Source organism: Talpa europaea, assembly GCF_964194135.1.
Source record: "Talpa europaea genome assembly, chromosome: 3".
NCBI lineage: Eukaryota > Metazoa > Chordata > Mammalia > Eulipotyphla > Talpidae > Talpa > Talpa europaea.
The window spans coordinates 95,166,760-95,310,938 of NC_140069.1; the positions used below are offsets into that span (position 1 = coordinate 95,166,760).

At 37.7% G+C, this 144,179-nt stretch overlaps 3 protein-coding genes and 1 pseudogene across 4 annotated transcripts; 2 read left to right on the top strand and 2 right to left on the bottom strand.

The window, feature by feature from the left end:
* Nucleotides 1–13,385: 13,385 nt before the first annotated feature.
* Nucleotides 13,386–108,357, top strand: ABCB5 (ATP binding cassette subfamily B member 5; the record flags this gene model as incomplete). Its single annotated transcript, XM_084230118.1, has 27 exons — nt 13,386–13,438; nt 15,508–15,565; nt 17,112–17,262; nt 20,857–20,911; nt 22,689–22,880; nt 22,967–23,138; nt 26,414–26,538; nt 26,619–26,796; nt 28,121–28,234; nt 29,632–29,742; nt 32,364–32,489; nt 34,018–34,221; nt 46,678–46,848; nt 54,624–54,785; nt 58,576–58,716; nt 62,237–62,380; nt 63,324–63,428; nt 63,628–63,705; nt 67,836–67,919; nt 76,638–76,841; nt 78,315–78,415; nt 79,898–80,038; nt 94,882–95,038; nt 97,219–97,416; nt 99,638–99,844; nt 106,725–106,871; nt 108,160–108,357. 27 exons carry the CDS (start codon nt 13,386–13,388, stop codon nt 108,355–108,357), a joined length of 3,777 nt encoding a protein of 1,258 aa, XP_084086244.1.
* LOC311168237 (cytochrome b-c1 complex subunit 6, mitochondrial-like) lies at nt 42,774–43,094 on the top strand (annotated as a pseudogene). Its single transcript has one exon. The product of its transcript is annotated as a cytochrome b-c1 complex subunit 6, mitochondrial-like (transcript).
* LOC311168545 (large ribosomal subunit protein eL31-like) lies at nt 67,087–67,606 on the bottom strand (the record flags this gene model as incomplete). Its single annotated transcript, XM_084230119.1, has 1 exon — nt 67,087–67,606. Exon 1 carries the CDS (start codon nt 67,468–67,470, stop codon nt 67,087–67,089), a length of 384 nt encoding a protein of 127 aa, XP_084086245.1. The 5' UTR covers nt 67,471–67,606.
* A 22,514-nt stretch (nt 108,358–130,871) lies between the features above and the next one.
* SP8 (Sp8 transcription factor) lies at nt 130,872–133,409 on the bottom strand (the record flags this gene model as incomplete). The annotated part of the gene is made up of 3 exons (XM_084229912.1): nt 130,872–132,374; nt 132,526–132,618; nt 133,389–133,409. The coding sequence occupies 3 exons, from the start codon at nt 133,407–133,409 to the stop codon at nt 130,872–130,874; spliced, it is 1,617 nt and encodes a 538-aa protein (XP_084086038.1).
* Nucleotides 133,410–144,179: the final 10,770 nt, after the last annotated feature.

The window sequence follows — 144,179 nt, forward strand, 5'->3', positions numbered from 1 at the left end:
TGTGCCCGCCATCAGGCATGCATTCAGGACAGCAAGGATCCATCATCTATCCTGATGGCGGGAGGGCAGAAAAGCCTGACATTTTTCCTTACACTACACACCCTATCATTTTAATCATGTAGCAATGATTTTTAATAATCTTCCTATATCTATTTAGCTACCTTTTCTTCCATTAATGGTCAAGCATATTTCTTACTTTGTTAAATACTTCATATTTTTATTGATCTATAACTGACATACACTACTGTGTAATTTTAAGGTATATACCATCTTGATTTGACATGTTGAATATGTCATACTGTAGTATGATGACTGCCATAGCATTAGCTAATACCTCCATCACATCACATGGTAATTATAATTTCATTTTGTAGTGAGAACATTTAATATCTAGTTTCTTAGCAACTTCGAAGTACATTATACAGTTTTGTTGACAACAACCACAATGCTGTATATAGATCTCTAGAATGTACTCATAATCTTCTCACTAGAAGTTTTCACCCTTTGACCAACATCACCTCAGTTCCCCACTTCCCATCCTCTAGAGAAACAACCATTCTACTCTCAGTTTTTAAACTACAAGTTTGGATTTTTAAATTCCAGATATACATGAGATCACACAGTATTTGTCTTTCACTGTTTGATTTATCTCACTTAGCATAATGCTCCCAAGGTCTATCCATGTTGCTAGAATGGCAGGATTTCCTTCTTTCTTATAGCTGAATGAAATTCTGCTATATATAGTTTACCACATCTTTATGCATTCATCCACTGTTGGACACTTAGTTTGTTTCCATACCTTAGCTAGCATGAGTATAGTGTAATAAACATGGGAGTGCTGCTATCTTTTTGTATTTATAACCAAAGGTGGAATTGCTAGATCATATGATAGTTCCATTTTTAATATTTTAACATCTCTTCATACCATTTTCCATGGTAGCTGAACCTACCAATGTGTACAAAGATTCCCTTTTCTCCATGTCCTCCTCAACACTTATTCTTTCTTGTGTTTTTAAGTTCTCATCTTTTTTTAAATAGAGATAATTCTGGTTTACAACAATGGATAAGTTTTAGGTGTACAATGTCACTCCTTAACAACTGTATATGCTACACCCCACACCCAGGAGAAATTGTGGAATTTCTTCTCTTTGATTTAGATAGGAGAGCCCCTTTCAACACTTCTTATAGTGGAGGTCTGTCTGGTGTTGGTATACTCACTTAGCTTCTGTTTCTCTGTGAAGACCTTTATTTCTCCCTCATATCTAAGGGAGAGTCTTGTAGGATATAGTATTCTTGTGTTTTTATCTGTTTTTCATATTTTTTATCAATTTTTATCATTAATATTTTAAATATGTCAGTCCATTTCTCCTTACCCATAGTTTCCTCAGACAACTCTGATGTCAGCCTGATGGGATTTCCTTTTTATCTTACCTATTTCTTTTCCCTTGCCATTTGCATTATTCTTTGTCTTGAGCTCTTGGTAGTTTCACAATATGTGTCTTGGTGTGTTATTGCATTTAAATAGCCAGATGTTTTTTAGCTCCATGAACTTGTATGTTTAAATCAGTCCCTAGATTTAAAGAATTTTCCTCTATAATTTATTTGAATAAATTCTGTTCTCTCTATTATCCTCATGGATACCTATTATCCTTATGTTGCCCTTCCTAATAAAGCTGGAAATACATCAAAGTGTTTATTCCTCTTTTTTCCAACATATATCTCCACCTGGGTCCTTCATGTATTATAATCTTCAGGGTGACTAATTCAGCCCACCATTTGGTCTGTCTGCTTCCACAGCATTCTGAAGAATTTTATATCTCCTCTATGGATCATTTTTTGCACCCTGAAACTCCCTTATTTTCTGTATAAACCTTTAATTTCTAATTTCTGCTAATTAATTACATTTTTTCACGACACTCATTTTTTTCCTCCTTTTTTTTCCAATTTCTTGGAATTTCTTTATCATGGCAATTCTCTGTCTGATGGAAAGATAAGACCTTCCAAATTTTTGAAATTGAGTTCTGGAGAGTTGTCTTTTCTTGTAGTATCATACTCCCTAGAGATCTCAAGGGAAATTACTGTGTGTTGTATATTTTTGTCTGATCATTCTGCTGTTTTATTTTTTTTAAGATTTTTTTGTTTATTTATACAAGAACTGGGATACAGTCAGAGGCGCGGGAGGGTGAGATAATTCACCAGAGACAGAACGGGGAGTAGAACAGGCAGATGGACCGAAGACACTGCTGAAGGGAGCAGCAGGCGAGGCAGAAGAGGTCTGCCATGCCATGTGGGTTTCTCCCTGGCAGACCGGGAATCGAACCCGCGTGCAGAGGCTGTGGACAGCTTCACAGCACGGTGCTCAACCCGCTGCACCACCAGGGAGACCCCATTCTGCTGTTTTAAATCTTCTCCCTAGGATTTCTGCATTCTCTAGCAGTCCAGTTAGGAACTTAAGGGGAAGCCCAAAAAAGCATTCAGTGGGAAGGTAGATAACACTCTTGGCTTCCCACACTGGCCACCAGCAACCAGGATGCCCATTTCACAAACTGTTTTCACTTTGGTTATGCATAGTTTCTGACAATACACCATGGGCTTAGGCCCAGAGGTTGTGCAGCATAGAAGGTAGGTGGGAACTCACGCATTGCATTCTGAAGCCTGTAGTTTAGGAGTTCCCTGCCAACAAGTCTAGGGACACTATGCACCAAGATCCTATACTCCCCAAGTGTTCAAGGGAATACGTACCAGCAATCATACCAGTTCCAGGCCCTGCTGACTCCCCTAAGCAGACTGTATTCACTGTGGCCACTTGCAGCCTCCTTCTCTTCTCTTTGGTTTTGGGCTGGAGCTTTTTGGTAGAGTTAGAAGATCATGTCATCTGCAAACATTGATAATCTCCTTTTCTTTATTTTGATATTATTTTTCTTTCCTAATTGCTTCTGCTAGGACTTCCACCACTATGTTAAATAGATGTGATGAGAGCGAGCACCCTTGTCTTATGCCTTTGAGTATGATGTTAGTTATGGGCTTATCATAAATGCATTTTATTACATTGAGGTACATTACTTCCATACTCAATTTGTTGAAAGGTGGATCATAAATGATATTATTTTTTTCAAATGCTTTTTCTGCATCTGTTGAGCTGATTGCATAATTTTTTGTCATTCATTTTATTAATGTAATGTATCATATGTATTGACTTGTGTATTTTGAACCATCCTTGCATCCCAGGGATGGATCCCATTTAATCACAGTGTATGAAACTTTTAATATGCTGTTAAATTTGGTTTTCTAGCATTGTGTTGACAATTTTTGTATCAATTTATTTATTTATTTATTTGTCTGTTTGTTTGTTTGTTTATACAAGCGCTGAGTACAGTCAGAAGCGCGGGAGGGTGAGAGAATTCACCAGAGACAGAGCGGAGAACAGAACAGGCAGACTGACGAAATACACTGCTGAGGGGAGTAGCAGGCGGCAGGAGAGGTCTGCGTGCCATGTGGGACCCTCGCCCAGGGACCGGGGATTGAACCGGCACTGCAGAGGCTGCGGGCAGCTTCGCAACCCAGCGCTCAACCCGCTGCACCACAGGGGAGGTCCCAAAAGGAATAATCTTACAGTATCTTTTTCTGGCTTTAGTGTCAGGCATTGCTAGCCTTGTAAAATGAATGTAGAAGTGTTCTTTCTCCTTCAGTTTTTCCAAAACAGCTTGAGAATGATTTACTTTAATTCATTAAATGTGTAGTAGAATTTGCCACAGAAATCATCTGACCCTGGGATTTTCATTGTTGGGAGGTTTTTGATTACTAAATTAATCTCCTTATTCATTGACCTACTCAGATTTTCTGTTCATGATTTGGTCTTGGTAGGCTGTGTTTTCTCTAGACAACTATTTCTTCTAGATTATCTAGTTTAAATTATGGTATATAATTTTCATAGTAGTGTCATGCTTTTATATTTCTGTATTACTGGTTTTAATATCTTCTTTCATGTTGATTTTATTTGAGTCTTTGCTTTTTTTTCTTTTTTCTTAGCTAATGGTTGAGGTCTGCTACACACTTTTTGTCACCTTTTGGAAAGGAATTCTTAACATTGGTATGCCTTTACTCAATCCAACAAAATCAGAGAAGGTGCTGACAGTTTCTCATTTCTTGGTTTCTCTAGGTTAACGTTTAGTTTTGTGTTTTTTCCCAGTTCCACAGGACTGCTCTGTGTGTTCCATGTGTTTGTGTGCCTGTGTTTACAAGCTGTCCTCAAAGGCTTGTTTCTAGGACTGTCAGTGATTAGCACAGAGAGCTGTCTATGGAAGAGAGCCGGGGTGGTGGTGGAAGTGTGAGTGAGACATACAGAACAGTGGAGTAACCCATGAGTCTACTGAGAAGATTTGCAGGCAAGATATTTTTAGCAGCTAAGATTTAGTTTCCTGATGGACTATACCACGTAGTACAATCTGCATCCTGTGATATGTTCCATTCTGAGCTCTTCTGCTCTTCTCTCGGACACTCCCTGTCTCTCAATCACATAGCATACCCTTGTATTCTGGAGTCAGAAAGAAATGGGTGTCTTTAGTGGCTACATGTATAAATAGCAAAGTGAAACTGTTCTTCTTACATTCTTTAATTCATTCAGTTTTGAATGACTTTGCTCCAACAGTGTGCTAGAACTTCTGTATTGGATTCCCATTATTCCACGAAGGCACTCTTGTTTGTGAGTGTCTAAGTTGGTATTTTTGGGGGGAAGATGGTAGAAAACTCCTATTTTATCATTTTGATCCCTAATTCTAATTTGTTTATTTATTTATTCTTTTTAAGATTTATTTTTATTTATTTATACAAGCACTGGTACAGTCAGAAGCACGGTAGGGTGAGAGAATTCACCAGAGCCAGAGCGGGGAGCAGAGCAGGCAGACTGAAGTACACTGCTGAGGGGAGCAGCGGGCGGCAGGAGAGGTCTGCGCGCCATGCGGGACCCTCCTTCGGTGGCCGGGGAGCAGCTGGGGATTGAACTGGCGCTGCAGAGGCTGCGGGCAGCTTCGCAACCCAGCACTCAACCCCTGCGCCACCGGGGAGGCCCTCTAATTTGTTTTTTTAAATAGTAATCTTACACTGACATTTTGTAACTGATAAGGCTCAGATGCCTTACAGTCACAAAATGGAGCAAATATAGCAGGTCCTGGAATAATGTCATTTTGTTCACATCTTTTTGTTATAACATTATGAGAAAAAATCAATTCCTAGCAGGGCCATTGTCTGCGTAGAGTTTGCATATTCTCCCCATATTGCCTGGGTTTTGTCCAGGTACACCAATTTCCTCCCACATCACAGAGAAGTACTTGTTAGGTTAACTGCCATGTATAAATGATATAATTCTGGGTGTGAGTATGAGTGTGCCTTACAATGGAATGGCATCTTATGCAGGGTTGGTTTCCACCTTGCATCCTAAGCCACCTGGATATGTTCCAGCTATCCATGACCCTGAGCCTGAATAAACAGCTTGAAAAATGAATTAATTAATATAAATTATTGTTCAATATTAGAAATTTTGCATCTTTGTTTATAAGTTTAATGATGTTTTTGTGACTAGAAATATGTCATAGGAACTGAACTCTTATTTATATCAATTAGTCTATGGTAAAACTGATTTCATTTTAAGTCATTTTGTTTAAAGTACATTTTCCAAAACTGATCCATGGCTTTAAGTGAGGACTTGCTGTGGTTATACAATTCAAAAAGGGAAAACTGATGTTACTGAATTGCAGACTATGACTGTCCAAAGTTATATGCATAATAATTGGGGAATCCAAAAATTGAGTCTAGACAGTTTTACTCAGAAACTGCGCTTTCAGTATAACCACTAGCCCTATGTGGCTATTTGATTCCAACTGAACTTATTACATGAAATTAGACATTTAATTCCCTCACTAGCCACACTGCAAGTGCTCAGTCACTGCAGATGCTTAGTAGTTATCTTATTGGACAATACAGAAGGTACCTCCATTTTTGCAGTTCTATTGGAAAGCCCTGCTCTATAAGCAAAACTCTTTACCTCTGTACTGTACCATTTTGTCTCTTTTTTTATATAATACTGTTGGAATATCAAATTGAACTTATTCTCAGTTTTAATTCCTTCTGTACAGCTGACTGTTGTAAGTATATTTCTAGTTTGGCAATTTTCCTAATTATCATTACCATATTTCCATCTGTGTGTCACATGTGTTACTGGGACACTCTAGTATCAACCCATTTTTTTAAATGAATGTCACCTTTTTCCCCAACCAGTTCCCCCTCCTGACTTCCCCCATTTCTATCTTTGCTAGTCTTTTGTTGCCAGTTTCTGAAGTTTAGTTATTAAACTTTTATTTTTCATACCTTCTTTCTTATTCTCTGAATTTTTATCCTTTCAACCCTCCCTTAAAAATATCTTTCAAATATGTTTTCCTTATTCCTATCAAGCTAGACTAGAGAGGGTCTACCTGAATCTGGCCTTTCCCCTCGTCCTTTTAGTTACCAATGAACCTACACTTGTTATACTCAGAAAATTGAAATAGTTGCCCTAAAAAAACAGGTAAGTGTCTTCTATAATCTTATCTACCTTATATCTTTCCATTCCTGTATGAACTGTTTGTTCTAACCAGACTGCTTCATTTCTCTATTGTGAGATAATTCACCTTTGCATTCCTGAAATTCTCTTGTTCCTCCTCCACACATCTCCATTTATTATTATTGAAATTTTAACTGTCCTCCAAGGACTAACCTCAGGGTTCTCCTCCTCTGTGAGGTAAAACCATTTTAGATCATAATGTTCTTTTCATATGCTAGAATAGTCACTCCATTTACTGCTAATCACATAACTTCCTATCTTGCTGGGACTGTTAGAGTTATTCAGATGAAGTTTTTTTTTTCTTTTAACTATATATTTGTATATGTATAGATAGAGAGATTAGTTGATTTTAAGGAATTGACTCATATGAAGATGGTGGCTGGCAAGTCCAAAATCTTGGGCACAAGTAGAAAGCTAAAAATTCTGGCAAGAAGTTGACGTCTTTTTTTTTTTATTTCATTTTTAATTAATTAATTAATTAATTTATTTATTTTTTAAAGATTTATCCATCCACACAAGCACTGGGTACAGTCAGAAGCACGGGAGGGCGAGAGAACTCACCAGAGCCAGAGTGGGGGGCAGAACAGGCAGAAGGACCGAAGTACACTGCTGAGGGGAGCAGAGGGCGGCAGGAGAGGTCTCTCGGGGAATCGAACCAGTGCTACAGAGGCCACAGGCAGCTCCACAGCCCAGCGCTCAACCGCTGCGCCACCAGGGGAGGCCCAAGAAGTTGACATCTTGACTGTAAAGTCAGTCTGAAGGCAAAACTCTCCTTTTTTAAAGGTCCTCAGTCTCTTAACTTTGACTGGATAAAACGTACCCACATTGTGAAGAGTAATTTTCATTTTACTCAAAATCTGATTTAAACGTTAATCACATCTTAAAAATACCTTCATAACCTTTGTACTAGTGTTTAAGCAAACAACTGAGTTCCACTGCCCACCAAATTGACACATAAAATTGACACATAAAAGTAACAACCAAAAATGGTTACTTTTGGTATATGTATTTTGAATGTTCTTATATCTAATTCACAACTCTGCAATCAAGCTAGTCATGTAATGAGGGAGCAAGGGAATGGCATTTGAGGAGCTCAAGTATGAATATGAGAGTATATGAAAACAGTGGGAGCTTGTGAGAATTCTAAAATTCTCCTCCATTTTGCAAATAATAGCTTTATGGAGAAGACAGAAATAGTGATCTTCCTACTTTTAATTTATTCTTTTTGAAACATTCATGAAATTTATACCTTCCTTCATCTCATCAAAAACCAATACTTTCCATCCAACCAGTATATTTTAGCTATGCATCATATTATTCTTACCAAGCACACTTGAAAATTAAGTGCCACTCAGAAGATTTCTTCTCACAGTGATAGTGTCATAGATTTCCATCTTAGCACCTGAAACAGGATTGTTTTTTAAAACAAGAGAATTACAAAATGGTCTTTCTACATTTACATTTCTTTGCTTCCCTTATAGAACTTACTATCAAATCTCGACATAGTTAACAATCTGTAAGGATTAGCTGACAGCTGTCTTTTAGGCCAATAAGACACTCAGAGTTCTGTTTTCACTGTATCTACTCATTGTTGGATATTACTACCTGATTTTCTCACAGTGTCTCACACCTGATATGTTTCAGACAATTTAATTTCAAAACATTAGGTGGTATAGAGGCAAGGGGGCTGCCATCATGGCTAACCTGTATCTTCCCACATAATGACAACCTCACTGTCCTATGACTTAGTTTCATCTTTTGTCACTTTGTCTCAATGCACTGTTTCTTTCTAATGTATAATGTATCCTCTGCCTGATACTCTTCTTGATCTTTATATGACAAACCACTGCCTTATAATTCAGCATTCACTTAAAACATTACCTTCTAGAAGAGGTTTTCCCTGAATAGACAATATAGCTACTATCTTACTCTTTATCACGTTGCTGTTTTAGTTATAGGCCTAAAACTTACCACTATCTCATTTTTCTTATTTATGTATAACTTTTGTTAAAAGTGTGAAACTTTCCCTGTAACAAAGTATAATAACCTCCTTGGCAGCAGAGAATGTTAGGCTATTCAATGCTTTAAGAGAACCTGCCAGATATTCATTTACAGAATGAATAAGTGAAAAATATCATCGCTTGGCTTGTAGAAAAAGATTTTCTACCACATTACTTAGAATCTCATTCAGTACATGAAAGATAAGGCATACAACTCTGGCTTTTATAAACTGGCTCTCCAGGAGATTTTGATGCAGAAGTCCTTTGATCAGATTTATAAACCATGCATGGGCAATAGATAAGAACATTTTGTTAGTATTGCTCTGTATTTGAACTTTACTTTGATATCCTTAGATTTGGCAGGTGAAAAAAGATAAAACTGCCTCTAAAGCATGTGTCTTATTAAAAAAAAAAATTCAGTGCCTTCTATTTGTCAAGACTTTAATGCTAGATACAATGGAGCTGTGCATGACATGCATGCAAAAGAGCTGGAGAATCTTGTCAAAATGAGGAGTATATTCAATAGTTCTTGGGTGGAATTGAAAATTCTACATTTCTGAAATGAATTTTAAAAAGAAAAGTTAAATGTAAGTGTTATATGATATTACTTATATCTGTAATCTAAAAAAAAGTTAAACTCATGAAAAACAGTGTAAAATGGTAGTTTCCAGAGAGTGGGGTGGGTATGGAAAGAGAAGATTTATGTTGTTTAATAGTACAAACTTGCGGTGACTAATAAATAATCCATAGTGATTCTAATGTACCATATAATGAATACAGACTACAATATCATACTATAATTTGTAGTGTGATAAATATAGCTACAAAGGCTATCATATTATGATATATGAATGTATTAAGTAGCATATTGTATACCTGAAATTTATACAATATTAAGTGTCACATGTTTTCAAAAGTAAGTAAAACATAATTCCATACAGCCACTATGGAAAGCAGTATAGAGATTTCTCAAAGTATTAAAAAAGAAATGCTAGATAATCCAGCAATTCCACTTCTGTGTACATATCTAAAGGAAATGAAATCACTATATTAAAGAGATATCTGCACTTCTTATGTTCATTGCAGCATTATTTACAGTAATCAAGACATGGAAATAAACTAAGTGTTCATCAGTGCATGAATGGGTAAAGAAAATATAGCAAATGTAAATGATGGAGTATTATTTAACAAAAAATAGGAGGAAATATTGTCACTTGACAACATGGATGAATTGTGAGGGTAATGTACCAACTAAAAGAAGTTACAGAAAGCAACTATCAGGGCCTCCCCTGGTGGCGCAGTGGTTGAACTCTGGGCTGCGACGCTGCCCGCAGCTTCTGCAGTGCCGGTTCAATCCCCGGCTGCCAGGCCAGGATCCCACATGGTACGACAGACCTCTCCTGCCACCCGCTGCTCCCCTCAGCAGTGTACTTCATCAGTCTGCCTGTTCTGTACCCCGCTCTGGCTCTGGTGAATTCTCTCACCCTCCCGCACTTCTGACTGTACCCAGTGCTTGTATAAATAAATAAATAAATAAATAAATAAATCTTTAAAAAAAAAAAAAGACAAATATCACATGATCTCCCTCATATGTGGAATATAAAAAAATGTTTTCTGCATATTAATAGTAATTGGAAAAAGTGAAAATAAACCCTTTATATTACACTACATAAAAATTTATTCAAAATGGGTCAAAGACCTAAATATAAGTGCTAAACTGTTAAACTTTCAGAGGAAAACATAGGGAAAAGCTTTATAACATTGGGTTCAGCAGTTTCTTTGCTTTGACACCAAACCCTGGGAAACAAAAGAAAAAAATAGATAAATTTGTCTTCATCAAAATTTGAAACTTTTGTGCATCAAAGGATACTGGCTAATGAATGAAAAGACAACCCACAGACTAGGAGAGAATATTTGCAAATCCTATGTCTGATAAGAGTTTAATATCTAGGATACATAAAAAACTCCCATAACACATCTACAATTTTTTTTTTACATGAGCAACTGCCATGAATAAACATTTCTGCAAAGAAGTTACACAACTGGTCATTAAATATATTTTAAGATGCACAAATCACTAGTGATTAGGGAAATGCAATTAAAAAAAACACAGTGAGATACCATTCATACCTATTAGGATTACTATTATCAGAAAATAACAAGTATTAGTGAGGATGTGGAAAATTGGAAGCCATGTGCATTGCTGATGGTAATGTAAATTGCCACAGTCACTGTGAAAAACAGTTTGGCAGTTCCTCGGAATGGTAAACATATATAAAGTTGCTTTAAATCCAGATTTTCCCCTTCTGGGTATATACACAAAAGTATTGAAAGTTGGTACTCAAAGAGATACTTGTGCACCAATGTTCATAGCAGCATTATTCACAATCATCAAAAGGTAGAAACAGGCCTCCCTGGTGGCACAGTGCATTAAGACGCAACCTATTAAGCTGTCCACAGCCTCTGTAGCACAAGTTCGATTCCCGGCAGCCAGGGAGCTACCCACATGGCGCAGCAGACCTCTCCTGACTCACCCGCTGCTCCCTCAGCAGTGTACTTAGGTCAATCTGCCTGTTCTGTTCCCCACCCTGTCTCTGGTGAATCCTCTCACCCCCCACAACTCTGGCCTGTAGCCCAGCACTTGTATGCATAAATAAATAAATCTTCAAAAAAAAAAAGCTGGAAACAATCCAAATGTCCATCAACAGAGGAATGGATACACAAAATGTATGTATTAGCCTTAAAAATGGTAACCAAAATAAGCCTGACACAGTAGGACACAAATTGTATAATTCTTTTTGTCTGAGCCACTTAGACTAGGCAAATCATAGAGATAGAAAGTAGAATAGTGATTACCAGGGACTTGAGGGAGGAGGGAATGGGGAAGAGTTTCAGTTTGGGGTGATTAAAGTTCTGTACTGGTGATGATTGCACAACATTGTGTATATACTAAATTACAACTAAATTACAACTTAATGCCACTAAATTACAACTTAAATTACAACATGTTTAAGATGTTGTTTTATGTTTATCTTGCCCTAATTCAAAAAGAATTTTTTTTAATTTTGCATCTTTAATAAGGTCTTAATTATTGGTGATACTGCTGGTCTTGGGTCTACACTGAGTAGTAAGACACTAGTATGGAGGGAAAAAGTAAGGCATTTGAGTTCCTCAACTCAGTGGAAATATACTTTCCATTTTTATAAACTAGTATTTGATACATTATATAAATTCAATACCTTTATTCAATGAATTCAAGAATAGATAAAGAAATATAATTTAATTGGAATTTTAAAAATGGCAAAATGTATCAATGAACATAATATAAATATAAGCAAAGCACAAAAGGAAATCAGAAGTAGATGATTGTTTTAGGTAGCAACAATAAGGTAATTGAATATCCTATATACAATATTATTCAAAGAATATTTGCTGTGCACATATGCCATTGACAATGCTAAAGAGATTTTAGTTATTTCAAGTACTATAATAATAAACTAGCTGAAAAATACTATGTAACTAGAAAAAAAAACAGTATATAGATGCTACAGATACTTAAAAAGAGTGTTTATTTGACACAATAAATTCTCTTTGCTCATCTTGTTTCCCACATGCATTATGACATAAAGAACATAGTGTGCTTTTCCTGGAAAATTCACCATTACTGTAATCAGATATTACGACACGATCAGAAAATAAGCTTGGTAAAGCACAGTTACAAGAGTGCAGTTGGTTATTTGTTGAGGAGAGATACTATGATTTTGATGTAAAAGAACAGATTTACACTTACCAAGGTAAGTTTCAAATGTTTTTTTTTAATATACAAATTTTAAAATTCAAAAGATTGGTAGAGCTTAATACTTCCCTTACACATCAAATAACTGTAAATGGTGTAAAGTCAGTACAGTTCTTATAAAAATTTCCTGTGTAAGGTTCTGACCATTGGTTTCTGGAAAAGGAAAAATAGGCCAATGTATTTGTATCATGCTTTTTCCTTCACAGGTGCTAAAAATATTACTGACACTTTGGGAGATAGACATTTATGGAGAAACTTAACATTTGAAAAACCATTTCAAAAATGAACCTTTTGAGATTCTTTGGTAGCATTTAATTAATTAGTAATTATGCTCTAGAGTTAAAATCTGCAGTCCTTATAATCATCTCCATATAGGTAATATATGCCTAACAAATGAGATGGAATAAAAAAATCTCAGTACATTTGTAATGAGATGATAATGTATATACACAATTGCAATCTTATAACAAGCTAAGATTATGAAATGACAAATAAAATAATACATTATGCTTGATAAATTTTAGTGATGACTAGGTAGTCAAAGTATTCTAAATTTTTTTTTACTGAAACTCTAATTTACTTATATTGCGTGAACTAGAAAAGAGAAACTACTGCATCAGTTTTTTATAGAGGAAAAAAAGCCTAAATACCTTAAAGGTTTTCATAAAGTGAGTGGGAGTAGAAATAAATTCACTGTCCTGAAAAACCATGCATTGTACATGGATTATGGCTTTCTACCTTTTACCTTTTCTGTTTCTAGAATTTTTATAAGCTAATCTAAGCCTAGAATATTCAAAGAAGTTTTAAAATCAATAATAAAATCTATGCAAACTTTAGTTGGAGAGGAGAGAAAGGAGGTAGGATGAAACTGAGCAGCATATTTCAGAAGCTTTTAGGAATGCAAAAAATGCTTTCTATCAACTAATTGATAAAATCACACATACACATGATATTTGTAAATATTTAATTTCAGAATAATTAAATTATAAACAAGATGGAAAATTCTGAAAGAGCTGAAGAGATGCAAGAAAATTATCAGAAAAATGAGTAAGTTTTCTTAAGTTCTACAAAAAGTATTCTGCGACTTCAAATATGCCTTATCATTTTCACAGATTAGCAAAAATGTTTATAGTTTTTTCAGAAAATAGCAATATATTTGCATTTTGCAATATCAACATAATTAGTGTTACTGGTTTAATAGTAATTTTAGGAAGCATAATAGCTATAGGATTTACTGATATAATACTTCTGATATGTCCTCTTTTCAATTTCTTGTAGCTTACTTTAGAAAAAAATCCCTAAGTGATTTCATTTCAGTTCTCTGTGAATCTATCATTCCATATGTTACACTTTTAAAATAAAATGTTGGATTCTGATTATTTTTTTCATTGAATATCTATGATTATGTATTTTTACAAAATTATCTTCATATATAATAATTTAATTTAGATATTTAAAATGAAAGTGACTTAAAATCTATTTTATTTCCATTACCCATGACAATTGTGTTACATTTCGATGTATAATCTGTAAAGCAGGAGAGTTCGCCTCTACATCACTTGATTCATTAATATAGAGCTTCTAGTAGCCAGAAAGGGTGCTCTTGCCATTCCAGCCCATCTGCTCTTCTCTGCTCTCAACATGGGTAGAAGGAGTTAAAAGACCACCAGAAGCTGCCTTTGAAGGATTTCCCTGAAGGTCAATGGGACATAAATGTTCCCTAAAACAAAATTTATCAAAAGAAGATAGCTTACTGGGTCTTAAACTTTAAAATATGCATTTGGGATGGAATGGGTAAAGGGGACTTCGCAATCTTAAAACCCTTTTTTTTTTTTTTTTGGTCATCTGTGAATCATCTCAGAGAAAAATGGCCCAATACATAAGTAAATTATTAACTTCAGGTGGAACAAAATTAAATGACTTACCATTGATCAAAGCTGATGGAACGATATGTTATAAAGCTGGAAAAGAGTCAGAAGTTCATCCTTCTGTGACATCTTTCTTATAAAATTTACTCTGATCCCTTTCCTATCTTCCTTTAATGTTTCAGAATATTTGTGAGGGTATGTGTTGGGTGTATGTGTTTAATTGACAGATATTCCTGAACTTGGTGGGTGAAACTTAAAATTTTCAACTGGACCTCCTTGAAATGGGACCTAATAAATGAAATCTTCAAGGGGAGACCAAACTCGCTGTACACTTCTTTAATGTAGAACTTCTTTCATTTAAACCTCATAGTTGTTCTTGAGCAATATGTTAACAATGGGTTAGAAATTCTAATCCGCTATCTCACAACCTTAGGATGGTTACTATTTTAATTATTATAAAAAAGAAACAATATAACAAGTGTTGGTGAGGATGTAAAGAAATTGGAACCCTTTTGCATAGTTTGTGGGAATATAAATGATGCAGATGCTATGGAAAGCAGTATGATGGTTTCTCAAGAAATTAAAAACAGAATTAGCATATGATCTAGCAATTCTACTCTTGATTATATAGCCAAAAGAACTGAAATTAAGTACTTGAAGAAATATTAGTATACCCATATTAATAGCAGCATTATTCACAGTAACAAAAATGTGGAAGCAATCCAAGTGTCCAGTGATTGAGGAATGGATAAACAAAAATGTGGTATACACATACAGTAGACCCAGAAAGACTGAGGTGGCCAGAGGCTGGGAGTGGGAGGAAATGGGGAGATACTATTTACTGGAATGGTTATAGAATTTCAGTTTTGCAAGATAAAGAGAGTACTGTAAATGGGTAGTGGTAATGGTAGCACAATAATATGAGTGTACCTAATACCACTGAACTGTATACTTAAAATTAGTCTAGATGACAAATTCATTATTATTTATATTTTATGACAATGTAATAAAGATCTAGAGTTTCTTTCATTACCCTAACTAAGGTAGAGACAGCCAGTAACAACTTACTCTCCAGGTGATTATACTGAGTATCTTCATATTATCACTTATAAAGTTTGTTTTTAAAACTTTAGCCTTGGTATAAATTTCATAATGGTAAAATTTGAGACTTTGATACAGTTGTAATTGAAAAATTTTGCAAATTATATTCACATTATAACTTTCGCATTTTAAACTTTTATTTTCCAGAAAGTTGCAAGAACAACCACCCCAAGTAAGAAAACAAGTCGTTGGACCTATTGAGATAGTAAGTGAAATCAATCTATCAGAAAATTTCAGGGAGTTGTTAGTAATATGTAGAATGATTGTGTTTGTTAGTTTAAACCTATTTGAGGAAAAAGCATACATTCATCAAATTGTTATTTCTAATAGGAAATAATATGCAAACAACCCAAACTTCTACAATAAGGTATAAGAAATAACACAATATCCATATTGTTCCCAGTTTAGGAAAAAAAGTGTGTGTGTATATATACACATATATGTGTGTTTGTGTATATGTGTCATACATGTGTGTTATCAAAGGTATTTTTCTCACTGGTGGAGAATTTTAGTGACTTTTACCATTTAATATTTACTGTCCATTATATTCTGTTAATAAGACATTGATGTGAGTTTTAATTACATTTAAAATTTCATTATTCCTTTTTAAATAAAAAATATTTATCTAAAAATTTTGTACAGCCTATGCATTAAAAAGTATATGAGCATACATCTTTGGGATTAAGTTAGGAACATTTTTATACATGTGTTCAACCCCTCTACCTACTCTAATCTACAATATGTCAGCCTGATTGTCAGTATGATTAGAAATAAACATGAAACAGTATATTTCTTTTCCAAGTCAAATCTTACAAACCTGAGAAATAACAGAACGTGATAAACTTTATCAACAAGATAATACACTATTCTAGGAAAAGGTAGAAATGCAAATACCCTCTTATCATCTGTGGTAAAAAGTTCAATGCCAACTAAAGCAGTTACTCTATAAATATGTGTTAGCTATTGAATGATTGAATATAAAAACATAACATTTTGTCCCCACTCAAAAATATGAAAAATATGTACTAACTTCCTTTTACTATTTTTCAAATCTGATTTCATTGTATACCAATGTATATTTTATCTTAGTTCTCTCAATAAGATAAAATAAAATCCATGTTTTCAAGTTTTGTTCATGTTTTGGTTTTGGAATATTGTGGGGACCTATTATAGGGCAGAATATAAAGCAGTCAGTAGTTGACTTTCAATCATTTCTTTCTTAAACGGTCTTGCAAATAAATATACTTACTTATAGGATAATATATTATCCTTGGTAGAAAAAAATCTGAGAAATGTGAAAAATATGATTAATTTACACTTGGTGAATGAATTTTTACCAGGTAATTACTGTTCACTGGTCACTTGTGCCATTGCTATGATCCTGATAAGCCTAGAAAATTTAAAGTTTGAAGATTAACTTTCCATAAGCTAACATATGAAGGCCTTAGAAACAATTTATTCCAGAATCAACAATATAAAAGGATATTTCTGATTCATGACCAAATCTGACCTGACTTGTGTCACACAATTTGTATACTAATTATGTTACTTTATTTTTCAGTATCTTTGTCAAAGTACATTATAAATCCTTAAGATCAGGGACTTTTTTTTAACTTTATAAATACTCATAATTTAATATTGATTATTCCCTTTATCAGTTTGTAAAATAATGTTTACTTGATGGTAAAAATATAAGTTGACTTATTTTTTTATTGCTATAAAGTTAACCGTGTTTTATTTGTTTTCCTCAGTTTCGCTTTGCTGATGTACTGGACATCACACTCATGATTTTGGGGTTACTGGCATCACTTGTAAATGGAGCCTGTCTGCCTGTAATGTCACTGATTTTAGGAGAAATGAGTGATAACCTCATTGGTGGATGTCTAGTCAAAGCCAACACAAGTGAGTACATACCTACCTTTCTGAATTGTTAGGGACTCAAAGCAGTAAATAAAACAAGCAGTGCACAATATATTATTGTACTATCAAACAATGTCTATATAATATGCATTTGTCATTTATTCTATAGTCCTAATAGACTAAAAATCCAACTCCATGTCAGCATTCTTCAAAGAAACAGTACTACTAGAACACATATACATATACACACAAATATATAATCTATATAGGTGTATATATAACATAAAAGTTTCTCTTATTATCTGCAAGTGGAGTGTTCCCATGAAATCTTTGTAAACCACAATGGCATAAAGTGAAGAATCAATTACTATTAATCTGGGTTTTTTTAAGATTTATTTATTTATACAAGAACCGAGGTACAGGCCAGATATGCGGGAGGGTGAGAGGATTCTCACAGAGTGGGGAACAGGCAGACTGACTGAAATACACTGCTGAGGGGAGCAGCGGGCGAGACAGGAGAGGTCTGTGTGCCATGTGGGTTGCTCTGCACCTGGCGGGGATTGAACTGGCATTGCAGTGGCTGCAGATAGCTTCACAGCACTGCACTTAACCACCTGTGCCACTAGGGAGGCCCTACCATTAATATATAGAGAAAAAATTTCTAGCATTCCCAGGCCCAAAAAGTTACCTACCACATCATACCAAATAACACATGAAACCTAAAATAACACTAACATGGTATATAAATCATCTGAGACCCACAGTAGCACAGCTTGTTTCTATAGGAATTCAAATCCTTTTCTATCAGAACTGATGATTATATCAGGATTTAATAAAAAAAAAAAAGAACTTAAGCCATTCCACACCACTGAACTGTAAAGCACCCTTTAAAAAGAAAGCAAGAATGACTAACCCTTGTTGTAGATACTCAGATTGATAGTATATAGATAAGCATTACGTGTAACACTGTAGACATATGCAGCAAGGAAGCAGAAAAGAATATGAAGAGAAGTACAATGCTAGAGACAAACAGTCATAATGATAGGAAGGGAATAGGAAGGGAATAATAGGAAGGGAATCTAGCAATCAGGTGTATTTCCCATAATTATAGATTTCCCCCAAGTGTTATTACCTTCGTAGCATCCTATTTCAGGGTCATGTCTTTTAGGGTGGCATTCTCAAGATATAAATTCTAGCAATTCTTCTATGCACTAACATAGCATCCACAGTCGTTATCTTGTGAATATCATAAATATTGATAATTCCCTGATTTTTACATGCTTCCCCCAAAATTACACAGCACAAAGAACTCTTATAACAGTTTATTGTAGCTGGAAAAACTGTCTCATTAAGCCTGAACTATCTTTTAAATACTAACCTAGCTTTTTGCAGTGTACCTTTCTAGAGTATGCCCTACTTGACTTTAAACACTAATTTATACCCTCTTGTTTCCTACCTACAGCCTAATCTTTTAAGTGCCCCAGTCTAGTTTGAGTAGAATAAATTTAGTACTTCCATTTCTGTATCTTTCATGTAATGATTTCCTAATAGACAGTTATTAATTTTTTTGATAATTTAATGATAGAAATTAAGGATGCCATTCTCTTTGGAAAACAAATGGCACTACTGATAACTGAGGAAATATTCATTGATTGAAAGCTATGTCTTGTTCTCACTCTCTCTCTGAATGTGTGACAGAAAGGAAGGGAAAAAAGAAAAAAAAAAGGATAAATTCACTTAAGACAGTTTGCTTGGAAATATTCTTCTTGTTAGATCTAGTCTATAATTGAGTACCTTACTTCCTATAGATAGGATAGGAAGTACATAGCTGACTAATATTGCTGTGAATTTTTCACTTTTGTTTTTATTTAAAGGCTTCTCCAGATTTCTTGAGTTTTATTGTTTTTTCAAATGTAGTAAACATTTGAAACAGTGTAGGTTTGATAAAAATTTAGACAATTAGGGCCTCCCTGATGGCGCAAGGGGTTAAGCACCATGCTATGAAGCAATCCACAGCCTCTGCAGCATGAGATTAATCCCCGGCTGGCCAGGGAGAAACCCACATGGCGCGTCAGACCTCTCATATCTCGCCCGCTGCTCCCCTCAGCAGTGTATTTCAGTCCGTCTGCCTGTTCTGTTCCCCGCTCTCTCTCTGGTGAGTCCTCTCACCCCCCGCACCTCTGGCCTGTACCCAGCTTTTGTATGCATAAATAAATAAATCTTTTAAAAAAATTTAGACAATTACATGAATATTATTGGTGTATTATGTTTTATTAAGGAGATTTTTTTTAAAGATTATGTCCTCAATCTTCTAACCATTGATTTTCTGGCAGATAATAGAGGAAGATTATTTGCCCTTAGTAATGAAAATAAGAAAAATAGCTATCATTTTTGTGCCAGCACTGAATTTTTGCAGTTTTTGTCACCATTAATATAATCTCCAAAATGAAATTATGCTTTGTTTATGTGATCCTGTGTACCACTTTTGGACACAATGTATATTCTCTATTAATAGTGAAATCTCACTAAAACTTCTAGGTTTTCATATTTTGATTCTGTTGATTCTCATATTTACAAGAAACTGCTTTAAAAATTTTTCCCTACAAGAATTCCAGAAATGAAGTAAGGGAAAAATAATTATATTTGTAAGGGAAAAAATTACTTATATTTGCATATAAGTAAAAGTCATAGATATTATTATATATGATGTCATGGTTTTATAAGAGATGATATGTCATAATGTCTTCAATTCATTTCAAATACCTACTATAGAGGTTTGAGAAAGAAAATTGATTGTAGATATAGACCATTATATTAAATTGTTGATAAAATTGGGCCTCCCTCGTGGCACAAGGGGTTAAGACTCAGCACTATGAAACTATTGGCAGCCCCTGTAGCACAAGTTCGATTCCCAGCCATTTGGCACAGCAGACCTCTCCTGTCTTGCCTGCTGCTGCCCTCAACAGTATATTTCAGTCAATCTACCTGTTCTGCTCCCCATTCTGTTTTTGGTGAATCCTCTTACCAACCCACACCTCTGGCTATACCCCAGCTCTTCTATGCAAAAATAAATAAATCTTTTAAATTAAAAAATAAATAAATTGTTGACAAATTACAACCTTGGCATACCAATTAATATGTATTGTATTTTTTACAGAAACTATATCAAAAGTTTACATAACAAACTTGTAACCCAAGGACTACTTTAAATACAACTTTATTTTTACTATCCTTGTTGTAGCCAATATATTTCAGTGAGCTTCATTTAAATTTTCCAGTGATTTACTATTTTGAGAACTTTCACATGTGTTCTTGCTTTTCTTGAATCACCTCAGCAGAAAAGGATAATTCTATTACTATTACTTACACAACCTTTGCCTGAAATAAAAAATGGCCTAAAGAATTCTTTCTGGGCATGAGCTACATAGTTAATATTTCCTTGTACTTTTTTTAATTGCATAAGTGCTTCTTGAGATCATAGATAATTATTCAAATTTTAGGTTAAAGAGAGAAAATATTATAATCATAAACTGATTATGTGTGTGTTATGTCTATTTTTTTGAGACCTCACCACATTTGGTTTAGATAACTGAGTGAAAATTAATTTCTATTATAATTTAAACAACTGTTTTACAGCAAATTATCAGAACTGTACTCAGTCTCAAGAAAAGCTGGATGAAGATATAACTATGTGAGTCCAAATGAAATGTTAATATGTTCATTTCATGTTGCTTTGTTCAGTACTTAAGGAAGAAGAACTGCAAGGTTTGTCTAATCATTACTATCACATATTAGCAATTAGAGCAAACGTGTTCTCTTTCACCAGGTACATAAAATATAATGATCACATAATTCTTTCTCCCATTTAAGCTCTTCTTCTTTATACTGAGTTGTATGTAATAAAATTGTCATCAATAGAAAAGTTGTTTAAGGATTTTATTTTTATGACAGTTTTGCCTACTGAAGTTGAAGGCACATATCCAAGAGGCTAAATGACTTGTTTTTTCTTTTTCCAAATTATGTTTCTTAGAAAACCTATAGAAAAAATGCCATAGCCATAAAATTAAAAGCCAAAAAATTTTGTGCAAGAAATAGCAAAAATAGTAATAACATAATAGCATATTAAAATAAAACAGTAAAGTTTTATTCAGACTAATTTTAGAAACTGTTCAGATTCATAGTAAAGCTATACACAGAGTAAAAAGTCGACAATCTAAAATAAACGATTTATAAAGACATTCTGTTTTTGTAGTCTTATGTGTTAAGTAGTGCCTTTACTCTGTCACATATGTTGAGTTTGTTTAGAGAACCGCTGCCTCAATAGATATATTCAGTGGATTTCAGTAATGACCTTACTTCTGAAGCTTGAGCAACCCTAAGAGATTCATCACATTGCAGTGACACTCTCTGGGCTATAATTTTTGACCTATATGTGCCACAGTCACAGATGTCAATTTAAATTTGAAGTGATTAAAATTAAATAAGACTAAATACTCATTTTTCATTCTCAGTCAAATGTTCAGCAGCTACATATGGCTGGCTGACATTTTTGTATTGTACAAATATGAGACATTTTCCTCATCACAGAAAGTTTTATTGGACAGTACTGTTTGGGACTATAGTACGCGTGTTTCCCCCTCAAGTTGTGCTTTGCTGTAGCCTCAACTTTCCTTGAGGGGAAAATCCTATTTTTTAGCACCCTTTATAGAACATTTCTTTATATTGGATATTTTGAAAATTCCTCATTAGGATTTCTAATCTTATGGTATTAATGAAGGGTTCTAATGTACAAACCATGACTTAGGAGTTGCTTACAAAAAAGAAGTTTGTAACTTTTAAAAATAGGGGCATCCATTTGGGAAAAAAACATCAAAAAGAAAGATTAATATAAAAAATATATCTGTGCACAGTATTAAAGGGTTACTAATTTTGAGAGACTATTCTTAACGTTCATAATTTAGTATTTGTTACACTGTTTTTTCCCATACCAGTATTCTGTTTTGGAAATGTTTAAGATACATAATAAAATAATTTTCATGATCAAGTGAGCTTGGAAAATCTTGTATATGATAACCTCCTCTTAGATATACACAAGAAGATAGGCATAGTAAAGTCTCCATTTAGTTAATTTTGTTTAAGCTAAGTGTTTCAAACCTATTTGACTATGGAACCTAGTTTTTCCCATAACACCTGTTAATGTTTTGATTAACATAATTGTGGAAACATTACTTTCTATAACATTTTGGTGAAAACAGGGAATTAGTTGTTTCATCAGTAATCATCAGGTACTGATGGGAAACTGGAGTTGTACATTCAATATATTTTACTCTTTCTCATAGCAGATTTTTTTTTACAGGTTCTAGTATTGTTTCTCAAATATTGATATATTGATAAATATGTCTTTTTGGCAACAAGGGGAAAAAAGTTTTGCTTCAGTCTTACTAAGATTTTCAATAATCTTTTTTCAGGTTGACCCTTTATTATATTGGAGTAGGTGTTACAGCCTTGGTTTTTGGCTATATGCAGATTTCTTTTTGGGTTATGACTGCAGCACGACAGACCAAAAGAATTCAAAAACAGTTTTTTCATTCAATGTTGGCACAGGACATCAGCTGGTTTGACAGAAGTGACACTGGTGAAATTAACACTCGCATGACTGAGTAAGAGGATGATTGTGTAGTATTTCAACTTTGTTTTCACTTAGTGATGTATAAATTACTTAACTACATTTATTTACTTGTTTCAGTGATATCAACAAAATCAATGATGGTATTGGAGACAAGATTGCTTTGTTGTTTCAAAACATATCTACCTTTTCTGTTGGCCTGGTGATTGGTTTGATGAAAGGCTGGAAACTCACCCTGGTGACTCTATCCACATCTCCTCTTATAATTGCTTCAGCAGCCATGTTTTCTAGGGTAGGCAAGATGACTGATGTGGTGTTTATTGAAAGCAGGAATGTGAACTAAATGTTTTACTAAGTTTTTCAAAAGAGGCATGTCCATTTTCTGTATCTAAAAAATAACAAGGGATAATATACACCACAAATTTTTATCATTATTAATCACCTATTTTATTTTATTTTTTTGTTGTGGAACACTCGCTGGTGGCTGGGGATCGAACTGGCGCTGCAGAGGCTGCGGGCAGCCTCGCAACCCAGTGCTCAACGCCACCAGGGGAGGCCCAATCACCTATTTAATTTAATTAATTTATTTATTTACTTATTTACCTATTTATTTTTTTATTTTATTTATTTATTTGTTTGTTTGTTTTTGTTTATACATGTACTGGGTACAGTCAGAAGCACGGGAGGGTGAGAGAATTCACCAGAGCCAGAGCAGGGGGCAGAGCAGGCAGAAGGACTGAAGTACACTGCTGAGGGGAGCAGCGGGCGGCAGGAGAGGTCTGCGCGCCATGTGGGACCCTCCTCTGGTGGCCGGGGAGCAGCCGGGGATCAAACCGGCGCCGCAGAGGCTGCGGGCAGCTTCGCAACCCAGCGCTCAACCGCTGCGCCACCGGGGAGGCCCTACTTATTTATTTTTAAATGGATGTCTTCAAGTTGCTACAATGAGATTTAGTTTTACTATCTTACTAACACTGAAAAGCATTTATCTTCATTTAATAAATTAATGCAATTTCAAATAATGGTATGATATAATGTTATACTATTATACAATAGATGCCAGCACAGCCTTGGGTGGTCTCAATTCCCAAATAAATATCCTACAAATCATTTCACTAGAACATATGAGAAAATCCTAAAACAGTAAACACTTAAATACTTTATGTCAGCCATTCAGGTTTATATATTTTCATAGGATTCTAAATTACTTTTGAAATCTCTATTATGTCAATTTTTAAGTATTATGTAAATCTGATTCAGTTCTTTAAAACCAATTATATATAGTCATCCCCCCTTATATGCACTTTAGAGTTCTGCATTTTTAGTTATCCATGGTCAACCACAGTCTGAAAATATTGTGTAGAACAAGATGCTTTGAAAGAGAGGGAAAGAGAGAAAGACTACACTCATATAACTTATTACATCATATCATTATAATTGTGATATTTTATTTTTAGCTAGGTCATTAAATCTTAAGCTGCCTATTTTTTTAAATTAAATTTTATCATAGGTATGTATGTATTGGAAAGCATATTCAGGCATCAACTGTGGGCCTTGGAATATATCCCTCTCAGACAACAGGGAACTGCTGTACCTGTGTTATAATTTATGTTCTTTGCAGTTATACTGTGAGTATATAATATTAATTTATTCACAGTCTGGTCTTGAAAACAATGCACTTTGTGAAGTCCAAAAACAACTATTATATCTCTCCAAATGATATCTTTAAGTTTTCCCAATTATATACCTATCTCCTAGAATAGAGGCACAGTGCACGCTTGAGGAATACAGTTGTATATTTTTTGGAGTTTTTAATTTTGCAAAGCTAACTGTTTTTATGCAAATCAAACCCACAAAATTTACTGTTTACTTGCTAGCAATATGTAAATTCAACCAAAGAACAATTTTTTGGCAATAAAAATATTCTGTGGCTGAGTGATTCCTTAACAATAGGCTTGGATGTTTAGACAACAAATTTTTATTTAGGGTGAGTTTAATGTTGACTTTGTAACCCTTACCACAATCTTCATCCGCAGCTTATTTGAAATGGGAAAATTATCTATATTAAGTTACTAAGATTAGAGCCTTTACTGCCTGGAGAAGTGAAGTGAATTGGGGGTTTAAAAGGAACAGTAGCCAGAATCTTAAGTACTGCTATTGTATTAACTGATTGGGAAGAGGAAGAAAGTAAAGGTCAAAGTTATCCAGATAATTAAAGAAGCCAGGGTATATGGTTCTAACTTCCTTCAATTCAATTTAATTTGGCAAACATTTATTAAATACTCCTTATGTACAAAGACTTTTTTGCTACGTGCTGTTTCCCCTCCAGCAATATAAGAATAATTGTCATTATTAAGTGAATTCAGAAAATGATGAGTATTGTTCAGCTTTTGCTATCTTCTGACTTTAACAACTCAAGTATGTTTTATGTAAAATCAGCTCCAATTATGTGAAATGTGTTTTGAATGTGGATAAATATGTTATGTGAGTTGGCAAGAGTTACAGAGTCACAGTTCTAAGAACAATTTCCCTGCTGTTCCCTTTCATTAAACAGTGTGCTGATTACTAAATTAAATCCTTTACTAAGTAAATGAGCAGTGAGATTTTTAATAGAGGAAAAGGCATATTCTGATTAAAAATATTTGAGAAATTAAATAAACCTGCCTGATATCACCAAGAAAAATATCCTTCTCCTAAAATGTCACCTCTTAGTGTTTAGAGATATAGCATTTTACTAGGCAGGCTGCATTATGCAGTTATAATCATGCCACAGACAAATGTAGGGTCATCTTCCTCATACTGCCACAATCCTGTGACCTATGCATGTCCTTTGGAATCTTTACTTTTTACATAATAACAAGTTGAATCAAGCTCATTAATTTGCAGAGTGTATCCCAAAAGAATTGTGTCCCTAATGTCCTTCTCCAAATCAATTCTTTCCAAGTTATATTAATATAGATATCCATCGTCTAAAAAGAGTTTTTAAATATACAGAGAGAGGGCCTCCCCGGTAGCGCAGCGGTTGAGCGCTGGGTTGCGAAGCTGCCCGCAGCCTCTGCAGCGCCAGTTCGATCCCTGGCTGCTCCCCGGCCACCAGAGGAGGGTCCCGCATGGCGCGCAGACCTCTCCTGCCGCCTGCTGCTCCCCTCAGCAGTGTACTCGGTCCTTCTGCCTGCTCTGCTCCCCGCTCTGACTCTGGTGAATTCTCTCACCCTCCCGTGCTTCTGACTGTGCCCAGTGCTTGTATAAATAAATAAATATAAATAAATCTTTAAAATATATATATATATATACAGAGAGAAAACAATGAAACTCTGCTAGTAGAAGGACAAACAGACTTTCAGATTCTAGATTATGTTAGCCTAAGCTCTTTCACTGCCATGAGACTTTTGTAAAAGTAGGTTAATATGTCTGGTCATTAGTTTCCTCATTTGCAAACTGACAAATTTAGGTTAAGTGATATTAACTATGTTTCCAATAATAAAATCTCTTCTTCGAGATTCTACTTGAATTAAATTTTTGCTATGTCAGGGTCATTCTTTGGTTAACTTTTGTCATGGCTTATTACAGATAGTCATCTCATTGACTGGTAAAGAATTAAATGCGTATTCCAAAGCTGGGGCTGTAGCAGAAGAAGTCTTGTCATCAATCCGAACAGTCGTAGCCTTTGGGGCCCAGGAGAAAGAAATTCAAAGGTCTGTCCTATTAATTACAATAATATATGTTTAGTTTTACTTTTCCTCAATACTATTACATTGTGTTCTATCTTTTTAAGGTATACACAGAATCTAAAAGATGCAAAGGATGTTGGCATAAAAAAGACTATAGCTTCAAAACTCTCTCTTGGTGCTGTGTACTTCTTTATGAATGGAACCTATGGACTTGCTTTTTGGTATGGCACTTCCTTGATTCTTAGCGGAGAAGCTGGGTATACCATCGGGACTGTTCTTGCTGTAAGTCTTGTTTATGAGCAAAGGTAACTGGCCTAGGTAAAATTTTCTTATCTACAGTTTAATAAAATTTATCTTTGAATGACAATGAATAATCAAATAATGTTTTCAATACAAAAATTTGTTTCCATCAAATTATTTCTATCCATCTTTAAATTATAAATTGGCAATACTTGTTCATCCAGCATGTCTTCTAAATGCATGTGCTTTTCTTAGAGATTTTTTAATCTGACAGTCAAAATGATGAATCTCTAGTGAGACTTTTTCCTTTCAGTCTTGCTGTGGTAAGATGGCATTCTGTTCCTTGCTAAATGTCTTCCCTCTGGAATGCTCTGTAGATTGGACTCTGCTGCCTTTCCTCCATCCTTTCAGCATACAGTTAATGTTAAAAACAAAATATATGCAGTTCTGTTCAACATCACAATTAAGTTTTTTAAATTTAGTTTTTTAAAACCCTTAGGGGTTATGCAATAAATTACAGTTTATTCAGTTATCCTACCACAATTGAGTACTGAACAGATCATTTCAGATTTAAGAATATTTATCTAATTGAACTGAATTGACATTGTCTATATACTTCAGTTCTCATTTGGCCTTCCCATCAATGTAGCTTTTTTTCTTTCAACTAAAATGATCTTGTGGATTTAAGACTTTCCTAATTAACACTTTAAACTACTCATTTATTTTACATTAAACCTGATCAAGAGGGATTTTTGATGCATCCTTGCTCCCCAATTTATGAATGAGTGTGGTCAAATGACTTAAATAAGCCTTAGTTTCCTCACCTATAAAAGAAAAAATAACACGAAGCATGTGGGGTTCTTTCTTTATCTAACTTTTTGCAGAGATTTGTCTGTCTGCAATACAGACAGGAATACAGAAATCAGGAAAGTTTGGACAGAAACAGTACAGTGTCTCTAAGCTAGTGAAACCTATCACATTCTTCTCTTTAAAGCTCAAGGGGTTGACCAGGAAGAAGGGGAATGAAACTCATCTCTTCACCCAACCACGTTTGCTTATGGCCAGCATTCTGCAGTTGAACCAACTGCCATTCACTGCTACCTCCATCCCCAGACATCCCCACAAATGAAAATAACAAGGCTGTTACAATCACAAGTTGTTCTACATTAGGAAAAGTCCAGATATACTTGGAGGAAATGGTGTTTCATTTCTATTTGGCAGCATCTTCTGTTCTTTTCTACCTAATTTCCTAATTTCTTTCCTAATTACTCTTAATATCTTTCTGTGAGTATTAACCAAATATATACTCCATTCCCTTGTCTGTATTACATAAGTGAGGAAGGATAATTTTTTTTTGTCCCTATAGGTTTTCTTTAGTGTAATCCATAGTAGCTATTGCATTGGAGCAGCAGCCCCTAATTTTGAAACCTTCACTATAGCCCGAGGAGCTGCCTACAATATTTTCCAGGTTATTGATAAGGTAAGACTTCTAAGTGCTTCAAAAGATAGCTACTTACCCCTATGTTTATTGCAGCACTATTTACAATAGGTAAAACCTGGAAACAACCCAAATGCCCAAAAATAGATGACTGGATCAAGAAGATGTGGTATATATACGCAATGGAATATTATTCAGCAATCAAAAAAGATAAACTCAGGCCTCCCCAGTGGCACAGTGGGTTGAACACCCGCTGTGAAGCTGTCTGCAGCCTCTGCAGCACGGGTTCGATTCCTGGCCAGCCAGGGAGATTCCCACATGGCGTGGCAGACCTCTCCTGCCTTGCCCGCTGCTCCCCTCAGCAGTGTCTTCTGCCTGTTCTGCTTCCCGCTCTGTCTCTGGTTAATTCTCTCACCCTCCCATGCCTCTGGCCTGTACACCAGCTCTTGTATAAATAAATAAATCTTTAAAAGAAAAAAAAAAAGATAAAGTCATGCCATTCGCAGCAACATGGATGGAACTAGAAGGAATTATGCTCAGTGAAATAAGTCAGAAGGAAAAAGAAAAATATCAGATGGTTTCACTTATAGCAGGAATATAGGAACCAAATAAGACATCAGTGTTAAAAAATAATAACAGTACAGAGCCTCCCTGGTGTCGCAGGTGGTTGAGAGTAGTGCTGTGAAGCTGTCCACAGCCTGTGCAGTACCGGGTTCAATCCCCACTGGCCTCAGAGCAACCCACATGGCGAGCAGACCTCTCCTATATTGCCCGCTGCTCCCCTTAGCAGTGTATTTCATCAGTATGCCTGTTCTGTTCCCTGCTCTGTCTCTGGTGAATCCTCTCACCCTCCCGCACATCTGGTCTGTACCCCGGTTCTTGTATAAATAAAAAATAAATCTTTTAAAATAATAATAATAATAATGGTACAAAACACAACATAACATAAATGGACAATTATAAATCAGAGACATCCTGCAGGGAAGGAGGAGCGAGAGAGATCAGCAGGAGAGAGGGAGGAGCACAGGGGACTGAGGTGATGGTGCACGGGTGCATTGGTGAAGGAAATTCTATGGGGACTACACCTGAGGGGGGTGGGAGAAGCAAATATTGTTTAAAAATGAACAATGGTGTAAGAAATTAAAAAAATTAATAAAAATAAATAAAAGATAGCTACTATTACTACAAGAAGGAAATGAAAAAACAGACACTCTCACTTCACTAAACAAAATCCATGTTGACCAATTGGCTGTGGAAGAGGGATTGTTTTTACTCTTCTAGAAACAGATTGAATTTATTGACACTTTCAGTCCAAACCCATGTACTTCTAAAGCAGAGAAGGAGACATAAAAGAAACCCATCATTAAGCTATATTCAGGTTATGTAAAGTTTTAACTTACTCCCCCAAAGATTTGTAATAATTCCTTTGTTTTTCCAAGAAACCTACTATAGATAACTTTTCAACAATGGGATATAAACCTGAATGCATAGAAGGAAATGTGGAATTTAAAAATGTTTCTTTCAGTTATCCATCAAGACCAACTATCAAGGTATGTTCATTTTAACAATAAAATTTTACAGTATTTATTATATTATCTTCTGCTGGTTAAAATATCTTATATGATTATTTAGGATCATTTTCACAAGATTTGGCCACTTTACTTAGCGACTTGAGAGAATGAGACAGAGACAGAGGTAAAGGAGGGGGTGGTGAAGAAAGAAAGATTAGTAATGGGCAAATAACTCTGAAAGTGATTGTTAAATTTTGCAACCTCTTTTCTATATTCAACTGACCAAAACATTTAAACTCTAGGAATTCCTCCACTCTGGATTTGGGAGCACACCAAAATGTCTTGGACTGATGGTGCACCTATTGATGATACCTAGAGCTTATTCCATTCAGTGTAGCTAACTTGTTTTAAACTCCTAGTGTTCAGTCTGAGAGAATTATACACGTGTGTCTTTCCAGTTTCCCTTTCTTGGTGCTTTTAGTGTACTAGTATTCGTGCCTCTGGTGCTTTCTCTCTCTCTTCTACACACATATATATATACACACACACACACACACACACACACACAAATTTATTCTCCTCCCTCTATCATTCAGCTTTTGACAAGATGTGTAAATGTGCCTCTTATATTGTTTTTCTCCTTTTGTTGTGTTAATGTATTTATCCAAAATAGTAGTATAGTAGTTACTATTTAAAGACTTCAAAGTGCAATTACTAGTAATCATCTGTCATAGAAAAAGAATGTGACTTTAAATGAAATTGGTAAAATGACTAATGTCATCAATCTGTTATGCCTTTTAAAGTGACCACATATCCCCTGCTGAATTTGCATCAAAAAAGTATCTTCCTTTTTCCTCATTTTTCTATAATGTAACTCTTTGAAATTCTCTCTTCAAAGGAAGAGAGAATTTTATTTTAAAAATTTTTGTAACTTAATTACCATTAGTAGAGTATTGTTGTCTTCAACCATTTTTCTTCACATAGAATTTTTCAACTTCATTTTGGAACTACATTTGGAATGAAATTTACTGATGACTTAAACACCATTTGTGATTTTTACATGGGAAAGAACTTTTGAAACAACCTTTTTTGTTAAGGTGAAGAATTAATAGTTAAAAATAAAAGGTCCATCCACTTTAAATAAGACACAGATTATTCCAAGGAAAAAAAGAACTCCTCTCTGTGATAAAAATTCATGTAGCAGAGGAGACACTCCACTAAGGTTTCCCCTATTTCTCGCCATGTAGGGACTTTTTCTCTCCTTGGCCCTTTGAAGGTTTTATTTTTGGTTTATATGAGCATCTGTTTCTTTTTTTTTTTTTTTGTAGATTTATTTATTTATGCATATAAGAACTGGGGTACAGGCCAGAGGTGTGGGGGATGAGAAGATTCACCAGAGACAGCGGGGAGCAGAACAGGCAGACTGAGTGAAATACACTGCTGAGGGAAGCAGCGGGTGAAACAGGAGAGGTCTGCTGCACCATGTGGGTGGCTCCCTGGCAGGTCTGGGATTGAACTCATGCTGCAGTGGCTGTGGACAGCTTCATTGCTTGCGTCTTAACCCTTGTGCCACTAGGGAGGCCCAAGAATCTGTTTCTTTACGTATGTGAGGTCAAAGTGACAAAATCCAAGGGCTTATTTCCATGTTTGTTGTGGAATATATACATGTAAGCAGGCAAAGATAGCTGAGGGATTCTCAGCAAGATTGCTATTATCATTTTGGAAGTGTAATTATTTGTGAGACTTCTCTCATGTTGCAAGTCCCAATAATAGTAAATGCCAACACCACCACCCAGTTATTAAGAAAATTTTAAAAGTGTTCCCCACATGCCTCCCTGGTGGTGTAAGGGGTTAAGATGCAACCTATGAAGCTTCTGCAGCCTCTGCAGCAGGAGTTCAATCCCCTGGCCAGCCAGGGAGCAACCCACATGGCACAGCAGACCTCTCCTGACTCGCCTGCTGCTCCCCTCAGCAGTGTACTTCGGTCAGTCTGCCTGTTCTGTTCCCCACTCTATCTCTGGTCAATCCTCTTACCCCCCACACCACTGGCCTGTACCCCAGCTCTTGTATACATAAATAAATAAATCTTTAAAAAAATTAAAAAATAAAAAATAAAAGTGTTCCCCACATGTTAAAATGTCCCCATGATATTCAGCATTAGAGAAGGAGAATTTCTACTGCTAGAATCCCATCCATGGTAGTCCCTAAGGAGTCTCACCAGTTATTTTACTTCTGAGTATATTTTGCAATAAAGTTAAGTATATTCTAAGAAAAACTCCCTTAAATAGCTCACAAAGATATCTGGAGAGATTTCATTCAAGGTTACAGATTAAAATATAAAACTTTAACTTGATAGGAAATTCATATGAAGTATTTCAGTTGAAAATGTTAACAGTTTGCTGTGACTAATGTTCTATGAGTGCTCTAAATTTACATCTCCTCTTTATAGAAAGTTGATGAGTCTTTTACTATTATTTTCCAAAATGACATAGGTTATTATTTTACATGCACATGATACAAACATAACAAAAACTAAATTTGTTTTTAAATGCCACCAAGTAATTCATTATTTGCTTATAACTATAAATTTCTGAAAATATGTATATCATATTGTCACTTACCCTAGTTTTATGAACTTTCTTCCCTGTGCATTCCAATAGATTCTGAAAGGTTTGAATCTCAAAATTAAATCTGGAGAAACAGTAGCCTTGGTTGGCCCCAATGGCAGTGGAAAGAGTACAGCAGTCCAACTTCTGCAGAGGCTGTATGATCCTGATGACGGCTTTGTAAGTACAACTAGCAAAACCGTGTACAGTCCATACAATAGGTCTTGGAAATACCACCTTTTACTAAGAGTTTACTGTTATGTCAACTTTTTATTGTTAACAGTGGAGCCAGGAGAGAAGCCATATTTTTTTCCTTACGTGCATATTCATTTATTCAACAAATATTTATTAAGTGCCTACTATGTGCCTAGGTGCTGGGGATACATTGGTGAGCAAAGCATAAGAAATTCTGCCTTTACCAAGCTTACATTCTAATAAGAAGAGATAATCAATAAATTAAATAAATTATATAGTATGTTAGAAGGAAATAAATGCTATGGAAAATAATAACATAGTCATGTGTAGTACCCAGAACATATCAAACATTTCAGTTTCTCAAAACATCCCAGAAGAATGCTACCTGTAGAAAATATGCTCACATACTTCCTTTCTGTCATCCATAATGTTTCACTTAACTTATTCCCCCTTGTATATGCAGAGAGAATAAGATCAAGATATTTACAGGGGCATAATTCTTAATGCTACTATTCAAATATCCACTTTTATTTTTAAAAGGAAATCTACTCTCCTGGAGCCTGGTTTCACTTAATTATATTTCTTAACTCTTCATTTGGAATATACTAGACCCATGTGTCCATGATAATATTGAATAACATTAGATAAGCATTCCATTTATAAAGCAGTTGCATAAAATGCCCAGGCCTAGACAGACTACCAGAGTCAGTCAGAAGGGGAGACCCTGTGAGTTGTAATTATCAAACCCTGGTTTCTGTCATTGGCATATGTTGGGTGGTGAGTAATGATACTGTCTGTCGATGGAGAAGACAGCATTTATTTACTATTATTTATGGAAATGAATATAAGATGCTTTTGCCTTTTTCAGGGAAATGGGGTATTAAAAAGAAATAAGGAAGGAAGGTTATTTCCTTAAAAAAATTTAAGATCTTACCAGTCTTACAATACCAAAATTGGGGCCTCCCCTGGTGGCGCAGCCTCTGCAGCGCCGGTTCGATCCCCAACAAGGGTCCCACATGGCACGTAGACCTCTCCTGCCGTGCCCGCTGCTCCCCTCAGCAGTGTATTTCGTCACTCTGTCTGCTCTGTTCCCCACTCTGGCTCTGGTGAATTCTCTCACCCTCCCGCGCTTCTGACCGTAGCCAATGCTTGTATAAATAAATAAATAAATCTTAAAAAAAAAAAAAATTGAAGTCTGTAACATGTGTTTACATGAAAATATTTGTCACTCCTAGAGTAAATAACTTTAAAATATCTAATTTATGGATCTTAGAATAAAGATATTTAGGTGTTTGACAAGATTGTAATCCATTTTTTTAGGCTTTGTTATTTCCTGTCTGCCAGAAAAAGTCCATGGACAATATATATATTATAAATATTTGTCAAAATATAGTTAATCTTTGATTCCTGAAATACCTTGCTTCTCAGCTCATGTTTTAGACTAGTAAAAAACACTGTAAAGTCAGTACAACAAAAGACAAACACAACATCATTGATTCCTTTGGATTGGCAGATCACTATAGATGGACAAGACATCAGAACTTTAAATGTAAAGTATTATCGAGAACATATTGGAGTCGTCAGCCAAGAGCCTGTTTTATTTGGGACCACCATTACTAACAATATTAAATATGGACGAGATGGTGTAACCAAGGAAGAGATTGAGAGAGCTGCAAAGGAAGCAAATGCTTATGAATTTATAATGGAATTCCCAAATGTAAGTGCACCACGTAACCTATGTCCTTAACTTAGAGATTAAGCACTGCAATATTCCAAAATAAGATAACAAAGCATTTAGTTTCTACAGAGTAAGGAATATGATTAGTTGTCTCATCAGTGAGAGAGCATTATAACAAGCAAAAGAGGAAATGCATCATTGAAAAGTCAGTTTTTTAAAATCATATTTAGTTCTTACTGCTTATCACTACAAATGGAAAAGAAAAAAATGAAAGATATGTTAAAATAAAACAAAGAAGTAGAAGACAGAATCATCACTCCAAGCTGAGAAATGATGTCTGCAAAATGTTGAATTGCGAGGACATCTTGTGGCTAAGACAGGGAATAGCGTACACACGGGTCAGTTTAGTTTTGTGAGACGGTAAAAAGGAAAACGGATCGTTTTTTAGAAGCACACGAAGGTAATAGTAAAAAAAAAAAAAAAATTTGAAATCGTGCTTGGAAAGAGATATAATGGACTAAAATTCTTGATCTGAGGACATAGATCAGATTCTAATGGGTATTTTAGAATTGATAGCTGTAATACCACTTATTTACATTTCTCGAAGTATTTGTCCATCAGTTACTACCTGAAATGGTTCTGGGGAGTATGGTAAAATATGTAAGGAGAGATTTGAAATTAAAATACAGACTAAGTATCACCATCCCATAAAATGATGATAAGTTCACTTTAATGAATCTGTTTTACAGACCACACACTGTGGTTTATAATAATTTTGTTTTTTCTTTTGTATGTTTTATAAAAACTTTTGTTGTGATAGTAATTAACTCATATCCCCATTACTGAGGATCATAATTAGGACAGCAAACTCACTAAAAGCTTCAGATCATTTCTTTGTGTTATAGTTTGGAAAAACACACTCTTTCTTTACCACTCTCAATATCTTTTTTTCCTTCAAACATAGATGATCTTTAGTTTCCTATTTGGAATTAAGGAGCTTTATGGTGACTCTTAAATCCTACCCTATACCTTCTTGCATTTATTCGAAGCTCAAAGATGTCCCTTGCAGAAAATCTAACAGAAAATCCTGAAGATATAATCCAAAGAACAAATGAAAGGTATTATATTAGCTTATCATGATGGAAACTAATACTGCAGCTATGGTGAATCAGAGAAAGAAGAATTAAGTGTAATAATAAAAGTTTCATCACTCATAGCAGGAATTTAAAAAACCTAAATAAGGGACCAGGAAAAAGACTAATTAGTACAAAGTAAAAATCAAAATCAACAAGCAGCTATAAACCAGAGACACACTACAGGGATGGAGAGGGAAGAGGAGAGGAAGGACTAGAGTCAAAATAAGGGGGGGTGCAATTGTATGGGGAATATAACCAAAATGATAATGCATACATTGTGCAAAAATGAAAATGATGTAAGAATTCTATAAAATAGGGGGTTGGGGGTGGGAGGGGAAGGATTGGGGTCAGAATGGGGCGTTTGCAATTGTATGGGGGAATATAAAAATAAAATTTATTATTTAAAAAATAAATAAATAAATAAAATAGCACATTTATACCAAATGTGGATAATAATAAAAAAAAAGAAAAGAAAAGAAATAAACAGGGGGATAATGGAGTTAAATTATTGAAAAAAAGAAAGAGAAAATCTGTAAGTTGCACAGGGATTTAGGAGAATATGGACAATGATCTGTTGCTTAGATGGATGATTTAAAAAAAAAAAAGAGGGCCTCCCCGGTGGCGCAGCGGTTGAGCGCTGGGTTGCGAAGCTGCGCGCAGCCTCTGCGGCGCCGGTTCGATCCCCGGCTGCTCCCTGGCCACCGGAGGAGGGTCCCACATGGCGTGCAGACCTCTCCTGCCGCCCGCTGCTCCCCTCAGCAGTGTACTTCGGTCCTTCTGCCTGCTCTGCTCCCCGCTCTGGCTCTGGTGAATTCTCTCACCCTCCCTCCCGCACTTCTGACTGTACCCAGTGCATGTATAAACAGACCAGCAAACAAATAAATAAAGCATGCCTCTAAAAAAAAAAAAAAAGAATTCTATAAAATAAAATATTAATTAAAAAATAATAAATAAAAGTTTCAGAAGTGGTTAACTCAGGTAGGTGGAAAAATGGGGAAGCTCAAAAGTAAATGCTATTAGTTTTTCTATGATGCACTTATATTAAAATTAATATATTAAGATTAACTGACACTTGATAGCCTTTTTCCATAAAAAAATTTTAAAAATGAAAAAATATATATAAAAATGGATAAAATATATAAGATATATAAGACATAGGACAATTGTTTCCAAGCATTGAGTTAGTAGTAGTTCAAGACCATGAGTCCTGAGAGAAAGGAAACACATGAAGATCTGTTTTAATGTGCGGCATTCCACCTGGGAACAAGTTTCTGACCACATGTCCTTAAAGTGGAATCCAGACAAAATAAGACAGTTCTATTCAGCTGTAAGACAGGGATCAGGTTTCAGGACAGCTAAAGCAACTGAAGAAGTAATGAGAGAGCTATGGAGTTGAGGTGGGGAGTAGAAGACCATCCTTTTGGGGAGTCTTTGTCTGAGAAAAGAGTACACCCAAAGCCTAACAGAAATAGCAACTGAAAAGTGAAGCAGTGTATTGGAGATTTTGAAAGCACAGAGTAGTGAGATCACGTTAACATCCTTTTTTTTTTAATACCTCAGGCATATAGCTTAAACACACACACATACACACACGCACATGCACACACATACACACGCCACACCTTAGGAATAAAGACCACGCCTCAGAGTAAAGCTGACTCTGGACCTGCCCTAACAAAGCCTAAAATCAAGCCAAGACAAGATCCCCAGAGGAGACAGAATTTGGAGTTGGGCCCTGCCAAGTTTTCAGACTTTCTGCAGATACACTGCAACAAAGCATAAAACCCAAGGTTACTCAGTTGAAGATGATTAATCAGTATTTGAATTGCCAACTAGAATAAAAATCAGCATTTTTAAAGAAGAAAATAGAATTCAGACTCTTTCTGTCTTATCATGAATAGTATGCAGGATATATTCTACAATAACTAGACATACTTTATTATAATTAATCTTTATCCTGGAGACACACTACAGAGAGGGGAGGAGAGAGGGGGAGGAGAGAGTAGGGGAGGAGAGAGTAGGATCAAAACAAGGGGGGGTGGGAATTATATGGGGACTATAACCAAAATGAAAATGCATAAATTGTGCAAAAATGAAAAATGACGTAAAAAATATATAAAATTTAAAAAATAATAAAAAACAGGGGAACAGAATAATATGACCCATAGCAAGAAAGCAATCCTAAATATATATGTACTTAAAACTATGTATGTTTTACATATATATGTACTTAAAATATATATGAAACTTAAAAGCTTCAAAATGCATGAGGCAAAAATCTAATATATTAAAAGGAGAAACAGACAAATCTACTATGCTAGTCAAAGGCTTCAGTACTTTATATATCAAGTAAACAAAAACTCAGCAAGTATGTATTGATAGGTGACCTGAACAATACTGTCAACCAGTTCATCTAAATGACATTTATAGAACACTGCACCCAATAATAGCCAAATACTTCTCCTGGAGTGATCACTGAGATAAGCAATATTCTACTTCATTTAAAACAACTGCAATTTCAACAAATAAAAAACATATAAAATATATTCTTAGACCATAATAAACTATGGAAATCAATAACAAATATATCTGGAAAATTCACAAATATTTGAAAATTACATAAGATACTTCTAAATAATTTATGACTCTAAGAAGAATCCTGAAGGAAAAATAAAACTATTTTGAAAAAATAAAATACATGCAATGCAATGTGTCACTATTCGTAGAATACTTTAAGCAATGCTGTAAGAGAAACTTTTAACATCAAATGCTTACTTTAGAAAAGAAAAAAAGACGTAAAATCTATAAAATATGTTTACATCTTGAGAAGCCAAAGCAGAGTAAGAAGAACAGATCAAACACAAGGCAAGCAGAAGGAAGGAAATAATAAAAATTAAGAGGTGAAATTGAAAACTGAAAACCATTAGACACAAGCACTGACGCCAAAAGCTAATTATTTGAAAAGATAAATAAAATCAGTGAACACTAGCAAAGGCTAACAAGGGGGGTGGGAGAGAGAGAGATTTTACAAATATGAGGAATAAAAGCTACATAACTATCCCAAAGACATTAAAAGGTTTATATAGGAATGCTATGAACAATGCTATACCTATAGATTTGACAGCTTAAATAAAAGTCAGTGCTTTGAAAGATACAAATTACCAAAACTCACTCAAATAGAAATAACACTAAGATCTCTAACGTTGAAACTATCAACTGGGTCTCAAAATAATACTACTACTTATGGATGAAATAAAATTCAAAGACAAAAAAAGCATCAAGAAAAAACCAAAAACATTTAATAATAAAGTTATATAAGAAGTGTAAGTCTTCTATGTGAAATATATAAAATATCATTGAGAAAAATTAAAGCTCTTAATCGAATGTATCTAAATCAATGTATGTATTGATTTAGAGTCAATATTCATGAAGACATACATTCTTCTCAAATTGATAAATAAATTTGATGCTAACAATCTTTTGTGGGTTAACCAAACTCTAGTAAACAATACCTTAAGTATGTGTGTGTGTGTGTGTGTGTGTGTAAATCGACATGCTAATTCCAAAATTTATTTGGAAAGTTAAAAGACCAAGAATAACCAAAACAATTCTGAGGAAAAAAATAACAAAACTGGAAGACCTTTGCTATCTAATTTTAAGGCAGCATTTAAGAAAATAGTAATTGTATAATGAAAGGCTTAATCAAGATCAGTGAGCAAAATAGAGAATCCATGCAGAAATAAACCCACATATATCTAGTGAATTGATTTTTGACAATGTCAGTGTAATTCAGTGGGGAAAAGGAAAGTCTTTCCAACAAATAATGCTGGAGCAATTAGATACCCATTTGAATAGAAAAAAGGTGAAATCTGGCCCATCACACCATACATAAATACCAATTTTCCATGGACCGCAGACCAAATGTAAGAATTTAAACTTCACAAATAAAACCTTAGAAGAAAATATTTTTGACATTGAGATAAGAAAAATTTCTTAGATAGAAAAAAAATCTAGTATTTTAAAAGATGATAAACTGGACTTTATCATAATTAAAACCTTCTCTCTAAAGTAAACCATATAGAACATAAGACGGCAAGACACAGGGTGAAAGAAAATACATACACAGATATAATGAGGGATGTGGATCGATACCAGCAATAGAATAATAAAACAAAAAAATAAACTGAGAAGTGGACAAAAACATGAACAGCATTTCATCAGAAAGAATCAAATAAACAATATACATATGGAAAATAATCGACATTATTAATCACCAGGGAAACCCAAAGTTAAAAACCACATTGCAGTACCAATTCATTAGAGTTGCCAAAATTAAATAGACTAACAGTAACTTTAGGCGAAGATGTAAAGCAACTGTATCTCTAGTTCATTACAAATAAAGTGAAATTGGTACAGTTTAGAAAGCAATTTACCAGTTTATTATACTGTTAAACATGCATTTATGATAGCATTCTATCCTAGATACCAGCAGTTGAATGGATAAGCAAGTTCATATTGATATAGGTTGCCAGATCAAATACAAAATTTTTAAATAAATTTTTATTTCAAATATATAATGAGTAATGTTTTAATGAAAGTCTATTCCCCAATATTATATAAAACATGATTATATAAAAAGTATTCCCTATTTGAGGGCCTCCCCGGTGGCACAGCGGTTGAGCGCTGGGTTGCGAAGTTGGCCGCAGCCTCTGCAGCGCCGGTTCGATCCCCGGCTGCTCCCCGGCCACTGGAGGAGGGTCCCACATGGGGCGCAGACCTCTCCTGCCGCCCGCTGCTCCCCTCAGCAGTGTACTTCAGTCCTTCTGCCTGCTCTGCTCCCCGCTCTGGCTCTGGTGAATTCTCTCACCCTCCCACGCTTCTGACTGTACCCAGTGCTTGTATAAATAAATAAATAAATCTTAAAAAAAAAAAAAGAATATCATTTAAAAAAAAAAAGTATTCCCTATTTGAAATTCAATTTTTTTAATTTAATTATTTTTTTTATTTTTAAACAACACTTGCTTCCCCCCACCCCCTCAGATTGAGTCCCCATAGAATTTCCTTCCCCAAGGCACCCATGCACCATCACCACAGTCCTCTGTGCTCCTCCTTCCCTTCCTCTGATTCCTCGCCCTCCTCCTCCCCTGCAGTATGTCTCTCATTTATAATTGTCTGTTTTTGTTTTGTTGTGTTTTGTACTGTTACTTTTTTTTACACCAATGTCTTATTTGCTTCCCCTATATTCCTGTTACAAGTGAAACCATCCAATATTTTTTTTTCCTTCTGGCTAATTTCACTGAGCATAATTCCTTCTAGCACCATCCACGTTGCTGTAAATGTAATGAGTTTATCCTTTTTGATTGCTGAATAATATTCCATTGTGTATATATACCACATCTTCTTGATCCAGTCATCTATTTTGGGCATTTAGGTTGTTTCCAGGTTTTGCCTATTATAAATAGTGCTGCAATAAACATCTCAATGACATTCTTCAAAGAAATAGAACAAATACTGATGAAATTCATATAGAGCCATGAAAAACCATGAATAGCCAAAGCCTTACTGATGAAAACAAAGGACAAAGGAGGTATCACACTTCCAAACTTCCAGCTATACTACAAAACCATAAAAATGAAAACAGTTAGGTATTGGAACAAAAACAGACACACAGACCAATGGAACCAAATAGAAAGCCCAGAAATAAAGCCACACTTATATGAACAACTAATTTTTGACAAAGGAGCAAAGAATATGCAATGGAACATGGACAGTTTGTTCAATAAATGGTGCTGGGAAAACTGGACCTCCACATGCAAAAAAATGAAACTAGACCACTACCTATCACTGTGCACAAAAATCAACTCAAAATGGATAAAAGGACTGGACATAAGACCTGAAACCATAAAATATATAGAAGAAAATATAGGTAAAACACTTCAAGACATACATCTCAGAAACATCTTTAAAGACTCATCAACCAAAGCAGTGATAGTGAAGGCAAAGATAAACACCTTGGATTATATCAAACTGAAAAGCTTCTGCACAGCAAAAGAGACATTAACCAAAACAGAGAGACATGCCATTGATTGGGGAAAAATCTTTGCACGCCATTCAACTGATAAGGGACTGATCACAAAGATTTACAAAGAACTCACATGGCTCAACAAAAATAAAATAAACAGTCCAATCAAGAAATGGGCAGAAGAACTTAAATGACATTTCTCCAAAGAGGAAATGCAAATGGCCAACAGGCATATGAAAAAATGTTCAACATCCCTTATAATCAGGGAAATGCAAATCAAAACCACACTGAGATACCACCTTACACCAGGAAGAATGGCACATATCAAAAAAACAAGCAACAACAAATGTTGGCGAAGATGTGGTGAAAAAGGAACTCTCCTATATTGCTGGTGGGAGTGTAAACTGTTCCAACCACTATAGAAAGCTGTCTGGAGGTTCCTCAGTCTACTAAAAATGGAGCTACCATAAGAACCGGTAATTCCCCTACTAGGGATCTACCCAAAGGACACAAAAACATTGATTCAAAAGAACACCTGTACACCTATGTTTATTGAAATTCAAATTTAACTGAGCTCCAATGGTTTTTATGTTTTCACTTGGTTTTGCTAAATCTGGAATGTAGCTTGACATTCAAAGCACAATACCACGTCCTCCAAAAGGAAATACTTAGGTGTAAGTCTAACAAAATATGTACAAGATATATATGAGGAAAACTATAAAACTCTAATGAACAAAATCAAAGAACTAAATTAATGAAGGAATATTCCATCTTTACAGATAGGAACAATCAACATTGCCTAAGTATCAGTCATTCCCAGCTATAGATTCAATGAAATTCCAGTCAAAATCTCAGCAAGTTATTTTGTGGAAATTAACAAACTGATTCCAAAGTTTATATAGAAAGACAAAAGACCCAGACAAGCCAACATAATATCAAGGAGAATAAAGTTAAAGGACTACACTATCTGACTTAGAGACTTATTATAAAGCTGTAGTAATCAAAACAGTGTGATACAGTCAGGCACCATTTGATGACATTTCAGTCAACGATGGATCACAGAGACAGTGGTCCCAATGGACTGTACCAGATCGGTATATAGCTATACCATGTAAGTTTGTGTAATTACACTCTTACAACATTCACACAACAACAATATCACCTAATGACTCATAGACTGTCCAGAACTAGATCCATGTAAATATAACCAACAGATACTTAACAAAGGCACAAAGACATTACATGAGAACAACAACTGTCTTTTCAATTAATGGTTCTGAAACAAGTGGACATATACATGCAAAAAAAAATTTATTTTTTTTTTTACATAGACCTTACACCCTTCTCAAAAACTATAAAATGGGCTTTTTGGTCCTGAAGCGGGGTAGGTATCGCTGTTGCTGCTCGGCTTGAATTCAGAAACGTAGCCGGACATGGGGCTGGAGGACGAGCAAAAGATGCTAGCCGGGTCCGGAGATCCCATGGAGGAGGAAGCCGAGGAGGAGGAATTAGTGGATCCCCTGACAACAATGAGAGAACATTGAGAGCAGCTGGAGAAATGTGTAAAGGCTCGGGAGCGACTAGAGCTCTGTGATGAGCATGTATCCTCCCGATCACAGACAAAGGAGGATTGCACTGAGGAGCTCTTTGACTTCGTGCATGCAAGGGACCACTGCGTGGCCCACAAACTCTTTACCAGCTTTCGTCACCGGGGCATCAGGATAATTCCTTATGATTTTGAACACGCCATTTAGTTCTTATTTGTGTAAGTTCATGTGAAACTTGTGGATTTGAATTTACACAGTAGTCTGTGTAATTAACAGTATTTCATCTTAATAAAGTCCTATTATCTGCAAAAAACCCCACAAAACTATAAAATGGGTCATAGGCCTAAATATGAAATACAAAATTATGAAACTTCTAGGAGATAATTTAGGAGGAAGTTTAGATGATATTGGATATGGCAATGGTTTTTTAGATACTGCACCAAAGAACATACCATGCAAGAAGTAATTAATAAGTTATACTTCATCAAATTAAAAACTGCTCTGTGGAAGACAATGTGAAAAGAATGAAAAGACAAAGACACATAAAGGACTAGAATCCAAAAATGTATAGAGAACTCTTGAAAAAATAAGAAAACAGTCCTATTAAGAAACGGGCCAAAAACCTTAACAGACATCTTACTAAAGAAGATATTTGGATGGCAAATAAGCAAATTAAAAGATAATACTTATCATATGTTTATCAGAAAAATGTATATTAAAATAACAACAACATACCACTGCACTCCTATTGGAATGACCAAACCCCAGCATACTGACAATAAAAAATACTGATGAGACTGTAGAGCAACAAGAGTTCTCATTCATTGCTGTTGAGAATGTAAAAGGGTACAGCCATTTTGGAAGACAGTTTGATAATTTCTTGTAAAACTACACATTCTTAACCATAAGATCCTTTAACTGTGTCCACAGCAGCTAAAAACTTATGTCAACACAAAATCCAAAACACACGAATAAAGCAGCTTTATTCATAATTGCCAAGGGTTGGAAGAAACCCAAATATCCTTTATTAGGTGAATGGATAAATGAATTGTGTTATTTGTGAAATGAAGCAATGGAATATTATCCAGCACTAAAAAAGAACTGTGCTGTTCAGCCATGAAAAAAGACATGGAGGAACTTTTTTTTTAAATTTTTATATTCCCCATACAATTGCAACCCCCTGATTTTGATCCCAAACCCTCCTTTCCTTCCCACCCCCAAAGTGTGTCTCTGGTTCGTAGTTGTTTGTTGATTTTGATTTTTTTCTTTCTTATAGTTATTCTTTTTCCTGGTCCCTTATTTAGGTTTTCTAGATTCCTGTTATGAGTAAGACCATCTGGTATTTTTCTTTTTCTTTCTGGCTTATTTTGCTGAGCATGATCCCTTCCAGCTCCATCCATGTTGCTGCAAATTGCATGTGTTTATCTTTTTTGAATGCTGAGTAATATTCCATTGTGTATATGTACCACATCTTCTTGATCCAGTCATCTATTTTTGGGCATTTGGGTTGTCTCCAAAGCTTAGCTATTGTAAACAGTGCTGCTATAAACATAGGGGTGCAGGTACCCTTTTGTTTTTGCTTTATTTTGTTTTGTTTTTTAAATTTTATTTTTATATTCCCCATACAATTGCAACCCCCTTATTTTGACCCCAATCCCTCCTTTCCCTGCCCCCCCACCCCCCATAGTGCAGGTACCCTTTTGAATTAATGTTTCTGTGTCCTTTGGGTAAGTACCTAGGAGTGGAATTGCTGGATCATATGGAAGCTCTATCTTTAGTAGGTTGAGGAATCTCCACACAGCTCTCCATAGTGTTTGGACCAATTTGCGCTCCCACCAGCAGTGCAGGAGAGCTCCTTTCTCTCCACACCCTCACCAACATTTGTTGTTGCTAGTTTTTTTAATATGTGCCATTCTCACTGGTGTGAGATGGTATCTTATTGTAGTTTTGATTTGCATTTCCCTGATTATAAGGGATGTTGAACATTTTTTCATATGCCTGGTGGCCATTTGCATTTCCTCTTCAGAGAAGTTTCTTTTTAGCTCTTCTGCCCATTTTTTGACTGGATTATTTTCTTTGTTTTTGTTGAATCTCATCTGCTCTTTGTAGATTTTTGTGGTCAGTCCTTCATCATTAGTGTTGGGTACAAAAATGTTCTCCCAGTCGGTGGGGTTTCTCTTTGTTTTGGTTATTGTCTCTCGCTGAACAGAAGCTCTTTAATTTGATGTAGTCCCAGCTGTTTATCTTTGCCTTCACTATCACTGCTTTGGGTGATGCGTCTGTAAAGATGTCTTTGAGGTTCATGTCATGTAGTGTTTCACCTATATTTCCTTCTATATATTTTATGGTTTCAGTTCTTATGTCTAGTTCTTTAATCCATTTTGAGTTGGTTTTTGTGCATGGTGTGAGGTAGTAGTCAAGCTTCATTCTTTTGCATGTAGCGACCCAGTTTTCCCAGCACCATTTATTGAACAAACTTTCTTTGCTCCAGTGCATATTCTTTGCTCCTTTGTCAAAGATTAGTTGACCATAGATCTGTGGGTTTATTTCTATTCAGTTCCATTGGTCCGACATGGAGGAAATTTAAATGCATATTACTAAGTGAAAACAAGACAGTCTGAAAAGGTTCATACTTTAGGATTACAACTGAGAATTGGAATTCACATTCTAATTCCTGAGATTGTAGAGAAGATTATGCTATGGAGATAATTAAAAAGACTAGTGTAAAGATTAATAGATAGAGCACAGAGGATGTTTATTGCAAGAAAAATGCTCCGTATGATAGTATAATGATGTAATAAGAGCAGTTTTAAGTTCAAAGCAAAATTACGAGAAAAAGAGAAAGTTTCCAGATACCCCTCCTCCCTCAGATGCATAGTTATCATTATCAATATCCCCTGCCAGAGTGGCACCTTTGTTATAACTGATGAACCTAGACTGACAGATCATAATCACCCTTAAGTCCATAGTTTACATTAAGATTCCCTCTCAGGGTTGGGCATTTTATGGCTATGGACAAATGTATAATGATGTGTATATCATTGATATCAATGAATCCTAATGTAAACTATGGACTTAAGGGTGATTATGATCTGTCAGTCTAGGTTCATCAGTTATAACAAAGGTGCCACTCTGGCAGGGGATGTTGATAATGATAACTATGCATGTGAGGGAGAAGGGGTATGTGGGAACTTTCTCTTTTTCTCTTAATTTTTCTTTGAACCTAAAACTGCTCTAAAAAATAGCCTTTTTAAAAAAGTTTCATCATATGAAATTCTAGAGCAAATATCTATAGTATCTAATTTGTTAAAGATGCATATAGCCAGAAAAAGTGAAAGAAGACCTAAAAGTCTCCCAAGATTGAAGAGTCTTGCAGTAATTTTTACATCCTATTTTTCAGAATATGCAATAAGGTAATTGTGGAAAATATATTAAATTGCTAATAAACATTTCAAATTATAGTTATGTATTTGTGTTAGCATGGTTCTTTTAAAGATACCAGTATATCCTAAGATTGTCTTAAAAACTTCAAAAATTGCTTCAAATTATCATTAATTTTTCTATAAACTCTCAGTTATCATATTTCCTAGTTTCTTTTAGGCCTAACTAAATTTTCTTTGGTTAGTCCTTTTTTCACGAGATTCTTTTTTATATACAATTGTTTGGTTATATGAAGAACAAATCAAAGGTCAAAATCAGCCAGACTGAAGTAGTGACTGTAATTATTTTTTGTTCTAATCATTTGATCATGCTCTTTTCTGTCTCTGTGCTCTTTCCTATTTATCATTAGAAATTTAATACCTTGGTAGGGGAAAAAGGAGCTCAAATGAGTGGAGGACAGAAACAAAGAATCGCAATTGCTCGAGCTTTAGTTCGAAACCCCAAGATTCTGCTCTTAGATGAGGCTACATCTGCCCTGGATACAGAAAGTGAATCACTTGTTCAAGCAGCATTGGAGAAGGTAAGTGAACGATTGTATTTCTTACTTCAGTATTCCTGGTTTAGCATTATTTTAAAATACAAGAAAATATGGCTCTATAGAAAATCATTTATTAAGTTTGGAATCCTCAAGATATGGATGGAGGGTGTTCACCCTTTTAAACATTTGTTTAGTATTTATAGGAAATAATTTGGAAGAGAAGAGATCCTATACTTGGTGTTAAAAATATATATGAAGCTGATATCCAAGCAGCCATGGTATATATGCTCTCATTCCACTATGTCTTTACTTCCCACTCTCCCAAAATCTCCATCGTGACTATAACCATATCCACCAATTGCCTCTTCCAGGCACACCTGTGGGATTCTCTTCCCTGACCACTTTTCCTTGTAGGGCAGCCAGAGAGAGGTCATTTTAACTTCATTCCATCTCAAGTAGAGAAGCATTCGTGTGGTTTGCCCTGACTTTGAACCATCCTCCTCCAACTGCCCTGAACCCTCAAACATTGCCCTGACCTCCTGTTTACTATAAGATGCTGCAACCAAACTTAGCTCAGGCTTTTAAAATAAACTGTTAATTGGCAACATGATAACTAGTAAAAAGTTTTCCATTACTGGTGAAAATGGAATCTGTATCATAAATGAAGAAAGATGAATGCAGACCATTTTTAAATTACTGTTCCAATTTATACAAAACAGGCATGTGTACATGTGGATATAAAAGAAGGAACAATGCATGAAAATAATAGTAGTTATGCGGCAGAATTGTAGGGGAATTAAGGATTGTTTTTAAATTTTTTTTTTCAGTTTTTAAAGAGGCAAGAAGATTAAATCAACACTGTAGGGATATATAGGTATGAAACTGCTTTAAGTAAGGTCTGCTGGTCTTTTCTGGGATGAGTATAAGTGGTAAATGGGGTGACAAGTAGAACAATAAGCTTGATTATTTATATATACTGCAGTTTATCAGAAAATGACTCATGGTGAAGAGGAGAATTAAAATACAGAAATAGTAATGAAAACTCTATCACCATGAGATTCCTCTACATCTACTACATACTGTAGTTGTGGAATCAAGCTTTTAGAGAGGTCCCTACCTAAAGAGGGGAAGGAATAGAGCAGGTCTTATTTATGCTAAGAACTCCCAGACCCTGATGCCTAATACAACCTGATCTGTAACAGTCACCAGATTTTATCTAAAAGTGACACCCATTCACTAATCAATCAAAGAAGGTGCAATAAAATGTATTCCTCCTCTTGGGTGAAAGCTACATGCACTCCCCTCCACAGCCTACCCTCACATATTCTTCCCATTACCTCCTCTCCATTGCCCCATTGTCTTCCTTTTGAATGAAATTCTAGAATAGCAAAACTAATCTATAGTAATAAAATATTCAATCAGTATTTTCCTGGGATGTGGGGTAGGTTTTCAGTAAAAAGGAGCATGAAGGAACTATCATTCTTGTTCTTACTTGTATTATTGCAATTGATTCTTTCTTCAATCCATGCCATTTCCAATCAGGGCTCAACACAGCAACCAAGTATTGCCATTAAAAATAAATTTGATCATGTCATGCTTCTGCTTCAAATCCTCCAATGAGTCCCTAGCTCAATCTTCTAAGTATAAACCAAATGACTTTCAGTAAGCTAAAGAGTTCTGAGGAGTGCCAAGCTCCTTCTGGAACCTATCACATGATTCCCGAACCACACTGAACTTTCTTTGAACATCCAGTCATAGCATTTTTCATCAGCTAACATAATACATATATATTTGTTGATTGTGTTTTTATCTCTTACCTCCCTGGAATGTCAGCTCTCTGATGACAAAGTCTTTGATTGGTAAACTTCAGCATCCCCAGCTTTACAATGATACCTAACCCTTAAACAGCCAATAAAGATTTGTTAAATGGATTTTGGATAAGAATGATACAGAATTTTTCCAAAGTCTGAAGTACTGTTTTCTGGATTTCTTAATCTAGGCTTGCTACAAACAAGTTTTGCATCACTAATCTTGTTTAAGAGGAGGATCTAGGGTGAGTGGATAAAGGTTTATGCCATAAGATATGGACTTCCACTCTAGCTTGGACCTGGCATGTCACTGCAGCATGTTTCCAAGCTGTCCCACTACAAGGAGGCATGGCAGTGAACACCTGCAAGCCCCTGGGGAAGCTGAAAGAAACCCACACTGATTCTATGATAAAGTCTATGAAAGTTCTTTGAAATGTTAAAAGTAGTATGCAAATCTAAGGAATAATTATTATTAAGTGAAGTTCAGCTACACCACATCAATGGAGAATCTTTAAAAGGGCCCTTTACTAATTATGAGGGAAGGGTTTCCATCACAGTTTTATTCTTTGAAGAAACAGTACTGCTTTGTTGAAGCCCTCATGAATTTTTCTTTATCATCACTATTCTTTCTCTCTATGATGCACTGTTAGTCTTCCTCCCAGGCCCCTTAAAATTATACTACTTGGAGAACTGAACAACAAGAAAATTCATTAGTACATTAAGCTATGGACTATTTTAATAAAACCCCAAGAAGCAGTTATCTAAAGTTGAATTTAGGTTAATTAGTACACAAACACACACATGCACATACATATTTTTCTGTGATTGTTAGTTGAATAACACAACCTTTATTTATTTATGGAATTAGGGATTTGTTATGTTTTTTTCTTTCTCTTTCTTAACCATTTGTAACAACACAATAATTGTGTGGTGCGAAAAGGGGATTTCTGCGAGGGGATTTCCTTGACTGGAATTAAGCCAGAAGACTAAATAAAGGTGACACACAGACCACTTTATTCCAAAAGCATCATGGAACATTTTATTAACCCACTTAATCAGACTCATATTTGTAACCATTTATAAGTTATTTAGGTGTAATAAAGGAACAAATGGATGATAGTAGCTGATCCTTACAAAAACTCAGTGAGAAAAAAATATTTATTCTCCTGCTTATTCTACATCTCACATTTACATATGTGCACATTGAGTCACGAGGATATTGAATAACTGCTAGTAACAATGAAGTCAGAACTTGGATCCATACAGTTGGCCCTCTACCCCATTCACATAACCACCGTGCTGTGTCGCCTCAAGACCTCTTCTGACTTGCCTGCTGCTCCCCTCAACAGTGTATTTTAATCTGCCTATTCTGTTCCCCACTGTGTCTCTGGTGAATCCTCTCACCCCCTTACACCCGTGGCCTGTACCCCAGTATTTGCATGCATAAATAAATAAATCTTTTTTAAAAAAGAATATATTACTAGGGACTGAAGCTAAATCTAATCTAATATCTTCAAAACCAGCCTCTTTTAAACACAGAATTGCCATATGATCCAGCAATTACACTTCTTAGTATATACCAAAAAAAATTAAAAGCAAGGACTCAAATAGATAGCTGTGCATCAGTGTTCACAGCAGCATCATTCACAATAGCCAAAAGGTGAACATTTGATGAATGAATAAGCAAAATATGATATATAAATGTACTCAGTCTTTAAAAAATAAAGGTAATTCTGATACATGCTATAACATATGTTACCCTAGAAGACATTACTCTAAGCAAACTTAAAAAAAATGAAAAATGTCCAAACATTTATATGTAATAGCTAAAATAGTCAAATTCATAAACAGAAGGTGGAACACAGGCTACAAGGTGCTGAGAAAAGGTAGATAGGGCGTTATGCTTTAAAAGGAACAGAGTTTCTGTATGGGATGAAGAAAAACTTGGAACTGCATAGTAGTTAATGCCACTGAATTGTACACTTAAAAGTGGTTAAAATTTTACCATATACGGAAAAATGATAGCAATACAAGCCTCAGTAAAAAATAATATACACAGAGGAAATGGCCTCTTGGGTCCAGGAGAACCCCACCCTTCTAAAATGGCTAAAGTGGTAAATTTCATGTTATACATATTTTACTAGAATTAAAAATAAAACACCTCTATACAAACCACATTGCTACTTTGGAAAGAAACTCACACTATATCCCATGGTAGTCTTATAATAGACATCCTTTTGTCCCCTTATTGTGTTTATTTTGAGTCTATTGTAATACAATCAGTGGGTTTTTCTTTCATAGATGAATTATAATTTTTACTTAACATGACATTTCAGCCCTTTAAAATATAGTAAAAAATATTAAAAGTATATTATAATATCTTCCATTATATGGGTAAGTACCTCAATGGTATCTGTAAATTTAAATTATTCCTAAGCTTTGTCCTTTCCCACAAATAGGGAAAATGCCTATGTGAAGTCAGGCTTTTCCTGGAGTCCAGCAAAGAGTGACATAGAAGATGGAAGTTTATCCCATGCTCAGGAATGGGAAAAATTAGCATAACCAAAATGACTATCATGCATAAAGCAATGTATACATTTAACACAATCCTATCAAAATGCTAGCAGTATTTTTCCAAGTAATTGAACAGAAAAATATGTCAGGTTATATGGAACCATAAAAGGCCTCAAATTGCAAAGCAATCCTGAGAAAAAGGAAAAAATGGAGGTATCATGTTACCTGACTTCAAACTTTACTATAAAGAGCACCAGTAGCTGCTGTGAACACTGATGTACAGCTATCTACTTGAGTCCTTGCTTTCAATTTTTTTGGTATATACTAAGAAGTGTAATTGCTGGATCATATGGCAATTCTGTGTTTAAAAAGGCTGGTTTTGAAGATATTGCTCTTTACTATAAAGAGCACCGATACATTGATCAATGGAAGAAAATTAAAATTCCAGAAATAAATTCATATACATATCAATACCTAATCTATAAGAAATCATCCATGATCATAAAATGGGGAAAGGACAGTGCCTTTAAGAAACATTGCTGGGAAAATTAGAAAGCCATACATAACAGAATGAAGTTGAATCACTCTTTAACTTTACACACAAAAATAAACTCCCAATGGATTAAAGATTTAGATATAAGACCTGCAGGAATAAAATAAATAGAAAAACATTAATGATATGTTCCAAGACATCAAGAATAAAGTTGTATTTGGAAAATGAACTGATGTGCCAAGTGAAATAAAAATAAAAATTAAGTAGAATTGGGCCTCCCTGGTGGCGCAGCGGTTGAGCGCTGGGTTGTGAAGCTGCCCGCTGCCTCTGCAGTGCTGGTTCGATTCCCGGCTGCTCCCTGGCCACCGGGGGAGGGTCCCACATGGGATGCAGACCTCTCCTGCCGCCCGCTGCTCCCCTCAGCAGTGTACTTCGGTCCTTCTGCCTGCTCTGCTCCCCGCTCTGGCTCTGGTGAATTCTCTCACCCTCCCGCGCTTCTGACTGTACCCAGTGCTTGCATAAATAAATAAATAAATCTTAAAAAAAAAAAGAAATAAAGCTAATTTCTAAAAAAAAAAAAAATTAAGTAGAATTACCTCAAGCTATTCGCAGTGTAAGAAAATATGAGATTAAAAAGACATCTTATTGAATGAATAATAATGTATAACTGAAAGGGGTTTAATAAATAAGATATATTAAATCACATAATTCAACAATAAAAAGACAAAACAGTCTAATAAATATGTAGCAAATATAAACAGATAGTTCACCAAAGAGGATGTCCAGAAGACAAGATCAGACATGAAAAAAAAAAGTGCTCATTATGTCTTCCAATAAGAGATGCAGGTAAAAAGCCCAGTGAGAGACTCTGATGCCTGTGAGAATGGCACATTTATTAAAAAATAAATTTAACAAGTACTGGAGATAATGCAGAGAAAGAGGAACCCTACCACATCATTGTTGTGAATGTAACTGGTGCCCACTGATAAAGAACTGGATCACAAAATCTGGTATATAAATTGTATGGAATATAATCTTGCCATAAGGAATGATAAAATGCAGCCACTTTCAACAAAATAGAGGGAGTTTTAGAGAATTATATGTGAAAAGGCAAATCAGAATGATAAAAACAAACACTACACATTTACATAGCAGACCATTCGATAAAGTAAAATACTTACAAAAACCAGTGGACATTAATAAACATTGGGAAGACTGAGATTAACAGGGAAAGGGATAAGCAGGTTTAAAAAAAATTGACTTCCTAATTGCTACTAAAGACATCTCTAATGTGTTATTTGTAGCTAGAGTTCTGGACTATGTAAGATATTGTGAAAGTAAGCTAACTATTGCAGTATTACCTCTTCTTGCCCACCATTTCCTTCATCATTTACTTTTTGTTGTAAATTTCTCCACAAATAATAGCTTATTAATAAAGTTCAGTGAAGAAAAAAGATATCAATTAAATGACCATCAGTTTTATTATCACCTTTTAACAAATTGTTTGGTAAGTTATTTAGAAGTGGGAATGAAGAGATTTCAGGCTAGAAAAAGATAACATTGTGTACTACTTCATATTCCTAATTGGGTAATACATTGTGGCCTCATCTCAGCAAAGAGTTTAGATTTTGATGTGTTTTCCTCTTAGGTCTTAACCTAAGCTTATATATATATTCACATAATGCCTGCAATTTGAAAGGAAGAATTAAAGAGACAATGAGTCATTTAATATGGCTCCTGAGTACCTGATACTTTGCTATTTGTCACCCATGTTACAAAAGAGAATGCTTTCTCAGACAGATGCCATGACCTAACAGGAACAGTGTTCACCTAGAATGTCAAGCCAATTGGCTATCACATACACAATGGAATAATCAAGAGTTAAGACACCAGAACTTAACTACCATAAAGACCTTCTAATGGTAGATGGTCAGTTAAATGCTGGTAGCTAAAACAGGTGGAAAATTTTAAGAGTTGTGAGAGATTTGCAGGCTGTATTCTTGGAGTACTAGGGTTTTCCAGGAATCTAAGGAATGGAAGAAGGTGGGAAGGAAGGATGGAAAAGTATATTGAACACCCCCAGCCTCTTCCTTGACAATTCAAATAGAGCAACTATTTCTCACATAGAGAACACAAGTGTGAAGAAATTGTTCAAAATCCAAATCAGAGACATTCAGCAGGGGAGAGGGAGGGAGAGGGAGCAAAACAGGGGAGGGAAGAGCACAAGAGACTATGGTGGTAGTTCGTGGGTGTCTTGGTGGTGAGAATTTTATGGGGATTACACTTGAGAGGAGAAATCAAACAATGTACAAAGATATATAAATAAAAATTTTAAAAATTAATTGTTGAAAATCAAGCTTCCTTAATATATATATATATATATATATATATAGTAGACTGTGTATGAGATTGCTTACCTTTTGTGCTCAATTAGCATGTACTACAATGAAAGTTACATCCATCATGAGTTTTTATTGAAATAGTGGACTGCATTCTTATATCATTAAACTTTCTTAGTCTGTTTATGAAATTTGCTAAGCTATTCATGCAATTTTTTTAAGATTTATTTTTATTTATTTATACAAGCACTGGGTACAGTCAGAAGCACGAGAGGGTGAGAGAATTCACCAGAGCGGGGAGCAGAGCAGGCAGAAGGACCGAAGTACACTGCTGAGGGGAGCAGCGGGCAGCAGGAGAGGTCTGCGCGCCATGTGGGACCCTCCTTCGGTGGCTGGGGAGCAGCCAGGGATCGTACTGGCGCTGCAGAGGCTGCGGGCAGCTTCGCAACCCAGTGCTCAACCGCTGCGCCACCGGGAAGGCCCCCTATTTATGCAATGTTGAATGACATTTCAAGCTAAAAAAAATCAAGAAAATTTGGTGCCAGTCATATTCTCATATTTAAACATGATATTTTAAATAATAGTATAACAAGAAGCTTTCTTGAATATTCAGCATTTGTTATTTCTAACTTTATATTCATTTTCTGTCCTTATTGTTGGAAGGCAAGCAAAGGTCGGACTACAATTGTGGTTGCACACCGACTTTCCACTATTCGAAGTGCAGATCTGATTGTGACCATAAAAGATGGAATGGTGGTAGAAAAAGGAACACATGCTGACTTAATGGCGAAGCAAGGTCTATATTATTCACTTGCAATGTCACAGGTAATGTTTATATGACATAAAGTTATGTTAAGCTCTGCCTGCCTGAGACTATGCAGATACCTCTCTTTTTCTCCTTTGCGTAATAAACCTGTCCTTTTAAAATGTAAAATAATAATAATAATAAAGTTGTGTTAGCAGTTTTTTTTTAACTTTTCATAGATCATACCACACTAGAAAACATAAGTCCCAAATTATAATCTTAGGCTTACAAAGCAGTCAAATTTTATTTACAGATCCTCAGCAAATAAATTGTCTTTAATATGCCCAGAATTGTGCTAGATAATATGATGAGAGTTAAAGAACTAACTGTACATAGCACCTAATTTTGCCAGGCACAATACAAAGAGGCTTCAAAGCTTTATGTAACAGATGTGGGACAATCCAGTTTTATATACAGTGATCTCTTGGTTAGAACACTAAAAAATATAACACACAGTTCCTACATGAAGATTTAAAACTTAGCTACAGAGACAAATGCAAAATTATGCATACAAATGTTATATATTGTATGAGCAAGAGAAGGCATGGTAATGCTAGAGGCTCATTGACAAATTCCTGGTTTTTATGGACCACATTTCTTCTTGCCATATGATCTACCCTAGTGGATTTAACATAAATTTTTCATTAAAGCATATTAATGTAAGTGATAAGGATTAGATTCTAGCTCTCTTCTTCATTCTGGTCCAGCCTGTTCTCTTGCCCTAGAAGGCAACCTTCTTTCTAAAGGGAACTTACCGGATAACCAATCTCAACACTTCAGCTTTATTTTATAGCTCTAACTTTCTGGTTATATGTTAATGATATTTCTTTGCTAATCGGGAATTTAGAATGTAATGAGCCTCCATCTCCTCATCAAATCCACATTGCAAATCCTAGCTTTCTCCACAATGGTAGAATGAAGTATTTCTGAGTACACCTTGTAAAGCTATAATAGTGTAAAGAGAAAAAAAAAGTTTAAAACGTAATCCTATATTGACTTTAAAACTTCCCAATTCCAGTTGTATTTCACATTAAGCCAATTTTCCTTTAAACCTTAAAGTTAGGTGTAATTTGCTAGTTGAATCTGCACAATTTTTACTAAATTTAACATTCTGAACAATTTAGTAATAAAAGGAAATCACTGTTAGATCAGTAGGTTAGATCCAACTAACCTTATTATGAGAATTTTTTTAAGATTTATTTTTATTTATTTATGCATACAAGAACTGGGGTATAGGCCAGAGATGTGGAGGGGTGCGAGGATTCACCAGAGACAGAGTGGGGGCAAAGCAGGTAGACCTACTGAAATACACTGCTGAGAGGATCAGAGGAGGAGAGAGAGGTCTGCTGTGCCATGTGGGTTAGCTCCTGGCAGGGGATGGAACTCATGCTGCAGTGGCTGGTTATCACTTGATAGTACTGAGACTTTAACCACTGCTCCACCAGGGATACCCATTGTGAGATTTTTTTTAAACTACTACACCTAGATCTTTTTGGAAGTATAACTTATTTTTCATTATAACTAAAAATCTTTTATTAAGTTCTAGGTTAAAATGTTTTACAACACAGACAAAAAATGGTGTTTGTAGTAAAAATGTACAAAAAGTAAGAACTGGATTCTCTGATTACCTAAAATACTACTCATTCTACTATAAAAAATAATACCATTTAAAATATTAATAAGGAACAATTGTAATATTCTGGGTGTTTTATAGTAATCATAACATGCATGCGGTCTATACAAATAGTAACTCATTCTGAAACTCTAGACTCTATTACATGCAGTGTCCAAATGAATCAATATATGAGAATTCATGATGATCATAAGTGTAACAAAGTAATACTGCTAGTACTAAAAGAATCAATCCTGAGGCACATTATAGCAAACTGATTAAAGTTACATTGGAGTCACACAAGTTGAAACTCCAAGCCTGTCACTCATAGTTTTAGGACTTTGAGCAAATTATTTAAATTCTCTGCACCTCAATTTTCTAATCCCTAAGATGCAGAAAATAATAGTAACCTATTAATGAATTAATGTAAGTATGAAATAAGTTTATTCAGGTAAGGTGTTTGAAGTTATTGTTGAAATAATAAATTTTATTTTATTAGTATTTTTTTAGGATTTATTTATTTATTTATACAAGAACAGGGGAACATGCCAGATGCATGGGAGGGTGAGAGAATTCACCAGAGCCAGAGTGGGGAACAGAACAGGCAGACTGATGAAATACACTGCTGAGGGGAGCAGCGGGTGCGGCAGGAGAGGTCTGCACGCCATGTGGGACCCTCGCCCGGTGGCCAGGGATTGAACTGGTGCTGCAGAGGCTGCAGGCAGCTACGCAGCCCAGTGCTCAACCACTGTGCCACCAGGGATTAGTATTCTTAACATCAGTTTAATCAAACTTCAGAAAAGTTCAACCATGGAAATTAATGTTGTTATTATAATGTACGCAATTATTTATAGACATACTCCTGTATACACATTTGTTAAAATGAAATCATAGCTGAGAAATGAAAGATTTCTTTCTTGGTAGGGAACTGTATGGGAACAAAGAAAGCAAAAGCATAAGAGAATATCTGGTTAAAGATGTTAGCATAGGGCCTCCCCGGTGGCGCAGTGGTTGAGCGCTGGGTTGTGAAGCTGCCCACAGCCTCTGCAGCGCCGGTTCGATCCCCGGCTGCTCCCTGGCCACCGGAGGAGGGTCCCACATGGTTCGCAGACCTCTCCTGCCGCCCGCTGCTCCCCTCAGCAGTGTACTTCGGTCCTTCTGCCTGCTCTGCTCCCCACTCTGGCTCTGGTGAATTCTCTCACCCTCCCGTGCTTCTGACTGTACCCAGTGCTTGTATAAATAAATAAATAAATAAATCTTTTAAAAAAAAGATGTTAGCATAGTATAAGACTGGTTTAAGTTCATTGTACCTTGAAATGACTGATTAACGTTGTTAAGCTTTTCAAAGAATCACAGTATCCTGAGAAGCCTTACATACGCATTTTCTTCTTTGCAATTCTAAATCCATCTATATCTTTCCATTTCTACTCCCCTGAGTTGACATCATCCTAACTGGGCTCATTTCTGTCTTCTCCCCTTCCTCACATCTTTTCATGGGGAAGTCACAAAATGACTCATACCATACTCAGATGTACAGAGAATATATAACTCCTATATTTCATTAAAACTTGTCTGAAATTCTAAAACTTCTCTGAGTTAGAGAAAACAAGAACTAGACATTGAGCACTGTCACCTGTTCTATGAATTAAGCAATTCAAGGTTAACATAACTTCTTTGGAATTCCTTATTCTAAACAAGCTGGTCCCACCAAATTTGCTTTTTGATCAGTTTGGAATGGGCAAGTCTGGAAAGCATTCTTCTCTCCTAAGATCTGTCAAACCCAGGACCAGCTTCACAGTTAAGTGCCTAGCTACATGTTATAAATTGATAAGCTCCAGAAAAAAGTTAGAAAAAAAGGAATTAGAAAATCACTTTTAAGTCATCTGCTTCATAAAGCTTCTATGCTAAGATCTGTCCCTGCTAATGAAAAATTATTTTAGATTAAGTCATAATTTTCTCCAGTTACTTATGCAGATCTTAAGAGGGCACAGTAAGCTGTTGTTAGTCAATAACATTTTAGTATGTGTTTATCTTACAGCCTCTCTATCAAGCCCAAAATCTTCAGCAAAACTGCACAAGAATCTTCCATTTTTTAGTAGCAGAGGCAGTACAGTGTTAGAGGAATGCTTAATAAAGTTCCTTGGAGTTTTTCATTCAAGGTATTATTCAAGTAGTAATATGATTATTCTTCATTTAAGGACATGAAAAAAGCTGATGAACATATGGAATTAATGACATATCCTACTGAAAAAAATAACAGCTCAGTTCCTCTGTGCTCTATAAATAGCATCAAGAAAGACTTTACTGACAAGTCTGAGGAATTCATCCAATATAAAAAGGTAACGTTTCAACCATCACCAAGCATTTTCCCACGTTTCCCAACGAATTTTTATTTAATCTTTATAATATTTAAAATTAGTTCTGATTAAAAAATTAGTTAAACTTCTCTCTAGCATCAGTTGACACTATAGGGAAAAGGTCCTCAAATAAGACTGTGTCTATGTCATTGTTGGAACAAAAAAAAATTTCTCACGAGGATCTTACATTATTCTTTCCTATGAGGCAAACCACGCATTTAAACAGTGACTTGAGGGCCTCCCCGGTGGCGCAGCGGTTGAGCGCTGGGTTGCGAAGCTGCCCGCGCGCAGCCTCTGCGACGCCGGTTCGATCCCCAGCTGCTCCCCGGCCACCGGAGGAGGGTCCCACATGGCGCGCAGACCTCTCCTGCCACCCGCTGCTCCCCTCAGCAGTGTACTTCGGTCCTTCTGCCTGCTCTGCTCCCCGCTCTGGCTCTGGTGAATTCTCTCACCCTCCCGCGCTTCTGACTGTACCCAGTGCTTGTATAAATAAATAAATAAATAAATAAATAAATAAACAAACAAACAAACAAAAGAGTTCTCCTTTAAAAAAAATAAAAAATAAACAGTGACTTGAAAAGTGTGAAACAGATACCACCATATACAAAAAACTAATTTATTGTAGAGGACCCAAGAGCATACAGTAGAGAAAGGAAAATCTCTTCAAAAAATGGTGTTGGGAAAATTGGACAGCCATATACTAAAAAATAAAACTAGATTACTGCCTCACACCATACACACAAATTAATTCAAAATGGATTAAAGATTTGGATGTAATAACCCCTTAAGCCATGAAATACATAGAAGAAAATAGGCAAAACAGCCCTTGAATTGGCTTCAGGGATATCTTTGGGGACTCAGTTACACAGAAAGGGAAACAAAAGCAAAAATAAACAAATGGAACTATAAATTAAAAGCCTTCTGCACAACCAAAGAAACTAAATGATACACTACCAAATGATACACTACCAAATGTGTACCCTATATGCAATAAGGGGTTAATATTTAAAATCTACAGACTTCATACAATTAAACAATCAAAAAATGAAAGAAAATCTAGATAATTTCCAGGTAACATTCAGAAAGCCAACAAACACATCACAGCATATAATCACAGAAATGCAAATCAAAACCACAGTGAGATACCACCATAAACATTGAGAATGGTCCATGACAAAAAGACCAGAAACAGGTGTTGACAAGGGTGTGGAAAAAGGGAATCCTTGTATACTCTTGAAGGGAATGTATCCTAGTCCTGCCTCAATAGAAACAGTATAGATTTTTCTCAGAACATTAAAAACAGAAGTAACATGTGATCCAGCAATTCCACTTCTGGGTATCTACCCAACAAATTCAAAGGAATATATGCACTCATGTATTCATTGCAACACTATTTATAGTAGCCAAGCTATAGAAACAGCCTAAGTGCCCTTCAATGGACACTTAGGCTAAAAAAGCTGTGGTATATATACCCAGTGGATTATACTGGCCATTTTAAATGTGTATAGTTTGTTGTATGAAAGTTGTAACTCAATAAATTTCTAAAATATATCAGATGAAATTTAAAATTCTATTTTTTTAACTTTTGAAAATCCTTTTCTACAAGATGACTATAATTTCTACAAGATGACTATAATTTCCTATATTTTTATGTCAGATTCCCTTAAAACATGCTATATGACCTGTAGCATATTTAGGTGGCACAGAGTTTTTCATGATTTTACTGAAATTTTTCATTTTGGTTTTGCCTTATTCTTTTCTATCTTAATAACACTATTTAAGTAATACCCATTTTTTTAACCCTCGCTATATATTTTCCCAAAGGCAAAAAGATTATTCTCATGACCTACCTACATTCACTGTCTTTGTATTTAAGTGAGGTAATTTTGCAAACAATTTTACAAAACAAGAAAATCCATGCTCAGTTTTCAACGAAGAGTTGGTATTCAGCTTTTTTGATTTCTAACTGTCACCTATCTGAAAAGTGAGGCTCCTTATAACAATAATATTCAGAAAATTTCAGGAGGAAAGATAATTAGTCAATAATTATTAGTAAATAACTAGGGAAACTAAGTAGTTTTCAGGATTCTATAGTAATCCTGAAGATAGATCTTAATTTGATTTTTAAAAGTTATATTGTTCAAACAATAGCATTTACATTATACTTGAGACTAAAATTAAAGCAAGAATTATAAACCATTTTATAGTCTTCTGAAGATTTCTCTGGTTGCTAGGTTCCTAAGTGTTATTACTTCAGGAGTGAATTCCATGAGGAAATTATTAACATGAAATGCATGGTAGTTCACTGTCTACTTTTCCTATTCACAGAGCTTTTTCACAAGATTTTTTAAGTTTCTGAAATAAATCCACTACATTTCTCAGACAAAAGCAAGAGGAGTCATTTTTGTATTTATCCTCGAATCACCATAACCTCTACTACCTGTGTCACTCTTCACACATCCCAGAAGACCTGACAGATACAGAATGGCTGCTCACAAATGTGCTTTTTCTGTATAAAAGCTGGGATTTTGCATAATGTGATCCTTACTCTGTAATAATAACATCAGCAACTGTTAACATTTATTGAGTACTTATTTTTTGCAAATACTGAGTTAAATGTAATTCTAAAAACAACCCTACAAGATAAGAAATGGTATCATCTCCCAGGAGAAGATAAGGAAATTTGTTACATTTAAGGACTATGCCCAGATATTTGAAACGTTTTGCTTATATATGGGAACTCCCCAACAAGCTCTTATTCGTAGTATCAGAAAAGTATTTTTTTCCTTCAAAGACTCATTCATTTATGCATACAAGAGCTGGGGTACAGGCCAGAGGTGCAGTGAGTGAGAGGATCCACCAGAGACAGAGCAGGGAGCAGAACAGGCAAGATGTACTGAAATACCCTGCTGAGGGGAACAGCGGCCAAGCCAGGAGAGGTCTGCTGCACCACGTGAACTCGTGCTGCAGAGGCTGAGGACAGCCTCATACACTGTGTCTTAACCCCTTGAGCCACCAGGAAAGCCTCATCAGAAAAGTATTTTGTAAATGATCGTGAAACTGGAAAACTTTCAAGCTTAAGATACTAGTATCACTTTTACTTTTTGTACTTTTTCTGCTTAGTTCCTACCTAGATTTTTTTGTCCTAACCTAAAGTATGATAATTGCATTCAGTATAATAGGAGTAAAGAAGAATATACCTGTCAGTTCTTCTGGGCATCTTAGCTGTCCAGGTATGAGTTAATTTGCATTTTTTAATGAGAGCAACTGAATGAAATGCCAAATGGTGATTAATTGCACAAATAGCCACTTTTGGGTGGCTTTTTTGTTTAGGGGGTCATAATTAGTAATATGAGCAGGAAATTTTTGTAAGAAAATTTTTTCTTTCTACCCTGCAGCTTATTATGTTTACATTTTAGGTCTGCTCCTTAAAATTGGCTAACTTCTCTAGGTTCTATTATGCTATCAAAATGGGGTTTTAACCAAGGAATTTTATTTATAGAAAAGTCTTCCTGAAGTTTCTCTATTAAAAATCTTTCAATTAAATAAGCCTGAATGGCCATCTGTGGTTCTTGGGACAGTGGCATCTCTTCTAAATGGAGCTGTTCATCCGATATTTTCTATCATCTTTGCAAAAATTGTAACTGTAAGTAAAACTAATTTGCTCACATTTTTAACAATTTTAAAGAATATGTATCCTGGGAGAACAGATTACTCTGATCCAGCAAGGGGAAAACCCAGGATTGGTGTCATCCTTAGTGTAGAACCCATTGATAGAAAGGTTAACTAATGATCTCAGGGGATAAACCAGGCTCTATTGTGAAGTGTTTGGCTAGGTCTTGTTGACTAGACAATCAGTAAAGAAATTACTTTGTTTTCTAATTTTGACTCCAGTGCTGTATCAGCATTCCAAAGCACTGAAGCAATAAGTTACACAAACACAACTACTTTCCTTTCAACTAGTCCGAACAATGGCATTTTTTATTACTAGCAAGCTCATAGAGAGGAAACAAGAGTTTGGAATTGTGTCGAAGGACCAAGAAAGTTAATGGATTCAGTGGTCTTCGCAGAGCCATTTAATTCTTCAGTCTCCCAGATTTGCACAGCTACACTTTGTTAACATAGATGTGTATGTATATGTATAGTTATGTTACATATATTGTAATTTGTAGTTCTGTATATTATAATTACTAACTTTTGGAATGATTTCCAGGGATGTATATAAAGATCTCATTTCAGATACTGTTCTAAAAATAGGGGGATATTAAAAAACCTGAGTTATTAAAGTTACTAGAAATGATTCAGGCAAGCTGGTGGTTTCTTTGAAAATATACTGTGATAATGACAGCAGGTAGAGAACACTTTTGGCTGATCACATACTTATATAACTTAAGTAAAAGAATTTTTAAAAAATTTAATCAAATGTAATGAATGTAGAGGATAAAATAATGTCATGCTTTTTTCCCTGTAAGTGTATATATAATCTTGTGTTGAAATCCATTCAAAAAATCCTAATAGACACTTTAGTTTTTTTCTCTTTCTTTTACATTTTCCTCCATCGCCTGATAAAAAATTATGTTCCTTTTCAGATGTTTGAAAATGATGATAAAAACACATTAAAGCATGATGCACAAATTTATTCCATGATATTTGTAATTTTGGGCGTTATTTGCTTTGTCAGTTATTTCATTCAGGTAAGCTTGTAATGAGTAAATAAAAAAAGAACAAATAATTTTTATGCCATACTTGCTATTTTAAGTTAAAAACAATAATAACTAAATATAATAACTAAATGAAATGTAAGTAACTAAATATAGCAACTAAATATTACAAAGAACTAAATATTACAAAGAAATAAAGAGATTAAGAATTAATGTAGAATTTGTTTTCCAGGGATTGTTTTATGGCAGAGCAGGGGAAATTTTAACCATGAGATTAAGACACTTGGCATTTAAAGCCATGTTATATCAAGTGAGTATTTAGTTGATTTTTTTTCTTATTTTATTTAAAACATGTTTTTAAATGTTGGAACATTTTTAGTTTTTCAAGACATCTCTTGACATAATATTTCCTTTAATCATTTTAAGAGCATGTTTTTTGTGTTCCAAGCAGCAAGAAATCTGATGTCAAAACATAATATGTATTTCCAATCAAAAAAGTTCAAAATTATTTAAAATACAGCTTATAGAAAACAAGGATGAAGAGTCCACTCCTTGCTTCTTACATCTATTTTAACAAATATTTCTTTTAATGTGTAATTTCTACCATCAGAATGAAAAACCAAATTCAAACTAAAAGGGAGAGCTAACACCTGTAATATCTTGGGAAACAGACGTTATTTTTAATTATGTTTATTGAGGTAACTTTGATTTACAATACTATAATAATGTTTAGGGGTTATAGAATCACACCTCTATAACTATATGCTATCAGATCACGCCTACCATCAAAGCCCCAGTAATCCTCCATCAGACCCTTCCCCTTTTGTTCCCTACCCTTTCCTTAGGTAGCCTCAATTCTACAGTCGAATTTCATGGGTTTGTTTTGTTTTTATCAGTTCCTTTGCTTTTTTTCCTCACTTATGAGTGAAATCATCCTGTATTTTTCTTGAGAAACATTTTTAAAGGAGGAATTCATTTATCTAATTCTCATCCATATAAACAGCTTACTGTTACTTCATTCTAGACTTCTGAAAGCAGCCAATCTCTCCAGCCTCATCAGAAGAGCCCTGAATTCAGATAACATCATTCTAACTGGCAGGTTCGGCCTGTCACACACTTGATCAATGACACCTGTGAAATAACTAAAAATAGGTAGATCAGGTAGTGATCTTGAGAAGTGAGTCTTGGAAGCAATTGACAGAAATGTCTAAGATTGGCACCTCTAAAATTCCTTCAGGAAGCCGAGGTGTATTGGGTTACTCTGAAAGCCAGTAATCATTTGGAGCCCTTTGCCTCACTTTCTCTCCGAGAATGCACCATGCAGAAGCAAATAGCTTCCTGCTAGGGTCATTTCTTTGCAGAAATTGAGTTGTCATTCCACTCAAATTGTCAAAACCAGTTTTTAAATCTTGTAACTTTTAGGAGTAGTACTCAGAGGAGCACCAGGTAACAAAACGCCTGGGCCTTTGTGCTCTTTGAGAACAACAAGATATAAAATTCTGCAAAGGGTAAAGCAACTGAGAGGTTTCCCAAAGCAACTTGATGCTCTGAAGCATTTGGTGCCTGATACCCTCTGCTCATAAAGGTCCTATCTCTGATCTGTGCTCCACAATTGGAAACATTCTTTAATCCAGAAAAACAAAAATCTACTTGAAGGATCATAAAGTGATTAAACACTTGCACATCTCACTCATCTTGAACTTGTAATATTATTTTGTTTTTGTTTTTTATGAACACCTTATGTCTTTACCTCAACTATTTGATGAAATAATGTGGAATTTTAATTAACTAATTCTGCATTTCACAGTGGTTGACAAGTTCTGCTTATTTTGGGGTTTTCTGTTGAATTCATGTTTTTCCATATACAAGGAAATTAATAATCAATTTTCCAGGAGTTATTGAAAAATGTTCCCTGCATGTCTGATTGCTTTAAACAAAAAACTAAATTTTAACTATTCAAAATATTACTTTGAACTTCCTCTCTGTTCACAGGAAACTTTTGGTAATGGAGTCTCAAAGCCCTGAGCCAATTTAACCAGTGAAATTGTTGTTAACCAAATATCCTAATGGCTAATACTGGATGTTAGTCCTCTGCTAGCATTACCCCTGTAAACACCACGACAATAACATTCTCATACCAAGTAGCTTCTGCTGATAAGAATGGACCAATCTAGAAATGGAGCCATAAACTCTGATCCTTCAAAAAACACGCACATACAAGGACTTGCCCAGAAACCCTATGGTATTCCTAAGGCATTCTTAATTCCCCATAAATTCAACTGAACCTTTTTTTAGCTCACCTTTTGTTTTCCTTGTTCATTCTGCAGATTTTTGTTTTTTGTTTTTGTTTTTGCCTATCTTTGTTTTTTTTTTTTAATAAAAGGAAAGGAGTAGAACATCTGGCTTTTCTTTATAAATATATTTCCAACTTCACTTTTCTCTATAGTAAGAAAAGCTCCTGATAAACAGTTTTACCATACTCTTACTACCTGGTTTTAGTCCTAAGATAAGGCTTTTTTAAAGTGCAGAAAGCATGCTCAGACTTGCAATGCTGTTTGTAACCATTTTTAAATCTCATATGAGACAGAGGTGTTTATAGACAGGTACGGTAAAAGTATAAAATCTGTATTTTCTTTGATTACATGAAGTCCTTTAAAAGAATGTTTTTATTGGTGCTGATTCCGATGGTAATAAAAAATACTGTTCATTGTGTTTCAGACGTAAAAATGTATTTTATTTTTATTGAGGAAACAATTTATAGCTGCACACGATTTAGAGATACAGGGTCACACCTCTTCTGATGTATGTTGCCAAACCACACCTACCACTAATACACTCATAATCTTCAGCCATAGTCCACTACATTCCCTCCTAGTTCTGCCCTCCCCCTCTGGCAGCTTCAGTTGTATAGTCAGATTTCTAGGATTGATTTGGTTTACTTTTGTCTGTTTCATTGCTTTGTTTTTCTATATTCCACATATAAGTGAAAGCATCCATTGTCTGTCTTTGTCCTTCTGACTTATTTCACATAGCATTATCCCCTTCAGTTCCACCTAAGTTGTCATAAATGGCAACATTTCATCTTTCTTATAACTGAGTATTATTCCATTGTGTATATACACTGCATCTGCTTTATCCATTCATCTGTCACTAGACATTTAGGTCGTTTTCGTAACAGGAACTTCTGAATCTTCCTTTCAGCATTTTTTTTTTCTTTCGGAAAAAGAGTTGATCCCCACCTCTCTGTTCTGTCATGTTGTGAGTCCAAGTAAATATTTTTTAAGCTATCTTTGAGACACATTCTCCACATAGTTTTAATCCACAAGAGATATAAGTGGTTTAAATGAGTAAGAAGAAATATTCAATAGCTAATAAAAGAAAATCCAAATTCCTTAGGTTAAGAAATGCTACAAGTACTGTCTGTATTTGCTATTGAAAATTAAATTGGTTATTACATTATCCTTTTTTTGTTTATATTTCTTACCTATTTCTTTAGATTGTGTGCTTCTTGTCTGCAGTGGTTTTACTTTTCTTCCTCCCTCTTCAGCTTCTCACAATGTCCAATTCTTGTACGATCTAGCAGTTAATATAAAGTGTCAGGAAAAGACTTGCCTATCAGGACCCTAAAGAGAAGATAGACATTTTTGTTTTCTTTTGTTTTAGTTTTATAACTTTATTTGATAATCAGTGGTTAGTTCTCACCAACATTGAGAGTTTCTAGATTTTTGAAAGTTGTGACAGGTACATAGATAACCTGTGCATACAGCTTGTTTGGTGACTCTTCATCTTCATCATTGTATTTCCTTATTCCTTTGACCCAGAGAGCTTTGTTGAGCCTGGTGTCATTGTGCACATCTGGAGTGCCCATTTCCTTCATTGCAAATTTCGAGATCTCTTTGAGTGCTTGAGGGGCGAACTTCTCAAAGCCCACTCCATGGATGTGCTTGTGAATGCTGATGGTGTATTTTCTGGTAACTACCTTGTTGATGGCAGAATGGCCCATTTTATCACCATTCTTTGCAGGAGCCATTAGGCCTAACCTGAACATGAAAGGAGAAGATAGACTTCTTATCATTACTCAGTTTAGTTAGAAAGATTTGAAAATATTTCTAGATTGTGTTGTAAGTTACCTTACTTTTTAAATATAGTCAGCTTTTCACAAATTTACAACTTAGTGGTTCAAAATGACCATTTTTAATATTATTATAGAATTTGTAACACAATAATGAGTCCAAGGTTTTAGGTTTACATTCTTCAGTTTACATCTAAGTATAGATATTTGTAAAATAAGGAACAAAGGTCATTTGATCCATAGTATTTAGAAGAGTTAAGTATCTGTGAGTGACAATACAAGCAAATGCCTTCTGTTTTACAACAGCAAAATCACAAGTCAAAGAAGTGTCTTTTTGATAACCATATGTTAATTTCTTTGTTACCTAGGACATTTCCTGGTTTGATGATAAAGAAAACAGCACAGGAGCCTTGACAACAATACTAGCCACAGACATAGCACAAATTCAAGGAGTATGTATATTGCTTATTTTAAATGGTGTATGTATGTGGTGTGCATGTGTACACAGATATATCTGTCTGTATTTATATATGTGAATTATCTTGAGATGACCCATATGCATAAGAAGACCAGGGAAGTCTCATAGCTCACAGAGAACACTCGATGAAAGATAAAAGTAAACCTTTCATTTCTGGGTCTGTTTAACCAAAAAGAAAGATTTCCACATATAATAGGATAACCAGAAGCCTAAAGATGATACCAAAAACTGAGTTAGAAAAAAAAATCTGAATTAAATAGTAAGAAAGGAAAAAAATTAACAAAATGAAAATACACACTTGAAATTTAGATCTTTTAAAATATGAAAAATTTTGCTTCCCCAGAAAATAAGTCTTATTTAACATGTCTCACAAGTTAGATTCATGTGTTTATCTGGAAATGATTAAGTGCTAGTTGTTATGCTAGCTAGTTGATCAAGTTAAACAGATCAAGTAATGTATAAACAAAATATTTATACATCATGTTCAGAATCAATGACAAGATAGCCAACATAATGTATATCAAAGTCATTCTTAAATAAGCATGGGGGTGGGCCTCCCTGGTGACACAAGGTGTTAAGTCTCAGCACTATGAACCTATCCGCAGACACTGCAGCATGCATTCAATCCCAGGCCAGGGAGCTAACCCACATGGTGCAGCAGACCTCTCCTATCTTGCCTGCTGCTCCCCTCAGCAGTGTTTCAGTTGACCCTCCTGATCTGCTCCCCCCTCTGTCTCTGGTGAATCATCTCACACCCACCCCACACCTCTGGCCTATATCCCAGCTTTTGTATGCATAAATAAAGAAAATAAATCTTTAAAAATGTTTAAAAATCAAAAGGAATAAGGTAATACGGAATAAAGAGTAATTCATTTCAATTATTTGGATAAGATTAACCTTTATATCATACATGGGATTTAAACTCTGATTGAGAAAAGGCATACAAAATAACATTTCTCACTTTTAATTTTTTTTTAAGATTTATTTTATTTATTTATACAAGCACTGGGTACCGTCAGAAGCACGGGAGGGTGAGAGAATTCACCAGAGTCAGAGCAGAGAGCAGAGCAGGCAGACTGATGAAGTACACTGCTGAGGGGAGCAGAAGGTGGCAGGGGAGGTCTGCGCACCATGAGGGACCCTCCAGGCCGGGGGATCAAACCAGCGCTGCAGAGGCTGCGGGCCGGGGAGGCCCCCCACTTTTAATTTAAGCAAGAAAAAGTTTTCATTCTCTTTGTAAAAATAAGAACTATAACAGAGTTATCAACTTTGCTTGTTTTTTATCATGCATATGGGAGAAAAGGAACATCAGAGATCTACCTCTGAATGGCAGAAAAATCTTAGAAGTATTCTTCCTATTTAGAAATACTGAAGTATCAATTACAGTACTGTTACCAGAGCAACAAACTTTCCATTAAAATAACCCTTCAAAATTGCATTTTCTTTTGGAGGCTATTTCCACAGCACATGGCAACAGTACCAATTTTTGTAACTTTTCAAGACCTCTGTTCAGTACAAACATCTGCACCAATATTTCTGTTACCTGAGAATTGAACATGTTGGTTACACTTGTCAATAGTTACATACTTACATATTGGTTGGGAAAACCAATGTTATGATGTAGCAAGAACTCAAGAGGAAAGGGAGCAACATCTTCATCTCTTCCTGAAATGCCTTCATAATTTTGAAAACAAGGCTCTAAATTTCATTAGACACTATTTAAATTTTATAAAAGCACCAAGAAACTCAATTTTACTGGCATAAATGAGAAAAATGATGTATAGATTTTCACTTAATAATCAAATAGTGGGCCTCCCCGGTGGCGCAGTGGTTAAGCGCTGGGTTGCGAAGCTGCCCGCAGCCTCTGCAACGCTGGTTCGATCCCCGGCTGCTCCCCGGCCACCAGAGGAGGGTCCCGCATGGCGCGCAGACCTCTCCTGCCACCCGCTGCTCCCCTCAGCAGTGTACTTCGGTCCTTCTGCCTGCTCTGCTCCCCGCTCTGGCTCTGGTGAATTCTGTCACCCTCCTGCCCTTCTGACTGTACCCAGTGCTTGTATAAATAAATAAATAAATAAATCTTAAAAAAAAAAAAGAATAAAAAAAATAATCAAATAGTAAGCATTGCACAGTAGAATTACCTGAATGGCAACATCTATGTTTAGGAATTCTAGAGTTCACTACAAGAAGCAGAAATATCAATCCTGATAATTCCATTTAAACCCCCATTCCACAAATCTTGCTGTTTGTTTCTTTACTGTGCTAGTGTTTTTCTCTTACTACCTATCATTCAAGTCTTTTAAGAATCCAGTAAAATCAATATCCTTACCAGTAAGGTAGTACTGAAAGATCAGTATTACTCACTCAACATTCATTAGTTGGTTCTAATAAGTAGTGTTACCAAGAGAAATTAATGAGAATATTTGTCAGCCTGGTTCCTTATTAGCATCTTGCTAATTCCATTTAATCACTTGAAACTTTCTTGTTGCAATTAGAAAACATTGATAGCATAATAATTCCTTTTCAATTCAAACCAGATTCACTGAATAAGAAATAATATGTAAAGAATAAATGGTTGGAATACTGATGGCAGATTTTAAAGTCACTGAATTTAAAAAGTAAATCAACCAAAGAATTCCAAGAATGAGGCTGTGTCTACTAAGATGTAAATCACATAAACTCTTGCTTTATCATAGAAAGATAGAGTCATATCTAACTTGCATAGATATTCTTTCTGTCAAAGAAGAATTATTTAAGAATCCTATTTGTCCATTACCTTTTTTCACAAGGAAACTAGATTATAGATGAATCAGTAAATAATAATTCATGTCAGATCAACCTAAGACATATTCCCTCTCAGTTTCTTTAGCCTATAATGCCAGTTATATTTTATTAAATCTGTGATGGTGAATATTTATAAAATAACTACTTAATAATAATCAATATTATTTTGAATCCTTTACTAATGACTGAAAATATATTTTCCTGACCATTTTTAGCAGCTCTGATACTTGTGAACATTATGAGAAAAACATGCTAGTGATATTAAAGTTCTAGGGAGACATGATTCCTAAAATAGCCCATTGAATAACTGAAACTGTTTTAGCCTTAGGTAAGGGTTTATTACCTTACATCTGTCAGCAAACTATTTTCTTTGTACTATGTAGTTTTATTAAAGGTATAAAACCATTTTTTAGATTCCACAAAATTACAAGGTATTTTTTTCTGTATATTTTAGCTACCCATTTTCATCACCAAAATTCATGTATCATTTTTGTTCACAAGAACACCACAGTATACACTTGATATACAACAGACTGAAAGTCCAGAAAGTCTCATTAGAGCTAAAATCATATTATCCCATTAGATATCAAAAAAGTATCATTTATTAATCCCAATATCCCATTGAGTCAGCTATATAGAATTCAGATATCATTACTGGGACAATGGGTGACCTCGTTTCTTAATTTAAATTCTGGACCCAGGAAGTGTACAAAGCAGTTTGACATTACTTGTGATTCATACAATGACATTACTTGACATTACTTGTGATTCATACAATGCTAGTAGTCCTCTTAATGACTTTACCAAAAATATGGTTGGCATATGATTACTATTTTGATTTATAATTTTAAATTCATTAAAGACATTATCAAGTCTATAGCAAAAGCTAATATCCAAAGCCATTTAATTTTTGATAATCATGTTTCAAGTTGATTGGTTCTTCTTATAAAGAAAAAATTAAATCTCAACCTCAAACACAAAATACTGCAGTAAAATTTTACCAGTGATAAACCTCTAATTATTGTATAGTAAGTAAAGTCAAGATATTCGGCTATTTTTCACAAAAACAGAATAAAGATAGTTAAGTCTATAAGAGCAAGTGAACTTTTCCATTGACAATACTGATCCAGTAATGCATGATAAACTTAATTTTTCCCACAAAATAGTTGCTGGTGAATAATAAGTTAGTAGGCTTTAAACGCCATACATGGTTTTCACAGGCTGTAAATTTGCCTAACTAAACCTTTTCTTCTGTTCTATAAATGTTTTCACCATTCGTTTTAATACATCTTAAAAAATTGTACTTAGTTTGCACTTAATTTTTACCAACTTCTTTGAAAATGTTCTTACCTTTAGTTGTTCTACACAGACTATTCATAGCAGCTAATTTTCAGTCACTTCATTCAGCATTGGCTTCTCAGAAAACTAACAACTGATAAGTATCATTAACATATGTTAACTCCCTAAGAGCCAGGGAAAACTACTCAAAATAATCTACTAGAGCTTGTTAGAGAGGCAAGACCCTTCTGCATACTCTACCCAATCAATGCCTTGTGAATCATGAGGTTTTTCCAGTCAGTCTGGTGTGAACACATTATGCTGAGTCTTGACAGATGCATTGTTCAGCTGAGTACTCAAGGATATCCTCTGCAGATATCCAAATTTCTCTTTACATATATATATATTTTATATATTACTATAATACATTATTATATTATAATAATATATAGTATAATATATAGTATATATACACAATTTTATATATATTTTATATATATATTTTATATATATATATATATATATATATATCCTCTCTAGTGTTCTGTGCTGCAAACTCTAATTTCCAAAGACTCCTCAGACTCTCACTTTGTCTCCTCAACTGAGAGAATCTATTGGGTTCTACCTCACTTCACACTCCCTACCCTGCAGCCTGAAAGCACTTTCAAGAAGTAGCAGGAATTTAGAAAACCTAAATAAGGGACCAGGAAAAAGACTAATTATAATAAAGAAAAAAATCAAAATCAGCAAACAACTATAAACCAGAGACACACTACAGGGTGGAATGGGGAGGGGTTGGGGAAGAGAAGAGAGATTAGGGTCAAAATAAGGGGGGTGGGAATTGTATGGGGAATATAACCAAAATGAAAATGCATACATTGTGCAAAAATGAAAAATGATGTAAAAAGAAAGAAAGAAAGAAAGAAAATGAAGAATATTAAAAAAAGAAGAAGAAGAAGAAGTAGGCTGGGGCAATCATAGGGCTAACCTTGTTTGTTTTCCGTCCCTGTCCTTGGTTGCCTTTGGTCCAATATCTTGAAGACCACTGACTCTTGTATTATGTCTATTTATATTTGTTTCAGCTGAAAGGAAAATTCATTTCCTATTACTTCCTGTTGATCACACTGTATTTCTACAATTGCATATTGAGCTTCCTTCTATTTGTTTTCTTGCACTAACCATTCCTCTTTGTACACTTGAATCTTCTTATCAAGGTTGTATTTAGCATAATACCTTAGACATATCTCCAAAAATAATTGTTATCTAAAGATAACAATTGCTTTTGATTTCCAAAAGAAAAATGTACCTGTGTTTTTGTACATTTTGCTGAAGAACCTAACAAAGTTTAATTAAATTTTCCTTTGGTTCCTGTTCTAAATTCTTTCCAGAGGTACACATACTGTTCCTTTAGGTCTTTAAAACCATTTCCCATTTTTCTTTAGTTCTTACAGTATTTTTGTCTGTTGTTCTCTGTTAATCTTCCTGGATCAGGATAAATATATGTAGATTCTTCTTATCCTACCACCATCAGGAAAAGGCAGGGTTTATAACCTGTCCTTGGGTGCACTGATTGAATATTTCATTGTTTGAGGTAGCTTTAACCAAAATGCCATTGAAAAGTTATTAGTCTTATTTTCAAGCAGTAAATTAGTACAGAGTTGATAGCCCAAGTTTATTGAATGAGCAAGGATATGCAAGTGCAACTCATTTTATAGAAATTGTTAAATTCCAAACACAAAGCTGAAATACAAGACTGACTCATCAAAACTCTGGCAAGTTTACACTTGGATGTTTTTATTTTTATTTTTAAATTTTTTTAAGATTTATTTATTTATACAAGAACCGGGGTACAGGCCAGACATGCAGGAGGGTGAGAGGATTCACCAGAGACAGGGCAGGAAACAGAACAGGCAGACTGATGAAATACATTGCTGAGGGGAGCAGTGGGCACTACAGGAGAGTCTACTTCACCATGTGGGATTCTCGCTGGCCGGGGGGTATCGAACCCATGCTGCAGAGGCTGTGGACAGATTCACAGTGCTACAGTCATCTGCCTGTGCCACCAGGGAGGCCCCTTGGATGTTTTTAAAAATGTACATAGTGCTTAAACTAATTTTAAGTGGCATTGAAATGCTTATCTAGTATAGCCCTGTTAAGTATCTCTACTTCTTTAACACACTGCATGATTTTATAAATAAAAGCTATAATCCTCAGCATGCTTTCTGTCTTTTCCTGGTTTCTACTACTTCATTTTCTTTTGATTTATTGTTGTAACCTTTAAAGTTAACAGGATAAAAACAGAGAAAGGTAGTGAAAAAAGGAAATACATCATGACCACCTAATAGGAAATACTTGAACACAACAGAAAAACTGCCCACCGGATATATTTTATACTTTTGACAAGATAGGTATAGTGTCAAGAACTGATATCTGAAAAAGGAAAAGTCACCAGGTCAAATGTGAACATAAACTACAAAGTCAAAATTAGTAAACAAAATTAGTAAATGCATAAATAAATTTTTTTTAAAAATAAAAAAAATTTATGCTACAAGGCATAAATTATCAAGTAATTGATTGATGTCAAGTAATTTCTTTATAACTTTAACAAATTTTATATTAAAATAACAATGAATATCTTATTCATAAAGCTTGATCGTAATTTTTAAAAGTACTTCTAACTTGCATAGCAAAATATATAAAAGATTGAAGTGGCTTTATGAGCATTTAATAATTAATATAGGATGGGGTCTCCAACTGAACCAACTGCATAAGTTCCACAGACTCTCTCTCTCTCCAGGTGGCTAGTCTGTGTAACAGTAACTCTGAAATTCTTGTGAGGGGTGGGAGGAGAGGAGCAAGTACTGTGAACTTAGTTTGCTAGAACTACCATAACAAAGTACCACTGACTAGGTGACTTAAACAACAGGAATTTATTGCCTCATAGCACTAGAGATTAGAGGTCCAAGATCCACGTATTAGAAGGATTGTTTTCATTCTGAGTTTATCCTTGACTTGTAATGATTTGCTTTAACTACCAGGCAAGATGCTAGGTACCTTCACACAGTCTTTCTTCAGTGTGGGTGCAAGAAATCTTCCGAATTTTTTGTTCTTGTAAGAACACCAGTCTTATTGTAAGGACTCACCATAAAGACTGCTTTTTAATTTAATTACCTCTTTAAATACTTTGTCTCCAAATACAGTCACATTCTGAGTACATGGTGGGGGGTCAGGAATTCAACATAGGAATTTTGGAAGGGGACATAATTCAGCCCACAACTTACACCATCATTCATCTGTTATCTTTATTTTTTTTTTTTTAATTTTTCTAGAGGCATGTCTTGTCTTATTTATTTATTTATTATTTGTTTGTTTGGTTTATACATGCACTGGGTACAGTCAGAAGCGCGGGAGGGTGAGAGAATCACCAGAGCCAGAGCGGGGAGCAGAGCAGGCAGAAGGACCGAAGCACACTGCTGAGGGGAGCAGCGGGCGGCAGGAGAGGTCTGCGCGCCATGTGGGACCCTCCTCTGGTGGCCGGGGAGCAGCCGGGGAGCAGCCGGGGATCGAACCGGCGCCGCAGAGGCCGCGGGCAGCTTCGCAACCCAGCGCTCAACCGCTGCGCCACCGGGGAGGCCCTCATCTGTTATCTTTAAACTCTTGAGACATACAGTAAAACTAGCATTAAGTGCCAAATGACATTCTTATTTCAGCCTCGCAGTTCTTAGAGTTAGAACATAATACACTAAGACACTTAAAATAGATTTTTTTTTTGTCTTCCTTAGCTTTCAGCATGTAATGGTTTTTGGTGTTTGCTGTTGTTACTTGGTTTTACTTTTTTGAAGTTGTCTTTGATAGTTTAGTGAGAAATAACAGATCATTGTCAAATACAGCCTCAAAACTGAAACCATGAAAGTATTTTTAGGAATAAGGTAAAATCTCTGGTGGAGGAGAGAGCTTTCTTATTGTTGTCATTTTAATGATGATTCTAATTTGAGGGTACTTTAGTAGAAATTGGTGTAATCTTTTAAAGAAGCAATTTGATAATATCTATTAAAAATGTAAGCATACCTACCCTTTAACATATAGTTCCAGTCTAAGAATTTAACATTAGGAAATAAAAGATGAGCACAAATATTTTACACGAAGATATCCAGTGTATATTTTTTTAAGTGAAAAATTGTAAGTATTCTAAATATTTTTGAAGAAAACTTAGTGACCCAAGAAAAAGCTGACATTATGAAATGAAGGGATGAAAGCAGTATATAAAGCAACCTACACACAATAATCCTAATCTAAATGTGCATATGTATTAATAAATCAAGATAAAAGTATCCCTTTAAGCAGGTGGTATTTCATTTCCTATAGTCTGTGTCAGTCTTGCTTCTATACAGTTTTCTATGGTGTCCCTCTAAACTAAAAGCCAGTTCTTTTGGACTTCTCAGTATTGAACATGATAAAAAAAATTGTAATAATTCATTAGCACAGGGTTGAAAATATATGTGTATTATTTAATCTCTAAGTATAAATTCAAAGTAAAAATCTAAGTATTAACCCTAAGATAGAAACTGTAGTAGGAATTCTTGAAAATTTGAAATTAGCTAAGTTTTTTTTCCCAAAACATGTCTGATTGCAGGCAACAGGGTCAAGGATTGGTGTCTTAACACAAAATGCAACTAACATGGGACTGTCAGTTATCATTTCCTTCATATATGGATGGGAGATGACACTCTTGATTCTGAGTATTGCTCCTGTACTTGCACTGACAGGAATGATTGAAACTGCAGCAATGACTGGATTTGCCAACAGGGATAAGCAAGAACTTCAGCGTGCTGGAAAGGTACAGTAAAGCCCATTCTTACCATCACAACATTTTGAGAGAAAACCAGAGCTCCCATCTTTATATGTTAACCACATTTTTTAGAAACTGTAAAGTGGTGTATACATATATAATACACAGAGCAGTTTAGCATGGGGTGTTGCTATGTTATAGATATGTGGTGCATAATTTAGAGCATGGCGTCAAATTTAGTGAGTTAGAATTCAGATTCTAGATAAAGTGTACTAAAGATTTTTTAGTACATGAAACACCTACCATTATAATATGCAAAACACTTAGAATACTGTTTGAAAGACACTAAGTACACCATAATGCCAGTTGATTGTACTGTTAGCATATCATGGGTAAATTTGATACCATCATGATTCCCCGTTCTCTGGTTGTTATATGATTAAATTTTCCTGAACAATTCTGGGTATTCTGTTTTTCAAAATAAACAATAAAATGTAATAGTTACTGAATACAAGGCAATGGGCTAATATTCATAGTCCCTAAAACAAGATATTACAGGTAAGGACCATTTTTATTCTGATTAAAGTGAAAATTGTATTTAATTACCTGGAAAAATGCTTTGATATAGTTAAGTTTCTCAGAATCAAATTCATAAAAATAATCATGCCATTGGAGACTTAGAGAATCATTAGAATTGCAAGATCATAACATCTAAGAACTGAAAGTGATGTCATTCGATCTAATCACACACCCAAAGTCAGAATCCCTGTACAACATACTTGTCAAGTATACACCCATCGTCTACTCATTCCTTCCTTCTAGTCTCAGGCAGTGCATTACTTTCCAGATTGTCTACCCTTGGAAACCCTTGAAATATAAGCAGTTTTGTTTTGTTTTGTTTTGTTTCTTTATTTTATGGCCTTCTATCTTATTCTTCTTGATTTTCATCTTGGTAGAAATCCAAAGTCCATTTCTCCTGACAGCCTTTCAGAAGCTATATCATGTAAATGAGTTTTATCTAGGGCATCCATCCCCAGTTTTTTAAGCCAGCCCTCTCATGATACAGTTTCAAATATCTTTACTACATTGAAAATGATTTTAATATCATTTATGGCCTGCATCATAGAGGCTGTCACTGTTGATACATTATAATTGGCTTGTATACTCATGAATAGGGATACCAAGTGATTGGCTCAGAGAAATCTAGTTTTTGTGCCCTTTGGACCTTTCCACCTTTCTTGCCCTATTGAAGGATAGGGCAGTACAGGCTGAACTATATAGCATGTATTTGCCTTAGAGATAGTGAATAATTTTTAACCTCCCTGTTTGTAAAATATCACGAATTCCTAATTAACAGGACCCTAATTATTTATTTTCATTCACCTTATTTTTTATGTCTTGAGTTTTAGTTGTATATGTCCCCAGTATAAGCATCTAGCACTCATTCAGAAAAAGTTTACCCATTACTAATTTTATTTTATTATTTTACCCATTCTAAATTTCATTATCCTATTTTACAAGATAGCAACCGAAACTGTGGAGAATATACGTACTATAGTGTCATTAACAAGAGAAAAAGCCTTTGAACAAACATACGAAGAAACTCTTCAGACTCAGCACAGGTAATTGTAGATTCATTCCAACTTCATTAACAATCATTTGTTCCTACAAAAGCAGTATTCCTGAATATCTCTGGTGGTTTACTCTAGAATTTGCTCTAGAATCTTTCCTGATAATGGCATATCACTTTTTCTCATATGACTTCACCAAAAGAAGACTGGAAGAGGAATCAAAGGCAAATACAGTAAGAATAAATGTTTTTTAATTCCCCCCACACTACTATGTACTGTCCATTACCATGTATTATCCATTATCAAGTCTACACCTTTTTTAATATTCCTAACACAGGGCCTCCCCTGGGGGTGCAGCGGTTGAGCGCTGGGTTGCGAAGCTGCCCGCAGCCTCTGCAGCACCAGTTCGATCTCCGGCTGCTCCCAGGCCACTGGAGGAGGGTCCCACATGGCGCGCAGACCTCTCCTGCTGCCCGCTGCTCCCCTCAGCAGTGTATTTTCAGTCAGTCTGCCTGTTCTGTTCCCCACTCTCTCTCTGGTGGGTCCTCTCACCGCCGCCACACCTCCGGCCTGTATTCCAGTTCTTGTATGCATAAATAAATAAATCTTTTAAAAAAAGAGAGATAAAACATTCAAGAAAAAATATGAGATTATTCAGTCCCTTACATTGAATCCTTCAAATAGTTCACATTTTAACACAAGTTACACACAATAAATGTGATCACTCCTTTAAATTTTAAACTAGTCTTGCTTATCACATTTACTTAGTAATGCACTTTGTAGTCCTTTATCAGAGAGATAGCTTTGTGTTCTTTTCTATTCATGCTTGTGGTTGATACCACCCTTTCGTTTTGCTATTTATTCTGTTAGTGTAAGATTACCTTAGAAAATAGGTCTCAATACGTCTAGACCAATTCTCTTTAACTCTTTCATTAGTTGTCCTTTCTCAAACCTTGTACACTCACTTGAAAGTATACAGAAGCAATGTTACACTGACGTATAAAGTATATAAAGAGAAAATTAGTGTTTTTTGTTTCTCTATAATTCTCAGCGGTTTTAATTTTTAGAAAAATGTATGTCGGGCCTCCTCGGTTGCGCAGCGGTTGAGCGCTGGGTTGCGAAGCTGCCTGCAGCCTCTGCAGCGCCGGTTCTATCCCCGGCTGCTCCCCGGCCACCGGAGGAGGGTCCCACATTGGCTCGCTGACCTCTCCTGCCGCCCGCTGCTCCCCTCAGCAGTGTACTTCGGTCCTTCTGCCTGCTCTGCTCCCTGCTCTGACTCTGGTGAATTCTCTTACCCTCCCACACTTCTGACTGTACCTAGTGCTTGTATAAATAAATAAATAAATAAATAAATAAATAAATAAATAAATAAATAAATAAATAAATAAATAAATAAATCTTAAAAAAAAAAAAAAAAGAAAAATGTATTCCCTTAAATAACATTTCTGTTCTTCTATATTCTTTATACTAGACCTACTAAAATGAACTTCCTATACTTCTTTCCCATTATTTGGTAAATTTTATGTATTTCAGAAATACTTTGAAGAAAGCACAGATCATTGGAAGCTGTTATGCAATCAGCCATGCCTTTGTATATTTCGCCTATGCAGCAGGATTCCGATATGGGGCCTATTTAATTCAAGCTGGACGAATGACCCCAGAGGGCATGTTCATGTAAGTTAAATAAATATATGAACACTTTATAACCAGAAAGTTAAAGGGCATTGTCATTTAAATCACATGTGTAAAAAAGACATGCTTGGAAATATTTTCTTTATTATTTAATATCTGAAAGTACAGTCGAGCTGGTAAAATACTACTACTGATATAACACAAATAATCTGAGTTAAATGCTCAAATAAACTATTCCCTGCTTTGGTTTACTAGACTAAGGAAATAGGAAGATAAATATCCATTCCTTCAAGAATTTGTGAGGCTTAATGGAACTCCAAGGGTGGAGCTGGCATTAATAGTTGTGACTGTAAATCAGTGAGGCTGAGTTCTTTGCTAAGCAAATACTCCAGAAGAAACACATATAAATGAGTATTTCCCTTTAGAAAAGTCATACTCAAAATTGATCATGGCACCTCAATGATGCTGCCTCATCCCACTACATTTGTTGGAGCAGCTACTTAAAAGAATTCTGTTCACATAGTTATGAATTTCTCTACTTTGTGGGAACACCTAAATTCAACTTCTCAAATTAGAAAAATTAGTTTTGATGGTTAAATCTGAGCTTCCTATACTTCCTTAAGATACCAGACATGTTGCTAAAGTATGTCATAATATCATTGTTAAACATTTAGAACTAGAGGGCCTCCCCCTTGGCGCAAGGAGTTAAGCACAACACTACAAAGCTATCCGCAGCCTCTGCAGCTCAAGTTCGATCCCGGCTGGCCAGGGAGCTACCCACATGTTGCAGCAGGCCTCTCCTGCCTCACCCACTGCTCCCCTCCCCAGTGTATTTCAGACAGCCTGCCTGTTCTGCTCACCACTCTGTCTCTGGTGAATCCTCTCACCCCCCGCATCTCTGGCCTGTACCCCAGTTCTTGTATAAATAAATAAATAAATAAATCTTAAAAAAAAAATTTAGAACTAGAGAAATCCAAAAAGTATTTGACTCCAAAACATAACCTTATGTTCATTTATTTATTTTAACAAACCCACCAAAGCATACTCATCAAAGCAAGGATCAGCCTCTTCAAAATAATGACTTGGAGAGTACCAAGAATGCTGCCATTGGCCTCCCCCGTGGCTCAGCAGGTTGAGCGCTGCACTATGAAGCTGTCTACAGCTTCTGCAGTGCCAGTTCGATTCCCAGCTGGCCAGGGAGAAACTCACATGGCATGACAGACCTCTCCTGCCACGCCTGCTGCTACCCTCAGCAGTGTCTTCGGTCCGTTTGCCTGTTCTGCTCCCCACTCTGTCTCTGGTGAATCCTCTCACCCTCCCATGCCTCTGACTGTATCCGAGTTCTTGTATAAATAATTAAATCTTTAAAAAAAAAAAAAAAAAAGAATGCTGCATTTGGCAAAGCATGCTGGAAACTCCTCTTTGGGATTTGTCTCCCATAACATAGGCACATTTTTATAATTTCCTCATTGGTGGCTCATATTTATACTTTGAAGATATACTCAGTTTGAGGAAATAACCAAATTTCATTTGAAGTCAAATAATTTCAGAGTAACATGGAATAATTTTTAGTTTCTATTTATATGTCTATAAGTATGTATGTAAGTATGTATGTATGTATGTATATGTCTGTAAGTATGTATGTATTTATAAAACATTAATTGAGTGCCCAGGAAGTTTCTTTGCTAGGCACTCAAAACAGTCCACCTTTTACCAACCCAGTATTTCTGATTCTAACCTGATTCGAAGGTCACTCAGTGGTTTCTAGGAAGCAGATTTCCTTGTAAAATGAAATATCTGTTTAAATTACAGGTTTTCTGTTCTGCTACATAAAGTATATTCTCCCACTCTCTAAAACAGTGCATGGTATTGCTTAAAGTGATTATATAAACCACAATTTAGCCTTGGGCTTCATTCTGATTATACAACTAATTATTCAAATAGGTTAACAAGCAACTAAATGCAGAATCATCTAAGTTAATTTATTGAGCTCACAACCTGTACTATTAGCAAGTTTTTCTCTTGGTCTTAATGTAATACAGGTTATCCCAAGTTTAAAAGTTGTTTAAATTCCAGTAGTTTACTTGCAAGCCAATTTTTAAGAATCAGAACATATTTTCCCTATGTTGCTATAAACTTTTTGCCATTATCTTTAAATCTCCAGAGTTTTAAAGGGGATCCCATTCCTTCAGAAGAGTTGGTATTCCATATTAGTAGGGAACAAACCTATACATATACCAATGTGGGTTTATCAGTACTCACAGAAAAGTTTTCATTTTGAAAAGCAATTTTGGCCCAAGTGAATTTTTTAATGAACTTACCTGATGATGGTATAAAAAAGCAATCAATAAAGAACCATTTCATCTTTCCAACACCAAATTTTATCAGGTTAGCACATGGTCCACCATGTCTGCCCCTCAGTGGAAATACAAAATTTCCTTATCTATGATGGCTTCTTGTGTTCATCTCTTCACATCAGTTTCTCCAGCTCTGCTATTTCTTTTATGACCTTAAGAAGAGAGAAATCTCTTGTGACCCTAAATCCAGTTCTACCTAATTCCAATATCTCTTCCTCCCTTACAGCAAAACAAATTTCAAAGAATTGCCTATATTTGTTCTTTAGACCTTCTCATCTCCAGTCTCCTAAATTCATTCCAGTAAAGCCTTATTCCCTACCATACTACTATCAAGGTTACCACTGATCCCCTTCTCGCCCACCCATACAGTCATCCAGTGCTCAGTTCTCCAATATCACTTGACCTCTCAGCAGCCTTTGACACTCTCCTTCCTGAGACACACATTTTCTTCTGTAGGCTTTCTCCTTTATAATTGGTTCTTCCTCCTCCCCTCCTTCATTTCCTTTATTAGCTAGTTTTTCTGTCAGGCCCATGTATTAGAGATTTCTTCATCTACATAGATGATTTTAAATATCATCTGTGTCCTTATAACTCCCTTATGGGTGTTTCCAATTCTGGTCCTGCCCCCCTAACACCACATACTTATCCAACTGTCTATTGGACATTTCCACTTGGGTGTCTAAATATATCTTTTTTTTTTAAGATTTATTTATTTATTTATACAAGATCCGGGGTACAGGCCAGGTGCGCGGGAGGGTGAGAGGATTCACCAGAGATAGAGCGGGGAACAGAACAGGAAGACTGACGAAATACATTGCTGAGGGGAGCAGGGGGTGCGACAGGAGAGGTCTGCTGTGCCATGTGGGACCCTCCCTGGCTGGCCGGGATCGAACCCGCACAGCTTCACAGCGCGGCACTCAACCGCCTGTGACACCAGGGGAGGCCCAATATCTTAATATATCCAAATCAAAACTCAAGATTTTTTTCTCCTTGAAATTTCTCTTCCCCAAGACCTCTTCATCTTAGTAAACAGTACCATTATCTATACAGTTACTCAGCCCAAAAATCTAGAAGTCCTCTGTGGCTTTCCTGCCACAAAATACTCCACACCTTCTACACCCATGTTACCCTCTTCCTTACCTCTTTGATGCTCTTGAATGGACCATTGCAATGACCTGCTCACTGATATCTCTATATCCACTCTTGCTTCTCTATAATCCACTGTAGCTGCCAAGCTGATCTTTTAAAATACATATATCTAAAGGCAATAATTTATTAAAATACTATAATGACCTCTCACTGAAATTTGAATAAAGCCAAATTCCTTACCATAACATGAAAGTCCTACATAATCAGGCCTCTGCCTGCCTTTTCAACCTTATCTACCACTGTGAATCCTATGTTTGCCATTTCTTTCCCTGAAACTCCCCAGTACAATATCTTTGTGCTTACTCTTCCCTGTGCCTGGAATGATCATTCCCCATTTCTTTGCCAGGATGACTTTTTCATCATCCAGCCCTCTGTCCCTAAGTCCCTTCCTCATAGGGACTTTTGTTTATGTCCTAAAGTAGTCTTCTTACCCCTCATCCTCGTCACTCTATTCCATTACTATTATGACTGTATGAAATAATCTTTTTTAAAATTAATGTATTTATTAAGGGCATAGACTATAAGTTCAGTGAAACAAAATTTAACCTATTTTGTTCACTACAGGTTTCCTAGAGCTTCCTAGGTTAAACAAGAGCTTGACTTGGTTAAACAAGAGCTTTCCTAGGTTAAACAAGAGCTTGACTTACAGTAGACACACAATAAATATTTAATGAATGAATGATTGAACCAAAATTAAAGGGGGACATTTGAATTAATGCATAATTAGGCAGTCCAGTCATTCCTGCAAAAGTGAGGGATGCCTCCAGAGTCAACTTCCCATACTCCTGTTTTCCACAGATCCTTCTATTCTTTCCCCTTCTACATCCATACAGCTGGCACCAGGTGCTTTGGCAGAAGAACTGGGTCTTAGTCAAAGCCAACCATTTATATTTAAAAGAAGGATGTTTGTGATTGGGACCCTATCTCTACATTAGATTTGTTTAGGTTAAAAAAAGCAAATAATTTTCTTAAAGAATGACACAAAGTGAAAATCATGCAAGTGAAAAGGAGTAGGCAGGATGTTTATTAAAAGGACTTCCCGTGAGTGTCAACCATCTCATTATATATGATAATCCACTATAACAGCAAACCTTTATTGAGTCCTTACTCAGTATTAAAATTTGTCACATATTACCTGCACAATCCTCTCAACTACCCAGTGAAACAGTATGATTCCAAATTTTTTTGAAGATTTATTTAAGCATACAAGAGCTGGGCTGTAGGCCAGAGGTGAGGTGCTGGGGGGTGTGAGGACTCACTAGAGACAGAGTAGGGAACAGAACAGGCAGATCCACTGAAATACACTGCTAAGGGGAGCTATGGATGAAGCAGGAGAGGTCTGCTGCGCCATGTGGGTAGCTCCTTGGCCGGGGATCCAACTAGTGCTGCAGTGGCTGCTGATAGCTTCATAGTGCTGAGACTTAACCCCTTGCACACTAGGGAGGCCCTGATTCCAATTTTATAGGTGCGTAAAATTAAGACTCAAGAAGGTTACCTAACTTGACCACAGTCACTTAGTCAGCAGTCACAGATTCAAGTTCATAAATTAAGATGCCTGAGTCCTTGCTTAATAGACATTTATTATTTTTATCATTAGAATTATTACTATTGATTCTATATATATATACATTTTCATATAATGTTTTTGTAAATTTTTTAAAAGTTCTTGGTTAGTTTTCTGAACATTTGAATACCCAGAGCTGGACTAGATGAATGAAACAAGTAACTTAGCCCTAAAATATAGGAAAATATATTTCTCCAAAACAAAAATTCCTCCCCTACCGGCATACCACACTTCTAGAATTTCTTTTCATTAAGTTCATTAAAAAGGACCCTTTGCAAAGACATAAGCATTTTAACTGTCAGAACAAATGTAGGACCATTAATATAAGAACAAAGATTAATGAACAGTATCACACTGGTATTTCCCAGTGCCCTGAGGGTGGAACAAAACAGGCACCTCTCTGAGCCAGAGCCATAGTATCACTTTTGAGTTTCATTTAATCTGACTATACACAGGGTAAGGCTACCCATACTCTTTAAGTATGGACAAAGGAGAGAGGCGCTGTGAAATATGAGTACAGGACTGTGCAAAATATGAATAGATGAAATCTGCTTTCAATATCAAAGTCTCCATCACTGCTAGAGATCTAAAGTGACCCCCCAAATACTATGAATGTGTCCCAAGTATCCTTTTAAACACACTAACTTATACCTAGTCTAGACTACTCTGTGCCTTCCAGAATCCAGGGTGACAGACAGCTTTCTATCTAATCAATGAAATGAATGGAAGAGGTTTACAAAGAAAACTTCCATCTGCTAAAAGCCTCCTTAGAAAAGAGGCTAAAAGCCTTCCTAGAAAAGAACTTTGTGACATTCTCTAAGTCAATGATTTCCCAACTAAACCATCAAGGAGCTGGTTAAAACTGTAGATATTGATACCCAGAGCTCACCCAACAAATCTAACTAGGAGATTTGTGGATCTGGTATAGGGCCAGGAACCTGCATTTTCTCAAACAATTGCAGATTATTCTGTGGCACAGATCAGGATCGCACTTTAAGAAATTTGAGCATCGGGAAAGAATCCCAAACTGCTCTCCATAGCTATTTAAAACCGTAGGGTTTTCCAACCTAATCTCGAAGCTCAAAGATCTAGAAAAAGAACAACAAAAAAACCCCAAAACCAGTAGAAGAAAAGAAATAATAAAAACCAAAGCAGAAATAAATGAAATTGAAACTAAAAAAACAATCCAAAAGATCAATGAAACCAAGAGCTGGTTCTTTGAAAAAATCAATAAAATAGACAAACCCCTAGCCAGGCTCACAAAGGAAAAAAGGGAGAAAGCACAAATAAACAGGATCATCAATGAAAGAGGAGAAATCACAACGGACACAGCAGAAATCAAAAGAATAATCAGTAACTACTATGAACAGTTATATGGAAACAAGTTTAACAATCTAGAGGAGATGGACAAATTCCTACAACTCTACAATCACCCAAAGCTAGATAAAGAAGAAATAGAACACCTAAACAGACCAATTACAATTAGCGAAATTGAAATGGTAATCAAAAACCTCCCCAAAAACAAAAGCCCAGGACCTGATGGATTTACAAATGAATTCTACCAAACATTCAGAGACGAATTAGTGCCTATCCTTCACAAACTCTTCCAAAAAATTGAGAAGGAAGGGACAATACCAAACACGTTCTATGAAGCCAACATTACACTAATACCAAAACCGAACAAGGACAACACAAAAAAGGAAAACTACAGGCCAATCTCCCTAATGAACACTGATGCAAAAATCCTCAATAAAATTTTAGCTATCAGAATCCAACAATGTATCCATAAGATAATTCACCACGACCAAGTTGGATTCATTCCAGGGGCACAAGGATGGTTTAACATCCGAAAATCAATCAACGTTATCCAACACATCAACAAAAAGAAATATAAAAACCATATGATAATATCAATAGATGCTGAGAAAGCTTTCGACAAAGTGCAACACCCATTCATGATAAAAGCCCTTGAAATTCTTGGGATACAAGGAACATACCTCAACATCATAAAGGCCATCTATGACAAGCCAACAGCCAGTATCATTCTCAATGGTGAAAAGCTGAAAGCAATTCCATTAAGATCTGGAACAAGACAAGGATGTCCACTCTCACCATTGCTTTTCAATATAATACTGGAAGTCCTAGCCAGGGCAATAAGACAAGAGAAAGACATCCAAGGAATCCAAATAGGAAAAGAAGAAGTCAAACTATCACTATTTGCAGACGATATGATATTATACATAGAGAACCCCAAAAACTCCACAGAAAAGCTAATTCAACTCATCAATCAGTTCAGTAAAGTGGCAGGATACAAAATCAACACGCAAAAGTCAGTAGCCTTCCTATACACAAACAATAAATCTGAAGAAGAAGAAATCAAAAAGACCATCCCTTTTGTTATTGAAACAAAAAAAATCAAATATTTGGGAATAAATCTAACAAAAGAGGTAAAGGACCTATACAAAGAAAACTATAAAACACTGTTAAAAGAAATAGAAGAAGACACAAAGAAATGGAGAGACATCCCCTGCTCATGGATTGGAAGAATAAACATTATTAAAATGGCCATCCTTCCAAAAGCAATATACAGATTCAATGCTATTCCAATCAAAATTTCAATGTCATTCTTCAAAGAAATAGAACAATTATTGATGAAATTCATATGGAATCACAAAAAACCCCGAATAGCCAAAGCTCTCCTGAAAAAAAAAGAAGGGAATGGAGGCATCAGACTCCCAGACTTCAAACTATACTACAAAGCCATAATCATCAAAACCGCATGGTATTGGAACAAGAACAGACATACAGACCAATGGAATCGAATAGAAAATCCAGAAATAAACCCACAGGTTTATGGTCAACTAATCTTTGACAAAGGAGCAAAGACTATGCATTGGAGCAAAGAAAGTTTGTTCAATAAATGGTGCTGGGAAAACTGGGTCGCTACATGCAAAAGAATGAAGCTTGACCACCACCTCACACCATACACAAAAATCAACTCAAAATGGATTAAAGAACTAGACATAAGACCTGAAACCATAAAATATATAGAAGGAAATATAGGCGAAACACTACGTGATTTGCACATCAAAGACATCTTTACAGACACATCACCCAAAGCTGTGATAGTGAAGGCAAAGATAAACAGCTGGGACTATATCAAATTAAAGAGCTTTTGCACAGCAAAAGAGACAATAACAAAAACAAAGAGAAACCCCACCAACTGGGAGAACATTTTTGCACCCAACACTAATGATAAAGGACTGATCACAAAAATCTGCAAAGAGCTGATGAGACTCAACAACAACAAAGAAAATAATCCAGTCAAAAAATGGGCAGAAGAGCTTAAAAGAAACTTCTCTGAAGAGGAAATGCAAATGGCCAACAGGCATATGAAAAAATGTTCAACATCACTTGTCATCAGGGAAATGCAAATCAAAACTACCATGAGATACCATCTTACACCAGTGAGAATGGCACATATTAAAAAAACTAGCAACAACAAATGTTGGCGAGGGTGTGGAGAAAAAGGAACTCTTCTGCACTGTTGGTGGGAGTGCAAACTGGTCCAACCACTGTGGAAAGCTGTGTGGAGATTTCTGGACCTACTAAACATAGAGCTTCCATATGACCCAGCAATTCCACTCCTAGGTATTTACCCAAAGGACACAGAAACATCAATTCCAAAGAACACCTGCACCCCTATGTTTATAGCAGCACTGTTTACAATAGCTAAGCTTTGGAAACAACCCAAATGCCCAAAAATAGATGACTGGATCAAGAAGATGTGGTACATATATACCATGGAATATTACTCAGCATTCAAAAAAGATAAACACATGCAATTTGCTGCAACATGGATGGCGCTGGAAGGGATCATGCTCAGCGAAATAAGCCAAAAAGAAAAAGAAAAATACCGGATGGTCTCACTCATAGCAGGAATCTAGAAAACTTAAATAAGGGACCAGGAAAATGAATAACTATAAGAAAGTGAAAATCAAAATCAACAAAAAACTATGAACCAGAGACACTTTTAGGGGGGCGGGGGCGGGAGGGGAGGGATTGGGGTCAGAATGGGGGGCTGCAATTGTATGGGGAATATAACAATAAAATTTATAAAAAAAAAAAAAATACTTTCATTAAAGCCACATGAGTCTCACACAATAGAAAAAAAAAAAAAAAAAAACCGTAGGGTTTTCTTTTGGCTTCCACCAGAAACTTTCCTAGCATTATATAAAAATTGGAGAAGTCATATTATACTTTACTGTTAAAAATAAACATGTTTTATTCACCCTAATAAAATATGAACATATTTTCATGATTTACAGCTATAGGGAGGGATAAGCTCACTCTTTCAGAAATGACAGTGCACCTTAGAAAGGGAATTTTAACAGCAGAATCTCTTGATATGCTCATAGTATTTGTTAATCAGCAAGGTCACTATAAGTCTTAACTTTTTCTTTAAAAGCAAAGGGCAACATGCATTTCTTATGCAGAAACGTCTATATCCATCACTATTATTGTAAAAGTGTCTCTGAAATGGACACTCTAAAAAGGGCAATAACATTTTCATTCTGCAGCCTTTAAGCCAGTACATAAATATTTAGAAGATCTCTTGTTTAGATTCTCACACACATATGTGGGATAAATACTCCCCCTCTGCCTGTTAACCTGGCAATTCTAAGTTTTTCACTTTACTGTAAATGCACAGATTTTAAGAAATACAACATAAGTTATCTTCCCCTGTCTGATTTTGCATTAGTGCCTTCAGGTTAGTTCCTCACTGACTTGCCTTTTTGCAAAATAGTCAGAAACCCTTAGTGCCAGCAGAGGTTTCTATAACTCTCCATATCTTTCCTTCAGAACTCCTCTATCGCTGCTTCTCCTTCTTTGCTATACACATAACGAGGAAGCTATGTAGACCAAATATGTAAAAGAGGCAGGCATAACAGTCTTTAGTGCAGTAATAGTAAACCCCAGCTTTGAGACTGCCCATGAAACTAAGCCAGGCAGCTCAGTTTACAGGCTAGTGCTCCAAAAATCTAAAGGCAGATTATCACAGGAAATAATAACTGGACTTTTAATATTAAATGTGATTATTGACCAAAATAGCAAGGTAGATGGGTTTCAATGAAGCTTAACAGTTGAGACCTTGAAATATTTAGGGATAGAAGAAGCAAGCTAGACCCCCATTTCCATCTTTGCTCAAATAGGCTAGGGAAGAACTGTGTGTGTCATTATTACATTTGAAAAGCAACATTTCGCCCAAACAAGGAAAACAGGAAAGTCTCCTTTCAGTGTTCACCATCATGGCAGCCACCCAAATTCTTCCTGGCCCCTCCCCAGAGATGATCCAAAAGAGGAGAATCAGATAAGGGCACAGATAGAACAATAACTGAAGGAGACCAATAACCACTAAGGGAGAAAGATCAAGGGAGATTTGATATCTAGGACCCTATGAAGAGTGTAAGATGGGAAACAAATTTAACAAACCTTAGCATTCTGGGAGACACAATTCAGGCCAGCTTTCCAGTGGAAGGAACACAAGGAACACGGTGTAGGGGAAAACACACTGAGCAAGTTCCAGCCCCACAGTTTCATAGCTATGTAATCCTGGCACATTGCTTAATTTCTTTGAGCTGGAGTTTCCTCATTTGTTAAAAAAAATGGCAAGAACTCTTGACCTACTTATCTCCTAGGTGGTATCATGTTTATGATAACATTCTGTAAAACCCAAATTACCAAATAAATATGTGTTGTATATTTCTCCCATCTGTTGAGGAATTTGTTTTGGGTAGAAGGGGATTTTTTGGATTGTTATATGGATGTTAGGGAGAAAAGTATGAGTATGGGAATAATTGTAATGGCCACCTCTGTGAGTAAAGATACTCTATCTTCTGATCAAATAAAAGAAATTTAACTCAGTGGGGACTTCAAAAGTCATGATTTGACCTGCTGTGCCTACCTGTATCTATAGAAGTTTGGAAGCTTATTTTCTAACAGAAAGTCTTTCATTAACTTTCAGTTCTGTGACAGAAATAATAACTTACATTGGTTGAGCACTGTAGTAAGCACTTTAGATAATTTATGAATTTATGAATAATTATGCAGCAACCCTATTGGATGTAGATATTCTTGTTATCTCCTGTTTGCCAATAAGAAAACAGAAGCATGGGCCTCCCCGGTGGCGCAGCGGTTGAGCGCTGGGTTGCGAAGCTGCCCGCAGCCTGTGCAGCGCTGGTTCGATCCCTGGCTGCTTCCCGGCCACCGGAGGAGGGTCCCACATGGCGCGCAGACCTCTCCTGCCGCCCGCTGCTCCCCCCAGCAGTGTACTTTGGTCCTTCTGCCTGCTCTTCTCCCCGCTCTGGCTCTGGTGAATCCTCTCACCCTCCGGCACTTCTGACTGTACCCAGTGCTTGTATAAATAAATAAATCTTAAACACACACACACACACACACACACACAAAAAAAAAAAAAAACCTTAATAAAAAAAAAAAGAAAGAAAACAGAAGCATAGAGAATTTAAGTAAAGCTCAGGGTCGCAGAGCTAGTAAATAAATGGTGGAGTCTGGATGGTTCTAAACCCTCTAGTATACTTCCCATTAGGGTAAGTCACCACATTCTACAAACTGGATATGGAAGTAGAGTTAAGGGGAGACAAATAAATCTGAACCATAACTATGCCGGGTATCCCTATCTGGATCAATTTTGTTAAAATTAGTATTACTTATTTCTATGCTTTTTTGTGTTGTTCCTAACAAAAGGATCTTTTTAAAATTCCAATTTTATTTCAGCAATAATGATGGACAAGAGGATTTCCCCATTGGTAGGACATACTTGAAAGAATTAATATAGCGAGGATACAGTGACAATGGCCCTATGAACCCATAAAGAACCTATAAACCACGGAGGGGGTGGCCCACCACCTGAAGAGCCTTCCCAGACCTCTTCCTGCTCAGTGTTTTCCCTCAGTTGAGCCAATCCAAAGATTTTGCACCATAAATTCACTATAGCAATATAAATCCATATAAGAGTAAACTATAACAGATTAAAAAAATTTCTTCCATGGACAATTTAAGCTTAAGAAAGTTATAGAAAATAAATTTTAAGATTTTTAATTCCTATTTTCCATATTTATGCTTTAAGAGTTAGTTCAACAGAAAAATCATTTCTGAACTGTGGAATATTTCTCATTTATAGATATGTAGGGAATATATAAGCAATTATTAAAGAGTAATACTTTGACAAATAAGTTATTACTGACTTCAAACACTTATTGTAGCTAATTATTCCTTATATCCTACATGGATGAAATTCCCAAGACCAACAGTGGCATGGGAGATTGGCCTGGACATTTCTCTGGAGTAGGTTCTCTCTGCGTTTAGATGCCTCCAGGAGTTTGGACCAGATTTGAGGAGTTATCTCTCATAGATTTACAGCACAGGTTGTTGTGCAAAAAAATACCTTTCCACGTGTAAACAAAAACAAACGAATAAATAAATAAATAAATAAATAACACATGCCTCTTTATAAAAAAAAAAAAAATACCTTTTGAATGGAAGTGAACTGCAGTTTAGTTCACTATCTAATTGGACTAGTCTAGGTTAGGAACATTCTGTACCAGATTAGGCTTGACCTATCTTTACATAGAATACATCAGGGTGGGGGTGGGGGTAGGGAGGCAGGGAAGGAGAAAGAAGGTATAAAGGAGATTAATGGCCCTGACTTAACCCCCAGGTACTTTATCACCACAAAGTTCATACTTCCCCTCCAGGTTCCTTAATATAATCCCCATCAACATCAACTCCCATTCCACTTACCTTCCATCCAATACATGATACAATATAGAGAGCCTCAAGACTCCCTTTTCTACTAAAACTTTTCTCCTTGTTCTATCACTAACCCTTCAGGTCATTTTCCTCCCAAAGACTCAGGTTCTAAAGGGAAAGCCCTACCCCTTTCTTAGTAACGTTTCCATTTTAAAAGGGACTTAACAGACATTAGCCTCTGTACAGTTATGCCTAATACTTAAACTGACTTTTCATGGTGGGGTTATAAGAAAGTAGCTATTTTGACCCATCTCAAATCAGAGGAGAGAAGTTATTTTCTCAGTTCTTGATTTCTCAGAAGTCTCTATCCCAGTAGGACTGGAATCTAGGTCTCGACTCATAATACAATTATCTGCTGACTTTTTGCTCAAACTGAGGCTTAAATCTGATCCAGTCTGATTTTTTCCTCACATGAAAAATAGCAACAACAAAAAAGAAAAACTGTGATGTATTTTTATTTCTTTTTTAAAAGATTTTATTTATTTTTTGTGTGAAGTACTAGGGTTCAGGCCAGAGGTGCAGGGGTGAGAGGATTCACCTGTACCAGGCAGATGACTGAAATACACTGCTAAAGGGAGCAGTGGGTGAGACAGGAGAGGTCAACTGCACCATATGGGTTAGCTCCCTGGCTGGGGGATTTTGAACCCAGACCTTCATAGCGATAGCACTGAGCTACACTGCTGAGGGGAGCAGCGGGCGGCAGGAGAGGTCTGCGCACCATGTGGGACCCTCCTCCGGTGGCCAGGGAGCAGCTGGGGATTGAACTGGCGCTGCAGAGGCTGCGGGCAGCTTTGCAACCCAGCGCTCAACCACTGCGCCACCGGGGAGGCCCCCTCTGATGTGTTTTTAAACTCAGTAACCACTTATGATATTTATAGTTCGGTACTAAATATTTCAAATGGCACTTTGAGCTTTTAACTATTTCTGTAAATATTAGTACTAAAAATCCCTTGACAGCACATAACTAGTGGCCACAATAACTTTAGCATTAGACATCCCTGTAAACTGGTATTTGGTATTTTATACTGTTTGACCTTTGTACAGAAAACAAAATTCAGAACCTGAGGTCCAGATCACTGAAGCCATTATATCAACATCCACCCCTTGGTAGGTCCCACCTTTGGAAAAAGCCACAAGGAGACATGTTTACCTTTCTGTAATCAAACATAGCACACAAGTGGCTGGGTTTTGTGATGTCCTTTTACTGACTAATGTTTAAATATTGTCAGTCTTAGCTGAATCATACCTTTACCTCTGCTACTGAGATGCATTATTTTTCATTTCAGTAAAATATTTCATGTCTAAAATGAAATAGAAAATGAGAAGAAAATTTTTAATCATGGCCATGATATATGTCACATTTCTGTGAATATTCTGTATGCTTCCAAATATTATTTGCATACTTACCATTTTATAATTAACATGTTTTGAAAATGGGATCATCTTCTATCACAGACCTAAAAGATCAAAGCTCATCTTTCCAATCTTGCTAAGAAATATTTTAGTAAGATTTTTTTAAGACCTTAGAGAAGATAATCTCCTACAGCCTTTGCTAGCTTTACATCAAATAGGCAGATAACCAATCGTCAATTATTTGTTCTAACTACATTATATGCAAAAAAGAAGAAGAAATCCAATTTATATCTACTGTGTAAATTCAGGACTGACTACTGACAGAGATTCATTCTTCCAATTGTCAGTTGAATTCTCTGTCAAGACTCCAAGCAATTGAGCAGTGTATCAAAATGCCTAAGAAGTTTTATATTCACTAGTTAGGACCTTTGATCTGGCATAAAAAGCGAGAGATGATTACTACATGGTAGAAAATTACAAAAGAGTTATCATTGTCAGGCCTTCAACATTAGTGGTATTGTTTCTGGCCAAAAGAGTATATTCCTATGCCTGCCTGCTTTTTCCTTTGCTTTTAGACTCCCTTGTTTTAAAATAGGTCTAACTAAGATTCAAATCCCTTGTCTTTTTCATAGAGTTTTTACTGCAATTGCATATGGAGCTATGGCCATGGGAGAAGCACTTGTTTTGGCACCTGATTATTCCAAAGCCAAATCCGGGGCTGCACATCTGTTTGCTTTATTGGAAAAGAAACCAACTATAGAAAGCTATAGTCAAGAAGGGAAAAAAACAGTAAGCATAACTATGATTTTAGATGTCCACTTAATTGTCTATATGCATACTCTAAATAGAGACTTAAATGAAGGCATTATTTGATAATTTTGCAAAAGATAATGCTATAAGAATTATAAGCTTGTATGAAATAATTTTTATGGCTACAAATAAAGAGAAAGGGGGTCTTATCTTAATCACATTTTCATCTCTACCAAAAAATACATTTTTATATTAAAAACATATACTCTTTTTGCCTGATACCATATTCTTGAACAAAGGCTTGATTCTTATATTTAATTTTATGTACACAGATAAAGTTTTAATCTTGAGTGAAGACTCGCATTATAATTTATTATTTTTTTTCCTCTGATAATATATGCAAAATAAAAAATGGCCCGTTATTACAGATACCTTTTTTCATGGGAAATTTGCCTGCAAACTGAAAAGGGGAAAAGTGGAACTATATTTACTAAATTTATACAAACACATATATATCCTGCTACAGACACTAAAAGACAATGAATGTTAAAAGGGAAATAATAGGGACATTCAGTAATGGGGACAACAATTGGTACTCTTAACCACATGTTAACTCTTTTTTTTTATTTTTTTTAAATAATAAATTTTATTTTTATATTCCCCCATACAATTGCAAATGCCCCATTCTGACCCCAATCCTTCCCCTCCCGCCCCCCACCCCCCAAAAAGTGTCTCTGGTTCATAGTTTTTTGTTGATTTTGATTTTCACTTTCTTATATTCATTTTCCTGGTCCCTTATTTAAGTTTTCTAGATTCCTGCTATGAGTGAGACCATCGGTATTTTTCTTTTTCTTTTTGGCTTATTTCGCTGAGCATGATCCCTTCCAGCGCCATCCATGTTGCTGCAAATTGCATGTGTTTATCTTTTTTGAATGCTGAGTAATATTCCATGGTATATATGTACCACATCTTCTTGATCCAGTCATCTATTTTTAGGCATTTGGGTTGTTTCCAAAGCTTAGCTATTGTAAACAGTGCTGCTATAAACATAGGGGTGCAGGTGTTCTTTGGAATTGATGTTTCTGTGTCCTTTGGGTAAATACCTAGGAGTGGAATTGCTGGATCATATGGAAGCTCTATGTTTAGTAGGTCCAGAAATCTCCACACAGCTCTCCATAGTGGTTGGACCAGTTTGCACTCCCACCAACAGTGCAGAAGAGTTCCTTTTTCTCCACACCCTCGCCAACATTTGTTGTTGCTAGTTTTTTTAATCACATGTTAACTCTTACATTTCATTTCTTTGAGCACAAAACCTTCATCATCAGATATTTTGTGATTTTCCTACCCTCCACCTACCAATGTTTCTTATCAATATGCTGGCCTAAGAATGTGCTGGACATGATGATTAAATCAGAATACTTAAAATGCAATTAATTGAGGGCAAACACAAAATTCAAAAGAACCTAAAATCCTATAAACCAAATATATAAAGGAAAGTTATAGCTTATCATTTAGTGATAGTTCTGGAAAGTCTTTTTTAGCATTTTTGGTATACAGAAGTATTGGTTTGCAAATTATCAACTACTAAAGAGATTGAAGCATAGAGAGAAAAATAAATTTTTAGGTAAGTATCACTACCAAATAGTGATCAATAAAAGATGATAGGATGCAGTCTTTGCAGCACCGGCTCGTTCCTCGGCCACCGGCTAGGGTCCCACAATAAATAAATAAATAAATAAATAAATAAATAAATAAATAAATAAATACTGATAATAATTCTGAATTCAAGATATAATGCATATTATCTGTAAAACATGGCCCAACTTACAAATATACATTTATACAGTTAGCTTTTACAGACTCTTCTATTCTTAAGTGACAAAGGTGTACAAAGCACAAACTAAATCTTTTTTTTTTTAATATGTATTTACTCATAGCAGCGGTCAGACCTCTAACCTGCATATCAAACTATGTCTGGGTAGTGAAGCTGAAGGAAATGAATGATTTTTAGGAACTTGGTGAAGTCCAGTATTAATAACAGCAACATATAAAAATCTAAACAAAAGTGACAGAAACCAATGTGCAGTCAAAAACTTTAGAGTGAGGTATACAATGTTTAAAATTAAAATGGCTGTGGCATTTTATGGTCAGCTAGTGTACTATAATGTATTACAACTTTCCTAAGCATCCTTCTAAATGCTGTCAACTTTCTTTCACAGAACACATGTGAAGGGAATATAGAGTTTCGAGAGATCTCTTTCTTCTATCCATGTCGCCCAAATGTTTTCATACTTCGTGACTTATCCCTCTGTATTGAGAAAGGGAAAACAGTAGCATTTGTTGGCAGCAGTGGCTGTGGGAAAAGCACTTCTATCCAACTTCTGCAAAGATTTTATGACCCTGTACAAGGTCAAGTGGTAAGAGTGAATTTAAATACAACTTATCAGGCCTCCCCAGTGGCGCAGCGGTTCAGGGCTGGACTGCAAAGCTGCCCGCAGCCTCTGCAGTGCCGGTTCGATCCCCGGCTGCTGGCAAGGGTCCCACATGGCGTGCAGACCTCTCCTGCTGCACCCGCTGCTCCCCTCAGCAGTGTACTTTGTCAGTCATCTGCCTATTCTGTTCCCCGCTCTGACTCTTGTGAATTCTCTCACCCTCCTATGCTGCTGACTGTACCCAGTGCTTGTATAAATAAATAAATAAATAGATAGATAGATAGATAGATAGATAGATAGATAGATAAATAAATCTTTTAAAAAATAAATTAAATTAAATAAATACAACTTATCTGGCGGTTAGTGATGCTATTCTTAAACATTCTCTTGGGCTTAAGCATCCTCACTGGTTTGAATAGTTAAGAGTCCAGGAGTTTAGTACTTTGGTTTTTTTTTTTAATCTCTATTTCTTAACTAAGAAAACAGGCAAACCAATAACAAAAATGATGAATAGGACTCTAGGCTAAGTTCAAAGACCCAAAGATTCTCCAGCCATTATAGTACCAAAAATTTTGATCTTATAAGCCATGGACCTCTTTCAGAATACAAGTGTTGGAGGACAGATCTATGTCCACATCTTGGCTCGCTCCTTATTCTATTCTGGTTTAAGACCATAATAATTTCCTTTTCCTCCCTTGCTCAGCCTTCCTGGTGTTCCCTTTGGTCACCTCATTCCCTCCAGCTGTAAAAGCCATATGCATGATTAAGACTTTTTTGACTCAGCTACATTAAACTCTGACTTCTAATCTCAAAAAAAAAAAAAAAACCAACAACAACAAAAACCCTCATCCTCCTTTGAACTTCAAGTACTATTTTTTTCTTACTGTACCATATATTCCATGTATTCAGGTTTTCAATTATCCTTTCTCCCCAGCCACCACATCTTTCTCTTTCTCTCCCTCTCTCTCTTTCTCTCCCTCTCTCTGTCTCTGTCTCTGTCTCTGTCTCTGTCTCTGTCTCTGTCTCTCTCTCTCACACACACACCCCTTCCAACCCTTTCTTCCTCCTTATAAAAAAACTATTAGTCCCTAAAAATTAAAGACTGTCATTAGTATTCATCCCCCTACAATTTATAGCCTTTCCCCACCATAGATTATCACTATTTGCAAAAGGAATAACCCAAAATGGCTCCCTTGAACTAGGTAACACTAATCCATTTGTCTATAACATAACACACTCCCTCCTTTAAACTCTCCAATGGTTTCCCAAGGCAGTTTGAATAAGTCAGAGTCCATACCGTCAAAGTACTTCATAATTTAGCCTCTGCCTCCCTTTCCAAGTTCCTTTCCTGTCACTCCTCTCCTAGTTGTGCACAATGTCAGCCTTACTGGCTTCTTTAATTCTTTTAACATACTTACAGGCCTTTGTTTTTGCTATTCCCAGCTTAGAATATCCTTACTCTAACTTCTTCGCTGGCTCCTTGTCATCATTCATGTCACATACTAGGTGCCACTTGCTGAGGCAGGATTTCTTAGATTACTTTAGAGAAAACAATGCACCCCACCCCTTTCCCACCCCCTCAACCACTCTCTGTACCATTACCCCGTTTTCATAGCACTCTCTTTTTCTGAGTTTATTACTTGTTAGTGTGTTTATTTCCTCGCCCTCTCTGCTAGGATAAAATCTGCAGTAAGGAACAAGTTTTGTCTTATTTACCACTATTTCCCTAGTACCTGAAGGGTCCCCATCATGTTGTAGGTATGCTCATCAAATGTCAGCTGGCTGTTGTTATATGGCCATGTGAATAAGTATGGTTATGTGCAAGATGACATGTTTCTACATCTGAGCTTTTGTATAAATCTACACCAACTCTAACACTGGGCTATAAAAAAGAGGAGTCCTGTTTTACAGTACAGGTTGGTTGTTTTCCACCTGACTGCAGTACAGAATATTCTAGACTCTGGGGAGGTTTCTAGAATATGTGGCCATTCGTAGAAATGTCAGGTTAAGTTTGAGTTCATATTTTAGTCAGTTTCATGCTGTCTACTTCTATACAATGTAATTTATGAGCCTTCCTTGGGTAACATTATACTACAAAATAGCTTAAATTCCTTACCTTCTTGTTATGATTTGTATATGTTTAAATACAGTGAACCATAACATGACACAGTTGTTAGATCTTCACATATCATTCTCCATTTGGCAGCTGTTCGATGGTGTGGATGCAAAAGAATTGAACATACAGTGGCTCCGTTCCCAAATAGCAATCGTTTCTCAAGAGCCTGTACTTTTCAACTGTAGCATTGCTGAGAACATTGCCTATGGTGATAACAGACGTGTTGTGCCATTAGATGAGATCAAAGAAGTAGCAAACGCAGCAAATATCCATTCTTTCATTGAGAGTCTCCCTGAGGTAAGAAAAAATATTGACTACAAAGTTGACAAGTAGTTTACTGGGCCTAAGAGTTTCTTTTATGTGCCCCTTGGATTATACAATTATTTATTGCCTATAACTAATATAAAGTTAGATTTAAAAAGCAACATTTGAGTTTTGTTTTGTTTTGTTTTTTTAATCTATCCATACAAGCACTGGGGTACAAGCCAGAGGCGTGGGAGGGTAAGAGAATTCACCAGAGACAGAGCAGGTTGCAGAACAGGCAGAAGGACTGAAATATACTGCTGAGGGGGGCAGCGGGCGAGACAGGAGAGGTCTGCTGAGCCATGTGGAATTGAACTGGCCAGGAATTGAACCGGCACTGCAGAGGCTACAGACAGCTTCACAGCGCTGCACTTAACCTGCTGTACCACTGGGGAGGCCCCATTTGAGATTTTTGTGTAACTAATTTTCCCAAGACCAAAATACATTAACATTCAATGAATTAACTTTAATATTTGAATTCCTCCCTATCTATAGTTCTATACTCTACTCCTATCTATACCACCATTGCCCCTCTCTGGACCACTCCAGGGAGCTTTCTGCTTCCAGTCTTACCCCATTATAATTCTCCTTTTTCACATCAACCAGAGAAATCATTTAAAAATACAGATTAGATCATATTCCTTTCTGTTTAAGACTTCCTAATGGCATCCCTTTTTACTTACAATACAGTCTAGACTCCTTATATGATTGAAAAGGCCTATGATCTGGTCCCCCCTGCCTCAGTAGCTCCATCATTACCATATGTTTATTCTGATCCAGCTGAGCTGGCCTCTTTTCTGTCACATAAGCCTGTCAAGTTCTTCCTTAATAAGACATTTACACTTAGTGTTTCTTCCTCTGACTCTTGCAGCGACAACGCCTCAACTTTGAACCTCTTTCAAATGCAGAGACCTTCCCTGGCCATCTTATTTTTAAAAGTCCCCACAATTCCTATCACCTACCCCACATCACATCACAGTCTTCAGGGTGCTTATCACAGTCTGAAATTATCCTGAGTGCTTACTGACTTATTTAATGTTTCCCCTCCCTAAGATAAGAAATGCCTGTCATTTTTATCACCTTGATCTCTGTATTGGCTGTGACAGTTGATGCAAAATCTCAAAAAAGCCCCAAATCTTGACTTACTGTAGAGATGAATTTAGCACAGCAAAGAAACAGCTAACGGTAAAGTGCATAAGTATTTGAGCATTCACATCTGCATACACACATAAAGAAAGAAAATCACAATATAAAATTTTGTTTCTAATTAAAATAGGTATCTCTATTTTAATTTAGTTTTAACCTTTTTTTTTAAGATTTATTTATTTATACAAGAACCGGGGTACAGGCCAGATGTGCAGGAGGGTGAGAGGAGTCACCAGAGACAGAGCGGGGAGCAGAACAGGCAGAGTGATGAAATACACTGCTGAGGGGAGCAGCAGGTGAGACAGGAGAGGTCTGCTTCACCATGTGGGATTCTCCCCAGCCAGCCGGGATCGAACCCACGCTGCAGAGGCTGTGGACAGCTTCACAGTGCTGCGCTCAACCGCTTGTGCCACCAGGGAGGCCCTTAACCTATATTTAATTAGAAACAAAATTTTATATTGTGATTTTCTAGCTCACTTTATAGTCAAATACCAACATTTAATAGCCATTTTACCAAACAACTAATCTAGTGCCTTGCTCTTTAAGAGAAGATAATGGCCACCATTCTCTTTTATTCTATTAGATCTTCCCTCACTAAGTAGTATCCACACTAAATGGTACCTAGAACTAGAAATAGGCTACTAGTACAACTTCTCTTACTACAGCAAAGTTCTGTAGTACTAACTATAAAGGAAGGATTGACACTTTTAATGAATATTGTGACTCTGTATCTTTCAATGGTAATTTCTTTCTTTTTTTTCAAAGATTTATTTATTTATGCATACAAGAGCTGGGGTACAGGCCAGAGGCATGGGGGGTGAGAGGCTTCACCAGAGACAGAGTGGGGAACAGAACAGGCAGATTGACTGCTGCACCATGTGGGTTGCTCCCTGGCCGGCCATGGAATCAAAATCACGCTGCAGAGGCTGTGGACAGCTTCATAGGTTGTATCTTAACCCCTTGTGCCACCAGGGAGACCCAATGGTAATTCCTTTCAATGAAAGCACTCACTACATTGTTAATTCATGGTCACATTGTTAACCACATGATCCTGATCATTTTTTTCCTTAATTCATATGTGGTAAAATTCTACTTTTACAGTCTCTGTTAAATCCTTTTCCTTGTTTTATTTCATTTTATAATTAGTAATATAATAATGTTAGTTGACATGATTACAAAATGTTTATTTGTGCCATTTGACTTTTTTTAATTCATTTACTTATTTTTAATTGAGGTAATATTTGGACACCACCATCAGATAGTCCATCACCTGATCCTTACCTCATTTTATTATCTTTTATTCTTACTGCACAATTTCTCAAATTTATGCATAACTGCACACTACTAAGATTCATTGTGCTAATTATTCACAATAAACTTTGAGAACGAATATGCTATTTCATAAAAGGCATAAATTGAGAAATTGAGAAGAAGCCAAATATGAACAGACTAAATGTGAAGATGCTGGGCTAAGAATTTTAGACTCTATCTTCTTGAAATTAGGAAACTGCTGATATTTTTCAGTAAAGAATTATACTATCAAGTTTTTATATTTAAACCAAAACTAACTGCTGAAGCTCAGCCTTTTTGTTTGCTCATCCAAGAGTTTCTGTGCCCTCCATGTCAGTGGCAAAGACTGGCATTAGGGTGGCAAGTCCTGGTGCTTACAGCAGTTTAGATGAGAGAAAAAATACAATCCATGTCTTAAATGCCTTCCTTTCCCACTTCCCAACACTCAAATTTTGTATGTTAGCTAAAATGTGAGGTTATATGTAGTCTTTATTAATCCTTCTTAGAATGAATAATCAGTATTTCTGCATAAATAGTCATGTCTGTTTATCAGCTGCTGCCCTTTCTGGGAATGTTAAATAATATATATTCTGTATTAAATACATATATAATATATGTAAAAACATATATAATATATAAAAACACATATATATGTATACATATAAATAAATATGTTATATATTAAATACACATATAATATATATAATATATAGTACATTTTCTTCTAAAGGATAGATGGATGGATAGATTAGATAAATAGGTTTTTTTTTTTAAGATTTATTTATGCATACAAGAACTGGGATACAGGCCAGAGGTGCCTGGGATAAGAGGATTCACCAGAGTGGGGAACAGAACAGGCAGACTTACTGAACTACACTGCTAAGGGGAGCAGCAGGCCAGACAGGAGAGGTCTGCTGCGCCATGTGGTTGCTCCCTGGCCAGGGATCCGATAGCTTCACCGTGCTGTGCTTAACCCCTTGTGTAACCAGGGAGGCCAATAGTAGGTTTCTTAAACTCAAGTAACTGTAAGAGTTTCAGGTAAGGGACAGTGGACCTGTCTGAAAGCTCAAACCAGGAGTACAAATACCAAAGAATCAATTTGGTATGTGCTAAAGTTATATCATCTGTATATGCCATGGAGATGACCAGCAGCATTTGAAAATATGAGTGTGTGACATGGAAAAAATGTTGATATACAGTGCCTTTATATGTAATGTAAAGAGAAACACACCAGCTGTAATGTAGTCCCTACAATATCTACAGTGGCAGCTCTCAGCCAAGTGTTTTCGTGGCTCCTTGAGTAGGACATTGCACACTAGAATTAACCTTCTAACTCCTTGCTAGGGACCACAGGGATTCTCCAGAATGAAATTCATTTAGGATTAGACTCTTTCTAGTGTGCCCTCCAGGACCGAGTTGGCTTTTTGCCCCAGTTACATATCAAGAAACCATTGGCCCTTGAGCATTTCATTAAAGAGGTATTTTCAGGGTGTTCACCATCCCCATGTTTGCCAGAAAATTGATTTAGGGGCCTCCCCAGTGGCACAACGGATTGAGCACAGTGCTGTGAAGCTGTCCACAGCCTCGGCAGTATGGGTTTGATTCCCTGCCGGCCAGGGAGATTCCCACGTGGCGTGGCATACCTCTCCTGTCTCACCCGCTGCTCCCCTCAGCAGTGCTTTCGGTCTGTCTGCCTGTTCTGTTCCCCACTCTGTCTCTGGTGAATCCTCTCACCCTCCCATGCCTCCAACTGTACCCCAGTTCTTGCATAAATAAATAAATCTTAAAAAAAAAGAAAATTGATTTAGACATTCAGTTTAAACTGAGAAGAATGGAATTCTATGGCTCTTCATTAAAAGATAAACTCATGCAATTTGCAGCAACATGGATGGAGCTGGAAGGGATCATGCTCAGCGAAATAAGCCAGAAAGAAAAAGAAAACTACCAGATGGTCTCACTCATAGCAGGACTTTAGAAAACCTAAATAAGGGACAAGGAAAAAGACTAATTATAATAAAGTAAAAATCAAAATCAACAAGCAACTATAAACCAGAGACACACTACACACTATGAGGGTGGGGGGAAGGAGCAGGATCAAAACAAGGATGGGTGGGAATTGTATGGGGACGATGACCAAGATGAAAATGCATACATGATGTAAAAAAGGTATAAAATTTTAAAAATAATAAATAAATAAATAAATAAAGGCCTTCCCGGTGGTGGAAGGGGTTAAGACACAACCTATGAAGCTGTCCGCAGCCACTGCAGCAGGAGTTCGATCTCCCAAGTTCAATCTTCTGGCCAGCCAGGGAACAAACCACATGGTGCAGCAGACCTCTCCTGGCTCACCCATTGCTCCCCTCAGCAGTGTACTTCAGTCAACCCGCCTGTTCTGTTCCCACTCTGTCTCTGGTGAACCTCTCGTCCCCCACACCTCCGGCCTGTACCCCAGTTCTTGTATGCATAAATAAATAAATCTTAAAATAAATAAATAAATAAAATAAAACTTTCAGGGGCCTCCCTGGTGACACAGGAGTTAAAGATACAGTGCTATCAAGCTATAGCCAGCCACTGTAGCATGAGTTGGTTGATCCCCAGCCAGGGAGCTGACCCACATGGTGCCACAGACCTCTCCTGTCTTGCTCGCTGCTCCCCTCAGCAGTGTATTTCAGTAGTTCGGCCTGTTCTACTCCTCATTCTGTCTCTGGTGAATCCTTTCACCCCCTTACCTCTGGCCTATACCCTAGTTCTTACATGCATAAATAAATAAATCTTAAAAAAATAAAACTTTGTTTATCTAAAAATGTTTTTAGATCATGATCGAAACAATGCATATTTCTACATTTATAATCTGTTCTTCTTAACAACAGTCAAAAATTGAATATAATTTTATCCAATTCATTTTTTAAACTTCTTTCTTCAATCCTGAGAAGGCCAAGAAATGCAAAGTGATTTCTAAGTTAATGTTATATCTTCTTCAGCAAGAATAATCCATATACAATTAAAGCTAAACTGGCAGGAGAACTACAAGCCTATTTTCATTCCTTTCTTATACCTCCCTGTCCCCACCAATTTTTAGCTTAAGAATGGATTCTCTAATTTGGATGGGAACTTTGTGGAAAATTTTTTTAAAGATTTATTTATTTATACATACAAAAGCTGGGGTACAGGCCAGAGGTGGGGGGGTGAGAGAATTCACCAGAGAGAATTCACCAGAGAATTCACCAGATAGAGTGGGGAACAGAACAGACAGACTGAAGTACATTGCTGAGGGGAGCAGAGGGCGAGTCAGGAGAGGTCTGCTGAGACAACTGCTTAGACTTGCTCCCAGTAGAGCTGACCCATGTACACATTCTTTTCTGGGTATCAGTGGTATGTATTTGTTAAGAGAATTGGAAAGGGCTGCTAGAAAGCAATGTGAAACTTTGGAAAGAAAACAGTCAGTGGAACAATCTAGAAAGCAAACAGGAATCTGCTTTGACTAACTGAACAGACAATTGTGATAGCAGACTATGAAGGTTTCAGGATATGTGAAATTTCCTTTATACTTCATTGCAGGCAAACACTTGAGAATGGGTCACTAGTAGGCAGGAGACCTGTAGAAACTTTATGACATGCTAAATGTCACCATTATATCCTGGAAAGAGAAATAAACTGCCTCACAATGCCTGCCAAACATTATCAGGAAAGCTACCTGTACCTCTTAAGAAAGTATACTGGTGTTTGGAGCAATGTGTCCTTAGAGGTTTATTGAGAGACAAAGCGTAGGAACCCAGTGATTTCCTTGTGGTTAGATACTTTAAATCATCTTGATCTATAAATAAAAAGTAATATAGGGCCTCCCTGGTGGCACAGCGGGTTGAGCACAGCACTGTGAAGCTGCCTGCAGCCTCTGCAGGATGGGACGCAGCAGGCCAGGGAGCTACCCACATGGTGCAGCAGACCTGTCTCCTGTCTCGCCCACTGCTCCCATCAGCAGTGTATTTCAGTCCGTCTGTTCTGTTCCCCGCTCTCTCTCTGGTGAATCCTCTCACCCCCGGCAACTCTGGCCTGTACCCCAGCTCTTGTATGCATAAATAAATAAATCTTTTAAAAAAGTAATGTAACTTCATAGAAAAAATTCTGTTTACTGGGAACTTGCATTTTGCCAGGGTTTTTTTGTTGTTGTTATACTTTAATTCAACAGTTCCTTTGTAGAAGCAAAATGATAGAGATCTGCAATTTGTGATCCCATTAAATACATACATGTGATGGTTTTGTTTACTTCTGGTTTAGTCTGTTTTTGCACAAAAGCCCAAGGATAGATTTCAGTGTTTGTTGGGACACAAAATATTCAAAAGTAGCAAAATTTGAAATATTTAGATGGCTCTCACCTACAGTTGCCATGCTAATTTAAATAACCTAGCCTTGCTTTCTTAATTTCATGTTCCTGTAATAGAAATATAATACACAAGTTGGACTGAAAGGAACACAACTTTCTGGCGGCCAGAAACAAAGACTAGCTATTGCAAGGGCTCTTCTCCGAAAACCAAAAATTATATTGTTGGATGAGGCCACTTCAGCCCTTGACAATGAGAGTGAAAAGGTAATATACTCTTCTCTTCTCTTATCTCAGAATAGAATATCAAATATGAGAGTGGCGAGTCATAGAAGAAATCAAGGTCAGCTTAGGGAGAGAAAGGCCTGTAGGGAATTGTAACCATAGGATTACCAGTTCTAATGAAAGTTTGGTTAGAGTTTGGATAGAGGGTATCTTATGCCCTAGAAAGGTTTTCTCTCTTGGACTGGCATTACTGTCAAAGGGATTGAATACTTAAATGTTTCCTCACTCAAGGAAAAAAAGTCCAAGAAAAATAACTTTGCTATGTTGTTATTATTCCAGTGTTGCCAAACAAAGTAATAAGGCAATCTGCCTATGTAAAGGAGTCATCCGCACTACAGTGTCAGTCTCCTAGTCACTCCACCTTCTGCAGACTATGAGTCAGCTCAGTTTGAGAAGGAAGCAGACATCTGACAACAAACCTATATGACAAGCTCCTTTAGATGTTTAATTTTGTAGTTACATCCCAATCCCCTAATAGTTTCTTGCATGTAGTAGGCACTTACTTGTTAAAGAACATTTGTTAGAGGAGTGATAATCATTGATGCTCAAATGTTGATAATATGCTGGTATCTCAATTCTCACCAAAACTTGATGCTTTAGCTTACTGTATTAGCATGTTCATTTTACAGATTAGCACACTAAGGTTTAGAAAAGCTAATTAACTTCCCTAAGCTCTAATAGAGGTGTTTCATCTACAAGCCCCTGAGGTTAATCTCACAGGATTACTATTAGTACATGATTATCATTCTTGATTTCCAAGAAGAGACCGTGTGTTATGAAAAGAAAAAAAGAAATGACTTTTAGAATCAGACACATCTGGGCAATAATCGTGGATTCATCCGTTACTAGCAGCATGACCTTGGTCAAAGTCACCTGAGTTTTTGAATCTTGATTCACGCATCAGAAAAATGATTATAGGATTATTGCAAAGATTTTAATGAGAAAGTCATCACTGAGAAAGTCACCCTCCACTTTCATTTTCTGTATACAGCATTGTAACCTCAGGGTTAGTTAGCATAGACGCTGTTTTAACCAGGACAGTATTACAGCAAAATTTTACCAAAAAAGAAAAAGAAAACTGTGAGAAGAAATGGAGTAAGTAAATCAGACAATTCTAAATATAGAAATAGTACCTATTTACAAAGTAGAACAGTTTCCTTGGGGATAAGCAGCTAAAGAATGTTATTTGAATACCATTATTGATTTTGACATCAGCAAATTTATTAGCACCTAACCTGAGCTAGCAATTACAGGTCCTTCTTTCTTCCAGGTGGTTCAGCAAGCCCTTAATAAGGCCAGTAAAGGGAGGACGTGCCTAGTGGTCGCGCACAGACTCTCCACAATACAGAATGCAGATTTGATAGTGGTTCTGCACAATGGAAAAATAAAGGAACAGGGAACTCATCAAGAGCTCCTAAGAAATCGAGGCATATATTTTAAATTAGTAAATGCACAGTCACTGCAATGATGCCGTTAGAGTTAGCTAATCTTTGTGTAATGCAAAGAAAGAGTACTTAAAAATTTGGCTTGCTCTGATGTCTTTTTATTGCATGTATCAATATCTAGAATGATGCTACTCTAGTGCAGACATGTTCTGTTTACATACCGTCTTCCCTTCAGATTTTAAAAAGGAAACAAAGTTGCTAAATGCATGTGAGCGAAAAGTAGCCCTCACTTCATAAAAATATCCTAAGCACATTTGCATGTTGTCCCAAAGCACAAACTACTTATATAGCATCTTTCTGTAAAACAAACCTATTTTCTCATCAACTTCTGCTATAAAATTGGGAATATGAGCCTTGCCTCCTTAGCACAGTCGGCAGCACATCAATCTCATAAAATTGAGAATATTTTGGGGGGCTGGCAGGGAATATCCAGATAACTAAATTGAAAGATTTTTAACAATGAGAAAGATGTAGTTGAACCTGTGACTTTGTAGGAGAATGATTTTAATTTTGAACTTCCAGCATCTTATAGCACATATTACAGTACTTTGAACTCGTCCTTTTCTCTAGATCACAGAACTTTCAGAATCTAGTGCTCGCTCTCTCTCTCTGTATTATTTTCAATAACTACTGTTTCAAAAATTCTATTATCTTTCCTTGTTAAGGAGATAGGGAGGATTAAAATGTAAAACTTCTGGCAGAATTAGGTAGTTATCTTCACTTTACCAGTAAATGGAATGCCTCACTTGATCCATTCTAATGATATCATTATTCCAAGCTTTGGGTTTAGCAGAACAAATCACAGACCTACTTGGGTTGAATACTTACTTGCTTAAAATTAATTACTTTTCTTATAGATGAAAAATTAGAAATGCCTTTCTCTATTGTTATATAATCAAGTAATTTGTTTAAATTTTATATGTACCTTATTTTATGTAACAAGTGTATGATTTTAAACTTCTCTGTAAATAACCAATGCTGGTAAACTGAGTTATGTTTTCCATTACTTAAATATGTGTCTTTATGTAGTGACTGTCTCTATTAATTGCATTTTCTTCCATTCACAGTGACCCAGCCAGCTTTTCTAACGTGCACTCTGCCAATAATCTGAAATCTTATGAAAAAAATGAAAACCACTAAAAAAAGTACTATAGCACTTTTTTAAATACAAAATGCAGATAGGATTGGGGGAATAAGGACCAAATATATTATTTAGAAACATTAGAACTGCAAGCCCTGTGGCCACTTTGCATCAATATATATGCATGAATATGTAGCTTTTGATGGTTTCTCTTCCCATCAAGAGCAGGGTAGGCAGGAGGTAAAGGGCAGCATGGCATGTATGCTTAAAGCAGGAGAACCACAGGTTCCTATTCTATAATCCGTCCTAAATTATCAAATACCTGCGATAACTACTCTTCCCTTGGCTCTACCAGTACAACCCCATGGTCACACCTACAGATGTCAGTAAAACATTTCCCTTTCTAATTAATAGCCTCTCTAAATTTTATTTATTTTTTTAAAGATTTATTTATTTATGCATACAAGAGCTGGGGTACAGGCCAGAGATGCAGGAGTGAGAGGATTCACCAGAGACAGAGTGGGGAACAGAACAAGCAGATTGACCGAAGTATACTGCTGAGGGGAGCAGCGGGCGAGTCAGGAGAGGTCTGCTGCGCCATGTGGGTTGCTCCCTGGCCAGCGGGGGAGTGAACTCGTGCTGCAGAGGCTGCGAATTGCTTCATAGTGCGGTGCCTAACCCCTTGTGCCACCAGGGAGGCCCTCTCCAGATTTTATTTGCATTTTATTTCAAAAGATTTTAAAAGCTGGTCCACAGGCAGCATTCTCTTAAAGTTATTACCTTCATTGGAACAAGAACCATGCTGAAAATCATTTTACAAGGATCTGTGAGGTTAACAGCTGATGAAGGCAGAAAGAAATAGAAATCAGCTGCTTTAAAGGACTGCCACAGATTAGAGGTAAAAATGATGTACTGTTCTTAAAATGGATTTAATGTATATTGTTTAAATTAAAACACTGGTTGCAATGGAATCAAAGTATCTTAACTTCAAAATTATTCCAGTCAGTTCTAGAATTACTTTGAACTAAGGACTTTAGGAATACTTACAGTATATTTTTTTCTCAAGATAGACAATAATTTATATATACCTTTTCAGTTCTATATGTCTAATTTCTTGATTCCTATATTTTTTCTTAAAGCAGGGTACTCTATAACTGAAAAAGAGCTAAATTAGTAATTCAGATATTTTTATTCTTAAAAAAAGATTTAAATTCAGGTTTTAAATGTTAAATTACTCATTAAAGCTCATATATTCATTATTAATATGTTTAGGTTAATATGTTGATACTTACTTCGGGGCTTAAAGTAATGAATGTTCAGGACACCAAATCAGTAAATTTAAGATACACACTCTTCTTACTGTGCCTTGGATATAGTAAAAGTTCATAAATTATAGGTGATTCTGTTTGAAACGACTATCATAGTAGGTATATATTACTGACACTAAAATTAGGCACACACATTTCAAAAAAAGTGATCTGGGGAGATGTATTTTATGCTTCAACAATCAAATACCACTCTCCCATTTTCATAGGTATTATCACTGGTAAAGCTTTGGATAGTTTACTTCTATTCTAGTCTAGCTTAAGTCATAAAATTTCTTTCCATTTACAATGCAATTTTAATTATAATTAATCTTTAATTAATTTTAGTCTTTTGTCATACTGAATGAGTTGGTTTAATTTATTTAATTTTGATATAATTTGGTGCTTGAGTGTACACTGCCAAATTCCTATTAGATCATTGTGGGCGTAATTACCCCACAAGGCTTCTTCTGTATTACAACACATTCTCTAATCTTCAGGAATTCCAGGTCTCAGGAAAACACTGATTTATGCCAGTCCTGATTCACAGCCTAGTTCTTATTCAGAGTGGCCTCAATCTAAACTTGTTAAGGGATCCTTGCCCTAACCTTTAAGCTTAGATATAGTTAAAAAGAAGCAAGAAAGAAGCACCGGTTTAAAAGGGGGGAAGGGGTGTTCCTGCAAATACCTGGTCAAGAAAATCCTAAATGCGGTGAAGGCAACTGGCCAGAGAGATCAGGACCCATCTGTTCAATGTGCCAGTTTCATAGTATGCATAAAGGTATGTTGTATGTCACTATTGCTTGAAAATATTTCCAGTTAGAATTTATCTACCTTGGAGCCTCCCTCATGGCACAAGGGGTTAAGCTCCAGCACTATGAAGCTATCCACAACTACTGCAGCACCAGCTTGATCCCCAGTCAGGGAGATGACCCATATGGCACAGCAGACCTCTCCTGTCTCGCCTGCTGCTCCCCTCAGCAGTGTATTTCAGTAGATCGGCCTGATCTGCTCCCACTCTGTCTCTGTACTGCTTCTAATAATAGCTAACATCGTGAAATTTTTCATATAGGTATGGGATATATACTTTATATGTTATCTCATTTGGTCCTCCCAACTCTATATTGGCACCTATTATTACTTCTCTTTAAAAAGGAGGAAAATAAAGCTTAAGAAAAGTAACTTGGGGCCTCCTTGGTGGTGCAAAGGGTTAAGGAGCAACCTATGAAACTGTCCGCAGCCACTGCAGCACAAGTTCCATCCCCCGGCCAGCCAGGGAGCTAACCCACATGGCGCTGCAGATCTCTCCTGACTTGCCTGCTGCTCCCCTCAGCAGTGTACTTCAGTCAGTCTGCCTGTTCTATTCCCCACTCTGTCTCTGGTGAATCCTCTCATCCCCCACACCTCTGGCCTATACCCCAGTTCTTGTATGCATAAATAAATAAATCTTTAAAAAAATTTCAGAAAAGCAAAATTATGTGCAGAAAAAAAAACTATAAATAATGCAATCACTTGCATTATTAAACAGAGAGAGTGGTCTAGAAAACTGACTTGTGATTTTGTAGATGTAAATGATGGCATACTATTCTTTATAAGTAAATGTTTCTATTGAATGGAGGTAATTTGTTTGACCATCAATTTTTTTTTAAGATTTATTTATTTATTTATACAAGCACTGGGTACAGTCAGAAGCATGGGAGGGTGAGAGAATTCACCAGAGCCAGAGCCGGCGGGAGCAGAGCAGGCAGAAGGACCGAAGCACACTGCTGAGGGAAGCAGCGGGTGGCAGGAGAGGTCTGCGCGCCACGTGGGACCCTCCTCAGGTGGCCGGGGAGCAGCCAGGGATGGAACCGGCGCTGCAGAGGCTGCGGGCAGCTTCGCAACCCAGCGCTCAACCGCTGCGCCACCGGGGAGGCCCTGACCATCAACTTTACTACATCACAGCAATATAATACACAGCTAAAATATTCTCTACCTAATTGAAGGTCAAGATTAGAAGAGACTCTAGGAAAAAAGTTGTTATATTATCAGAGCATTCTGGATAGTTGTGAAGGAGAGAGAGGGAGGGAAGCAAGGAGTGGAGACAAAAGAAAGAAAAAATTATATGAAAACACTCAAAAAATAAAGAATGTGGACCTCCCCAGCGCCACAACGTTTGAGCGCTGGGTTGCGAAGCTGCCCGCAGCCTCTGCGGCGCCGGTTCGATCCCCGGCTGCTCCCCGGCCACCGGAGGAGGGTCCCATATGGCGAGCAGACCTCTCCTGCCGCCCGCTGCTCCCCTCATTAGTGTACTTCGGTCCTTCTGCCTGCTCTGCTCCCCGCTCTGGCTCTGGTGAATTCTCTCACCCTCCCGCGCTTCTGACTGTACCCAGTGCTTATATGTATGTATGTACAAATCAATCAATCAATCGATCAATAAATCTTTAAAAAAAAAAAAAGAATGGAGAAAGGAGAAACATCCAAAGTATCAAGGAGAAGGTAAATTCCTTCTAGTGTAAAATGCAAAATTCCTGTCATTAGCAGTAATAACAAGATCAACAGTATAAACTAGAACTGTTAAAAATGAGTCCATATTCACTGAGCATTCATCTGTTAGGCACCGTGATTGAGCCTTATAAGCATTGGCATACTTACAATAGGAAACATTCTATTATTCAAATGTTACCAAATGGGGAAATTGAGGTACAGAGTAACTAAGGAAACTTCTCAAAGTCAAATACCAAGGAAGTGACAGAATGAGGATTCCACCCAAAAAAATCTGGATCTATAGTCACTCATCTACTCCATTTTCCATCTAAGATGGAACTGGAAATTGTAAGGTATTTTTTAATTGTTCACATAGAAAACAGATGCCTTCTTCTTACACTGCAGAAATACAAAGGCTCAGGTTCCTCTCTGGTTAATATTCTAGTGTGAAGCTGGATTTTTTCTCCTCACCCACACCCTGAAAAAAATTATTATGCACAACCCATTTACACTTGGAAAGGCTAGAAATACAGCTGCTGTAGCATTGCACATTTTTCTACAACTCTTAAGTCTTCCTAAGACACAGTTTGTGCGGGGAAGATCAGACTCTGGCATCTGTACAGATTGTCTCTCACTGTTGATTCATCCCTCCTGTCTTTATTTTCAGGATGTTTATCATAACCCTTTTGTTTTATTTGCAACCCACTTGCTGATGCATAGTCTCTTTGATTAAGATAAAGAAGATCTTGATAGCTGTATCATGCAAAAACCAAGACAGATTTTAAAATGTAAGTAACTGAATAAAAGTAACAACATAGGCACTGTTTCTTGCATTGGCTAAGATGAAATAATCAAAAGTGGCTTGGGTTTCCTTAATTCTATCTACAGAGGTTCTTTTTCATATGAATCATTTTCCAAATATTATAAAATAAATACAAATAATGAATATAATGAAATTGTTTTAAAATTAGGATGTTTTAATGATGAAGTATAAAATTCTGTTTCTATATATATTGGAAAAAGTTTTAATGATGAAGTATAAAATTCTGTTTCTATATATATTGGAAAAAGTCCTTACACCATTAGCCTAAACAAAATTAATACATCTGAGGGACAACTAGTAAATTATATCACAAGACCAGCATACACAGATCAAGCAAAATTGCAAACATCACAAACCTTGCTCATACACTTCTGAAGTGCAAGGAACAACATCCTGATAGTTTTTCTCTTATATGTTCCAGGTTGTTCCTTCAGGAAAAAAACTGGAATCTGCACATAAATACTACAGTCCGTCAGATGAAAATTAACCCTTCTCCTTTCTCCATGTTAGTTTTTATCAAAGTAGACTTAGAGCTAAAGATAAAGTACACTTTCTTTGATTTACTCAAGTAAAATTATTCCAAAAAGCTTAACATTTAGAAGCATTTCTAAAAGCTTCTAGTAGCGGAAACGAGGGACTCATTAGCTCACCTCTAGCTCTAAATCTAGGGTGTATTTATAGTCATCAAAAAAGTACAAAGAGGACATTTTAAAGATAAGAGTGACAGCCTAATTCAGTCTCAAAAGGGTTTGCTAACCAAAACAATCTAAAAAAAAAAAACAAGTTTGAGAAGCATTGTTCTAGATAAAATTAAAAACCTGTTTCTAAAACCAGTCATTCCATATACCGAATTTATGAATAAAAGGTTTTTTTAAAAAAGATCTATTTATTAATACATACAAGAGCTAGGGCGTAGGCCAGAGGTACAGGGGTGTAGGCCAGAGGAGCAGGGTGTGTGTGTGTGTGAGAGAGGATTCACCAGAGACAGAGTGGGGGAGCAGAATGAGAGGATCCACTGAAACACATTGCTGAGGGTATAGCAGACAAGGTAGGAGAGGTCTGCTGCACCAGGTGGGTTAGCTCCCTGGCCAGCTGAGGGATCATATTTATGCTGCAGTGGCTGGTGATAGCTTGATAGTGCTGTCTTTAACCCCTGTGCCACCAAGGAGGCCACATATATAAATAAATCTTTAAAAAAAAAAAAACAAGTTCTCAAATTATAACTGTGATTCATGGTCATGCTCAAAGCCTATGTTTAACTTAAAGTACCAAAGTGGGCATTCTGTGTTTGTTGATTTTTTAAAAAATTTTTAACAAAAGCAAACATTATTTAAGATATCACTATAAACTATTATGTCTACTGCAAGCTGAGGCTATATTAGAGATAATGTGCATGTCCCATCTACTCACCATCTTTTTTTCCCTCCTCCCAGCAACTCAAGAGTTTAAAATTCTTTAGTGGTTGTATTGGAGGATTTCCTTCATGTGATAATGCATACACCACCTATTATAAAACTTTAAGCTTGGCCTCCCTGGTGGCGCAAGGGGTTGAGCGTCAGCACTAGGAAGCAATTCTCAGCTACTGATCCTGCGCGCACATAGCACAGCAGACCTCTGCTGCCTCACCCTCTGCTCCTCTCAGCAGTGTATTTCAGTAGATCTGCCTGTTCTGCACCCCACTCTGTCTCTGGTGAATTCTCTCACCCCCTGCACCTCAGCTTATACCCCAGCTCTTGTATGCATAAATAAATAAAACAAAAACTTCAAGTTTGCTAAAGAAAAATTCTTAATTATATAGAATTAAGTAGGAATCTTAAAAGATTTAGAATTAGTAATTAAGTAAATCTAATCTTACTCTTGGACAATATTATTGTGGCCAGCTATAACAGCTTACTCAAATTAGACTCGTCTATGGTAGCCATGAATGCTCGACTTTGTTTAAAGGTCAATTCTGTGACTTTATGAAGTCAGAGACCAAAATATCTGGCTAATTCATTCAATAAAGTATAATATAAAAATCCTAAAGCATTTTTTCTATTTTATAAACAGATTGAATGTATTTTTCCTTTTCAACCAGTTATATCTTTTATTAATGCTACCACTGGAAATGACAGAAAAAAGGAAGTTTAAGACTCAGAAATATGTTCAGTTGACTTATCTTGACAGCATGTAATAGTGCAAAACAACATCTACTTTAGTTGGGAAATACAAGTGACTTTTTCCCAAAATTATTTTGTAAAGCAGTAGTATAAATAGGGGCCTATTTATACCTCGTGGTGCAAGGGTTGAGATGCAACCTATGGGGCTGTCCACAGCCACTGCAGCAGAGTTCGATTCCCGGCCAGGCAGGGAGAAACCCACATGGCGCAGCAGACCTCTCCTGGCTTGCCTGCTGCTCCTTTCAGCGGTGTACTTTGTTTGGTCAGTCTGCCTATTCTGTTCCCCCTCCTGTCTCTGGTGAATCCAGAGACCCTCCCCGCTCCCCCCATGCCACTGGCCTGTACCCTAGCTCTTGTATGCCTATATGAATGAATATTAAAAAAAAAAAAAGTAGGGCCTCCCCGGTGGCGCAGCGGTTGAGCACTGGGTTGCGAAGCTGCCCGCAGCCTCTGCAGCGCCGGTTCGATCCCCGGCACGCAGACCTCTCCTGCCGCCCGCTGCTCCCCTCAGCAGTGTACTTCGGTCCTTCTGCCTGCTCTGCTCCCTGCTCTGGCTCTGGTGAATTCTCTCACCCTCCCGCGCTTCTGACTGTACCCAGTGCATGTATAAACAGAACAAACAAACAAATAAATAAATAAATAAACATGCCTCTATTAAAAAAAAAATCTTTTTTTAAAAAAAAAAAGTAGTATAAATAAAATTCCACTCTGCCTACCTACCATAGTTAAGCTAGTACTAATATAAAAGGAAACCGACTTTTGAGTTCCAGTTTAAGGGAACTGTGTTACTTATAGGTTTGAAGCTAGTTTCTGTTTCCAGAGCCAGCACTCCCTTTCCCGTATGTTTTTCCATTAGCCCAAAGCCTCTGCCTGATTCCGCAGTCAGCTAAACTCTCATTCTCAAGACAATCATGGAAAGATAGAGGGAATTAAAATGGCAAATAAAGATACAGAAAAGTTTAGGAATCTAAAATTTGTAACTTAAGGCAACAATGAGATTCATTTCTTCCTTATTAAATAAAATGAACAAAGATTAAAAATCCAGTGCTAGTCAGATATAAGGCTCATTCCATTAATCATTGTTTCCTAGAGTATAAACTGCTACATACCTCCCAGAGAGAACTCTGATAGTCTCTGTCTAGAGTCTTTAAAATGCTTTTATCCCTCAAGATTTTGCCTCATCTAATTATTAAGAAAATAATTAAAAATTAGAACAAAAAGTAATGCATAAGGATGTTCAGTACAGCACTGTGTGTAATACTAATCATTTGGATACAAGTAAGTAGGGAAAGTGGGTAAAATTTTAGTTTATAAAATATGAGTTCCGGGCCTCCCCTGGTGGCGCAGAGGTTGAGCGCTGGGTTGCGAGGCTGCCTGCAGCCTCTGCAGTGCCAGTGCAGCCTCTGCAGTGCCAGTTCGGTCCCCGGCCACAGGCCAGGGTCCCACCAAAAAAAAAAATATATATATATATATGAGTTTCATACAGTATTTTAAAACCATTTAAAATGTGTTTACAGATAATTTTTAATAGTAGCAGGAATGTATTTTAATATTCATGGGAGAAAAGTATGGTTTACTCTACATATATTTAAGAAAAAAATCACACGTAAAGTCACAAAAGTTGTAAGTAAAAGCAAAATTGTTCTATCTCAAAAGTGGGATTGAGGTACTTTATTTTCCCTACTTTCTTACAATTTTTTGTACTTTCAGAATATCTTCAGTGATCATCTAATCAATCATCTGCAAAAACTAAAGTTTAAAATTTCTTTTGAAATGGAAAGTCTTTGGATTAGGCTGGAGGTAATATAATTATACACCTTTGTACTTGTATGTGAATAGCTAAAAATTCATAGAGGTAATTATATATTTTAAAATATTTATTAACCAAATATTTATCTATAATGGGTTTTATTAAATAAAGTCAAGTGAAAAAAGATATGGTATTTTGTGGGTGGCTGCTTACAATTAATTTCTCAAAGAGTGCTACCCTCTTGGGCTTCCCTGGTAGTGCAGGGAGTTAAGGCTCAACAAAATGAAGCTATTGGCAGCCACTGCAGCACCAGTTTGATCCCCCACCAGGAAGCTAAACCACATGGCATAGCAGACCTCTCCTGTCTCACAGGCTACTCTCCTCAGCAGTGTATTTCAGTCAGTCTGCCTGTTCTGCTCCCCACTTTGTCTCTGGTGAGTCCTCTCACCCTCCCACACATCTGGTCTATACCCCAGTTCTTGCATAAATAAAGAAAAATCTTTAAAAATATATTTGAAAAAAAGATTGCTACCCTCTTGCCAGCTTCCCAAAAAAAAGTTTTCCTAAACTTCCCACTTTATTCTGAACCCTCATAATAATAGCTACATTGTCTGGAAAAAGCAGAATCTAAGGCATGGCTGCCTTTTATGTCTGGGTCCTCGATAAATTTCATTTTATAGGTAAAAAGACTGCCTGTATTGTTCTTAAGGAATCACCTGATTGGCATCTATGGCCTTGTTAATATTTTTACTTACTGTTTGACCTGTGTGAAGGCAAGATGGATAAACAGATGCCAGGCTCATTCTCCCCTTAACCCTTATTAACCTGTGATATATGTATATAAAGGCTGCAGAGAATTTTACTCTTTATTGTGGGAGATGATCACAAACAATAATTATCAAGAGAGAGGAAATAAAATTAATAGCATAACTGAACCTCAAAAAAGAAAAGTTTTCAAAAATACAATGGATTGGTTATTGAGAAAATGTCATGGATGAATGGATATTACCTCTGTTTCCAATAGTAGTAACTCCAAAGTAGTACTTTCCAAGGGAAGATGAAACTTTCCTGACATAGAGAACTTTTTAACTTTTGATCATTTAATTAAATTTTGTGGAACACCTGGCAAATGAATTTCATGTGTGATGCTGCTACTACAATTTACTTATATATGGCTTCTTAAAATACAGAAGTCCACTTTTATGCAGTTTAAGCAAGAGCAATTAAAACAGATTGTAGGACCTCCCCGGTGGCGCAGCGGTTGAGCGCTGGGTTGCGCAAAGCTGCCCGCAGCCTCTGTAGTGCCCGTTCGATCCCCGGCTGCTCCCCGGCCACCACCGGAGGAGGGTCCCCCATGGTGCACAGACCTCACCTGCCGCCCGCTGCTCCCCTCAGCAGTGTACTTCGGTCTTTCTGCCTGTTCTGCTCCCTGCTCTGGCTCTGGTGAATTCTCTCACCCTCCCGCACTTCTGACTGTACCTAGTGCTTGTATAAATAAATAAATAAATAAATAAATAAACAAACAAACAAAAAAACCAAAAGAGTTCTCCTTTAAAAAAAAAATAAAAACAGATAGTAAATTACATGGAGCAATTTATAGGGGTATACAAGAGCATCTACAGGAGTAAAATTTCAGTGTAGGGCCTCAATTACATGAATATTCTAAAGTATAAGTTTGAATTTTTAAGATATCTTCTGTTTTTTTTACAGCTCTAATATAGAAAGAAGTGTGGCGATATCAGCAATTATCAGCATAACATTATTATCTTGGAAGCTAGGTAAATGTAGTTTATTAATAGAGCTAGGTAGTACTAGTTTTCTAAATGTGTAATAACAGCCCAAACTAAAATTTAAAAAGCTGAATAAAAAAGTAATGCAAAAGAATAATAGAAAAACAATTTCATATTTTCACCCTGTAGGTAACAATTGAATCCTAAGTTCATTATGTCCCATATATTTTTTAAAGATTTATTTATTTATGCATACAAGAACTAGGGTACAGGCCAGAGGTGTGGGGGGGTAAGGATTCCACCAGAGACAGAGTGGGGAACAGAACAGGCAGGTTGACTGAAATACACTGCTGAGGGGAGCAGCGGGCAAGTCAGGAGAGGTCTGCTGCGCCGTATGGGTAGCTCCCTGGCCAGGGATCATACACATGCTGCAGTGGCTGTGGGTAGCTTCATAGGTTGTGGCTTAACCCCTTGCACCACCAGGGAGGCCCCTGTATCTTTTTTTTTTAAATAGTACATGATGCAACCCTTTAGCATTTTCGTGAATAGGCATGAGTGTGTTTGTTAATAGATGCCTTATTTTGTAAGCTTTGTCCCTATATCTACATGAATTTTGTTTGAAAGCAATTAAAATGAAAAATCAGGACAGTCCTATTAAATCTGAATATCAAATAAATACCAAATCATGTTTAGTATAAGTATGTCTCAAATTTTGCATAGAGCATACCTATGCTAAAAAAAAAAACTTGTTGTTTACCTAAAATTCAAATTTAATCTTGTAGCTGCATTTCACTTAGCAACTCTAGGCAGAATGAAGATATAGTCTAAATAGGTACTATTTTCCTATTTAATGAAATTCCTTGTACTCAAACAAGATAAAAATACATGAAAATGTATTGCACCACAATACATTTATCCATGTGAAAAATAAAAATTATTTAACTATTAAGTTTAAATTCTCTATACTCAGACAAACTCAATTCCTTAGCAAAAACGACCCTAAAATTTACTTGAAAAATGTGGAGGAAATAAGTAAATCATGTACATTTTGTAGTTACTACATTAAGGATGGTAATAATGAATAAATAAGTGATCTTAAATTATAGAATAAAAAATTGGTCTAGGCTACAAACAGAATATTGCTAAGCATAAATTTTTGACAATTTGAAGTGAAACTATCAATCATTCAAATTTTTATTTGATGTCATCTAAACATGAAATAAAATGCAAAACTGAGCTACGTGTTTTCTTAACTAAATATGAAAGAAACAAAAATTTTTCATCCAAGAAACTGTATTTTAGTGACAATATTCCTGAGGAATAGCTTTCTACATAACTAATTTAGTGCACCGTTGACACAGGCAAGTTTTCCATAGAAGCTGACCAAATAGAGGTCAGCATTTTCCTAGCTACAATCTACCACTGACTGATACCCAGTGCAGTATTTATTGCCTCTATTTCTTTATTTTAAAAAGCTATACCAATATTGGTTTCTTGAGTTTGACAAATATACTATAGTAATTTCAGATGATAACAACAGGGAAAACTTCTGGAATTCTTTGTATCATTTTTGCAGCTTTTCGATAAATCCAAGTTATTCCAAAATTAAACATTTACTTTTGGAGTACAAAATAATAAAAACAGCTCCAAAGCCACTTCACAGACATAGAGTTGTGGTATTACTTCTCTACAATAGAATCTCTATTATGCCTCTTTTGAAACTAAAATTTTCTCTGCAAAACAACAGGTGGGATTTTAAGAATGGAACATTTCACTGGTTCTGATTTTCCTGAATATACATATTAAAACACTCAAGTAAACACGTCACTCGGAAAAGTGTATAGATTTAATAATTACAATATACACTAAATAAGTGTATCATATCATATGCTTTTTACAAAGTGTATGCAACTGAAGAACATACAATGTTCTGTTGCCAAAATGTTTACAAGGTTGTTTCTCTCTGTTTATTACTTCTGTAACATTCAATTGTGGTAATAAGCTAAAATATGTCACAGTTGACGGTATAGTAAATATAACATGTGCATCTTACTCAAGCTTAACCACTGCAATTTTAAGTCAGGTATTTATTGGGAGAAAGGGCATATCTTAATTTGTCTCAGAGTATAAAGGCTTTTGCATTCTCATATACCAGAAGCTTATTTTCTTGAAGTTTTGGGAGAAATATAAATATTATTAAAAAAAGATAATTTCCCCTAGAAACTTCAATGTATTAAAGAATGTGTACAATTTAGTATTTTCAAAGCATCAATACGAGTATCTTTCAAATGCATTTCCACCTGCTACTAGATTCCTCCTCCCTTACAAAGGCCATTGTTTGTTCAATTGAAAAGGAAAAGAAACTGCTTATGGGGAAAAAAAAAAAAGCAAAAATAAGGGATAGGTATGTAAGAGACAAATAAAACGTTGATCAGTGTAGAAGAATGAGCACAAAACTTCCTGAAATGATGGGAAGGAAACCTGATGACAGGGTGCCCTCATAATTAGGGGCATTAAATTGGGTGCAAAATTGGGCAGTACAAATCCTTTATTTTCAGTTGAACTGATAGACAATCACCTGAACTCAGGGGGGACATCTACTTTCTTCTATTTCAGTGCTTAAAATAGAGTGACTAAAAAACTTAAAGCTGGAAGGATCAGTTCCCCCAAAGATGTAAAGATAACCCTTGGTGAATTATTAAGGTTTTTTCAACATTCCCATAAAGTACAGGGTGAAATGAGCATAATGTAAATCAACTCATTGTTTGAGTCCTTTCAAATTAGTTGCCAAGAGAGGAGTGAAAACTTGATAAGCTGGCTCCAGTTTCTATGTGTTGATTTAGAAATCTTAAAGCTTGTGGGAGCTCAATTCATTTGAAGGAAGAAATTTAAAGGGACTAAAAGTAAACAAGGAAAATGCTGTGCAATGAAACACTGATGAATGGGGTATAAAGGATTTTCTTTAAAAAAACAAAACAATAAAGAGTTCCATTGTGCTTTTAAATTACAAATTTAGAGTTCTTTGATTTTGGCTAAGAGTCTGATTTCTTTTTGAGTATTAAAATGTCCTGACCCATTTAAACATTCACAGTTTGATGCCATTTCTTATCTATGTTGGGGGAAATTAAATATAAATCAAAATCTTAAAGAATTAAGTTCACATTTTCTAGAAGGTAGATGACTATTTTGAATAAGCAGCAGAGGCATTTTCACTTGTAAGCTCCCCCCCCACCGTAGAAAATTCATTTCAGAACTGCAAAACAGGTAGTTTCAGAACACTGTAGCCGTTTCAGATCTTGACCCCTTTTCAGAAATTAAGCTAAAAAGTACTAATTCCATAAAATAAGTCAAGAGAGGGATAGCAAGACTGAGTTAAGATATTCACAGGCAGATCCCAGGTAGCTCATCTGCCCTTTTCCAGGAAATTGCAGCCCCCTCCCCCCGCACCCACTTGAGTCAATGTGTACTTTGTCTTGATAGGAATGCATCCTTAATCATCAAAGTAAATTTTAACCCTCGAAAATAAGAGATTTTAAATAAAAAAGTTTTTTTATTTTTTTAATTGTGGTAACATTTTTTAAGCTACAAATCAAACTTAAATGAAAAAAATGAACAACAGACTGTTTTGCAGGGGCAAGAAAACTGAGAGCGAGGAAGGACTATAACGCCTGCTCTGAGATTTGAAAGACACTTGTAGCTTACTCGCGAAGCTTCATTTAGCATTGAGCGTACGGGGGAAATTCTGTTCCTGGTGACAGCGCAGTGGGAATTCCCACTCCAACAACCCATGAAATGTTACTGCATAATTATGCACCTTCAGAGGCCCATTAGAACTTATCAGCAGAGAAAGAAATTTAATTTAAACTCACCCCTCTGTGCTAAAGAATGACTGGGACATGAGATCAAAGCGCGAAGCTCTGTCCTCCAGTGGTTTGCAACACCTAGGCACAATAGGGTGAGAGAACCAGGCATTCCGGCACTTCCCGGCTTTCCGGACCCCGGAGAGGGGGTGGGGGCGGGGGTTCGCGTCACCGGTTGGTTTCAGGGAAGGCGGTGGGGGAGGCACCGGAGGTGGATGTGTCAAATAGATCCTGGAGCTCCCGGCGGCCAGACTGCTTCTAAGGGCAGCGGCTGGGCCTTGGGGTTGGAAGCCATCACTGCAGACAGGCCTCCCTTCTACCGTCCCTACCAAGGTAGTGGTCAGCGGCACTCTAGGATTTAACCGCAGGCGGGAGGTGCCTGAAGCTAAATCAAGCGCAGATGTGCAGCTCTGGAACTAACTACCTGGATATAAGAGTTGAGGAAGATGTTTGTGCTGCAACCTCAGCACCGGGTACCTTAAACTCATGTAGATGGTGCGTGCAGAACCATCAGTACGCGCCAAGTTTAATCTTTGGCATACCTCGAGAATATAAATTGGAACCCACTGATCCAAGCAGGAGTGATGAGAGGGGCCCTAAGTGCTAGAGGCGCCACAGAGAGGCGTGGAGGGGAGGTTTACCAGGAGCTGGCTCCTTGCCTCCGGCAACCCAGAGAGTGGCAGGTACATTCTCCAAGGAAAGACTTTTAAGGAGAGCATAGTGCACTGTTCCGAGGGCTTGATCCATAGTTACATGCTTTCAGGTGACACCAATATACGGGGCCTGGAAAATGAAGCATATATCCAGCCGTCCAAAGAGCCTCGAGGCAAAAAAGGGATGGGGAGAAATTACACGAGGTTGGATTTTAAAGATACAGCGCGGTAAGGAAAAGTTGTGTTCTGTTCAACTGGTATAGTAATTCTATTGATCGATCCAGATCTATTTAATCTATCTACACATAAAATATTGTGCAAGGTAGTCAGTGATAACTAACCTGTTGTTTAATTGCTGAAATCAAAACGGGCAGTTTTCACAGCCAGTGAGACTTCATTGTGCTTTCTTTATGGTAATAATGTGGGAAAAGGCACGCAAGTTCCTTCACTGTCGTCTAACGAACCCACAATAAAATGACAAGAATAAAATTTCCCACTGATGGAGGAAGCTGCACTTTGGCCATCACCGCGGTGGGGAGGAGGCAGGTGCGAGTGAACACGGCAGTTTGGCCAAGAAAAGAACATGGAGACAATCGCAGCCAGGCAAGTAGTCGATAAGACCAAGAGAAAATTCCAAACAAGTTCGGGGAGAACGCCCTTGGCCTGTCCAAGCCTCCACCGGCCGGTGTGACACCGGAAAGGCCCCAGGAGGTCCAGAAGTTCGGATGACCAAGGGCAGAGGGAGGACGCTCGGGATGTGGCGGAGAGAGAGGAATACCCCAACCCCGTCTGGCAGGAGCGTCTTTTGAGATCCGGGAGGCGAGCGCGCGGGGCGCACCGCGGCGGTTCCCACGGTGCATTGCCCAGGGCTAGAGCCGGCGGGGCTGGCATCGCCCGCACCGGACGCGCTGCAGAGCGGGCGTGGGGCACAGGGTGGCGCTCGCTGTCCACGCAGCCGGCGGAGGCGGCCTTGGCGCCTTTGTGTGCAGGGCGCGGTGCGGGGCTGCTGGCGGCCGCTGGCCGAAGGAAAATGTGGATGCGGGCCGGATCCTTGATCCCCCAACACCAACAACCACCCTTCCCTACGACCGGTCGCAGGACCGTGCGGCTAGCTCTCCGGGAACCCTTTCCAGAGTTTCTCCGTGGAATCTTTCTGAAAGCAGCCAGCACGTCGAGGAGCTGGACTAGGAAAAACTCAGAACTTTCCCCAACATTCACTGAAAGAGAATGGGGAAACTTTGGATTGCCCAGAGCTCAGCTAAGAACCCTGCAAGGAAGCAAAAACGAGACCTTCCGTCCCTTCGCGCGCAGCAAGAAAAGCTTGCTTGAGCAGCAAAGTTGAGAGTGAGCTGAAAGAAGCTCCAGTGGATGGATTTGAAGGAATGGCCGTTGGAACAACGCTGAAAAGCGCAGCTTTGAGACGGCGCTTTAGTCCTGATTCTGTTTTCCCCAAAGCTCTCCTCGCTGTCCCCAGAGCTCAGGGAGCCCCGACTGTCGTTAGGAACCAAAGCAAAATGCATACGGCTGCTTCCTCGCCGCCAGGAGACTCCGAAGAAAATTAAATTAAATTAAACATGTGTCCAGAGACCAAAGAAAATAGATCTCCCCTCCCCCCAGCTATAGCAAATCAACACTTCTGCGCTGAGGGGAGTGCGGCGAACCCAAAGGATGGCCATTGACGCGCATCTCCTTAAACCGCGGCGGCTGGAGCCCAGGATAGCAAGGAATTACCGGCTTTCCTTTAATCCGGAAGCAGGGAATAAATAGGGCGCAAGCAAATTCGGAATCTTTAACAACAACAACAATTGTATATGGAGCAAAGTCTTCAAAAGATGCCACCCAGAATGACAATCTTAACTTAAAAATGAGCACAGCATTACTCTACACTTCACTCCATTTGATTCCTTGATTAACACGATTTTTTTGTTGTTGTTGTTGTTGTTTAAATACAGTGGGTAGAACCAACCTGTTAGGCTATTTTTAAAGAAAGAAAGCTGACATCTGTAGAAACCATAATTTTTGAGAGCGAGATTTGATCATTCCTGATTTCTGCTTAGGAGTGCAAGGAGAAGTTTTAATGCTGTCTATATAGAAGCAGCAAAAATCAGTAGGGAAATAAAATCTGTTTATTCAAAGTACCTGCATCAAATTTGACACTATTTGCGTTAAAAAGTTGAGCAAAATATAGAACTTCTTTCGTCATATTTATTCCTGCCACTATAGACAACCAGAGAACAAGCACATCCACACTTTCTCCCTCTAAAGTTCCAGCTAAATTTAAGCTTACCATCCTAAAATATCATCTGAACTTTGAACAAATCCTCTAAAATATTTACTTTAAAGAAAATCCTCCACAAGAATTGTGTAACATTCTGTTCAAGAATCTCACCAAAATAGCCATGAGGAGATGAAAATACTGATGTCAGGATTATCGATCTGTCCATTCAGGAATCTAGTTTCATCACCTACTTGTCTTTAACTTTTAATTTCAACATTCTATCCCCAAGGGAAGCCCAGATGAGAATTTAGACCAAGGTTGGGGTAACAGGAGAGTGGAAGGAAGGCAAACCCATCCAGGAATTTTTTCCAATATCAGTCAGCTGATACTCATCACATTTGCTTAAATTAAGTTTCTATTGTAAAACATTTCAGTTGCAAGTCCAACCTCAACAACTCATAGTCACATCCCTAAGCAAAAGCGATCACCCCAAAGGAGAAAAGTTAAGTCAGAAAAGGAGAAAGTAGGATGGAAAAGAAACACTCAAGACTGGAAGAGAAGAGGCTGGTCAACAGAAGAGCTGGATTGAGCCACAGCTCTATTCCAGTCTCTGGAGAGTGGACTGATATATATGCTGGCCTGACCTCCAGGTCAACAGCCAGTTTAACTCTACCTTGATCTGCAAGACTGGAACCTTGTCCCTTGGCTCAAGTGAGACCCCAGGCTTTGGCTTCATTTGAGTGAGCCTCCAGGCACTGTTAAGAGGTATTTTATCACAGACAAAGCAGGAGAAATCACAATTTTGCACTTCATCCTCTGTTCTCTGAAAAGATGTTCATCCCCAAAAGGAATCCCTGCACACTCTGCAGAAAATGAATTTAGAAATACTGCTCAATAACCATCAAAACAAAATAAACTGAAGCTAGAAGGGGGAGGAGCTGAAGGAAGAAAGTGAAAGTTTGCACATCTATACTATAGAAAAATCTGTCCCCCTTCAACCACCCCAAAGAAATTTTCTTCCAGACAATATCTCTCCTTGTCATCACCCACCTCTTAAATCAATGTGATTTAGTATGTATTGCAACTGATATTATAAATGTACCCAGCAGCTTTCCTCTTACCTGCCACTACATTTAACTCCTTCAGAACCGTTTTTTTTTTTTTCCGGAATCCCTCAGTACTGCAACTTTCAATAAAAAAGAAACAACACTTAAATTGTGTTCTCCTGTTATTCCTAGGAAGAAAGTGACAGAAAAAAAAAGTATTTTACTTTTTTTAACACCATTATTTAGAGTAATAGTATATCGAATCAGAGCTAATGGGCTTGCCTAAAATCACAGGGTTTGACCTCAAATATCTGCATACTGTAGGATGAAAGCAGTCTGCTACTTAAGACACAAAGTGCATTATTCTAAAACATGTTATATACCTAGTGGCTTTTTTCTTCCAAATTTACAATATTCACGGGACTCTGTATTTTCATTGTTTCTACGGATAATACATTTATATAAATTTCAATGGAAAATTTTCAGGTCAAGATGTACACCAAGACTGAACTTGGGACAAGGAGAATGCAAACAGAAAGAAAGAAGCTAAACTTATAAGAATCTGAACACACTAACTTTTTATTCAGTTTGATTCAAAATAATATTATTCTAATAGTGAATAGTTTAATATAACAGCAATCAACATTTAAAGTAGTTTATGTTTCAAAGTATGGCTCAAGGAACACCCATTGCTTAAATGCACTTAGACATAACAAGACAATATTTTTTTATTGGCATCATTGACACCTATGAACAATAGCCTAGTAAATAGATTAAGGTTTAACCTTCCTTTTCTTTGGTGGCTGTTTAGAGACTTTAAAAGAACAGATAACTCATTTCAACAGGAATCTACTACTGATATTTACCTCTACATAATCTTTAGCTAAGACATGGAATGCCAAAAACAAGCTTTTGTTAGCTTGACCTCCTCCACCCCCTAACAACAAAAGTTATCCCCAAACCCATGTTTTTATTTTAGATGTATTGATCTTCCAATGTAAGGCTTGGCCCTTTAAATACCAAACGCAATCAATGGCTAACAACCTGACTCCTTCTGGAGTGAGAAGGAAGCAGAATGAGGAAATTTCTTTGAATTGTTTGGTGACTTAGTACGAATTTTTAAGAGGTCAGTAAATCCTGATGCTTTGAGCTAAATCTACTGGTAAATAATTAATTACATTTCTTAGACACTATAATCTTTATCTTGGTAAATAGAGAAAAAACAGCTTTGCCAAATAGATCATTCCATCTAAGTTATATCTTAAAGGCAATTACTTAAATATTACCACAAAACAGGGTTATATTTGTTTAAATTAGACATTTAACTAAAGATAAAATGCAAATGTCCATAGTTTTAAAAGAAAAAAAAAAAACAAATTAACTGGCCTAGTCTTTTATCTGAGTTTATTAATACCATTTAAAATATTACAAATAAATCAATTACATTTCATGCATTTAAAATGCAAGTCTAAAATGTTCCAGAGAAAGGCTTTTCATTTCAATGTGAAATATCCAAATTATTTCAACATTACAATGAGCAATTAGTTTGCAGAAACTGCAAACATTTAAATGTAGTGTCAGGAGTGTTTATTAACAGTTAACAATATTACCTTCAGGAAATACACAAAGGCCAAAGTTAGTTGAGTTTCACTTGGACAATTTATTTAATACATGGGTTTTGGCAGACCCAGTTATTATGAAATATAGGAGAACTCTCACTTTAACTATGCCTGAACTGCCAGCAAATGCAAATAAGTACATGCTCCATTAAATTAAATGTCATCCCACATTTATCAAATATTGTCTTAGTTACAGTTTGATACCTATCTAAATTCATATTCGAGCAAAACTAGGCCCTGAAAGTGCGTTTGTGGCTCTGCACCTCCAGAAGTGAGTTCATAAAACCTGCAGCTCATCATCACTGCAACAATAACTCTTAATATTTTCTTGTGACAAAAAAAATCAAGTTTACTTCAATATATTTTCAAATATTTACTGGAAGTAATGTACAAGAAAAATACTATACAAAATCGTCTCCTGGACAACTGCACCTCACACCCATACACTGGTGGAGTTATAGTTAATTGGTAACTAATCTAGAACGATTCTCCAGTTGTACAAACCATTAGGTTCAGATATATTTTACAAAGGTTATTTTTTTTTTTATTTTCCTACTTTCCCTCTTTTGGCATTTAAACTACAGCTTCGTCTGAAATAAACGAAAGCTTCTTCACTTGTTTATAAGTTTAAATCACACAAAAAAAGTTTAACCCTAAGATACTTCAATGAACTGCAAGAATTTACATAAATGGATACTATACAAATTGACGGCTGGATAAGCGCCCCCCCCCAAAAAAAAAAAAAAAAAGAAAGATTATGCTCGGGAGTGGTGAAAAACGAGGTAGAAAAGGACAAACACGGAGATAGTTAATCTGGTCTCACCGGAAAGGGGTATTTTTGCATAAGAAAAAGACACCTACTCTTACACCCCCCACCCCCACCCCATAAGTTAAGTTAATGCGATCAAAATAACTTTGGGATCAATATTAGCAGTTCTGAGAAAGACTTGCTCACTGCTAGAGGGAAAACAACTATCTAGAAGGGAAACCAAGTGGGTGGATTTTTTTTCCTTTAGTGTTTTAGTTTTTTTTTAATGTTATAAAGAAGAAAAAGCCTGCTGCAGCGATTCACCAAGATGGCCTTTAGCTGAAACTTGCATGGGTTCCACCTCAGAAACAAAGAAAAAGAGGCAGACCTGACGTTAGGGGAGCTAAACTGTAAAATCCGGACCTCAGTGCCCTGCGTGGGCAACCTCCCGGAGCTCCGACGGCTCTGCGCAGAGCTGGCAGCGGCGCGTGACGGCGGGACTGGGCGCTCGGAAACCTAGGCGCCCCGAATCGGGGTTCTGGAACCAAGTCGGAGGCTGCCCCCGCTAAGGCGCCCTGCCGGGGCCTCCTGCCTCGCCCTCCTCACGGCGCCATTCAACCTCGCTCAGCCAACTTGTTTCCTGCGGGCGGGGAGGCCGCGGGCCTCGCAGGCACTGGATTCATCCACCTCTACCTCTAGCGGCCCCTGGCCCCCAAAGATCTGCCATCACAGCCTGGGGAAGGTGGGGAAGGGGCAGGAGGAGAGGACGAGAACGAAAGGCAGGCCCGGCCAGGCCAGGCGCGGGGTGCAGTCGTGCAGAACTCGGACTGTGTCACCGTGGGGGAGAGGAAGCCGGGGCCCACGATGGCAACGCGTGTTACTTACATGTCCATGTCCCCTTTATAAAGTTAAGTCACAGAGGGAGTTAAAAGACAGCGGGGCAGACAGAGAGAGACAGAGAGAGAGAGACAGAGAGCGAGCAGGGTGCAGCCGAGAGGGAGTGGAGTTGCGCCCCAGGACAGGGTGTGTGTGTGTGGGGGGGTCCGCCGGGGTGGGGGGTGGGGGCGGGAGCGGGGCGCGTCACTCCAGGCCATTGCGGTGGCCGGGCTCGGGGGGCTGCAGCAGCTCGGGCGAGTGGCAGGGCGGGCTGCCTGCCGCGCTGTGCTCGCTGTCGGTGTCGCTCCCCTTTTTGCCGCCGCTGCCCGAGCCCGCCGAGCCCGCGCCGCCGCCGCCGCTGTGCGTCTTCACGTGCTTGCTGAGGTGGTCGCTGCGCATGAAGCGCTTGTTGCAGACGGGGCAGGCGAAGCGCTTCTCGCCCGTGTGGGTCCGCAGGTGCCGCTGCAGCTCGTCCGAGCGCGTGAAGCGCTTGCCGCAGAAGAGCCAGTTGCACACGAAGGGCCGCTCGCCCGTGTGCCAGCGCAGGTGCGCCTTGAGGTGCGAGGTCTTGCCGTACACCTTGCCGCAGCCCGGGATGTGGCAGCTGTGCAGGCCCTTGCGCCGCAGGCTCGCCCCGGCCGGGCCCAGCCGCTCGGCCTCCTGGCAGTTGGGGCAGTCGCAGGTGGCGCGGCCCGAGTAGCGGCGGGCGGAGGAGCGCGGGGAGCCCCCCAGCGGCGCCGACGGCCCCGCGCTCAGCATGGAGCCCCCGGCGCCGGCCAGCGGCGACGGGGCCGAGTCGGGGTAGGAGCCGGGCAGCACCGGCTTGAAGCCGTCCATGAGGTGCTGCCCGGCGGGGCTGAGCAGGTGCGAGGAGGCGCCGCTGCTGAAGGCGGAGTGGCCCAGGCCAGAGTAATCCGAGTTGTAGCCTCCGAGCGGCGAGTGCAGCGAGGTCTGGAGCCCCCCGGCGGCGGGGTGCAGCGAGCCGGGCAGCGCCGCCGCGCCGTTGGGGTTCTGCACGTCGATCCAGCCCGCGCCCACGTCCCACCAGCTGGAGGCGCCGGCCGAGCCCACGTCGCCCGCGGCGCCCAGGCCGGGGTGCGAGGGCTTGAACCACGACTCGTAGGGGTGCGCCATGCCCACGCGCGGGTAGATGCCCTGCAGCCCGTCCACCGACGTGTGCACCTTGGAGAGGAACACCGGCTGGTGCGCGCCGTCCTGCGAGTGCGCCGAGGCCCCGCCGCCCCCGCCGCCGCCGCCGCCGCCGCTGCCCCCCGACACGCCGGGCGCGGGGAACACCGAGTAGTCGTTGGCGAAGGGCGAGCTGGACGCGGCGGCCGCGGCGGCCGCGGCGGCCGCGGCGGCGCTGCTGGAGGTCAGGGAGAAGGCGCTGGAGCCCGGCGAGCCGCCGCAGCTGAACGAGTCGGACACCAGGGCGGCCGCCGCCGCCGCCGCCGCCGCTGCTGCCGCCGCCGCGGAGGAGGAGCCGCCGTTCCGGGGCGCGCCCGACACGCCGAAGCCCGAGAGGCCGGAGCCCACGACGTTGCAGCTGCCGGAGGCCGCGGCCGAAGCGCGTTTCCAGGGGTGGAAGCCTTTGCCGAAGGAAGAGGAGCTGTCCGAGAGGGAGGAGGGAGACGGGCTGGGGCTGCCGATCTTGTTACAGGTAGCCGCGAGCATGGCCAGCGGAGTGGATCCCAACCTCGGTTCTTCCTGCGAGAAGGAGGGCGACAGCGGGGGGGAGGGGAGGGGGCCGGGGCCGGTGGGGGAGGGAGGGGAGAGAAGCGGATCAGTCCTCCGGCCGCCTGCCCGGCGCCCCGGTGCCCCCCAACTCGGGGCGGCGCGCCTCCACCGGCTCTCCGGGTTCCCCCAACTGCCCCGGCGCCCGGCTGCTGCCTACTCTACGGGGGGGGACCAGTCGGGCTGCCGGCGGCTGAATCCGGAGCAGAGCGCCAAGCTAAAGAAGAGTTTGACAAGTATTCTCACCTACAACAACACTCCCGTGCACACAAGGCCCCAGGCGCTTCGAAACAAACATGCAAGCAAAAAGTCCAGATTGGGGAGGGAGGAAGTTTCCTTTGCCGAGAAGCCTGGGGAAAAACCAGTGGATTGCTTTTAAGAGCGCTTCCCCCGTCATCCGGAGAGAGCTTTGAAAATCCTGCTCCGATCCCCAGAAACCCATCCTGGGCTGTTTGTCCTAAGCCGTAGGAGGTCAAACTAGAAGGCTCGCTCGCTCTTCCTGTTTGCTTGTTTGTTTGTTTGTTTTTCTCCTTAAAGCATACACATAGCTACAATAGTTTTTTCTAAAAAAAAAAAAATAATAAGATGGGTTCAACGTACCTTCCAGACAAGGCGGGCTGCGGAATGTTTTAAGGGGAAGAGGGAAAATGCAGTTTGCCCAGGAGGAAAAACTTGCTCTCTTTACCCCCGAAATCGTCGCATGTACAATGGGCTGGGCGCGCTCGTCCCCCGGGCAGGGAGCGGCCGGGCGCTTCGAGGTGGCTTGTCTAAATGCCCTTCGAACCTTTTCCTGCGCTGAAAAAAGTGACTCTGCCCCCCTCTCCCCCTCTTTCTTTTCTCCAAACTCACTTGTATTTAAAGGAAAAAAAAAAAAAAGTTCTCAATAGAGACTGATAGCCCGTGGCCTGGCCGGGGCGACTTTAACCCCCTCCGATCGGCAATAAAAGGAAACTAATTAAACCAGCAAGAGAAAATCCTGAGACTCACCCCTAGAAGTGAAGTTGCCATCACACAAAAGTGCCCTCCTCCTCTCAGAGGATCTTTTTTATATTGATAAATCAGAGGCAGTGTTTTTTTTAGAGGTGTGCAATACAATGATCAGTTCCGCCCATTCCACCACAATTGTAGCTCCCTCTCCGGCTTTGAAGTGCCGCGGAGGCGCCGCCAGCCAATCTGCGGCCTCGCCGGGCCGCGCCGCGCGCGCGCCGTGAGGTCATCGGCGCCGCCGCCGGCCGCCGCGCGGGGGGGGGGGGGGAGGGCAGCCGTGGCGGGAGGGGCGCGGCGGCTGTGAGCTCCACAGCGGGTGTGAGTGTGTAACAGTATAGCTGTGCGCGCGTGTGAACAAAAAGGAGAAGACAGTGCAGGGGGGGATGTGAGTGTGACGGGGTGGTGAGGGGGGCCCCGAGCCGAGGGGAGGGACAATACGGAGGAGGGCAAGGGTGGCGTAGGTGACACAGTACAACTGCGTTTGTCATTAAAAAAGGGGGGGGGAGCGAATCAGTAAAATGTTGAGGGGCAGGGTATGAGTGTACAATGGTGTGTAAGTGAGTCTCACAGGCGTAGGGAGGAAAGGGACCGCAGTACAGTGGAAGGGGGTGAGTGCAGTGGCTACGAGGGGAGAGGCAGACGTGAGTGTGTGTTTGTGGGTGTGAAAGAGGCGAGCGGGGAGGGCGCATGAGTGTGTGCTGCTGTGCACTTGATGTGGGGAAGAGGCAGGTTGTGTGAATGTGTTTGAGAGAGGAGTGTGTGTGTGTGTGTGTGTGCGTGTGCCACAAAGCTGGGGGTGGGGAATAGGAACAGTGCGATAAAATGCAGTACATGGGCGGTTGGCGATTTGAAGAGTGAAACTGCGAAGTTAAGTGAGGCTGAATAAATATTCGCAAACGATATCACTGGCGCTAACTTCCTCTTGACTCCTTATACCTCACATCTTGGCTGATTTTTTTCTTAACATTTTGGCCATTGTCACTACCTTTTAAAAGAAAATCGTATCAATATCTATCTTGCCCTGTCCAGCTCTAGCCGCAAAAAGCCAGAATTTTTAAGGGTGAGGTGAATTAGGGTGTGTGCGCGCGCGCCTGCGTTCACGAGTAGTTAACTTTGATGTGGTGGCTTTTTTTCTCTCCCTGAAGTGGGATTCACTTTGGAAGCACAAATCTCATTCTAGAAGAGGGGAGTGTGCTTGTCCCGTGGCCAAGGGTACATTTCAATACAAAAGAACTAGAGAAGGGAGACAGACTTGTTTTTTTTTTTTTAATGCGTGAGAAACTGAGGAGTGTTTTATGAAATTTTAGAATTTTTCACATTTAACACCGCTGCCTCTTTCTGAGGAAAAAAAAATCAGGATTTTAATTGAAATCTGGGGGCTTAATTTATCAGAGAAAAGAATATTCTATTGTTTTTCTCTAAGAGAAAAACTAACCAACCTTGGACCACAGAGGTGTCAGAGTCCAATGGCATTTGGGCCAGATGTCTATGAGTGTGAGTGCATGTTGATAAATAGTTCAAATTCAGCAGGTTTTATTCACTTGCTTGTCATTTATATTATTAGTTGCCATCAAAATTTTTATTGCTGTTTCATTGGGAACATTTTTAAACCACAGAAAGCACCACAGTAGCAAGAAAGTCCACAGCGTTTTAAAAAATTCATAGTTTAAGCAGTTACAAATGCTCCTGGATATCTAATTTTAAGGCAAAATGGATTAAAATACTACTAGTTTGGAGGGTTGTTTTGTTTTGACTGGTGAAACATTTTTATTTTATTATTGTTTTTGAATCTTCTTCAAGTGCATCACAGCTTCTGGAGTTGTGGGGAAAAAAAAATCCTCCTGAGGTTTACTGAACTCCAAAGTCAGGTTGCACCGATTGTGTAAATTTCATTGAGCAGAGTGGAGGCTGTTTGTGGTGTGAGGTTGTGTGTTTCTGAGCCCTTTTTAACAGTGTTGGAGTATTGACTGTACATCATATCTATTGATTAGGGGGTAAGATACACTCATACTTTGAAGTAAGTGTGAAGTAAATTAATGAACTGCTTTCTTTCTCTGAAGGCTGACGCTTACCATAAATGTCGTGTTTCTCCCTGCAAGCCACTCTGAATGATTTTAGCGTGTTGAGAAGGCGTGACAGGCCAGCCCAGAAGGAGGAAGGGGTGGGGGAAGGAGGGAACTTCGTTTAACAAATAAAAGAGAATTAACTTCATTGCTTTGGTCTCCTTCTATAATGATATTCATTTTAAGGACCTAATACACAGTTGTTCAAATCTGGGGTTTAATTCTAATCAATATGTCACCCTCAAAGGTGGATGAATAAAGCTTTGAGGGAAGACTCTTCTATGTATAGTTATTTATTTTATCTTTTTATCCTCCTATCTATTGGAAGGAAGCGAGGCAGGACTATTAAAAAGTTAAATGCTGATTCTGAGCGTAAACAGAGAGTGTTAACTACTGTTTCCTCAAAAAACAAAATGCTGGAAATTAGAAAAACTCAGTATCATGTTATTACACTTGGAGTTACTTATGTCTAAGATTTTTTTATTTGTACAAATTAACTTTAGAATCATGTCATTCTTCTTATAACAATGGGTCACAACATTCATGTGGATTTAAAGAATATACTGGCATTTGTTAAGGTTAGCTTGAAGCATTAGGGGATTTTCACAAAAATTTGTATATGCAGCCCTTGATTAGAAGAAACATGTATTCTCTTTTCTTCCATTTTTTAAGGTTAGGTGTTTGTTTCAGAGTAATATTGGTCAAAAGACATCGTTTTCATCTACTACTCTCCCTCCCCCCGCCCCCCCCCCACAAAGAAGTGGTTAGTATTCGTCATAAGAATAAGATAGAGTTAAAAGGAAAGACAAAGAGAATTGACCAAAATTTTGGACCAAAATTTAAAATAGTAATAATAATCTTGCTTCTGGTTTCAGTGAAACTGGTCTTATGGCAACTCTTTCTCCACTTTGGAAAAGGAACTTGGTCATTTTTTAATCTCCTACAGGAGGAACATCTGTAATCTGTTGTAGATCAACCTGTCCCCAAAGCATTTCATGGCACATTCAGTTCAGTTTATCTCTTGTGATACTGATCTTTACTCTTGATTATTATACCTTGATAATATAGAGGTTTGGAAGGGAAGGGGAAATAAATGTAGGAAGTGTAGGATTTCTGACATTAATTAAAAGTTTCCCCCACCCCATATGAAGTTTAACCTGCTGTCAGGGAGAGGGGTAGACAGATATTCTGCTGTTTCTTGAAAACCTGTGGGATTCACTTTCAATAAAGCTAAAATCTATTAGCATTCTGTATGCATCTGCAGCATAAATTTCATTTGAATTTCAAATTTAATAAACCAGGAGGTTTTTAATCATCCCTGGTTTTATTTGTTTGATATTAACATGCTTATTGACCGGGTCTGGTGACCAGTTTGATCATTACAGGACAGCAAAAAGTTAATTAAAACGACCACAGCCCCTTAATCATATCATCTGTCTCATCCATGTCGCTCTCTTTATTACCGGTGATGATGGATAGTCTCCCAGATTAATTTCTCTGTTTCTTCGATTTGGACAACAGCTTTTGGGACCTAATTTACATCCTGGGAACAACTTGCTCAAGTATATCTAACACCTTGCAGCTATATTATATATCAACATCTCCATAGATGGAGCAGAGAAGGGGAGCTTTTTGCAGGCGGATTTGAAGACTAATCAATGCTTGAATCTGGAGCTCTTAGGCTTTCACGACCAAAGAAATAGAAGGTTCCAAAGGCATGTTAGAGGCCTCGATCCCTGCTTTTCTTTTTTCGGGAAGTGGAGAGTGAAATATTCCCCTGCTGTTTGGTTAAAAAGATTATAAAATGTGTAAATTCAGCGACAAGTAAATAAAGCCATTTGTAACCATTAAGTACAATTAGGGATTTACAGTCGAAAACATCAAAGTTATCCGGACTTTCAAGTGTCTGGCAACACATCTACCCCCAAATACTGTGCTAAATGTGGTCCGGTATATACATAGCCCTGGAAAAACCTGGGTGGGTGCGGGAGTGGATGCACATGAACTAGAGGCGCGTACCTCTGGTAGGTACGCTTAAACCCGGCTCTTCGCATCTCGGTTTTCGGAGCGTGGGCAGAGACGCGCAAGCTCTGGAAGCTGATCAGCAGGGCCCGCTGTCAACTGAGTGAAGGCGTCGCCGCCAGAGCGTCCCCGGTGGACGCCTCCTCAAAAAAAAAAAAAAAAAAAAAAAAAAAAACCACAACGGCCCCCAGTCCCTGGCTATTGCGGGGACCTAGCGCGCGAACGCGCTGGCTACTAAATAAAGCTTGAAGAGGGGTGGGGAGCGAGTCCAGACTGCCCGCGACTGCGGGCTGGAGCGGGCTGGGCCAGGTTGGGGGGTGTCTTCTCGTCTGGAGCTCTCTGGTCAAAGTTTCTTTCCTGCTGAAAAGAAAACCTGGCCAGGCATGGACCTGTGGGATTCCTGAGGGGTGTCCTTTTGTCGTCCACTCCTGCTTTCGGGCGGCTTTACTAGGAAGTTGCCTAACATTTCCTGGGAAGGGAGGTAATAAAAGCCCCTCGCTGGTGGCAGATTGTTGAGCCATAGGTGGGAAGGGATCAGTCGGCCAGAGCCCGCAGAGGGCTGTATTTTCCTGATTGGAAAATGGGAACTTCCACGTTGAACAATAGCTCCTATTAGTGAGGTTGTTCGGTTTAAAACTCCGGCCACATTTACAGCTGAATCCTTACTTTCCTGGTACTGCTTAATTGGATGCATTTGTTGACCACAGTGAAGCTAGAGTGACGCTTGAACTGCTTGCATGGGATCTCCCGGTGGATGCAAAGCATTGCTCTGGTGACTTTTTTTTTTTTTCCCCCAATGAGTAGGACCACCATAGAGAGCATTTCATATTTTTTTCTTAATTGACTTGATGTTTTTCTTCCCACATCACAATGCTTAAAATTCAATTTTTTTTTTTTTTTTGCTTCTTTGCCACTTCAAAACATTAAAAAGTTAGGGACGGCTTAATTAAATGAGACACATACACACTTAGGCTATTACCTGCTTGGATCCACTTTAGTTAAGGCATTGAAATTGAGACTATTCTTAAGACAAAAAAGAGGGGCTTTTCAACCAAGCAATCATTGACTACATAGGTAAGTTTCCAGGTAGAAAAATATGAAGTATTTACCAAAATAGGAATTTCTTCCAATATTATAGGGGGAAATCACATTTGCTTATTTGCCATCTACATGCATAATGTTCATATCCTCTTGGTAGGTTAATATGACCCTGCATGCTAGTTCTTCAGGCAGGACTGTACTGAATGGTATATTTCAAATTCATCTTTCTGCCAGCCCATAGATGAAATTGATAATTAATTCTATAGCACTTCCTATTCCTCCTTCATCATACAAATGAAGAAATCACATGTAGGGAAAAGAGAGTTTGCTCATTTGGAGGAGGGGGGTGAATGGTGTGTTGAATGGTGTGTGTATATAGTCTAGTGCAAGGCAAGAGAAAGAAAGGATACGACATTCAAGCAAGTTCATCTCTGATTTTTTCCTAGAATGGATTTGTTTCAGTTGTTTTCTCATTTGGTATTATATATCACTTTCTCAGAGCTAACATGCAGAGTTAAAAACTACTAAATTCTTATCCTCAACACTATTGATTTCTTTTCATTCTGTTCTGTTACTAGAAGAGGTAATGCTCCCAGATTACCCTGCCTTCTCCTCCAGACGGTTGACAATTGCAATCGCAGTTTCGGGAAGATAAATGTTACTTTGGGAATTGTGTTTAATTACAAATAATCTAGGAGCTGCACCGGGTTTCTGGGTTTAACCACACATGTGTTCAAATCATTGTACAAGGGTTATAGATGGGTGGTATTTGTGAAAGGGAATACAATTCACTTTTCTAAAACCAGGGGACAATCTAGGATGCTCCTACTTGGGGTTTTTCCTCAGACCTTCGGAAATAACACAGATGAATATATCAACAACAACAACAAAGTGTGGGGCCTCAGATTACTGGAAAGCTTAAGAAGAAAAAATATCGACTGACTTTAGGTCAATTTTATTTAAATGAAAACCTGAAAATAAGCCATTCTTTACTGATTTTAAAAAATTCCTTATGCAAATCCACTTTTGCAGGGTGCATTTTTAGGTTCGCATACTCTTCAGTTTATATTTTTTTCCTGACGGAAGTGCTGTAAATTTTCTCTGAAATAGCCCAATGGTTATTTTTTTCACAGTTCCTCTTGTAACTCAGCTACTACCTTTGTATGTCTGATTCTTTGCTTATATGGCAGCTCAATTAGAGTTGTTTGTGTGTGTGTGTGCTCGCTTTTTTTTTTTTCTAATAGTCTTATTAACAAGAAAAAAGGTGGCGAACAGGTTATTCTCTTAACCTGACCTGGCTGTAAGAGTAAGATGAGCAGCACTGAACAGATGTCCCCATTTAAGCCGTTCTTTTCCCACATGCCTGCTGGATATTGCAGGCGCGCAGGAAGCTCGCTTCAAACCTGGCCCATTTCAGGCCATAATGGCCACGTTATTTCGGCCCAGTGAACACGAACAAAATCGCGTGCTTTAGAATCATTCGACTCTGAGTCCAGGAAAAGCAGGGGGTGTGGTGGCAGTGGGGGTGGTTAGGGAGGGGTGTGTGCATGGGTGGGGGGGGGAGCCGATTTCATCTCGGATCGCAGGAAGAGAACTTGCTCAAAAGAATTTTTCCCCTAGCAAATATGGTATAATTTACAGCGCAACTTAATAATCCGAGGGGCAATGCAAAAGCCCTTTGCGTTTTAAACCGCTTCTAATTACCTGCCAGAGCAATTAGCTGACTATCACGAAGAAATTAGATCGCTCAATGTAGCATAAATAATGCGAATAATTTTGTAAGAAGAATGGAAAGCGAGACCTGGTGTTTCTTTATAAGGAAATAACACCTCGTACTGTACGAGCCCTCCATGAACACATATTAATGTCTAGGCATGCATGGCAATGAGTCCGAGCAGGAGCCCTCTGGCTGCGGTTCAGCACTTTTTCCGTTTACGTATGCGGGGTGAAAGTCGGCTTCCAGGCATTCGATCTCCAGCCTTCCAGCTCACAGTAATTAACACATAGCGACTTCAATGGGAAAACCTGTTTTCCAGATGATTTTTACAATGCAGCTTTATGTCTCATTTGGCAGTTTAAATAGCTGGAGTTGTTTTCTGGCTTCATCTCTACTATCATCTGTTGAGCATATTTTGCTTAGAATATTGAATCCCAATCAAAACTTGGGTGCAGGTTTTTGATAACTTCCCCTCCCCCCCATGATGTGGAACTATCAGAAGCCACTTTGATACTAGGGCAAGGAATTATTGTGGGGACGTGAAAGATGTGCTTTTCTGAATAAGGTTGCAAAGTATACTGGAATATTTTTGTATGCTTCACTTTAACTTTTTTTAAGTTACCTCAGTCCGTATATATTTAACACATCTGACTTGACTAAGAATTTCCTATGGAAGGTTTCCCAATAAATCCCACATTTCTTAGCCAAGGATGTTAAGAATAAAGAGAATGCAATTTTGGAGGAAAGCTGATTGCATTTAAGTGTTTGATAACACTATTAAACTCCTTGAAATTTACTTGGTTTGTAAATTACAAACGAGAACACACCTTTACAAAAATGTTTGGAAGTCGAACATGTGCGTCTTCACCTACCAAACTACACACACACACACGCACACACACACACACAGACACACGCTTTAGCCCACAGTTCCACTTTTCTGGTGCTGCCAAAGTGAAAGGAGTCACAGGCCCCTTTTCCTCTGGTAAACGAGATGGGTCACACGTTTAGGTCAAGTTGAATCAGCCCAAAGAGCTTCCGTGGTAATCGAACTGGAAGCACGTATTGGTCGCAGCAAAGGGTGTCGTGTGAATCCGGGATTTGCTTGGTCCAGTACAACTGTCTGGGTGAGTCCCGCCCACGCAGCCTTTGTAATTTTGGGTTAGAGCCCCCAGGTCGTACATCACGCTCCCCCACACACCGAAGTCTTCCACCCAGGTCTGTCTTTTCTTTTCTTTCTTTCTTTCTTTCTTTTTAAACATCGTTCACGCTTCATTTCAGTGAGTTTTGCAGGACTTAGCAATGGTCTTGGCCAGAAAACCCGCACACACTCAGTTTACTTCTCCTGAGAAGACAGTTGGTTTTGGTGGGGACTGGGGACTTCTAGGTGGAAACAGTGATTAATTTTGTCCACCAGTTTACAAACTGGCGTCAAATCTATGCAGTCCTCCTCTCTAAGCAGAGGCGCTGGCCACCTTCAGGTCTTTCCTTGGAGGTCAGGGCTGCTGGGTGAGGGTGCAGTGTATAAACCTGAAAGGGGGCCAACTTAGTAGATACTACCCACACTTTAGGAGTTAGACATCAAATATCTGCATCAGCTCTAGAAATTCCTGGCGTAATGTACTAATCATTGGGTCTAAGGGCATCTACCTTATCTGGAGCGAAGTCCTCGCTTCCAAATCCAGACGGAAACGTTCATCTAGACGAAAAATGGAGATGCTTTTTAAATTTAAGGCTTGACAAATATCGACTCCTGTACTTGGCAGAGGTTCCTTTTTAAGAGGAAATGAAATCTTGGTTCTTGCTTATGGATTCTGAAAAAGCAATGAAGTTTGCTCAGACAGAACAGTTTTCCACAATCACCTCACCCGAACATTCCAAATTGCTGAATTGTGTCTCTAAGCTGCGTTTCTCCCTATCACTTTGCATCACCCCTCCCCCAACATTGCCCCAAAGATTCTCCATCTTAAATACCAAGGATCCTGCTGGTCACCAAAAAAGACTGCCCCATTTTAATTCAAAACAAGGACCAGGGGTGCAGGTATTAAGGAGTGGGAAAGTGACAAACTTTTTCCTCTTAAAGTCCTTGCCCTTAAGATGCTAGCCAACCTTTCTTCTTTTCCTTAGTCTTTATTTAATTTCCTTTAAAGTTTTGCAACATTTCTTAAAGTGGAAAAAACAACTGATTATTATCATGTCTAATTGTTCTAAAAACATTTTCCAACGGGACCGCATAGGGCAAAAACCTTGCTCTTTGATCAGCATTGAAAAAAGCAAACATTGGAAGAACCAAAGCCCACGACTTTGGTGTCTACACTTGGCGTTTACAACCCTGAGATGGAATGCCCATTACCTTCAAAAGAGCAAGCTATTAACAACAAAGTTTTTCTGTAGATGGTGCTTCAGTAGTTTTCTCGATTTTACATATTCTAACAGAGGCATAACATTCCCCGCCCCCACCTCTCAAGAAGTTTGAAAAAACAGTTGTAAACTGAAAAGATTTGACTAATATGGTACAAGGTCAGTTTATTTGAAACTATCTGGATAAAGAAGGACTCATGGATCCACTTAAAATATTTTCCTGCCTTGGTTCAGTAAGTCCGCTAAACTTAGAAAATGAAAGGAAGACAAAATCTCTACAATCTCGGTATACCTTTACCAAAGTAGAAGTCTAAGAAGAAAGGTGTGCAGCAAACTAGTATGAGCTAAACTCGAAACAAAAGAAACATTTTTTGCGTGGTGGTTAAAGACACCTGCACTACTGATTGATCGGTATTGGGATATTAAAATGAGTGTTTCTGTTCAATTTGAGTGTGTTGATAGACTTCAGCATGTATTTAACTGAAACTGGAACAGTTAACGTGGTATTTAAAGTTTCAAAATAAGCTTTAGATACTCACGACTAGTTTTATTAGGTGACTTGCTGCTGATGTACTAACTGAATCAAAACCACTTAAGTTCCCGTTGATTCGAATTTCTCCCCCCCTCGGGTAAGATTTGAGAAATGAAATTCCCAGACGGTTAGAAATAGCAAAATTGTGGGTTAAATGCTCTGCGGGAGGAAATTACAACCGGGTGTTGGCTTTGAAAAGGCCTGTAGGTCCCAGTTCCAGTTGGGGCGGAAGGGCCTTGCGGAACCAGAGTCCCGCAGTCCCTCCGCGCGGCAGGACCCACTACGCGGGGCGCCGCGGCCGCCCGCCGAGGCCGTCCCGCGCACAGGAAGCCGCGAGGATCCGCGCGTCCCGCGAGCAACTGTCCGGGCAACTTTAGGGCGCGCTCCCGCTTTCAGTTTCACGTAGGCCAGGGGTGTTTTGCCCTCCAGAGTTTAACATTCACCTTGGGTCCCCTTTCTGTGCGACGACCCTCTAAGGGATCAGATTAAGAGGCCGGCAGCGAGAAACGCCGGGGGTGGGGTGGAGGCACTGATGGGAGAGGCGCCCCCTCACCTCGCCTCAGACGGTGGCAACCGCCCCGCGCTTTCCGGAACTGCAGCTTCCCCAGAAGTCAGCTTAATTAATAGCCTGTCTTTGGGGAACTAGAATAAAAGGTGAGTCGTGGACAACTTTCCCCCGCCGCCGCCGGACGGGGCACGACGAGCGACGGCCGGATGGGCGCCGTCGGGGAGACCTTCCCAAGAGGGGCCGTCGGGTCCCAGCAGTCGGGTGCGGGGCGCTCCGGCAGTTTCCCGGATGATTTCCGTACCCGGCAGTCACAATATTTGCGCTCCCCTCCCTGCCCGGCGCCCCTCCCTCCCCGGCCGGCCCCCTCCCGCCCCGCCCCGCCTCCTGCTCGCCGCCCCCCCGCACCCCCCCCCCCCGCGGCCGCCGCCCGTCCGGGTCTCCCAGGCCTGCCGCGGCCGGGGCTGCACTCGGGCCCGCGCCGCCTCGCACGTCCCGGCCCGGGGCGCAGGCCGCCCGCCGGGGGGCACACGCGTCCCCGCCCGCCCGC